General features: G+C 39.2%; 1 protein-coding gene across 4 annotated transcripts; it reads right to left on the reverse strand.

The window, feature by feature from the left end:
• Positions 1-45,320: 45,320 nt before the first annotated feature.
• Positions 45,321-117,562, reverse strand: ALKBH8 (alkB homolog 8, tRNA methyltransferase). 4 transcript variants are annotated; one of them, XM_060157933.1, is made up of 12 exons: positions 117,435-117,562; positions 110,750-110,885; positions 107,033-107,270; positions 104,172-104,303; positions 103,042-103,137; positions 100,894-100,998; positions 99,709-99,779; positions 82,560-82,666; positions 62,037-62,188; positions 58,722-58,978; positions 47,277-47,426; positions 45,321-46,279 (listed from the first exon to the last, which is right to left on the reverse strand). In XM_060157933.1, exons 1-12 carry the CDS (start codon positions 117,554-117,556, stop codon positions 45,722-45,724), a joined length of 2,124 nt encoding a protein of 707 aa, XP_060013916.1. In that variant the 5' UTR covers positions 117,557-117,562; the 3' UTR covers positions 45,321-45,721. The 4 variants fall into 4 exon arrangements, with proteins under 4 accessions (XP_060013916.1, XP_060013918.1, XP_060013919.1 ...); XM_060157935.1 differs by lacking the exon at positions 117,435-117,562 and adding an exon at positions 117,313-117,433; XM_060157936.1 differs by lacking the exon at positions 117,435-117,562 and adding an exon at positions 114,402-117,293.
• Positions 117,563-136,927: the final 19,365 nt, after the last annotated feature.

The following is a 136,927-nucleotide window of genomic DNA, read 5'->3' on the forward strand; positions in this document are numbered from 1 at the left end:
CAATCAAATCTGTATTTAACTCTATAAATCATTAGATACGTATTGATAAGAATAAAAGTAAATATAAATCCTATAACTTGTTTGGAGTGCTAAAAGTGAGAAAGATACAATATGCTTAGTTCTTTTAGAATGTTCTTTCTGTTTAAATCTAGGTAAACTATTTTTCTAAGCCCATTATGGAGTTCCTAGTTAATACACCTTATGCAGATTTTATACAAGCAGCAAAATGTGGTTTAAAAAAAACCCAGACCTGGAAGCCTGACATGTTAATATTAAGTTTGAAACCCAGTCTTACACTTTTCTTGCTGTATGAATTTTTAGAAATCAAACTGCTGAACCTTAATTTCTTCATCTACAATTTCTCTAGCCAGAAATAGTTCTAATCAGTACTTGTGCAAAATAAATAAATAAATAAATAAATAAATAAAATAAACTTAAGAAATACTTTAATTATGCTTTTGAAACATGCTTTATTTACTTAAATTACATCAGAAATATCTTCCAGGTCATTTCATATTCTACATGGTTATATTTATTGACTGCATGAAATTCTTCTGAATGGATATGCCTATAATGCATTTTTCCATTCCTCTATTGGTGGACATTTATGTTGGTCCTTATTTATTTATTTCATTATTCATTGTCATTGTAGCTCAAAGTTCGGTAAACATTCTTCACGTTAAATATTGATTTTTTTTCTCATACTCATAAAAAATTGAGTTGCTTGGTTAAATGGAATGCAAAATTATGAAAGAAGAGATGTCTATTATTTTTCTCTCTTTTATCTTTACTTTTGCCCTAATGCAAGAGATACACTAGAGAAAAAAATAACATCACAGAAGACAGAAATCAGAGTTCATATTCTTGATTTCCAAAACCACTTGTGTTACACATTAATAACGGGCCTCCTTATCAATTAGTCCTCAATCTCTGAAGAATTATAGTGTTTTCTGGGAGCCTTACACTTTTTTTCAAGACGCTGTCAAAAACACTATGGATTATTTCTAGTCCCTAGTCAAATGATTTTTAACTTGGCTTTATTAAATGTGAAATCTAGCATGAAACTTCCTCTGCATACCCTAACAATCACTGTGATTGTACACTGAGACTGCCCTCTCCACCCAGTATAACCCTATGAATAATACAGATTCCAGGTTTTGGAAATACAGCCTCACACCAGCTATGGAGCAATACTGCAAGAGTGCAATGCCGTGTCAAATCTACTCATGCAGACCCCTCAACTGTGCAGTTGAGCTGGACATTGGTTCTCCTTAGGATTGAAACATGACATTCCTGGTTGAGTGCTCTAGACTTTGCTGTATGGGCACATTAGTGTAGATAAGCTGTTGGAAAAGGATCCTAGAGCCCCTAAAAATAAAATTTATAAACTTGTCACTGGGTTTGTTCACCATGAATAATACCAATATAGAAAATTGACTGATCTGGTGATCTATGTTCCACTCATATGCTACATTTTTATCATTGTTTTTATATATTATGTTACTAGTGCCTAGATTATTCATTCATTCAACATATATTGAGTTTTGACTATATAACAGGTGTCAGGGAAGAAGAAATTTTCTTCTACCCTTCTAGGTTCTTCTGGCTGGTCTAAGAATTAAATTGACATAAGACAGATTAATAAGAGAAAAATCAAAAGTTTAATAATATGTATACATGGGAGAGTCCCAGGAAAACTAACTCGTCAAAATGTCTGAAACTTTTAACTTAAATATCTTCAGTTAAAGACAAAAGAGGATGTTCGGGGTAGTGGTTTGGGACCTCAAAGGAGAAGAAGGCAACTGACATGGAGATGGGAAAGCAAATGTTTGGTAGGACATGCAGAAACAATGGGACACAAAGAGGAATTTTAACAGATTTTCCTAGGTTTCTCCCTATCTCCTTGCCTAGTTCATATTATAGTTATCTATGGTGATTACTCCCTTCCTGGAACAAGTTCTCTATCTACATTCTTTAGGCAGTCGGGGGAAAGTCAAAATTTCTTCCTGAGTGTTTTGGGCCTTAATTATTTTCAGTTTGAAATAATCCACATGCCAAAGAGACACTTTGCGGTGGTAAATCTTGCTCCCCTACACAGGTTATGTGCTACTTCTTTGTGGTTAAAAAGGCATCGTGGGCTTCCCTGGTGGTGCAGTGGTTGAGAGTCCGCCTGCTGATGCAGGGGATGCGGTTTCGTGCTCCAGTCCGGAAAGATCCCACATGCCGCGGAGCAGCTGGGCCCGTGAGCCACGGCCGCTGAGCCTGCGCGTCTGGAGCCTGTGCTCCCCAGCGGGAGAGGCCACAACAGTGAGAGGCCCGCGTACCGCAAAAAAAAAAAAGACATCCTGTTCTTACTTTCGCTTCCCTTGATATCAATTTCTACCACAATGAAGTCAGAAAGGGCATTCTCTAGATTGTATTTATACTAATGAAGTTACACTATAGTTAGACCTCCATGGAGTTAATGAAATCCTCGATTCACATAAACATCCCTCATAATGAAGCAGATCATCTGCTTCACATAAACATCCATCATGATATAAAAGCCGTTTAGAAACTGTGAGAGAGAAGGTTTTGATTTTATATTTGTGCACCTGTGAATTTACCCTGAGAACTTCGTGCATATTCTTTTCTGACTGAGTGCTATAGTTATTGCTTGAGGTTATAGGTATATTCATATAGAAAACTATGTTAGAAAACTTCTAGAGCACCCTAAGTAAATATAATTTATAAACTTGGCATTGGCTTTCCCTACCATAGATATTAAACACATAAAGTGAGTCTGGTCAAGAATGAAGTACATTTTCCTCTTTCTTCTCTAGTGGACCTGAAACTCATCTCATTTATCATTTTGTAGTTGACATATATGGTTATCCATCTTCTTTTATTGAAACTGCTTTGTGGTGATAACTTGCCTGAGAAAGCAGTTTTAGGTTCCCTGCAGCATGATGTAAATTGATTGGTGTGAAATGTATCAAACTATATAGGCTGTTTAGTTTGGCCAATATATCTTTATTTTCCCCTAGTGGCATCATTAGTTCTTAAGTTGCCACTCAAGTTCTATAAACTATAAATCGTACAGTCGTTTTTGGCCAAAGAGCATCCAGTACAACTCTGGAGGCTCCTAAGGAATGTTTTGAGGCTGCTGAGTTGACAACCCCCAGTGGTAAACTTCCCCCTTCGCTGCTATATATGCCAGAGGAAGAAGTTTCAATAGTATTTCCCAAAGCACTGCTCTGATGTACCCAAGTTAAGAATACATAAATAATAAAAAATAATAGGAAGCTAGTAGGTAATAATAAGTTAATAATAGTAGTAATGACAAATATAAATAATAATAATAAATAATAAGAAGAAATAATAGTCACTAACATGTATACCTTAGTCGGTTAACTGTTCAATGAACAGAACTAGTTTCCTACCAGCTTCCCATTAGCTTACTTCATGTAAATCATGAAAGTTTTCCTTAAAGCAACACAGTAGGCAGGAAGAAGAGCTTAAGCAAGAGATCTGCTTATTAAATAGTTGGGGTAAGCAGCCCTGAAGGAGGGAGAGAACAAAGGTAGAACCAGAAAGAGGGTCTAAGGACTTGACAAATTGTGTTCCAGGCAAGACTGCCATGGAGATTTCCAGTTAGAGGAATATAGTACAGAATAAGGTAATCAAAAAGATAGCTCATAATCTGGATCCAAACAATGGGTCATTTTATATATGCAGAAGATGAAGGTGGAAGGCAAGTTAAGAGAACGTAAAGAGGACATGATAGAATCAGTAGCTACTATATTAAATCATATTTGATGATAATGCCAAGAACTTGGACAATGAGAGAGAGGAAGTAAAGGAGGAAGAGTACAACTTTTAGCACCAGTATATTTACATACAGGCTACAGTATATTTGAGCTAAGTTTACTGGAAGAGTTGATAGTAGAACAATAAACTTCAGACTGTCTCAATTAGGAATTGAAAGTTATATAATAGTTAATAAATTATTTTACATTATCACTTCTATTTTATTTGACAGTATATGAAATGGAAGTTTTACTTAACTATGACAAAAAATTGTAGCTGAGTAAAGCAAGAAGATGGGGAATATTTGTGTATGCTTATGTGTATGCTTATGTACATTAAGTACTTGAAGACAGTCAACTATCAATCTCAGTCTTGATCTCAATTACCTCCCTGAGTTAAATAGAATTTAATAGTATTATATACAGTTAAATAGAATTTCATCAATAGCCTGAGGACAATACGTTTGCATGTTCTTTTTATAAATGTGTTTTACATAGCTAGGAAAAATATAAATGGAATTTAAATTGATAAAGATTGGGATTATGTCTAAATTTAATTGCCACTAAAAATACATTCATATGTTTAATTATATCTAGATATGAAATCACTTACTAAGCAGCCCCATATCATCATCTAGCCATCTCATTTGCTGTTATCCATTCTAAAGCCACGTGTCCCATTGTATGTGTTCATTAGCATTCCTTTATGAAACACTTTTCAGAAAAGAAAGCCATTTGTATATTTATGACCAGCCATGGGTGTGAATTTTACTTTTCCATAATTTATGCTAGTACTTGGAGGCAATAACTCTAAAATGAGTGATTTAAAATAGCTAGACAATAGACATCTTTATCTAAATTGCAGACATGTTTATAGACTTAGATATATTTTGTTTATAAACAAACACCCTGCTGTGTTTTCTTGTTTGGCAGGTACCATAAGCCAAGCCCAGACCGGGCAAAATCCCATATCCTCTGCATTGTGCATCACATTTTGATTACTGTTTTTGTCACTGTTGTTTTCCGACGTCCAGAAGTTAGCATTATTAAAATAAGCTTGTGGTCATTATTGGAAGTTTAAAACACCATTTCTAAATTGCACTATTATTTCTGGAGAATAAAAAATCAGCCGTCATTTTTTTGGTTCATCAATTCATTCCAATTTGCTTATTTTGGTGTTAAAGATTTTTCTTTCTCTTTCGTCAGCAATAGAAAAATTACTCGATGGACATGGCTGATGTAAACAGGGATAGCAAGCACCCATTATCAAAACTGTTCACTTGAAATATACATATTAATATCTAGGAGGAACATACTTCCAACACCAGAAAGAAATGACTATTGGGAAGTCTTTACCTCTTCTAATTCTAAAAGTCTTCAAAGGACTTTTGGGAGACATTGAAAATGATGAATTTTTGGAGTCTCAAAATTGAAAAGGGATTTAGAGGCATCAATTTCCCCAGGTCCAATCCCCAGCCATTGCATGAATCTCCTCTGTAGACTCAATGACAAGTATGCATCCAGTATTTGCTGGCTTATAAGTTTCAGAGACGTGGTACTTTTAGAACGCAGGGGTAGTCCATTCCATTTTTAAAAATTTCATTCCTTGTTATTAGAATAATCTACTTTTTGGTAACTTCGAAGTATTTATCCTAGTTCTCTCTCCTGGAGCTAGGCAGAATAATACAAACATTCCAGTAGATCTAGACATCTGTTGAATTACCTGAAGGTGTAATTATATTTCCTCTCAAGTTTTGTTTTTATTTCCATTAGTTAAAATCTAGTTCACCGTTTTTCTGTATGGTTCAACTATCCATATCCTATATCTCAAAATAACCAAGGGCTTGGAAAATGCAGATTCCTTGACCTTATCCCAGATAAACTGTTAGAATCTCTCTCTCTCTCTCTCTCTCACACACTGTTTACAAGCGCTTCAGAATTCAGTTTAAGAACCATGATCTAGGTAGCAGCCGGACTTCTCCTTACCAAAGATCAGTGGTTCTCACTTCCCTTAAGCTGCATCAGTCATTTGGAGAACTTCTCATAACACAGATAGCTAGACCTCACCTCTCAGAAAGGCTAATTAAGTAGTTTTCTGGTAAGATCCAAGAATTTTAATTTTTAAAATAATTCTCAAGTGATATGGATACTACCCGTTTGGAGATCACATTTTGAAAACCACTGCCCTAGCCTAACAGATGATTCCCTCCACTCTCCCCACTGATAGGTGCCAAGGGCACACCTAGTGTCACATCTGAGAGGCTACTCTCCAGTTGTGCTCACACATTTTTGCAAGCAGCATTTGAATTACATGGATGAGTCAAGTGTGTTTGTTCCCATAGCTGTTTACCATAATTGAACTTATAGTAATTACATAATTTATGTAAATGTCATAAGCTGCTGAAATTTGAGTATAAAAAAAAGATATTTCTATGAAAACTAAAGCTGAACACTTAACAAGACTTAATAAACTTGCTTTAAAATTGCCATCAATTTTAATCTGAGTGAGCCTTGCGTTGGGAAAGTGGGCTTCTAATGTTTTCTCATTCAATAATCTCATGTTCTTTCACCACCTTAATTGCTCACCTCCTATATCCACTCGAGTTAATCAGTAGTCCTCCAAAACTGATAACTGAACACAATACTTGAGAAGTAACCGAACCAGCATAGATTGGAAATATCATCTGCCCAACAGGAAAGAAAGAACATATATAACTTTTACAATCCAGTCCGAGCATTGTATCAGCTTCCCCACCCCAGCTCCCAGTCACAGCAACCATATCAAATTGCAGGGTCATTTGGGGATTAAAATTTTTTTTAATCGAGAATTTTTTTCTTGTGAGCTCAGATTACGTCTCCCCAATCTTCTCTTTTACTGCTAGATTGGTTTATTGTTTGTTTATTAATTTTCATGTAAGTTTGGTTCTTTATCCTTCTTTCCATTAAGTTTTATCTTGTAAGTTATAGCCTTACATAATTTTTTGGAGCATCTCTTTGTTACCCTGTCTTTTAACTAAGATTAGCAAATTGGCATCATGCATTCATTTTAGCAGAATTCCATCAGTTTAATCACGCAAATTATTGATTAAAATGCCATAAAGTACAGAGAGGAAGACAGAGTTCCACTACTCCAAAAATTAGCACACCTTGAAGGTAGTTGTTTATTTAGTTATGAACCTCACCTTTTTCTGTGTCATCCACAGAGATACCATGAAAAACTGCTAAATGCCTTACTTAGTCCAAGAACCTTTGTTTAAAGCAACTTCCTGTCCTCAAGTATGGTATGTCCTCAAGTATGGTAAACTCTTTTTAAAAATGAGTAAATGAGCGTGTACATGACAAAGATCTAATATGGTTTATATGGGGAGTTCTTATCAAAAAAATAATCAGAAGAGCAGTACGTCATTAGAAAAATGAGCAAAGGTCTTCAACAGTTTTTTTTTTTTCGGTATGCGGTCCTCTCACTGTTGTGGCCTCTCCCGCTGCGGAGCACAGGCTCCGGACGCGCAGGCTCAGCGGCCATGGCTCATGGGCCCAGCCGCTCCACGGCATGTGGGATCTTCCCGGACCGGGGCACGTACCCGCGTCCCCTGTATCGGCCGGTGGACTCTCAACCACTGCGCCACCAGGGAAACCCTATATAAACTGTACATGTGTATATTTATAGGTGTGTAGGACTAAAATAACATTTCAGAAACAATACATTCCCTTATTATGTGCAACGCACCCTGATGTATTTTGATCTATTCTATGCTATGTAATTATTTCCTTAATGTTGGTAGCATCTTTCTAAATTGATTTGCTTTCCCACTAATGTCATGAATTTCAACAAAATAGAAGAAATATATTTTACATGGGTAATTGATCAAAATAGGATCATTTAAATAAGCATATTACTCATAAAAAGCCATAATACTATGCACAGTATAATATCAGTTTTGTAAAAAAAAATAAAAAACATTTTTGTATAAAACGTAAAATGATATATTAGCATTGTAAGAACTGTATTTTGGGTAAAGTTATTTCTCTTTATATTTTTTCTATGTTTTCCTCATTTTCTCTAATGGATATACACTTTTTATTTCAGGAAACTATTCTTAACTAAGGAAATGAAAGTATTTGGCTTTACTTTTTCTATCTCAAACCGCACAGGGAGCTAGTAATAAGTTCTTACATATAAATGTATTCATAAACCCTCTCTTTTAAGTACATAATAACAGAATTTTTTCCAGCGTTCAACATTAAATATACCAGCCTCCAAACTAGCTACAGAATCCCCGTCCTTTCTTTCTTAAATCTCACTAATTGAGCTTTCTTTGTCTTGAAACTCACACTTTTCAGTTTTGCTAAAATTATTCACAGTGATTCAGTAAACCCACCTGCAAATTAACCTAGGAGGCTTGGTTTCATTTAAAGCAAGGAAGGTCTTTCCAAACCCCTAGCCTAGTTCATTCCTTCTTAACGCATTCCTGGTTAGTTTCATTGATATGAACAACCAGGGCAAAATAAGAGTTGAAAAGACCCAAATTCCTTCACTTAATTATTTAATAAGCTGTGACCAAGTGCTCCCATTTCTCATCCTACCTTGCCTCACCTCCCCCAAGATAAAAGTTACTTGTCCCAATACATTTGAATCTCATTATCCTGGTTTCTAGAAGCTTATTCTTAAAATGTGATTTCCAGCCAAGGAACTCAGCTCATGCAAAGCAAGCACATATTTGGGGACTTCCATAATATTAATATTGTTTAACAGGTATCAATTGCTTCACCAAGCCAGGTAACTTAGAGAATTGTACAAAATAGCATGTATAAAAAAATGTAGACGTACTGGCAAAGAGTCCAGAGAGTCCAAACTGCAGAAGAACTTAAGGGGCAATTAGAAGACTTCAGCCAAAGCCTAAGAGTTTAACTGAAGAGTGAGTAGAACCCGAGCTGAGAGAGTAACAGGTGCGAAAGCCGGCCAAAGAACCATTCTGTGAAGTGAGAGTGGGTAGTTTGAAAGGGCAGGGAAACCAGGTTATGAAAGATTTTGAAACCCAGGCAAAGACATTTATATTTTTTAAGTGAAACCAGGGCAATTTTCAGTATGAGAGTAAAAGACTAAACAGATAACATCCTTTAGTTCAACCTGTTTTAAGAGCATACATGTCCTGTCTCTAGTCCAATAGCATCTCATTACCACCAAACTGTCAACTCGTTTTATAACACAGCTGTGGGGCTGAGCACAGGTTAGACCACTGACTTTCTACACCAGTAGAAAGTCAATAAGATTTGCCCTCTCTTGGTCTCAGCCTCTCACTTTGGCCTCTGGAGCCTACATGGCATTCTAGAACACACTTCTAAGTCTACAGCAACATATGGGAAAGACAAGTAGGAATTATAAGAGTTAAGATGTTAACATCTTTTTTAATCCAAAATATGCTGATAATTTCCTATTCTTCTCTTTAAACTCTTTCATGCCTATCTTCTAAAAATCCATCCCTTCATTTATCGTTGGTTTGTTTAGTGTCCTGTAGACTCAGAAAGACTGCTGTATGTTTTTATGACAGTAATAAAACAGTTGATCACTCAAGCAAATATAGCTTCTCTCTACTTCCTTTATGGATTAGTGTCTGCAGGAAAGGAGTGTGGAAATTTGCTTCCATCTCAAGGCTGACTGGAGCTAAGAGCCTGACCTTTATGTCCATTTCTACTGGCTCACAGCTCTCTGTCAACTTTATGTTATCACTTTAAGACCAAGAAAGATGTTAAAAATCAGGTGAAATTCATAACTTTTGATAGTTAACTTGAGAAGGTGAAGAACCAGCAATAGGTAGTTTTGTTTGGGGAAGTTTTTTTTCCTAATTATAACAAAATCTCTATGCAACATTTAAGATAGGAAGGAATTGGTTTGGTGGAGATGAAATTTTATTGAGACACTAGAAAACTTCTTTGTTTATGTGGTAGCTGTATTGTAGATTAGCCAGAGGCTCTGTCTTAAGTGCCAGTTAAAGTAGGTTAATTTTGTCCTGAAATTGATCATGTGCTTCTTTTTCTAGCATACTGTCCATTAACTAGATATTACAAAATCTCATAGGATCTTGAGTTTTTTTTTTTTTTTTTGTGGTACGGGGGCCTCTCACTGCTGTGGCCTCTCCCGTTGCGGAGCACAGGCTCCGGACGCGCAGGCCCAGCAGCCATGGCTCACGGGCCTAGCCGCTCCGCGGCATGTGGGATCTTCCCGGACCGGGGCACGAACCCACGTCCCCTGCATCGTCAGGCAGACTCTCAACCACTGCGCCACCAGGGAAGCCCAGATCTTGAGTTTTTATTTTGTTTTGTTTTGAGTTTCTGTCTTTGTCTTTCTCCATGGATTTCCATTTACAATATAATCTATTTCCTTTATTTTTAAAAAATTTTTATTTTATATTGGAGTATAGATGATTAACTATGTTCTGTTAGTCTCAGGTGTACGGCAAAGTGATTCAGTTATACCTTATATGTATCTATTCTTTTTCAAATTCTTTTCCTTTAAAAAAGAAAGGGTATGAATCATATAACACAATTGTAGTCATTTGGTTAAAAATAATTATTATTCTATGGAATTCAGTTGTAAGCAATTTGGTAAAAGTTGCTATTGGTAAGGATTTTTAGCCCTTTTAGTTTCTAGAATAAGATTTTAGAACTTAACTATGAAAATTTCCAAAAAAAACCCAGAAAATTTCCCAGAATATTCAACTTAGAAAAATTATGAAAAGATAATTAGCATAATTATCTTTTAAGGTGATTTCATACAGCCTCCAAGGAACCTCACTGAAAAGGATTGTTACAAAATATCTGATGTGCAATTATATTCTTTCCTACCCTGAAGAAAGGATTAGTGTTCTTTTTAAGATTTTCCAGTAGAGTGAGCAACTGGTATTTCTTTGTGCACTAGAGAGCACCTATGTATTTTTCTTTCTAGTATGTGAAAAAGGCAAGATTTGCACGGGGCTTACAGATAGATCCAAGTAATCTAGGTCTTCAAATCTAGATGACTCACTTCGGTGTCCATGCTATTTACTTTGACCCCTGAGTGGGACACTTAAGTTCTTTTTACTATTAGTTACACCCAAATTTGCCTTTTAGTTGTCTCAATACACAGAACAAATACCCTTATTACGTATTTGGTGAGTCCATATCTCACAAGTGTTTCATTGTGTGGCTATGTTAACATATACATGTGTTCTCCCATTTCTTTTTTTTTTCATTTTAACATCTTTATTGGATTATAATTGCATCTCCCATTTCTGTTCATCAGTTTTCCTATTATCACAAACCCGAGGTTTACTGTAGACCTCATTCCATGAATGAGTGTTTTAAAATTATCTCCTGGGACAACAGCTTATCAAGCTAAACTTTTACCTCTCCCCCTTTTAATGAAGCCCATACCAGGACAAATACTAATAGCTTCAAGGATATTTGGGGGGGAAAAGTAGAAAGAGAACAATGTTACTATTTGTTACATTTACAAAGATGACACAGTTTCCACCCATCCAAATGAAAAATGACTCTGAGTTGCAAATGGCTTCCTATTTCAATGTAACTATGCTATTCATCTTCTCAATAGTTTGAGCCATATTACATTAATCTGTAGTTTTAAAATAATTAGTTTTATATTAACATCTTTATCCTCCTCCTCAACTGTATAAGAATTCACTCTTATGCTTCAACCAGTATATGGTTCTCTCCATCTCACAAATGGCATTAGAAACAGTAAGCACTTTTTAAAAATACGTTAGCCTCAGAATGAATATATATGCACACATGTTAATAACATAAAACAGTAGTAAATATATGAAATAATATAGTTTCCAAGTATAGAAAAGTAGTTTTTCTATTCCAACATTATTTGATTAACCTATTGCTCAGGATTGGAGTGTTAAAAATTAGTATACTTTCAGCTTCCAATGCATGAGAAATTTTCTGCTCTTCTCAGAGTCAGAATTGTGATTTGGGTCAGTGTCCTAATAAGAAATAATAATAATAATAATATAATAAGGTAATAGGTAACATAAACTGAGTAGACAGAATGTTCTGAGAACAGTTTTAAGTAATTTACTTGTATTATTCTTCACAACAAGCTTTAAAAACAGGTACTACTATTATCCCCATTGTATGAATGAGGAAACAGGCACAGAAGTTGTGGCAAGAAGAAACAAAGCATATTTTGTTTATAAGGCCAATGTAAAGTAGGGTGTCCTGTTAAATATCTGCGTTTTCTTTCATATTTTTCTTCCCATAGAGTGATTAGAGCATAGCTAAGTGGGAAAGATCTTTGCTAAACTTTGGATCTTTTACTATCAGTTGTTAAAAACTAAGTTTTGAACCCTTTCTCCGATTAAAAGAGAATGATGCTTCGTTTTCATCAATGCTGTTCAAGTATACAAAAAGGCCTTGTCAGTTACTGTACAGTATGTAAAGAAAGCTTGATTTTGGAATTACTAACAATTTCTTAAATATATCATTCTTTTCCCAAAATATGGTCATGAATGCTGATTCCGCTCCCCAAACCACACCACCCATTTATCAAACTCTGAGCCACATTAGGTGGTCAATCAAGACTATTGCTATGACTAAGTTATTACTAAATATTATATTTCTTAAAAAATATTTTGATTTTTCCATTATTATTTTATCCTCTGAGAAGTACAAATTCCATATATTTTTATACTAGAACATACAATGAGGGATAAAACAGAAATAACCAATTAATGATCTGCTATTCTGATCAGAAATTTAAAATTTCTTACCTCTCTAGAGTATTTGTAATTTACAGTTTTGATTATCAAGGTTTTCAGAAAATGAATATGTATAGTAGGTATTAACATAAAATGTAGAATCAGAATATATGGGATTTTTCTGGGATTGGGGTTGGAAGAAATCAAGTGGAAAAGGAAGGTGTCTACAGTTTGAAGTACAGAACAAATAGACTATATTGGCACTGGTTGTTTGTTTTTCCATTACCATATAGGTAAGGGGATAGACTCAATCTTGAGTTTCCAGCAATCTCACCCTCAAAAATCGTTTTATTTAATTAAATCGTACCCTCTGCATACCTAGATATTTATAAATGCAACACTAATTTCAGCAGTGGAACAGGAATGCATTCACATTGCAGAGCAGCTTCCTAAGGTTTGTTGTAACATGTTTATAACCAGTTGCAAACCTAGGTGTTGCATCATCGCTAAGCCTCAGTGGAACATTTTGGACATGTTTTATGATTTGCTGATTTGTGCTGTGAACCCATCAGTCTGTTTGCAGTGGGGAGGAAGTGGGTGGGAGGGGTGGGAGGATGGAAGAAGGGAGGATCATTTTGTTTGATGTGTTGGTGGAGGGAAGGAGGGAACTTGGTCATGAAGTTTGAAATAAGATGCACCTAAAGAGTTCCATTTTGACCCTTGCACAAAATCAGCTGCAATAAATAGATGCTACTCATAAGCAGGTTTTCAGTGATCATATTTCTTTTTCTATTTTTTTCTCAGGGGAAATCTCTCACGTCAAAGAGGTTAACAAGCCTTGTTCAGTCTTATTAAAAGGATCATCTTGTAGCATGAAAGTGAACTGGAGTCATTGCATATACTTTGTAGTTCTTTGTTGTTACCTGCAGCAGAGGACATTAGACCAAAATGTTGCATGAGCAAAGGACCTGAATTGTTCTTTTTTTGTGTACATTAAGGCACTGCCATCTCCAAGGGACTCTACCATCTCGATGCCTCCATTTCAAAATGTCTGCTGACTTCCTCCTTGTATTAAGCTGGATCTGTGTCTTTTCCTTTTTTAACGATTCAAGTGAAGTAAATCTTTTTTTTTTTTTTTTTTTTTTTTTTTGTGGTACGCGGGCCTCTCACTGTTGTGGCCTCTCCCGCTGCAGAGCACAGGCTCCGGACGCACAGGCTCAGCGGCCATGGCTCACGGGCCCAGCCGCTCCGCGGCACGTGGGATCCTCCCGGACCGGGGCACGAACTCTTGTCCCCTGTATCGGCAGGCGGACTCTCAACCACTGCGCCACCAGGGAAGCCCTGAAGTAAATCTTTTTCTTCCCTTTCTGTCTTAAAGCTTCTTCTAGACACACAGTTCACTAAAAATTCAGTCACAAACTGGAAGAACTGTAAAAGGAAAAAAAGCATATATCAATAAGTATACATACAGCTTCACATTTATTAAATAAATTAGCACAGAAAGTTTCATTTCACCAATATATCACAGTCAGAAACAAGCTTGTGTCTTTGTCTATTGTCTGTATATTCTTGGTTAATGTTTCTCGCATTTATTTTTATACCATATTTAAATGAAACACCTTTTACTCCAAATGTATTCAAGTTGATCCCTTCTCTGTAAATTTGTGAATGTTTATATTGTTTTATCTTTCATTAAAAGATGCATAATCTCGTTGCTTTTGTAACTTTTGACTTCTGTGCTAATTGAAAATAAAAATGCTGAGAAAGCATCAACAAATGTAGTCACAAGGTAAGCTCTCACCCTGGAAGTTTATTTCAGGGCTTCAAGACAAGCTTGGATGGTGCAGCAGCCAGGAGCAGACTGAAAGTGATTCATCTGGGAGTTCACCCAAGATCAGGTAGATGCTTTTGCTCCCCTGGAAAACAATACAGATTGGCCTTCCACATTTCCAGAGCTATTTATGAGGTCTTTCTAATTATGAATATGCATCTCTATGTTTTACAAATGCATATTTTATTAGAATTATGTTTTAGTGTGACTTTTCAATTCAGGAACAGATTCTTTTCTTTAAGTATAATTCTAAAATGCCTAAATCAGTGGCTCTTAACTCTGGTGGTTACAAATTCCTTTGAGAACATGATGGTAATTACTAACATTTAGTGAGTGCTTACTGAGTACCTACCACTGTATTATGGGCTTCATACGCCCATAAAATCCTCACATTTAATCCACACAGCAAGCCTGTAAGATTATTTCTGCAATTTTGAGAATATTGAAGCAGAGAAAGGTTAAGTAACTTGTTCAGAGTCACACAGCCTAGTGGTGGGTTGGAATACAAATCCAGATGATGGACTCTAGAGCCCACTGTACTACGCTGATCCACTATACCACACAAATTCTTTTGGTAAAAGTTAAGTGAAAATCCATACACACTCTCACATAGGAAATATTTGCCCTGAATTTTAAGACATTCATAGGATACCCTCTGAAATTCATCCAAGGACCCCAGATAAGAAACCTGACTGCCTTTAAGGGTTGGATCAGTGACACAGAAGGTCACCCAGCCAAGAGACAGGCCTAATCTGTTTGCTTTTGCATCCACCAAAGGATTGCAGAATCTGGTTATTTAAAAAAGAAAAAGAGATCGAATTATTAATGGCTATTAATTACTGAGTTAATTTTTAATTCCAAAAAAGTTTACCAATATTGATGCAAAATCAATAGTGGAGTTTGTTGGCTACTTTATAAACTGCCGCAAGTTGGAGGAGACTTATATATAAGCTATAATCTGAACACTGAATAAGTTAAGAAAAATTTAATTATATGCCCATATGGCTTTTTAAGAACAATACATAAAATGCAAATAAACCTAAGTTTATAGATGTTCTCCCTTAACACTTAGGACAGCTTTGAGCACTGAAACTAAATTGAAACCCTATCTAAAGGAAACATTGTTTGATAGAAAACAGTAACCCTTTTAGAAGAACATGATGCATAAACAATAAGCCTTGCACAAATATGATTGGTCATTTTGGAGACTATTTTTCAAAAACCATTCTTACTAATTCCAAATCATTTATACATATCATTTATACAGAAATGAAAGGCATATGAATGACAATAGAGGGCAAAGAAGTGAAACCCTCAGGCAAGTATCCTTAAGTCAGGAGCTCCCAGTAAAATTGTGAGTCAATTTCTAGGTTCAAGAACATAAAAGTTTTAAGTGGCCTAATGACTCATTTTAATGTCGTTTAGACAAGACTCAGGATACAAAACAGTGGTATTTCAGGAAAAGCACTTGGAAAAGTTATGGAATTCCTTGCACTTAACTCAAATAAGCATGGGGCAACTGTCTCCCACCCCACCTAGGGACAATTTTATCTATAAGGCGTAGAATAAAAATCTCTCTAGTTTCTAATGAATAAAATGGTTTCTAAGAAGTCTTTTTCTACCTTAAAGCAATTTAAAAAGTTATTCACCAAAGCAGTGACCCAGAGTTCCTACACTTACACTGCAAAGCTATGTAATATAGCCTCTAAATTGCATAAACTGCTTTCCTTTGCCATGTATGTTACAGCAATGTTTTTGGTGGATCTCCAAAGGAATTTCTGCTTGAATCAGAGTAATAGAAAGGTAGTCAGCAACCTTTAAGCCGTCTCCTGTCAGATGCCAGGAAAATAAATGAAGGCAGAAACCTTCCCTCTTCATTATAGCAAGTGTGTGAGTTGATCTTGCGACTTAGGAGTAAAGTTCTCAATTCTCTTTGTAGATATACGATGGTTTATTAATAATTTTGGTCTATGGGGAAAGGCAACTCTTGGCTACTAGCATGAATTTAGTCCAGCTACATGTACTGATCATCTCACATATGATTTTTGTGTTCTTAGATACATACTTGGAAGAGCACATTGAAATATTCCATGGTTTTACTATTCCCCGTGACTATCTCGCCTAGCTGGACAGGAGACCAAAGCCAAGTGCTGAATCAGGATACCAGAGACCAAGGGAAAGGTATAGAGAACAATCAGGTGTGATGGTGGGTTGAGAACCAACCAGATAAAGTCAATGAAGAATTAGGACAAAATGGGTGACCAAAAACTGAAATTGATAAGTCAAGGAGACTATGTCTTGAAGAAGTGGATTCTGGAAATTATAGCTCTGCAATATAGAAATGGGACTTTTCAGAGAGCATCAATGGCCTCACCTGTGTATAGGAAAGAAACTTTTGCGGGAACCCAGCCAGTATGAGCTACAGGTGGTTGATGGTTATTATAATGTAACAGAGATTAAATTACCTATCTTTCCCAGTTCAGGGTATTCAAAGGAATCTTTGGCCCCAAAGTACAAGAATAAAAACTTCTCCCTCTCTCACACTCTAAATTTCCAGAGGTCTCCTGGGATAACAAAGGGAAATGGGTATTTGGTAACTAAAATATTCAGTTTTGTTATTATTATTTTATAGAAAATACACAGTTAACTAATTTTTAATAATTTCTTTGCTTACCATTAATTCTTTTTTGCATATATTCTTCACACTTCTTTTTTTTTCTCTTGATAGAGACCATGCTCTATCAAGAAGTAAACTTGGAAGTTGAAAAGTAGAAGGGAGTAGAAGGAAACAAAATATTTTAACTTTGTCTTATTTTTGAGAACTGAAGTACAGAATAGCTTTATATTTAGCTAGAAAAAAATACATTTAAAATTTTAACTATGTACTTATACAATATACAGTATGAATATTGAAATGAAAAATATCACTTCTAAAATATATGATAGGGAAATGATGAAAAAAGAATACAGTTGGAAATACGAAAGGGGAAGGGAAGTAAGCATATTAAATGGCAAACACAAAATAACGTGGAAGAAATAAATTCAAATATTTTAATAATTAAAATGCAGGAGATGATTTAAAATCATCTCTTAGAAATTCTCAGATTAGACTAAAAGTGCATCTGGGCATAGTTTATAAGAGACACCTAATACAATACTACCCAAAGTTCTAACCCAAGGTGTCAGTGTGGGAAGATTCTGAACTCACCTTTTCTCATGGATGCAACATATTAACATCTGCATGTAAAGAAATTCCTCCTGAAGAAGAACTGACAGCTAACTGAACAGCATCTGTACAACAAAAATGATAGAGACGTTTGTAGGAGGGGTGTACCCATAGAGATGGGTAAGAGAAATGGAGACACAGTATGTCTTGCCAAAAGTTTTACTTTCATTTTAGGTTCGAAGGATTCGTTAACAAGAAGACACCACTCGTCACACAAATGACAATTTCAACTTAATTTTAATAGAAAATCATTAAAAATAAAGAAAAAAATGAAAAGGGAAAGAAAAGTAAAAGCATGTACACCACCAAATTGGGCCAACACCTACACCCAGACTCAAACAGAGCTGGGAAGTCCGAAGAACAGTAATCTGGAGTCCCAATTGGGAAAATCCAGGCAGTGTGTCCACTCTGCAGGTGAGACTTCAAATTGCAGTTTAGAGGAGTCCCGCTTATAATACCAGGCTGCAAAGTGATATCATCAGTTTGCATGCAAATATGCAGCTGTGAGTCTCTTCAGCAATGCTGTTTATCTCATTTTGTGTATTATAAGAAGTTCTAGACCCCCAGGAACTTGCCAGTTCCCCAAGGCTCAAGAAATTCCATGATCCACTCTCATCTTTTTAAAATTTATTTATTTTAATTTATTTATTTTTGGCTGCTTTGGGTCTTCATTGCTGTGCGGGCTTTCTCTAGTTGTGGAGAGTGTGGGTTACTCTTCATTGCAGATTGTGTGCTTCTCCAGTGAGAAGTGGTGGCTTCTCGTTGCAGAGCACAGGCTCTAGGCATGCGGGCTTCAGTAGTTGTGGCATGCAGGCTCAGTAGTTGAGGCACATGGGCTCAGTTGCTCTGAGGCATGTGGAATATTCCCAAACCAGGGATTGAACCCATGTCTCCTGCATTGGCAGGCAGATTCCCAACCACTGCACCACCAGGGAAGTCCCCCTTCTTTATCTTAAGTACTTCCGGACTTGCTGGTGGCAGCTCACAAGCAGGCATGTAGTCCAGGCAAGGTCACTAATCAGTTAGAGGCCTAATGTTGCCTCTGAAGCCTGAACAAGTCTACTTCCTTTTCAAATCTCCTAACACGGTATTGACAGGAACCCCACCCCCAACACTGTGACATGCAGTAGGAAAGCATATCACTGAAGGGCAGGCGCAGACTTGCTTGCCCTGGGGCACAATGGAGAAACACTTGTTTAAAGGGCACCTAGACTATATGTGAGGGAAATTCATTTACCCACCCTAGAACTTCTGCCAAACGGGAAGGACACTGCTGAAACTCTCTCCAAGGTCAGAGGTGCAAGACAGCAAGATTTTTTGTATTCCCTTTTCACCTTTATATCACAGGTGGGAACGTGATCCAGGGCTCTAAGTCAGTCTGCCAAGGCCAGCTCAGTGTGCCCCAGACCCCAGTCCACACTATCTCAAGCCATCCCCGCAAGGTAGTGCTGGTGCACTGCATCTCAGGTTCCCCTGACTGTATGCACTCCAGCTCCAGCTGTCCCACCAAAGTGGTCTTGGTGCAGCCCCAGGAACCCCCTGGCCCATGCCTGCTCCTGTTGTCTACCAAGGCAGCTCCTGCATGGCATGCCCCAGTGCCTCCACCCCCCGTTCCATGCCCACTTCAGCTGCAGATGGCCTGCCAAAGCCACTCAGTACATGAAGTCTACACAGAAGATCCAGAGGAATATGTTCCAGACAAAAGAACAAGATAAAACCCCAGGGGGGAAAAAACCTAATGAAACAAAATAAGCAATTTACCACATAAAGAGTGAAAAGTAATAGTCATGAAGATGCTCACTGAACTCAGGGGAAGAATGCAGAATCACAGTGGGAGTGAGAACGTCAACAAAGAGAAAATGAGAACAATCAGAGCTGAAGAACACAAGAACTAAGATGAAAAATATACTAGAGGGACTAAACAGTGGATTAGATGATACAGCAGAAAACCAGTGATCTGGAAGACAGAATAGTGGAAATCATGAAATCAGAACAGCAAAAAGAAAAACAAATTTAAAAAATGAAAACAGTTTAATTTTTAGGACAACATTAAACATACTAACATTTGCCTTATAGCAGTCCCAGAAGAAGAGAGATAAAAGGGGGCAGAAAAAAATATTTGAAGAAATAATAGCTGAAAAATTCCCCAACCTGGAAAAGGAAACATATCTTAGTCCAGGAAGCACAGAGAGTCCCACACAAGATGACCCCAAAGAGATCCACACGAAGACATATCATAATTAAAATGGGAAAAGTGAAAGATAAAGAGAAAATCTTGAAGCAAGAGAAAAACAGTCACATACAAGGAAACCTCCATAAGACTATCAGCTAATTTTTCAGCAGAAACTTTGCAGACCAGAAGAGAGTGGCATGATATATTTAAAGTACGAAAAATTAAAAACTTACACCCAAGAATACTCTACCCAGTAAGGTTATCATTCAGAATTGAAGGAGAGATAGTTTCTCAGACAAGCAAACGCTAAAGGACTTCATCACCACTAAACCAGCCGTATAATAAACGTTAAAGTGTCTTCTCTAAGGAGAAAAGAAAAGGCCATGACTAGAGATAAGAAAATATATAGAAGAAAAGTCTCATTGGTAAAGGCAGTCGATAAGCCACTTTAAAGGCTAGTATGAAGGCTAAAAGGCAAAAATAACTATAGCTACAAAAAGTAAAGGGATACACAAAATTTTTAAATGTAAAATATGGCATCAAAGACATAAAATGTAGACAGGGATTAAAAATGTAGTGCTTTTAAAATGTGCTTGAACCTAAGCAACTATCAGCTTTAAATAAGCCACTATAGATATAGGACAATATATATGAACCTTATGGTAAGCACAAACCAAAAACCTACATTAGATACAGGAAAAAAAGAGAAAGACTCAAGCATGGCACTAAAGAAAATCATCAAACCACAAGAGAAGAGTTCAAGAAGAGAAGGAACAGAAAAGAACTACAAAAAAAAACAAAACAAAACAGAAAACAAGTAACAAAATGGCAATAAGTACATACTTATTAATATTTGCTCTAAATGTGAATGGACTAAATGCTCCAATAAAAAGACATATCTAAAGACATACAGACTGAAAGTAAAGGGATGGAAAAAAGATATTATATGCAAATGGAAACAGACAACAAGGGTAGCAATGTGTATATTAGACAAAATAGACTTTAAAGTAAAAACTCTAACAAAAGAAAAAGTTAGCCATTACATAATGAAAGAAGAGGACATAACATTCATAAATATTTAGCACCCAACAATAGAAACTCATAAATATATAAAGCAAATATAAACAGACATAAAGGGAGAAATTGACAGCAATATAAAATAGGAGACTAACACCCACTTACATCAAGGGAGAGATCATCCAGACAGAAAGTCAATAAGGAAATACTGGCCTTAAACAACATGTTAGATCAGATAGAATTAATAGATATATACAGAAACTATTTGCAAATGGTACGACAAATAATGGGTTAATATCCAAAACATTTAAACAGCTCACACAACTGTATCAAAAAAGCAAAAACAAAACAAAAACAAAAAAAAACTGATCTTTTAAAAATAGAGAACCTGAATAGACATTTTTCCAAAGAAGACATAGAGATGGCCAACAGGCACATGAAAAGATACTCAACATCTCTAATCACCAGGGAAATGCAAATTAAAACCACAGTGAGATATCACCTCACATCTGTCAGGCTATATCAAAAAGATAACAAATATCAAGTGTTGAGAAGGATGTAGAGAAAAGGGAACCCCTGTGCACTGCTGTGGGAATTGTTACAGCCACTATGAAAAATAGTATGGCGTTTCCTCAAAAAATTAATAATAAAACTACTATATGATCCAGCAGTTCCACTCTGGGTATTTACCTGAAGAAAATGAAAACACTAATTTGAAAAGATATATGCACCCCAATGTTTATTGCAGTAGTATTTAAAATAGCCAAGAAATGGAAGCAACCTATCAATATATGAATGGTTAGAGAAGACGTGGTATATATTTATAATGGAATATTACTCAGCGATACAAAGAATTAAATATTGCCATCTGTGACAACATAGATCTAAAGGACTACAAAAATACTAAGTGCAGTAAAGACAGAGAAAGACAAATACCATGTGATTTAACTTATATGTGTGAAATCTAAAAAACAAAACAAATGAACAAACAAAACAGAAACAGACCAATAGATACAGAGAACAAACTCTGTTTACCAGAGGGGAGGAGTATGGTCCCCTTCAAGGAGGGATGGTTAAAATAAGAGAAGGGCTTTAAGAGTTGCAAACTTCCAATTGTAAAATATATGTCATGGGGATGTAATGTGTAGCATAGGGAATATAGTCAATAATATTTTAATTACTTTGTATGATTACTAGATTTTTTGTGGTGATAACTAATGTATAAAAATATCAAATCACTATGTTGTACATCTGAAACTAATATATTATGTCAATTATGTGTCAGTGAAAAAAATACTACTCCAAAAAATGGAACATAAAAATTTTGAGAATATATATCTATCCAAAAAAAAATTCCATGTGAAAAGCATTAACTGAAATCAAGAGGTACATTCATATGGATAAATAATCAATAATCCATAAAGAATTTAAAACAATCATAAACCTACATTCACCTAATAATACAGCCTCAAAATTTAAACAAAACTGCCAAATTGGACAAATACATAGTGGGAAACTAAAATACTGCTTGCAAAAACTAAGTGTAACAGTTATTAAAGATACAGAATATTTGAATAATATAACTAACACACATGCATTTGCACACACAAACACACACAACAGAGAGGGTACTGACTTGGTTTTCCAACACTCTCAAAACATTTAGAAATACTGACCAGATATTATGTGCAAAATAGGCTCAATAAATTATTGAAATAGGCTCAATAAATGATTTGTATTATTTGCTAAGATACAATAAAAATAGAAATCAACAATAAAACGATAAACTTTCTTTAATACAAGTAGAATATAAAAAGCAAACTACAATAGTCTTGAATTAAAAAGGAAATCTAAATACTACTGGGAAAATAGATCTATCTGATCAAGAAACTAAAGCTGTTACTCAAAAAAACAAATAAAATGGTAAGATCTCCAGATTAACCATGAAAATAAAAGATGTAGCAAAATTATTAATATTCAAATTAACGTCTTCAATATTCTTTTCTTCTCCCTCTTCTTTTTCCTTTCCCTCTCCAACTATTCAAAGCCCACATCATTAGGTGGGCCTTAGCAAGGTGAGTGGCTATGCAATGTGGGTGCTTGGGGAGAGACATAGAGGCTCAACATAAGGAGACAGAGACCAAGCAGGGAGATGAGGTGGTCCTTACAGGAAAGGCAACCTAATATGGCCTATGAAAGACTGGGCAGGGTGAAGAGAGTGTTCATAAGGAAAGCACACAAAGCAACAGCCCAGGGACAACCAGGGTATCAGAAACCAAGCAAAGTGAGGGGGGCATCCCCAGGCTGGAGGGTATAGCTTTCTGGAGATTGAGAAGAGGGAAGAGGACCTCTATATAGGGGGACATTCAGAGTGGGGCCCACAGGAGGCCAGAGGGCATCCACCTAGGGAGTAGATGGTAGTTGGCCCAGCAGCATGGGATGTTAGATCTGCCATATGCTGAGGAAGGAATCCTTGCATAGAGAAAGCAGCAGCAGCAGCTAAGAGCAGGGCATTGGAACCTGAGCAGGGTAAGGAGGATGTTCACAGGAGGCCATCACAAGATGTCAGAGCCAGAAAAAGTTGAGAATGTGTCTATCTAGAAGGAAGGCTCAGCACAGAATCCAGAGGCTTAAGCATATTATAGTCCACATGGTGAGTGGACTGGTACAGCATGTCAGAGCCCAAAAGGATATAAGAGGGCTACCATGCAGGGAGTGACTCAACCCAAGGAGGATGAATAGGGGGGAGAGGTAGGTGCAATGTTGGAGCCCAAAAGAGGTAAAGAAGGTATTCTTACACAGTACCAAGTATAGGTGAGGAGGTAAAGAGGAAAAAGGCAATGGCAGTCAAGAGAGGAATAATGGCAGCCAGCCTTCTAACTGTTGGAGAAGGGGTTTAGAAATATGAAAAGGGAAACAACTAGAAAGAACTCTAAGATGTTTGATGAGCATTAGAGATGCCACTGTGAACTTGTTTTCATTATATAGCCATGGATATAGATATAATGTGTACATACATACATACACATAGGTCAAATAAATAGATGTAATGTGTACATACATACACATAGGTCAAACAAATTCCTTATGCCCACTGAGAGAGCCTAGGAGCAGCTGCATCTCAATGACTAGAAGCAATCCAAGTTCCCAGATCAGAGCTTCTAAGTGATTCTCCTGGGCAAAAGGAACCATAGCTTATTGGAGAAAACAGAAAATTCCAGGACTGGGGCAGGGATGGCAATATATGAGGATAAAATGTCTGGATAAAACACCCGAAACTAAGGAAGTACACAGAGACTGATGGGGAAATGTCTAAAGGACATAGAAGTCAACTTGAAGGAGCTCTCACTGGCCAGTTTGAGCATCAGAATAAATAATGAAATTAACAGATTATCTAATGATTAAATAATAATCTAGTGAATAAAATAGTAATCACTGAATCTAAATTATTAATACAAATGAATGAACTGAATATTTGATTAGGATGGCGTATTTACATAATTTCAGAGTAGCTCCCCATAAATCATATCAATTACAAAAGAGGAATGAGTAACTTTACAAGGGAGAAGCCTGGAAGGCACCACGTTAATCAAGTCCCAGTAATGGGACAAATCCAAATTAAGCACCCACTTTCAAGGATGCAATGAGAAGAATAAGCATCATCTCAGTGATATTCCTGCCAAAGATGCACAACTTTAATCATGTGGAAACATCAAACTCAAATTGAGGAACACTCTGCAAATTACTGACAATGTTCAAAACCGTCAGCATCAAAAAAAAAAAGTCAAGGTGGGGGCTTCCTTGGTGGCGCAGTGGTTGGGAGTCCGCCTGTCGATGCAGGGGACACGGGTTCGTGCCCCGGTCTGGGAAGATCCCACATGTCGCGGAGCAGCTGGGCCTGTGAGCCATGGTCGCTGAGCCTGCGCGTCTGGAGCCTGTGCTCCGCAACGGGAGAGGTCACAACAGTGAGAGGCCCGCGTACCGCAAAAAAAAAAAAAAGTCAAGGTGGGACTGAGGAAGTATTCCAAATGGAAGAAGACTAAAGCAACATAGCAACTAAATGCAATGCATGGCTCTGACTGGATCCTTTTGCTATAAAGCATATTTATGGGCAATTGGCAAAGCTTGAACTGGCTTTGTCGAATAGACTGCAGTAATAAGTCAATGATAATTTCCTAATGTTGATAGCTGGATTGTTGATATATAGAAGAATGTCCTTGTTTGTAGGAAATACACACTAAGGATTTGGGGGGGTGTCAAGATGGTGGAGTGGGAGGACACGGAGTTCATGTCTCCCCATGACTAGGGTACATACCAGTTGCTAGTAGGGGACCTTGACACCCAAGGAGATGGGAGGAACCCCCGAGCAACAGGTAGGACATGGAGGGGAGTGAGTAGGGAAGAGAAGTGGAGGCCAGACAGGACCAGTGCCCCTAAGGGGTGGCTGGGAGAGGGGAGGGGTTTCCACACCTGGAGGGACCCTCAGGGGCTTAGAGGATCAAGGGGGAGCACGCCTAGCGTTTCCCCTCCCCACTCGGCCCTGGGGAGCCTGCTGGAGTCCCAGGGTGGATCCTCAGCCTTCCAAGGCCCCCTTTGACCCCATTGGTCCTAGGGGCTTAGGAGGGAAGGGGGGCGAGGAGAGGTGGATGGGGAAGGGCCCTCCAGGAGCAGAGGATCATGGGGGAGCATGCTTAGTGTTTCCCCTGCCCACTCGGCCCTGGAGAGCTTGCTGGGCTCCCAGAGCTTGTCCTCTGCCCTCTGAGGGCCCCTACAGCTGCATGGGTCCTAGGGGCATAGGAAGGAGAGAGGAAGAGGAGGAGAGGCAGACAGGGTGACCTTCCAGGACCGGAAGATCAGGGGACGTGCAGCTAGCATTTCCCCCACCCACTTGAGCCCTGGGAAGCCTGCTGGACTTCCAGAGCAGGTCCTCCACCTTCCAAGGCCTCCTCTGGTCGTGTGGGTCCTAGGGGCGTAAGAGGGAGGGATGAGGGGGAGAAGAGGAGAAGTGGATGGGGAGGGGCCCTCTGGGATCAGAGGATCAAGGGGAATGTGCCTACCATTTCCCCTACCCATCTGGGCCCCAGGGAGCCTGCTGGGCTCCCAAGCCTGGTCTTCTGCCCTCCAAGGACCCCTCTGGCTGCATAGGTCCTAGGGGCTTAGGAGCGGGGAAGGAGGGGGGAAGAGTAGGAGAGACAGACAGAGTGGGGGGACCCTCTGAGGCCAGAGGATAAGGGGAGGTGCGGCTGGGGTTTCCACCACCTACTCAGGCCCTGGGAAGCATGGTGAGTCCCAGGTTGGGGCCTCCACCCTCCAAGGCCCCCTCCAGCCGCATGGGTACTAAAGGCGTGGGAAGGAGGGAGGAAAGGGGAAGAGGAGGAGAGGCAGACAGTGGGGGGAGGAGACTCCAGGATCATCGTATCAGGGGAGATGTGGCTAGTTTCCCACCTGCTCAAGCCCCAGGAAGCCTGCTGGGCTTCCAGGCCTTGTCCCCTGCCTTCTGGGGCCCCCTCTGTCCATATGGGTCCTAGGGGCCTGGTCGGGGGAAAGAAGAGAGGAGGTGAACAGGGAAGAACCCTCCAGGATCAGGGGTTCAGGGGGAATGCCCCTAATATTTCTCCTGACAACTCAGCCCCTGGGGAGCCTGCTGGGGTCCCGGGCCTGGTCCTCCACCCTCTGAGGCCACAGGCACTCCTGGGCCTTACCAGCTGCACTGAGCCTAAGCCCCCCCTGCCCCCCTTCACTATGGGCCCTTTCCAGCTGCATGGGCCCTAAGCCTAGGTCCTGGACCCCACCTAAACCATGTCCCTGCCTAAGCCCTGCCTCCCACAGCCAAGGCATTTTCCAGCTTTTTTCCCCCTCTTTTCTGCTACTGTGGTTCTGTTATACCTTACAGTCATAGTTTCACTTATATATTTTATTTTTTCTAATATATCTGTTAGTTTTCTAATCTTATTTTACTTTTTACTCTTTCTTATTGTCCTGCTCCTTTTTTTCTTTTTCTTTTTTTTGTTTTTTTGCCGCCCCATGCAGCTTGTGGGATTTTGGTTCATGAACCAGAGGTCGGGCCTGAGTTCCTTTGATGGGAGATCCAAGACCTAACCACTGGACTAACAGAGAACCTCAGATCCCAGGGAATATTCATTGGTGTGAGGTCTCCCGGAGGTGCTCATCTCAGCACCAAGAACCGGGTCTACCTAATAGCCTACAAACTCCAGTGCTAGAAGCCTCAGGTCAAACAGGAAAATAGGAACACAACCGTATGCTAACACATATATATGGAATCTAAAAAAATATGGTTCTGATGAAGTAAGGGCAGGACAAGAATAAAGATGCAGATGTAGAGAATGGACTTGAGGAGACGGGGAGGAGGAAGGGTAAGCTGGGACAAAGTGAGAGAATAACACTGACATATATACACTACTAAATGTAAAATAGATAGCTAGTGGGAAGCAGCTGCATAGCACAGGAGAATCAGTTTGGTGCTTTGTGACCACCTAAAGGCGTACGATAGGGAGTGTGGAAGGGAGGCGCAAGAGGGAAGGGATATGGGGTAAAAACCTACAAGACGAAATAAATGAAGAGGAAATAGGCAACCTACCTAAGAAGGAACTCAGAGTAATGATAGTATAGATGATCCAAATTCTTTGAAACAGAATGGAGACATGGATTGCAAAAGTTACAAGAAATGTTTAACAAAGATCTCGAAGAAGTAAAGAACAAACAAACACAGATGAACTACACAATAACTGAAATGAAAAATACACTAGAAGGAAACAATAACAGAATAACTGAGGCAGAAGAATGAATAAGTGAGCTAGACAGAATGGTGGAAATGTCAAGGAGCCGAATAAAGAAAGAAGAATGAAAAGAATTGAAGACAATTTCAGAGACCTCTGGGACAACACTAAATGCACCAACATTCGAATTATAGGGGTCCCAGAAGAAGATGAGAAAAAGAAAGGGTATGAAAAAATATTCGAAGAGATTAGAGTCAAAAACTTCCCTAACATGGGACAGGAAATAGCCACCCAAGCCCAGGAAGCACAGAAAGTCCCATACAGGATAAACCCTAGGAGAAACACACCAAGACACATATTAATCAAACTAACAAAAATTAAATTCAGAGAAAAAAAATAAAAGCAGCAAGGGAAAAAAAAGTACAAGGGAAGCGGATTCTTCTTGCAGGACATACTTAAAGTGATGAAAGGGAAAAAACTACAACCAAGATTACTCTACCCAGCAAGGATCTCATTCATATTCAACAGAGAAATCAAAAGCTTTATAGACAGGCAAAAGCTAACAGAATTCAGGACCACCAAACCAACTTTACAACAAATGCTAAAGGAACTTCTCTAGGCAGGAAACACAACGGAAGAAAAAGACCCACAAAAACAAACCCAAAACAATTAAGAAAATGGTAATAGGAACATACATATTGATAATTACCTTGAATGTAAATGGATTAAATGTTCCAACCAAATGACACAGACTGGCTGAATGGATACAAGAACAAGACCCATATATGTGCTGTCTACAAGAGACCCACTTACAAGAGACCCACTTCAGACTTAGGGATACATACAGACTGAAAGTGAAGGGATGGAAAAAGATATTCTGTGTGAACAGAAATCAAAAGAAAGCTGAAGTAGCAATAGTTGTATCAGATAAAAGAGACTTTAAAATAAAGACTGTTACAAGAGACAAAGAAGGACACTACATAATGATCAAGGGATCAATCCAAGAAGATATAACAATTATAAATATTTATGCATCCAACATAGGAGCACCTCAATACATAAGACAAATGGTAACAACCATAAAAGGGGAAATTGACAGCATCACAATAATAGTGGGGGACTTTAACATCACACTTACACCAATGGACAGATCATCCAAACAGAAAATAAATAAAGAAACACAATCTTTAAATGACACAATAAACCAGATGTATTTAATTGATATTTATAGGACATTCCACCTGAAAGTGGCAGAATACACTTTCTTCTCAAGTGCACACAGAACATTCTCCAGGGCAGATCACATCTTGGGTCACAAATCAAGCCTCAGAAAATTAAAGAAAATTGAAATCATATCAAGCATCTTTTCTCACCACAATGTTATGAGATTAGAAATCAATTACAGGAAAAAAACTGTAAAAAACACAAATACATGGAGGCTAAACAGTGTGCTACTAAATAAACAAGAGATCACTGAAGATATCAAAGATGAAAAAGAAATACATAGAAACAAATGACAATGAAAACACAATGACACAAAACCTATGGGATGCAGCAACAGCAGTTCCATGAGGGAGGTTTATAGCAATTCAATCTCACCTCAAGAAACAAGAAAAATCTCAAATAAACAATCTAACATTACGTGTAAAGCAACTAGAGAGAGAAGAACAAACAGAACCCAAAGTTAGTAGAAGGAAAGAAATCATAAAGATCAGAGCAAAAATAAATGAAATAGAAATGTAATCAACAGTAGCAAACATCAATAAAACTAAAAGCTGGTTCTCTGAGCAGATAAAACTGATAAACCTTTAGAGAGACTCATGAAGAAAAAAAGGCAGAGAACTCAAATCACTAAAATTAGGAATGAAAATGGAGAAATTACAACTGACTCCACAGAAATACATAGGATCATAAGTGACGACTACAAGCAACTATATGCCAACAAAATGGACAACCTGGAAGAAAGGGACAAATTCTTGGAAAGTTATAACTTTCCAAGACTGAACCAAGTAGAATTAGAAAATATTAAAGCACAGCAGTAGTGACAGCTGAACAGCTCAGTAAACTGAGCCCAAGCTCCCCGGTGCCGCCTGTGACAGCATCGCTCTGAGGACGAAGGGCTGACTGCAGGAAGACTGAACGAGCACTGGGTCCTTGGGCCAGACGCTCAGTTCGCGGCCCCACACTTGGGGCAGTGACTGGGAGTTGCTGAGCTTCCACGGACACTGACAGCAGCCCCAGGGCCTCACAGGGCACGGCGCCCCCTGCCCCAGAGCCTTCCCTCTGGTTCTCATCACCGGCTGTCACCAGAGTTGCATGCAATGTTCCTTTCTTTTCTTTTTTCTTTTCTCAGTCCCTCAGCACGCAAAGGGGTGAAGCCCTGACACTCGCTGCCATGTGGATGCACCCTGAGCACACGATGCTCGGCGAGAGAAGTCGGACACAGAAGGACACACAGGGTGTGGCACCACTGAGGAGAAACGTCCAGAACGGGTAGATGCACAGATTCCGAGAGCGGGTTCCTGGTTGTCAGGGTCTGCCGAGGGGGCGGACTGATAGGTAAGGGCGTGAGGGACATTTTTGGGGTGATGGAAGTGGTCCAAAGCACGCCAGTAGGGACGGCTGAACAGCTCAGTAAAGTGTCCCCATGCTCCCCGTTGCAGCCTGTGAGAGCATCGCTCTCAGGACAAAGGGTGACTGCAGGAAGAATGAACGAGCAGTGGGTCCTGGGCCCGGACACTCAGTTGGTGGCTCCCCACTTGGGGTAGTGACTGGGAGTTGCTGGGCCTCCATGGAGACTCGCTGCAGCCCCAGGGCCTCACAGGGCACGGCGCCCCCCCACCCCAGACCTTTCCCTCTGCCTATAATCCCTGCTGTCAGCAGAGTTGCGTGTAATATTTCTTTATTTTGTTTTTTCTTTTCTTAGTCCCTCAGCATGCAAAGGATTGAAGCCCTGACACTCGCTGCCACTTGGAGGCACCCTGAGCACACGATGCTCAGTGAGATAAGTCAGACACCTAAGGACACACAGGGTGTGACAGCCCTGAGGAGAAACGTCCAGAAGTGGTAGATCCTCATAGTCAGAGAGTGGGTTCCTGGTTGTTAGGGCCTGGCGAGGGGACGGAGTGATAGCTAAGTGTAATAGGGACATGTTTCGGGTGATGAAAGTGGTCCAAAGCATGGCAGTAGGGACGGCTGCACAGCTCAGTAAAGTGTCCCCCGTGCTCCGGTGCAGCCTGTGAAAGCGTCGCTCTCAGGACGAAGGGCTGACTGCAGGAAGACTGAACAAGCAGCGTGTCCTTGGCCCAGGCGCTCAACTGGCGCCCCCCACTTGGGGAAGTCAGTGGGACTTGCTGAGCCTCCACGGAGACTGGCAGTAGCCCCAGGGCCTCAGAGGGCACGGTTCCCCCGGCCCCAGAGCCTTCCCTCTGTTTCTCATTACCAGCTCTCACCAGACTTGCATGCAACGTTCCTTTCTTTTATCTTGTCTTCTTTACATCACTAAGCCACGCAAAGGCGTGAAGCCCTGATACTCGCTGCCACGTGGCTGCACCCTGAGATCTGTACGCTATGGGAGAGAAGTCAGACACAGTAGGACACACAGAGTGTGACCCCACTGAGGAGAAACGTCCAGAACAGGTAGCTCCACAGAGTCAGAGAGTGGGTTCCTTGTTGTCAGTGGCTGGCGAGGGGATGGAGTGATAGCTAAGTGCGTGAGGGACATTTTGGGGGTGATGGAGGTGGTCCAAAACACGGCAGTAGTGACAGCTGCACAGCTGAGTAAACTATCCCCATGCTCCCCGGTGCAGCCTGTGAGAGCATGGCTCTCAGGCAGAAGCGCTGTCTGCAGGAAGACTGAACGAGCAGTGGGTCTGGGCCGAGACACACAGTTTGTAGCCCCTAACTCGAGGAAGTGACTGGGAGGTTCTGAGCCTTCACGGAGACTGGCAGCAGCCCCAGGGCCTCACAGGGCATGTCGCCCCTGCCCCCAGAGCCTTCCCTATGGTTCTCATCACCGGCTGTCACCAGACTTGCATGCAATTTTCCTTTCTTTTCTTTTTCTTTTCTCTGTCCCTCAGCACGCAAAGGGGTGAAGCCCTGACACTCGCTGCCCCATGGATGCACACTGAGGACACGATGCTCATCGAGGGAAGTCATACACAGAAGGACACACAGGATGTGACACCATTGAGGAGAAACGTCCAGAACAGGTAGATCCACATAGTCAGAAAGTCAGTTCCTGGATATCAGGAGCTGGCGAGGGGACGGAGTGATAGCTAAGGGCGTGAGGGACATTTTGGGGTTGATCGAAATGGTCCAAAGCATGGTAGTAGTGACGGCTGCACAGCTCAATAAACTGTTCCCATGCTTTGCTTTGCAGCCTGTGCGAGCATCACTCTCAGGACGAAGGGCTGACCGCAGGAAGACTGAACGAGCATTGGATCCTGAGCCCAGACTCTTAGCTGGCAGCCCCCGACTTGGGTAAGTGAGTGGGACTTGCTGAGCCTCCTCGGAGACTGGCACCCACCCCAGGGCCTCACCCAGCACCGTGCCCCTGGCGCCAGAGCCTTCCCTCTGGTTCTCATAACCAGCTGTCAGCAGACTTGCAGGCCACGTTCTTTTCTTTTCTTTTGTATTTTCTAAGGCAACTCCTGAGTACATGTAGTTAACATGCAGGGAACCAGCCCTGACTCCTTGATCTGGGTCTTCCAGCCTCTAGAGCCTCGAAGGCATCCATATTCGTTGTTTTCGCGCCCAGTGCCTGGGGTTTGATGATGGAAACTGACAACGAGGGCGTCGCCACGTGCGGGGTGACATCAGGGAAAGAATCCCATGGCGAGGGCCTGCCTGAGGCCCATGTGCTCCTGGTACCTCCCCACCCCCTGCCTGCAGCCGTGCGCCTGGGAGCGGAGCTGGTGCATCGCGTGCCCAAAGTCATGGAAGTAGGTCTCCCACTCATCATGCTGCAGCAGGGAGGGCGTGTTGGGCGTAGGCTTTTTGAAGTTGGCCACCATGGCCACAATGGCGATCTGTAGCTCCCATCGTGCTGCAGGCAGCCCGGCCCCAGGCGTACGCCACCTTCTCTGGGGCCACCTCTCCGGTCTGCGGTGGGTTTCTCCTGGGACCCCCCAGTCACCACAGAACCAGCATGGCCTGTCTGTAGCCCAAGAAGGTGGGGACACAAGACTGTCCCCTGTGCCCCCCGCATCACCCGCGAGGCCGAGCGAGCACCAGTGGTGTCTGTGGCGAAGATGAAGGGCTCATGCACAGCCCCCATCTACAGAAGCACAGACTGCAGCCACATGCGCTATGGAACAAACACAAGTGTCCATGCAGGACCCGATGTCTGAATGTCAAGGCCGTGCCCGGGCCACAGTGAGAAGGCCCATCCCCCATGCAAGCCACAGAGAGAGGATGGGGGGCCATCTGCGATTCTGAGCTCATCGGGCATCACCCCAGAGGGAGAAGGCGAGAGAGAGAGGTAGACAGAAGTACAGAGGGAGAGGGAGAGAGAGGGAGGGAGAGGCGTCTCTCCCTTCCCTGGGGGTTCTCTAGTGCAGCCAAGGCTGAAAACCACTGCATCTTGGGAGATGGGTCCTCGTGGAAGAGTTAAATAGTAGGTCATGGCATTATCGACACATATTAAAAAGGCCCCAAATCTTGGGGAGTCAGGGAGGGGAGTGTGGGCTGCCTCATAAACGAGGAGAGATTGGGCATCAGAGGAGGTGCCTGTGCAGCCCACCGCCCAGGTCCCCGCAGACTTCATCTCCCAGCGGTGGTCCTGGGCTGGAAGTCAGCAGGGAGGTCGGGCTGTCCAAGCATCAACGTTGACTTCAGGACTGATCTAAAAGGCACCTGGTGTTTGTTGAAGCAGAAAAAAGAGAAAGCAGTAGGGAGAGGATGGGAGTGGGAGGGGGAGGAAGCCCCCTTCCTCAGCATTTCTACCTCTCTCCCTCTCTCTCTCTCTCCCTTTCTCCCTCTCTCCCTCTACCTCGCTGCCTCTCACTCTCCCTCTCCCTCCATCTCTCCCTCTGCCTCTCTCCCTCCCTCTCTCCCTGTTGCTCTTTCCCTGTCCCTCTCCCTCTCTCCCTCTCCCTCTCTCCCTTCCTCTGTCCCTGTCCGCACGCTCTGGCTCTACCTCTTTCCCTCTCCCTCTCCCTCCACCTCCTTCCCTCTCTGGAGAGGGAAGGAGGTGGAGGGAGAGAGAGAGAGAGAGATGGAGAGGGAGGGGGGAGAGAGAGAGAGAGGGTGGAGAGGGAGAGAGTGATAGAGGGAGGGAGCGAAAGACTTCTCTCCCTCCCTCCCTCTCTCCCTCCCTCTCTCCCTCTCCCTCCCTCCCTCTCCTCCCTCTCCCTCTCGCCCCAACTCTCCTTCTCCCTCCGTCTCTCCATATCCCTCACTCCCTCCCAGAGAGGGAGAGATGGAGGGAGAGGCAGAGATAAGGCAGAGGGAGAGAGGGAGAGGGAGAGAGGGAGGGAGAGGGAGAGGGAGGAAGAGGGAGAGAGAGAGGGAGAGAGAAAGGGAGAGGGAGAGAGAGAGAGGGAGAGAGGGAGAGGGAAAGAGGTCTCTTCCTCCCTTCTTCTCCCTCTCTCCTCCTTCTCTCCCTCTCTCCCTCTCCCTCTCTCTCTCCCTGTCCCTGTTTCCCTGTTCCGTTCTCCCTGGCAGTCTGCAAGAAAAGACGTCTTCACCGAGGAGAGAATGTGCTGTTCCTGCCTTCCCAACGAGATGCGGGGCGTGTTAGAGATTCTGGTTGTTCCCTGAATGCACTTTACAGACTGCAGCTGAACAGTGGCCTAAGCGCAGAGAGACCTGCAACAATAACCTTCTAAACTCTCACTGGGCATTGACTGGATCTCTGTGCTCACCGCCCTAGTAGAAAAGCTAACCTCTGCAAACCCGGAGAGAGGCAGGTCTCCTCTGTGGTATTACATGCTATGCTGTCTCACGAGCTTAAAGAAATGAAATCTTTGGCAACTGTTGCTTCTGGACAGGGACCACCATAACCCAAGCAGATGATTAATGTTGGGCCTTAAGTCCCAGCAACGTAACCCTAGGGTTCCATGAGGAGACCTGGTGTCTCACTGTCCAGAAGTGCCACACTGACCCCCAGGGTGGCTATAAGCATTTTCAAGGCACGTACACCTCAGAGTCTCCCAGAGTTGCCAGATTTCCTTTAATTTATCCGAGCACACGGGCGGAGATGTTCTTGGGGATGTGACCATGTGCTGTCTCTTGGAAAGTTCCTTTTTGGAGGGGGTCAGAGGCGTTTCATCCTAACCTTGTCAGTGTAACACTAGAGTTTCTTACACTCACGTCCCACTGAGCGTTGTTCCATGCACTTGTAAAAGCAGTCATTGTGTCGCTCCATCACGTGGCAATCAATCTACAGGGTGTCAACGGGATTGGAAGGAACAAAATTTCAGGAGGTCTCATCACGCATGAGTCTCGAGAAGAACTGTTGCCTCTTGTTTCTTACCACCACAGAGGAGTTCTGTGCACCGTGTTGGTTCCTGGAGCGTGAGATACACTCGAAGTGTGGATGCAGTTAAGTATACCGGGGCAGACATCTGTTCAACTGCTTCTCCTACCATAACTATCAACACTGCCCAGAGGGCACTGTGCTCCAAAAGAGTGGGAGTGAAGGCCGACCAGCCAGAGCAATGGCCTCTTTACCCTGAGAGAACTTGGAAGCATTTCCTACACTCTTGTAAAACTCGGTTTTGTGCAGGATGTTCGGGCAGGCTGTGGATATTGTCCACGCAGTTTGGACGGGCGCTGAAAGGCAGGCGAGACCTGCAAACCTACCTTTCCTAGCTGGCCATGGAAGCAGCAGTTACCACTCTGCCCCATGGCAAAAAAAGCTGAGCTGGGGAGGATTTCGGACTCCACGAAGAGGCATGCTTTTCGTGCAGTTAAATGTACGTGTTTCTCAGGAGCATGTTCTGTATGTCTTATTTCTCCTCATTTAGCGGTGTTTGGCGCCTGTCGATATGATCTACACCCTTGAATGCAAGAGCCTTTCACGGGGCCTTTGGCAACGGGATATCCATAGAAGGAGAAGGAGGCCATTGTTTCCTCCCATCAAGCTGCAGCTCCTTTGTGTTTCATAGGAAGTAAGACGGAATGAATGGGGACACACGGAGTATATTCTTTAACACGTGTACGGCATTGAGGGAAGGGGTCATTTGAACGCTATGCCAAACTCGGTGTTCTGAAAAGGGGTAGGAGTCCAAGCCTGGCAGGCTGTAAGAAAAGGCTTCTCAGTCGCTGAGGGAAGGTTCTGTTCCTAAATAACAAGGTGCGGGAAATTGTAGAGTTAATGTTTCTTCACTGAATGCACCTTACAGTTGGAAGCTGAGCACGAGCCAATGGCAGGGAGACCTGCAACATGATCTTTTTTTTTTCATCATTATAGCAGCTGTTTGACTATTTTTATTTTTTAACATCATTATTGCAGTATAAATCTGCTATATAACAAAGTGAAGCACATACATATACATATATCCCGATATCTCCTCCCTCGTACATCTCCTTCCCACCCTCCTTATCCCACCCCCTATGTGGTCTCAAAACACTGAGCTGATGTCCCTGTACTATGTGGTTGCTTCCCACTAGGCTACCTATTTTACCCTTGGTAGTATATGAAAGTCCATTCCACTCTCTCACTTCGTTCCACCTTACCCTTCCCTCTCCCCTTGTCCTCAAGTCCATTCTCTCCATTTGCGTCTTTATTCCTGTTCTGCCCCTAGGTTCTTCTTAACCATATTTTCTTCTTTTTTTTTAGATTCCACGTATATGTGTTAGCATACGGTATTTGTTTTTCTCTTTCTGATTTACTTCACTCTGAATGATAGACTCTAGGTCATCCACCTCACTAAAATAACTGAATTTTCTTTCTTTGTATGGCTGAGTAATATTCCATTGTACATATATGCCACATCTTTATCCATTCATCTGTTGATGGACACTTAGGTTGCTTCCATATCCTGGGTATTGTAAATAGAGCTGCAATGAACATTGTGCTACATGACTCTTTTTAAATTATGGTTTCTCAGGGTATATGCCCAGTAGTGGGATTGCTGGGTGGTATGGTTGTTCTACTTTTGTTTTTTAAGGAACCTCCATACTGTTCTCCATAGTGGCTCCATATCAATTTACATTCCCACCAACAGTGTAAGAGGGTTCCCTTTTCTCCACACCCTCTCCAGCATTTACTGTTTGTAGATTTTCTCATGATGGCCATTCTGACTTGTGTGAGGTAATACCTCATTGTAGTTTTTTTTTTTTTTTTGTGGTACGCGTTACTCTCACTGCTGTGGCCTCTCCCGTTGCGGAGCACAGGCTCCAGACGCACAGGCTCAGTGGCCATGGCTCACGGGCCTAGCTGCTCCACGGCATGTGGGATCTTCCTGGACTGGGGCACGAACCCGTGTCCCCTGCATTGGCAGGCAGACTCTCAACCAGTGCGCCACCAGGGAAGCCCCTCATTGTAGTTTTCATTTGCATTTCTCTAATGATTAGTGATGTTGAGCATTCTTTTATGTGTTTGTGGGCAATCCATATATCTTCTTTGGAGAAATGTCTGTTTAGGTGTTCTGCCCATTTTTGGATTGGGTTGCTTGCTTTTTGATATTGAGCTGCATGTGCTCCTTTTATATTTTGGAGATTAATCTTTGTCAGTTCGTTCATTTGCAAATATTTTCTCCCATTCTGAGGGTTGTCTTTTGGTCTTGTTTATGGTTTCCTTTGCTGTACAAAAGCTTTTATGTTTCATTAGGTCCCATTTGTTTATTTTTGTTTTTATTTCCATTTCTCTAGGAGGTGGGTCAGAAAGGATCTTGCTGTGATTTATGTCACAGTGTTCTGCCTATGTTTTCCTCTAAGTGTTTTATAGTGTCTTGCCTTACATTTAGGCGTTTAATCCATTTTGAGTTTATTTTTGTGTACAATGTTAGGGAGTGTTCTAGTAGCATTCTTTTCCATGTAGCTGTAAAGTTTTCCATGCTCCACTTATTGAAGAGGCTCTCTTTTCTCCCTTGTATATTCTTCCTCCTTTATCAAAAATAAGGTGACCATATGTTCATGGGTTTATGTCTGGGCTTTCTATCCTGTTCCATTGTTGTATATTTCTGTTTTTGTGCCAGTACCATACTGTCTTGAGTACTGTAGCTTTGTAGTATAGTCTGAAGTCTGGCAACCTGATTCCTCCATCTGTGTCTTTCTCAGGATTGTTTGGCTATTCGGAGTCTTTTTTCTTTCCATACAAATTGTGAAATCTTTTGTTCTAGTGCTGTGAAAAATGCCTTTGTTTTTTTGATAGGGATTGAATTTTATCTGTAGATTGCTTTGGGTAGTATAGTCATTTTCACAATGTTATTCTTCCAATTCAAGAATGTGGTATATATCTATCTGTATCATCTTTAACTATTTCCATCTGTGTCTTACAGTTTTCTGCATACAGGTCTTCTGTCCCCTTAGGTAGGTTTATTCCTAGGTTTTTTTTTTTTTTTTTTTTTGCAATGATAAATGGGAGTGTTTCCTTAATTTCTCTTTCAGATTTTTCATCAGTAGTGTATAGGAACACAAGAGATTTTTGTGCATTTTGTATCCTCCTACTTTACCAAATTCACTGATTAGCTCTAGTAGTTTTTTGGTAGAGTCTTTAGGATTCTCTATGTATAGTATCATGTCATCTGCAAATAGTGACAGTTTTACTTATTCTTTTCCAATTTGGATTCCTTTTATTTCATTTTCTTCTCTGATTGATGTGGCTAAAACTTCCAAAACTTTGTTGAATAATAGTGGTAAGAGTGGGCAACATTTTCTTGTTCCTGATCTTAACACTGGAGAAGCGGGCTAACGGCAGAGAGACCTGCAACACTATCCTTCTAAAGTTTCACTGGGAGCTGACTAGAGCTCCGTGTTCAACGGCCTAGTAGCAATGCTAACCTCAAACCATGGGGAAAGGCGGATTTCCTTCTCTTTGGTACTGCATGCTATGTTATGTCTCACAAGCTCCAGGAAAAGAACTCGCTGGACACACTGTTGTTTTTGGAGAAGGACCTTAACCCAAGTGGCTGAGGAATGTCATGCCTTAGGTCCCAGAAGTGTAACACTAGGGTTCCATTAGGTGAATTGGCATCTCACCTCCCAGAAGTTCCTCACTGACCCACCAAAGTGGCTGTAAGCCTCTTCAACACACATACAGAGTAGAGTCTGTACATGGAGATTTCCTTTTTTTTTTTTAACCAAGAACACAGTAGAAATGTGTGTGGGGATGTCAGTGTGTTCTTCCTCTAGGGAAGTTATTTTAGGGGAGCAAAACATAGACGTTTCATCCTAACACTTGTCAATCTAGCATTTGTTTTTCGAGCTCATGCTGTACTGAACGTGGTTCCATAAACTTTTTTTTTCTTTTTTCCAGTACGCAGGCCTCTCACTGTTGTGGCCTCTCCCGTTGCGGAGCACAGGCTCTGGATACGCAGGCTCAGTGGCCATGGCTCACAGGCCCAACCACTCTGTGGCATGTGGGATCTTCCCAGACCGGGGCACAAACCCGTGTCCCCTGCATCGGCAGGCGGACTCTCAACCACTGCGCCACCAGGGAAGCCCTCCATAAACTTTTAAATGCAATCATTGTGTCGCTTACATCACATGACTTTGAAGCTACGTGGTGTCCAGGGTATTGAAAAGAGAAGACTTTCATGTGGCCTCATCGTGCACGAGTCTCCTATAAGAAATGTCGGCTGTGGTTTCTTACCATCAGAAAGTACTGTGCACCATGTTGGTTCATGGAATGTAAGACACACTCGAAGTGTGGATGCAGTTTCATTAGGGTTTCATTAGGGTTCATGGAATGTAAGACACACTCGAAGTGTGGATGCAGTTTCATTAGGGTTTCATTAGGAGACCTGGCGTCTCACCTCCCAGAAGTGCCTCAATGACCCACTGAAGTGGCTATAAGTCTCTTCAATCCGCATACAGCATAGGGTCTCCCATAGTCCCCAGGAGAGTTTCTTTTTTTTAAACCAAGCACACAGCAGAAATATTTTTGGGAACGTGACCGGGTTCTTTCTCTAGGGAAGTTATTTTGTGTGTGTGTGTGGGGGGGGCAGGGAATATAGGCATTTCATCCTAACACTTGTCAATGTAGCATTTGTGTTTCTTAGCTCAAGTCGCAATGAATGAGGTTTTATAAACTTGTAAATGCAGTCATTGTGTCACTTACATCACGTGGCATTAAAGCTACGTGGTGTCAATAGGATTGAAAGGAAAAGACTTTCAGGCAGCCTCATCATGCACGAGTCTCCTATAAGAAATGTTGGCTGTTGTTTCTTACCATCAGAAAGGAGTATTGCGAACCGTGTTGGTTCATGGAGCATAATACACACTCGAGGTGTGGCTGCAGCAAATATACCAGGGCAGACATCTGTCCTACTTCTTCTCCTGTAGGAACCGTCAAGCCTGCTCAGAGCACATTGTTCCCCAAAGCAATGGGAGTAAAGACTTTTCACACCGCAGGAAAGGCCTTGTTTCCCTTAGAGAAAATGGAAGCATTTTGTACACTCTAGTAAAACTAGGTTTTATTGCAGGCTGTTTATGCAGGCTGTGGAACTTGTACTCGTGATTTGGACAGGCGCTGAAATGCTTGGGAGACCTGCAAACCTAGTTTTCCTACCTGTCCTTGTAAGCTGCGGTAAGTTCTCTGTTCCAGAGCTAAAGAAGTTCAGCAGTGGAGGCTTTCAGGCTCTACAAAAAGGCTTGTTTTTCGTCCCGTAAACATATGTGTTTCTCAGAAGCAAGTTGTTGTGTATCTCGCATTTCTCATTGTTTAGCGATGTTCCACACCCGTCAGTATGCTCTATACCGTTGAAAGCCAGAGCCTTTCACGAGGCCCAGGGAAACGGGGATATTTATAGAAGGAGAAGGAAGCCCATTGTTTCTTACTATCAAGCCAGAACTCTTGTGCGTTTTTTGAAGGGTAAGATGTAGATGAAGGGGGACACATGGATTATATTCTTTTCGAGATATGTATGGCGTTTATGGAAGGGGTCCTTTGAATGCTGTGCCAAACTCGGTTTTCTAATAAGGAATAGGAGTCCAAGACTTTCAGAGTGCAGGAAAAGATTTCTTTACCGCAGAGAAAATGTGCGTGTTCCTTATGAGCAATATGCGTGAAGTTGTAGAGTTTATGGCTCCTCACTGAATGCACTTTACAGACAGAACCTGGAGTAGTGGGCTAACGGCAGTAGACCTGCAACACTACCTTTCTAAACTTTCACTGGGAGCTGCCTGGAGCTCCTTGTCCAACGGCCTAGTAGAAATGCTAACCTGTTAAACGACCAGGAAATGCTGGTTTCCTTGTGTTCGGAACTGCATGGTATGGTATGTCTCACGTGTTCCAAGGAAAGAATTCATGGGGCACACTTGTTTCAGGATAAGGACCTTAACCCAAGCAGCTGAGGAATGTAGTCCCTTAGTTCACAAATGTGTAACTTCAGTGTTCCATTAAGATACTTGGTGTCTCACCTCCTGAAAATGCCTTACTGACCCACTGAAGAGGCCACAGGCCTCTTCAACCCTCATACAACCCAGAGTCTCCCATAGTCCCACAAGATTTTTTTTTAAACCAAGCACAAAGAAGAAATATTTTTGTGGGTGTGACCGTGTTCTTTCTCTAGGGAAGTTGTTTTTTAGGGTAACATGTGCATTTCATCCTAACACTTGTGAATCTAGTATTTGTGTTTCTTAGATCATGTCTCACTTAACGTGGTTCCATAAACTTGTAAATCAAATCTTTGTGTCTCTTACATCACGTTGCACTTCAAGGTACATGGTGTCAATGGGATTGAAAGGAAAAGACTTTCAGGCAGCGTCATCATGCACTAGGCTTCTATAAGAAATGTCGGAAAGTTGTTTCTTACCATAAGAAAGGAGTGCTGCACCATATTCGTTCTTGGAGCATAAGATACACTTGACGTGTGGATGCAGGAAATGAACTATTGAAGAGATCTGTCCTACTGCTTCTCCTATAGGAACCATCAAGCCCACCCAGAATGCATTGTTCTAAAAACCAATGGGAGTGAAGTCCTTTCACACTGCAGGAAAGGCGTTTCCCTTAGAGAAAATGGAAGCTTTTCTTACACGCTAGTAGGAGTAGGTTTCATACAGATTGTTCATGGAGGGTGTGGAACTTGTATCCGGGATTTGGAGCAGCTGCTGAAATGTTTGGGAGACCTGCAAAGCTAGTTTTCCCACCTGTCCTTGCAAGCTGCGGTGGAGCTCTCTTCCATGGCCAAAGAAACTGAGGGCGGGAGGCTTTTGCACTCTACAGAGAGTCTTGTTTCTCATTCTGTAAATGTATATGTTTCTCACTAGGTAGATGAAAGAACTTTAAGGCAAAGGGGATGGAACTCAACCCAGGTGGCTGAAGCAGGCAGTGTTTGATTTCCTAGACTAGGAACTCTTTTGTTTGTATAGGCTACCTTGAATCTTCCTGCATGCAGTAGCTCATGGAGAAGATAATGGGATCAAGGTGAAGATAATGGGATCAAGGCTTCTTCAACCACCTGACAATGAAGAGTTCCTTGGAGTAACCAGAAGATCTTGTTACCAAGCTACCAAGCACAAAGTTTTTCTAACAATTTTATACCTTGTGGTTTACCTATGTGTATCCAGCACTTATTATTCTTAAAGGATGTTGATCTCCACTTACTGTGCTCTCTCCAATTGAAAGCAGAATCCTTTCACTGGGCATAGGTAAACATGATTTTCATAGAAGGAGAATGCAGCCAATTGTTTCCTAACGTAAGAAATAAGTACTATGCACTTTGTTCTTTCATTGAGTATAAGATATATTTGAAGTGTGGTGTATGTATAATAATACAGTTTTTCAGAGATCCGTACAACTGCTCTTTCTCAAGGTACTTTAAAGCTGTGTCAAGGTTCGAGTTCTAAAGGTAAGAGTGAAGGCTTTTAATACTGTAAGAAAATGCTAGCTTCCCAGATAGAAAATATATTCGTTTCTTATAATCTAGATGAACAAAGTTTTATATGGATTGTTCTTTCAGTGTATGGAACTTGTACACAGGATTTGGAGTAGCTAGTGAAATGTTTGAGATACCTGCCAACCTACCCTTTCTAGTGTGGAGATGTATAAATGTCAATCACTGGCCAGCCTGGTGGAAATCTGACCATGGCTTCTGTGACTGTCTGCGGTCCCCAGCAGGGGTCTTAATTTTTTTCTAATAGAATTTTGAAAAACTATCTATACTCTCCATCATTTAAAAAGCTATATCTAAATTTTCACCTTAATTTTAAAGAGTTTTCTTATATAAATACAAATGTTGAAAATAAATTACCTTACTCTTTAAACATAAAATAAGAAAATCATCTATTCCATCTAGATGTTAAAATTTATTAGTATGTGTTAAACTTCAAATTGTGATGTAAAGTCCTAGAATGTATATCAGAAATAAAACTATTTTTCACCCTGCAATTCTTTCTTCCCATATCATGAACCTTACAAATTCATCTATAGTGAACAATTATAATCTTATTCAGAAATTCCACAACAAAATAATCAGTGTCTCATCTAAGACTGATTTTTGATGACTACTGTTTTGAAAGCTTAATGCTGAAGATTAACATCACTAACATATAGTAACAAGATATATAATTGCCTGCACAGTCATCGTTCACAGAAAGAGTTTTTTCTTTAGGTAGTCTAAAGCATTACTACTACAAAGCAATGCATGCTGAGAGTACAGTATTAAGAATAAACCATAATTCAAAAAGAGTCATGTACCAAAATGTTCATTGCAGCTCTATTTACAATAGCCAGGACATGGAAGCAACCTAAGTGTCCATCAACAGATGAATGGATAAAGAAGATGTGGCACATATATACAATGGAATATTTCTCAGCCATAAAAAGAAACGAAATTGAGTTATTTGTAGTGAGGTGGATGGACCTAGAGTCTGTCATACAGAGTGAAGTAAGTCAGAAAGAGGGCTTCCCTGGTGGCGCAGTGGATGAGTCCGCCTGCTGATGCAGGGGACACGGGTTTGTGCCCTGGTCCGGGAAGATCCCACATGCCGTGGAGCGGCTAGGCCTGTGAGCCATGGCTGCTGAGCCTGCATGTCCGGAGCCTGTGCTCCGCAACGGGAGAGGCCACAACAGTGAGAGGCCCGCGTACCACCAAAAAAAAAAAAAAAAAAAAAGAGAGAGAGAAAAATACTGTATGCTAACACATATACATGGAATCTAAGAAAAAAAAAAAAAAGGTCATGAAGAACCTAGGGGTAAGACGGGAATAAAGACACAGACCTACTAGAGAATGGACTTGAGGATATGGGGAGGGGGAAGGGTAAGCTGGGACAAAGCGAGAGAGTGGCATGGACATATATATGCTACCAAATGTAAAACAGATAGCTAGTGGGAAGCAGCTGCATAGCACAGGGAGATCAGCTCGGTGCTTTGTGACCACCTAGAGGGGTGGGATAGGGAGGGAGACGCAGGAGATATGGGAACATATGTATATGTATAACTGATTCACTTTGTTATAAAGCAGAAACTAACACACCATTGTAAAGCAATTATACCCCAATAAAGATGTTAAAAAAAAAAGAATAAACCAAAATGTTTTCCCTTCTGCATGATAATTTGACCTCTGTGCCTCCTGGAAGCTTGACATAAGGTATGTTAACTGGGTAACTATGGCATATATGTAGGTAAAACATAATCCCTGATTGCACTGGACTGCAACAAACTATGAAAGAACTAGAAATACCCAATAATGACACCATAGCTTTGGCTAACAGAGAATAATTAGGTCTAACTGACAATTCTTAAGTTTTGCTATTTAAATAAAGGAGTTAAAAGATCATATTTGTGGGGCTTCCCTTGTGGTGCAGTGGTTAAGAATCCGCCTGCCAATGCAGGGGACATGGGTTCGAGACCTGGTCCGGGAAGATCCCACATGCTGCAGAGCAACTAAGCTCTTTCACCACAACTACTGAGCCTGCGCTCTAGAGCCCGCGAGCCACAACTACTGAAGCCTGTGCACCTAGAGCCCGTGCTCCACAACAAGAGAAGCCACCGCAATGAGAAGCCCGTGTACTGCAATAAAGAGTAGCCCCTGCTCTCAGCAACTAGAGAAAACCGGCATGCAGCAGCGAAGACCCAATGCAGCCAAAAATTAAATAAATGAATAAATAAATTTATAAAAAACAATTTAAAGAAAAAAGAGCATATTTGCTGGGACTTCCTTGGCAGTCCAGTGGTTAAGGGGGCGAGGATTTGATCCCTGGTCGGGGAACTAAGATCCTACATGCCACTCAGCCAAAAAAAAAAAAAAAAAAGAGCATATTTGGGTTGCCTTTAGCATCCAGACCAATGCATTAGGAATACCAATTAACTCTTGGTAATAACTATAGTCAGGATTAGTAGTTATTTCAGCCCTTTAAAAATAACCTTTTGTTCTCACGTGAAACCCCGTTTTAATTTTTTTCCATAGCATTTATCACCTGTATCTGTTTCCTTATTGTCTGTCTTTCCTTCTAGAATGTAAGCTCCATGAGGGCATGGACTTTGTTTTTTTCTTGTTCACTGTTCCCCTTCCAGAACTTAAAATAGTAACTGGTACAGAGTAGAGGTTCAATAAGTATTTACTGGATGAAAGTTCCTATATTAATATATGGGTACTATCCAATTGACTAAAATTTTACTGAGTACCTACTATGTGTCAAGCCCTGTGCTAGTAAGGTGTAGTGACAGAGTGGTTATCATCTATGATTTTACAGAGCTAACAATCACAGATAAAACTTCAGACAATTTTCTACTGAACAGGAATATTTTCTTTATTATTGATAAAATGTTATGTGATTACTTCACTAAGATTCTATACGATTTAGTTCATTTAGTAACACTTTATAACAAAAGTTTATCTTTAAAATGCTGTGCTCTTACCCTAGGATCCCAAATATTTCACAAACTACTTCAATCACTTTTAAAAACCATCCCTGTTACTCCCTATAGGAGAAGCCTACATTTATGGATTAAATGATGTCAGCAATAGTAGAAGATCGAATATTTCCTAACTAATCTCTACTTACAATTTCTCTCAGGCACTCTCCTTTGATACTTTTCCTCACGGTTTCTCTTTAACTAATAATACAGGTAATTTAATCTCCTTTTTTTTAAAAAAAGCTGAACATTTATTCACTGTATATATGTTCATAGAGATGATCAGACCTTTTGAATAATCACACACCAGTTCCCCTGATCATAGTAGCTTTGCAGTATGCTGATATTACTCAAAGTCTGGCAGGCAGCTTCCATTTCTCCCTCACAGAACACATGGTAGTAACGATGAAACACAGGACCTGGGTCATGGGATCCTAATGGTCCAAATGGCTCAATAGACTTGCCCTTACCAGGATTTTCCTTAAGGTGCCAGGGAACCAGTAAGTCTTGAGAATGAAAAGAAGTCCTATTAGTGTGAATAGGCAACTTGGAATTAGTAACTTTCCTTGAATTATATCCTCTATCCTGAAAGTCATTAATGGAGGGAACAGAAGGTGCTGAATCGTGATTGCCCACATCAGGCATCTGCTTCACAAGCAACTCTTGCACTGATGTATCATTGCTGATTTCCTCTTTCTTTTCTTGGCTAATTCTGTTTTCTCTAAGATACTTGGACTTATTATTATTATATTCTTGTTCCATTGCCCAAACATAGATGAGTGCCTTCCCACCAGGTCTTAGGAGTCGAACAAGTTCTTGGAGAGCTGCCACTCTACGCTCCTAGTTAAAACAAAAAAACAACAAAAAACCATATTGCCATTTATCAATGAGAAAGAGATACAGAGAGGAAACAGGAAAATATAACTGACTATAGGACTATTTTCAATTAAGATGGACAGTACAGAAAATCAAACATGAAACAAATCTTATAGTTAAAAAAAAGGGGGAAAAAAGGAGAATTTTGCTCTGCAATTGAGAGGAAAAAAAGTGTTGATAAAAGGGGAAAACTTTTTTTTTCTTTCTGATAATAATACAGAGGCATAGAGGCTTTTCTGCTTTGTTTGAAATTCAGTTGAGATCATAAGATATATTGAAATTGCCAGGAATTCCAGCACAAAGGGATCTATAATGTTATTGCTTAGATTGGGGGAAACGAGTAACACCTAGGAATAATAAGATTTTTTTTCCTATAAGAAAAATATAAAATATTAAATTCACTTATTTTAAAATTAGAAGCAGAGTGACTAATTAAAAGCATCAGCATACTACTACCATATAAATACCTGAGTTTTGAAGAAAAGAACAGGAAAAGAAGAAAAATAGAATGGGAAGAACATGAGACTCAGATGTCAGGAATGAGAGTGAGAGCCGAGAAAGCAAGATGGGAAACGGAAATAAAGAAGAAGCTCAGAGGCTGAGGAGACAGAGAGAATACTCAAGAGGCTTAGAGCTGATGATCTCTTAAAGTCTCTTACAGCTAAATTCTGCGACTCTGTGGGTTTGAGGAAGACATTTAAAGATGAGTAAGACTCAGGTAGGAAAAAGGCAGAGATGTGCAGCAATAAATGCATAGTCTCAACAGACCTCTGTTTAAGTAATCACAGCTCCCATGTAACTCATCTCCATTCCACAGGCTTTCTTTAAAAACTGCAGTAAACTGACAAGAAAAGAGAATGGAAAGAAAGGAAAAGCTAAAATGGGGTCCAAACCAGTAAAATCCATGAACATTTCCTGCCACTTAGTTACAAGTTCTTGGAGCAAGAAAGACAATACTTACTGCTGTAGCAAAATGGTGAATAACAGCAATGGAGATGCAAGCATCACAAGACCCACTGCGGACTGGTACTGCCAAAGCATCACAGACAAAGGCCTGATAATGCTTCTCTCTACAAATGTCCACAAGGTTTTGGCTACGATCACAGCCAATCTATAACAGATAAAGAAAGAATTTCAGAACAACTTGTTTAAATGTCATAAAGTTATTAGACAGATTTCATATTCATTGTGAAAGGGTCTAAGACCATGATATTATAGGTTCTTACAACCAGTACAAAGTCAGCTTATATAATTTACAGGGCAGCATTTATTACCTTAACAGGTATCAAACAATTCAAATTAGTGAATGGAAACAAAATAACTAGAATAAAAATAACATTGGTGGAAATGGGAGGTCCTAATTGGCATCTAATTAATCACGACCCAGAATCTTGATCTTTTTGTAATATCACACTTTATTTTATTTTATATCTTATCGTATCTTATATTCTGCGCCACACGGCATGTGGGATCTTAGTTCCCTGACCAGGGATCAAACCCACACCCCCTGCAGTGGAAGTGCAGAGTCTTAACCACTGGACCACCAGGGAAGTCCAATATCACACATTTTAAAATGGAAATTATCGCATAAACATAGACATTTAGTCTTTTGGGGGAAGCTACAAATAAAGAGGTTCTAAGGTATCTCTTATTAGTATATAAACTATTCAGTAATGACCCAGATATCAGGAGGATGGCTTATTTTTTTTCCTTCTCCTTTATACTTTTCTCTATGTATTACTTGCACCATCATAAAATAAAATCTTCCCAAATAAAGTTAAATAATTTATTTCATTTTTTAAAGCCATTGAGTCTTGTTCTGCTAAATACCTGAATTCAAAATTTGTAAAATGCTATTGAATTAAACCTTTTGGCATAACCTAACCATTCTATGGGAATGACAACACTGAAGGCAGCTGGCAGCATCCTTTCATCTCCCCAAGCAGCTGAGGCCTAACATGCCTTATGCATATGTCTGGTTCTGTGGCAAGTATTTGTGGGCTAGGACTGCCTATATGCTCTCTAGTTTTGTTGTTGTTTTTGTACACAGTTTTGCTGTTTAGTTCTAAAAATACCATATATAGAGAGAGACAGGAACAAAGACAGAGACAAAGAGAGAGCACACACAAGCACGTGCAATGTGCACATATAAATTGAGGGAGGAATAGGAGGAGCTTAAAGAATGTTAAATCACTAATAATTATCTCCAGATATTTCTTCTTAACCCAATCTCTACAAGAGAGAAAAGATATGTATAAGTAGATTTCATCTAACAGAAGTAGCCACCTCAGGTTCATTTGAATTTTTGCTATAAGTAAGCATTGATCATTGCTAAGGGATCAGGGTTCCCTCAGTCCATCTGAGAATAAAGATATGAATCTTCATGTCAAAACAATTCTTATTAAGTCACATTGCCATGCCAATCATACCTAATATGAATTTGCTCAGTTTCTAATAAATATTAAATAGCTTCGGTATTCCAGCCCACAGCTGCATTAATATCTGAGGTATAATAAAAGGTACCAAGCTAGAGGTAAAGTATAGCAATATCATTTTGGTATAATTTTAAGATGGAAAAGTACTAAGGGCCCATTAATAACAACAGTGGCACAATTCCCACTTAATTGCTCCCTTTACCTGTATAAGATATATAACTGGCTATTACTCTTATTTATTTTCTTCCATATCTTATGCCAATAGTCACAATATCAAGATGACAGTACCACTCAAACAATATGTATATTATATTTTGGTCTTTGCCAGGTTTTATTACAATAAAATTCAGTTCATGGAAACAGAAGTTTCAAGTATGCCCAACTATTACCTTGCTAAAAGTCAACAAGAAGAAATCCAATGTGCCTATCCCCAGAGATAAAGCTTGACAGTTACTCAGAGGAGGAGAGTTATTATCTGAGGATCACAGATAAAACAGAACAAGGAGAAGAGCAACCGAACAAAAACTAGAGAAAATTTCCTTCTTCTTCCTGCCAGACTCTTACAATTATTTGTACAGAGCACTCCTTTTCACCAACAAATGAAATCAGGGGCAATTTTAGTCATAAAGTACCAGGTCTAATGTAGTCCTGACTCATACCTGGCTCAGTACTTTCACCTTTCACTTATTTTGCCTGAGTCTTCCAAATACTATAGTCAAATCAACAGTATTTTCTTCTCTTCCCTTTCTATTTTTAAATTCCCTTAAGTTTTTATACCAAGGATAGTACCAGATATTTGAAATTCTCCCTAATAATGCTACATAATGTCAAAAACAGGACAGAAAATAGCTTATGTATAAATACTCATTAATGGTAAGGGACTCATGTAAAGCTACATATTTCTGTATGTGGGATGGAGATGAATGACCATAAAAACACATATTGGTTGGGCTTAAAATGTATACTTTATACTTCTATATAATTTTTAAAGTCTTCAACATAATATTAAATATGAAATTCTGGAAGTACTGGTAAAAATGAAAAAGTATCCAACTTAGTAATCAAACTAAACAAGGTTTAACTTTTCTCCTATTAAAGTATCAAAAATATTTTAAAACCAAAGTATACCACAGTGATAGCACTGTGATACAACTTCCTGTCATAAAGTGTTGTTGACAGTACAAATTGGCTAGGCCAATTTTAAAAAGCCATTTGGTAAACCATTTTTTTTTTTTTTGCAGTACGCAGGCCTCTCACTGTTGTGGCCTCTCCCGTTGCGGAGCACAGGCTCCAGAAGCGTAGGCTCAGCAGCCATGGCTCACGGGCCTAGTTGCTCCGCGGCATGTGGGATCTTCCCGGACCAGGGCACGAACCCGTGTCCCCTGCATCAGCAGGCGGACTCTCACCCGCTGTGCCACCAGGGAAGCCCTGACAAACCATTTTTTAAGAAAGATAAAAATGTTCACAATTTTTCATCCAATAATCATTCTTCAAAAAATTTATCCTAAGAAAATAATCCAAAATATGGAAAAAGGTAAACAGGCTAATGAAATTGCCTTTAATGAATACCCACCATATGTTAAAGCAGATTCTTTATATAAATGTACTTAACTCTTGACAGTGGTGGAAACAAGATGGTGGAGTAGAAGGACTTGAGCTCACCTCCTCTCACAAAAACACTAAAGTCCTCTCAAGAAAACATCAAAATTGCAACTAACTGCTGAACAAAAATCAACAAAAAAGATATTCTACATCCAAGGACAAAGAAGAAGCCACAACGAGACAGTAGGAGGGGCGCATTTGCAGCACAATCAAACCCCATTCCTGCGGGTGGGTGACCCACAAACTGGAAAATTCATCACAAAGTTTCTCCCACGGGAGTGAGAGTTCTGAGCCCCATGTCAGGCTCCCCAGTCTAAGGGCCTGGTGTTGGAAGGAGGAACCCCCAGAGCATTTGGCTTTGAAGGCCAGCAGGGTTTGACTGCAGGAACTCCACAGGACTGGGGGAAACAGAAACTCCACTCTCGGAGGGTGCACACAAAGTTTCACGCACACCGAGACCCAGGGACTCAGAGACTTCATAGGAGCTTGGCCAGAACTACCTGCTGGTCTTGGAATGTATCCTGGAGGGGTGGGGTGGGGTGGCGGCTGTGGCTCACTGTGGGAATAAAAACACTGGTGGCAGAGGTAGAGGTAACAGGGAGTACTCATTGGTGTGAGATCTCCTGGAGGCCGCCATTTTGATACCAAGACCTGGCACCACCCAACAGCCTGTAGGCTCCAGTGCTGGGATGCCTCAGGCCAAACAACCAACAGGGAGGGGACACAGCCCCGCCCATCAGCAGACAGCCTGCCAAAACTCTTCCTGAGCCCACAGCCACCTCTAAACACATCCTTGACATGGCCCTGCCCACCAGAGGGACAAGGCCCAGCTCCACCCACCAGTGGGCAGGCACCAGTCCTGCTGAACAGGAAGCCTACACAACCCTCTAGACTAGCCTCACCCACCTATAATACTGCAACCTGCAGCCTGCAGCCTGCAATCTACAATCCTGCAGCCTGTAGAACAGAAACTGCAAACACAGAAAGTTAGACAAAGTGAGATGACAGAGAAATATGTTCAACACAAAGGAACAAGATAAAACCCTAGAAGAATAACTAAGTAAAGTGGAGACAGGCAATCTACCTGGAAAAGAATTCAGAGTAATGATAGTAAAGATGATCCAAAATCTGGGGAAAAGAATGGAGGCACAGACTGAGAAGATACTAGAAATATTCAACAAAGATATAAAGAACAAACAGAGGTGAACAATACGATAAGTAAAATGAAAAATACACTAGAAGGAATCGATAGCAGAATAAATGAGGCAGAAGAACAGATAAGCGACTGGAAAGACAGAATGGTGGAATCACTGCCATGGAACAGAATAAAGAAAAAAGAATGAAAATAAATGAGGACAATGTAAGAGACCTCTGGGACAACATTAAATGTATCAACATTTGCATTATAGGGGTTCCAGAAGGAGAAGAGAGAGAGAAAGGACCTGACAAAATTATGGAAGAGATAATAGCTGAAAACTTCCCTGACACGGGAAAGGAAAACATCACCCAAGTACAGGAAGTGCAGAGAGTCCCATACAGGATAAACCCAAGGAGGAAAATGCTGAGACACACATTAATCTACTTGACGAAAATTCAAGACAAAGAGAAAATATTAAAAGCAACAATGGAAAAGCAAAAAATAACATACAAGGGAATCCACATAAAGTTACAGATGATTTTTCAGCAGAAACTCTGCAAGCCAGAAAGGAGTGGCACAATATATTTAAAGTGATGAAAGGGAAAAACCTACAAACAAGAATATTCTACCCATCAAGGCCCCCATTCAGACTTGACAGAGAAATCAAAAGCTTTACAGACAAGCAAAAGCTAAGAAAATTCTGCACCACCAGACCAGTTTTACAACAAATGCTAAAGGAACATCTCTAGGCAGAAAAGAAAAGGCCACAATTAAAAACAAAATTACAAATGGGAAAGCTCACTGGTAAAGGCAAACATACAATAAAGGTAGGAAATCATCCACACGCAAATATGATATCGAAAACCAGCAACTGTGAGGAGAGTACAAATGCAGGATATTGGAAATGCATTGGAAATTAAGAGACCACCAACTTAAAATAATCTTGTATATATACATATAGACTGCTATATCAAAATCTCAAAGTAACCACAAGCCAAAAGGCTACAATACATACACACACACAAAAGAAAAAGCAATCTAAACACAACACTAAAGACAGTCATCAAATCACAAAACAGAACAAAAGAGGAAGGAAAGGTTCTTGAAAATATAAACAAAATTGATAAACCTTTATCCAGACTCATCAAGAAAAAAAGGAGAGGACTCAAATCAATAAAATTAGAAATGAAAAAGAAGTTACAACTGACACCACAGAAATACAAAGGACCATAAGAGACTACTACAAGCAACTATATGCCAATAAAATGGACGACTTAGAAGAAATGAACGAATTCTTTAAAAGGTACAATCTCCCAAGACTGAATCAGGAAGAAATAGAAAATATGAACAGACCAATGACAAGTAATGAAATTGAAACTATGATTAAAAGCTCCCCAAAAACAAAAGTCCAGGACCAGATGGCTTCACAGGCGAATTCTATCAAACATTTAGAGAAGAGTTAACATCTATGCTTCTGAAACTATTTCCAAACATTGCAGAGGAAGGAACATACCCAACCTCATTCTATGAGGTCACAATCACCCTGATACCAAAACCACACAAAGATACCGCAAAAAAAAGAAACTTAGAGGCCAATATCACTGCTGAACATAAGCGCAGAAATCCTCAACAAAATACTAGCAATCAAAATTCAACAACACAGTAAAAGGATCATATACCATGTTCAAGTGGGATTTATCCCAGGAATGCAAGGATTTTTCAATATCCGCAAATCAATCAGTGTGATACACCGTACCAACAAACTGAAGAATAAAAACCATATGATAATCTCAATAGATGCAGAAAAAGCTTTCAACAAAACTCAACACCCATTTATGATAAAAACTCTCAAGAAAGTAGGCATAGAGGGAACTTACCTCAACATAACAGAGGCCATATATGACAAACCCACAGCCAACATCATTCTCAATGGTGAAAGACTGAAACCATTTCCTCTAAGATCAACAACAAGGAAAGGTTATCCACTCTCAACACTATTATTTAACATAGTTTTGGAAGTTTTAGCCACAGCAATCAGAGAAGAAAAAGAAATAAAAGGAATCCAAATCAGAAAAGAAAAAGTAAAGCTGTCACTGTTTGCAGATGACATGATACTATACATAGAGGATCCTAAAGATGCTACCAGAAAACTAATAGAGCTAATCAATGAATTTGGTAAAGTAGCAGGATACAAAATTAATGCAGAGATCTCTTGCATTCCTATACACTAATGATGAAAAATCTGAAAGAGAAATTAAGGGAACACTCCCATTTACCATTGCAACAAAAAGAATAAAATACCTAGGAATAAACCTACCTAAGGAGACAAAGACCAGTATGCAGAAAACTGTAAGACACTGGTGAAATAAATTAAAGATGATACAGAGAGATATACCATATTCTTGTATGGGAAGAATCAACACTGTGAAAATGACTATACTACCCAAAACAATATACAGATTCAATGCAATCCCTATCAAACTACCAATGGCATTTTTCACAGAATTAGAACAAAAAATTTCAAAATTTAGGGCTTCCCTGGTGGTGCAGTGGTTGAGAGTCCACTACTGATGCAGGCGACACGGGTTCATGCCCTGGTCTGGGAAGATCCCACATGCCGCGGAGCGGCTGGGCCCATGAGCCATGGCAACTAAGCCTGCGCATCCGGAGCCTGTGCTTCACAACGGGAGAGGCCACAATAGTGAGAGGCCCACGTACTGCAAAAAAAAAAAAAAAAATTTCAAAATTTGTATGGAAACACAAAAGACCCCAATAGCCAAAGCAATCTTGAGAAAGAAAAACGGAACTGGAGGAATCAGGCTCCCTGACTTCAGACTATACTACAAAGCTACAATAATCAAGACAGTATGGTAATGGCACAAAAACAGAAATACAGATCAATGGAACAGGATAGAAAGCCCAGAGATAAACCCATTTACATATGGTCACCTTAACTTTGATAAAGGAGGCAAGAATATACAATGGAGAAAAGACAGCCACTTCAACAAGTGGTGCTGGGAAAACTGGACAGCTACATGTAAAAGAATGCAATTAGAACTCTTTCTAACAGCATACACAAAAATAAACTCAAAATGGATTAAGGACCTAAATGTAAGATAAAACTCTTAGAAGAAAAGATAGGAAGAACACACTTTGACATAAATCACAGCAAGATCGTTTTTGACACATCTCCTAGAGAAATGGAAATAAAAACAAAAAGAAACCAATGGGACCTAATGAAACTTAAAAGCTTTTGCACAGCAAAGGAAAACATAAACAAGACGAAAAGATAACCCTCAGAATGGGAGAAAATATTTGCAAACGAAGCAACTGATAAAGGATTTATCATAAATGGGTGTTGAATTTTGTCGAAAGCTTTTTCTTTACCTATTGAGATGATTATATGGTTTTTCTCCTTCAATTTGTTAATATGGTTTATCACATTGATTGATTTGTATTTACTGAAGTATCCTGGCATTCCTGGGATAAACCCCACCTGACTATGGTGTATGATCCTTTTAATGTGCTGTTAGATTCTGTTTGCTAGTATTTTGTTGAGGAATTTTGCATCTATTTTCATCAGTGATATTGGCCTGTAGTTTTCTTTCTTTGTGACATCTTTGTCTGCTTTTGTTATCAGGTTGATGGTGGCCTCTCAGAATGAGTTTGGGAGTGTTCCTCCCTCTGCTATATTTTGGAAGAGTTTGAGAAGAATAGGTGTTAGCTCTTCTCTAAATGTTTGATAGAATTCGTCTGTGAAGCCTTCTGGTCCTCGACTTTTGTTTGTTGGAAGATTTTTAATCACAGTCTCAATTTCAGTGCTTGTGATTGGTCTATTTGTATTTTCTATTCCTTCCTGGTTCAGTCTCAGAAGGTTGTGCTTTTCTAAGACTTTGTCCATTTCTTTCAGGTTGTCCATTTTATTGGCATACAGTTGCTTGCAAGTAATCTCTCATGATCCTTTTTATTTCTGCAGTGTCAGGTGTTACTTCTCCTTTTTCATTTCTAATTCTGTTGATTTGAGTCTTTTCCCTTTTTTTCTTGATGAGTCTGTCTAATGGTTTATCAATTTTGTTTATCTTCTCAAAGAACCAGTTTTTAATTTTATTAATCTTTGCTATTGTTTCCTTCATTTCTTTTTCATTTATTTCTAATCTGTTCTTTATGATTTCTTTCTTTCTGCAAACTTTGGGTTTTTTTTTCTTCTCTCTCTAATTGTTTTAGGTGTAAGGTTAGATTATTTATTTGAGATGTTTCTTGTTTCCTGAGGTAGGATTGTATTGCTATAAACTTCCCTCTTAGAACTGCTTTTGCTGCATCCCATAGGTTTTGGGTTGCCGTGTTTTCATTGTCACTTGTTTCTTTTTTGATTTCCTCTTTGATTTCTTCAGTGATCTCTTGGTTATTTAGTAGTGTATTGTTTAGCCTCCATGTGTTTGTATTTTCTACAGATTTTTTCCTAATCTAGTCTCATAGAATTGTGGTGGGAAAGGATACTTGATATGATTTCAATTTTCTTAAATTTACCAAGGCTTGATTTGTGACCCAAGATATGATCTATCCTGTTGAATGTTTCATGAGCGCTTGAGAAGAAAGTGTATTCTGTTGTTTTTGGATGGAATGTCCTATAAATATCAATTAAGTCCATCTTGTTTAATGTATCATTTAAAGCTCGTTTCCTTATTTATTTTCATTTTGGATGATCTGTCCATTGGTGAAAGTGGGGTGTTAAAGTCCCCTACTATGATTGTGTTACTGTCGATTTCCCCTTTTATGGCTGTTAGCATTTGTCATGTAGTGAGGTGCTCCTATGTTGGGAGCATATTTACAATTTTTGTATCTTCTTGGATCGATCCCTTAATCATTATGTAGTGTCCTTCTTTGTCTCTTGTAATAGTCTTTATTTTAAAGTCTTTTTTGTCTGATATGAGAATTGCTACTCCAGCTTTCTTTTGATTTACGTTTGCATGGAATATCTTGTGCCATCCCCTCACTTTCAGTCTTTATGTGTCCCTAGGTCTGAAGTGGGTCTCTTATAGACAGCATATATACAGGTCTTGTTTTTAAGTTAAGTATTTATCTAAGAAACACATTCAGACTGAAGGTACTCTAAAATCAATGCACAGAACATCATGTAGTGAATAAGCTAGACCAAGCTCTGGGTATGCACATCTCATCTATTATTGGTACAGTTATAAAGGCAATACGTTTCTTGAAGGTATAAAATCTTTCTTATAAAATTTAACTCTGAAAATAAAGCCAACAGCTAATGCTGATGCTAGGAATTATGGAGTCTAAATAAGAAATGTTTCTTAGCTAGAATATAGAAATTTTGAATTAAAGAGCAGAAGAACAAGCTCATGCATAACTCAGATCAGATAAGAACAGATTCACCACATTTACTTCTAAGAGAAATGAATAGTTGTTTATAAAACTATTTCCATGAGAGCCCCAGCTAGTATTTTTAAAATATACTCTGTAAAGGAAATTATATAAAATAGTGATACTAATAATTTTTTAAATTCTGAGACTATCTTAGATATACATTTGAATACCCAGAATGAATGTCTCAGGTCACATCCTCTCATGAATGTCAAGAAATGCACATATTTTCATGCTCAAAGATGGCTGTTCAAAATACACTCAAGTATCATTGCTCCATCCAGGTTGGAGCCTCAGCAGCTTAAAAAAGTAGTTTTTTCTTTTACCATACATAATTCCATTTCTTGTATAATGAAAACCATAACTCCAACCCAGACAAGTAGTTTTCATTCATTCATTGAACCACACCTACTGAGCCTTCCCTACAGGTCAGACAATGGCAGTAGGTTCCAGAAAGAGCAGACAGGAAAGAACACATGCAGACTGCCACTGATAAAATGAATGTAGATTATGGAGAGTGAGTACACTTATGATTTTCTATTTCTTCTGAATATATTCCTTCTTGAATCAGCTTCAGGTTTTTGGTTCAGTTTATCAAGAAATCATTTTTCTTAACTGTAACAGGATAATATTATCATATGACTAAGTCAGTGTGTTTGACTTCAACCTAGTTTCACTGTCACAATTGATACCTGACTAGACATAGCCACAGGTTATCATCAAGAAAGTGTAAAAGCAGAGCTTCCTGAGAAACATTTTTGGATAGTACCTTAAGATTAAAACATCAGAAGATATACTTTAAGCTGTGGTTAGAGTTGTGACAAATCTAAAACCTATTTCCTCTTCAACATGAACAAACTTAATTCACTAGACCTTACTCTTTATAAACTAAAATTTAATTGTAAACATGATGACAATATATGAATACTTGTCTTCTCTTGATGAAAAGCGATTCTTTCATCTGCCTCTTAATGCACAAAGTCTACCTTTCCTCAATTGCAGTAGTACTGTTCTTTCTTCATGTAGGTGTACAATATCTAGGATGAGGTTAAAATAAAGATTACAAGCAATCTGACATACTACAACAGCCCATGAAGGTAGACTGCTCTCATTCTCCTTATATACTCCCCTTACTCTAGTCCTTCCTCCCCTAATCTTGAGAAAGGGAAGCTCCAGTCCTCACAGAGCAGTGTTGACACAAGTACTTACAACAATGCACTAATGCAGGGAGAACTTCCTACTTCTTAGCACAGCAGAGAAAAAAGTGATCCATTAGAAAAGGAAATTATAACAACTGAAAACAGAAACTTTGGCATCAGAGAGAAGTGGGTTCAAGTCCTAGGTCTAGCACTATAACCTTGGTCAAATTTTTAATCTACTTGAGGTTGGAGTCATAAGGCATGGGTTCAAGTTCCAGTTACATCCTCTAATAATATAACACCAAGGAAGTAATATAACCTCTGTGAGCCTCAGTTTCTTCATTTATAAAAGATGGACGAAAATATCTGCTTTATACTTCTCATACTTACAAGGAACTAGGAAAGAAAATGGTTTCTATAAAAATCCTTTATAACCTGTAAAGAGTTTTATAAATATAAGACAGTTTTATTGATAAAATAATCTTAGAAAGCAAAATCTGAAGGGACCAAAAAAAACACAAAAAACTGCAAATAATGGCATGCCCATAAATTTCTAGAGGAATAAAAAAGAATGGGAGTGTTCATTAATTTTCAACCTGTTGGTTACAATTTTCTGCAGTGACCTAAAAACACAGCATTATATCATGACGAAGGTGATAATAACCCTTACAAATAAAGCAAAAAGAAAGCCAGAAGCAACAATTACTTGCCATATATAACTCCTTATTGATGCCAAGATATTTTCCATTTCCACATCCAATATCAGCAACTAATGAACCACTTGGCAAAGCTTTCAAAAACTCCACGATGTGTGGCCAAGGGGTATGTCTCGTGCTGCTAAAGTGTCTAGCAATTTCTTCGTAAACTTGATGGACATATTCTTGCTCCAGTTGTGAGGCTTCTTTATCACTCTCTGGAAATGATGTGGAAGTCTCCTTCATCTGGCTGTCACAGACCAAAGGGTAACCTAATGAATAAAAGAAAGCAATATAAACCATTTACTTATTTGTTTGTTTTTTTTTTTTTTTTTTTTTTTTTTTGCTGTACGCGGGCCTCTCACTGTTGTGGCCTCTCCCGTTGCGGAGCACAGGCTCCGGACGCGCAGACTCAGCGGCCATGGCTCACGGGCCCAGCCGCTCCGCGGCATGTGGGATCTTCCCGGACCGGGGCACGAACCCGTGTCCCCTGCATCGGCAGGCGGACTCTCAACCACTGCACCACCAGGGAAGCCCTGTTTGTTTTTTTAATTTATTTTTTGGCTGCACCACGTGGCATGTGGGAGCTTAGTTCCCTGACCTGGGATTGAACCCACGCCCCCTGCATTGGAAGCACAGAGTCTTAACCACTGGACCACCAGGGAAGTCGCTAAACCATTATTTTTATCCAAATGATTCATAAGGTAATGATTGTTTTCTCAAAAGAAAAAGCAAATCAATCCACGTTTGATGACTAGGGTTAAATAGGCTCTGATTTATCAGTTAAAAAAAGTAGTTCTTACGTAGCAAGTCCAATTATGTATGTGAGGGGTCTAATATAAGAAGGGGTAAATCCATTTGAAACAAAATATGACTGTAATTCTGCATGCCTTATAATGCAGATGCCTATTTTATCTTGGGATTAAGGATTAAGGGTCCTCTTATTCAGGAAAGCATCTTGATAGGCCTGGTGTAACCAGAAGAAATTTAGCAATTAACAGGATTTAGGGTTTTTGTCTTGGTAGGAGTTCTGGGGACCCTAGGACTCTCAGAAGAACCAGACCTAGAAACAAAGTGTGATCTGGTAATAATCACAAGATTTAATGAATACTGTTTGAAGCGGTTTACATATATTGTCTCAATCCTCACAGTAACACTATGAATAGGTATTATTACATTCATTTTACAGATGATGAAACTGACTCATGGAATATTAAATAATGATCCCAAAGTGACAAAGATGTTAAGTCATAGAGTCAAGATTTGAACCCAGGCAGTGGAGACTCCAGAATCCACATTCTCAATTGACTACACTGTGTTGCCTCCTTCAATAGAATGAGCAAATCCTAAGGAGAACACCAGCAAGTAGAGGAGATGACAGAGGAAATTTAGGATACAATGTCTCAAATTAATTTTGAAGTGTTCCCTGTTCTCTGCAATAACGTCTAATATTCATTTCGAGTCCTTGCCTTTTCTTGGCTATGCTATAATTTCCCTTTGTCTTCAGCCAGTCTGTGGCACACAACATCTTTTTATGGGTAGTATACTAGAGAATAAAGAAAGAAGTAGTGTTCCCAGAGAAACCACAGACAAGACTTAGCAATAATTAGAAAGCATTTGGCAGCAAAGAATTGATGGCTTCAGGAATTTTCCCTAAATATAACTAGAAGATTCCAAACTTTGAATGGGAGTGGAACTATCTAGTCCCTACTAATGTGTAAAGTGAAGCTCTAAACACTTTATGTAGACATTTAAGAAAAGGGTAGCCCCAGAAAGCTTGAGAGCTCTAAAACATACATGTGGAAACAGATGGGTTACATTATGTTGGTTACATCAGAATTACAATTACACTACAATATACATTACAATTATCTTAAGCTGGTCTTGCTAAAAATTTTATTCTCTTGGAAATTATGAACATCTCAGTTATGTAAAAGGAGGATCACTTAAATCCACAAATTTTGACCAAAAGTATCCAAAAGATGGCCTTGAACTTTTAAAAAATCTGTAAACTGAATATATAATCAGAGCTTCTTATAGCAACCCTTAAATTAATGCCCATAACAAAAAAACATTTGCATAAGAAAACTAACTTGTCTCTTCTACTAAATTTCAAGTTCCTTGAGAACAAGAGCCATGCTTTATTTTTCTATACCTTGTAAAGCTACTGGCAGTGTTAGATGTTCATCAAATACTAAATAAATATTTTTTAATTGATAAAAAAATTTTGTTTTTAAGTCCTCAGTGACATTTTTAGCAAAAGAAACAAAAACCTGTTAAAACCTATTTTAAGCTTCACTAACATGAAGTTATCAAATATGAAGAGTCCAAGTTTCCTAACAGAATAATATCTTATACATATAATAAAGATTTTTAATTTAAAATGTTTTTAAGATGACTAAATCCAAAAGCTCCTGCTAAGATACCACCTATAACTGAAACCACCAGGATGTAAAAAGCTCATAACATCACTGTTATTGTAAAATATTATTTATAAAACACAAGGGGTTTTTATTTGAGTCCAAGAAATACAGGTCATGATGCACTTATACAGACAATTCAGAACAGCATCCTTGACAAGTTTTTGAGCACTCCTTTCCAAACTGACTAAAACAAACACTGTTTATCCCCCTAAAGTTATCCACTTACTATAGAACAGTTTGTCATTTCCAACTTCCCTGTTAAGTTAATGAGAAGTAATTGAGAAATGTGACAAGCTGTTTCCAAAAAAACTTATTCTTGTACAAGTGATATTTTATTTATTTATTTTTTTCCCCAGCATGCAGTGATCTTTTTTTTTTTTTTTTTTTTTGCGGTACGCAGGCCTCTCACTGTTGTGGCCTCTCCTGTTGTGGAACACAGGCTCTGGACATGCAGGCTCAGTGGCCATGGCTCACGGGCCCAGCCGCTCCGCAGCATGTGGGATCTTCCCGGACTGGGGCACGAACCCATGCCCCCTGCATTGGCAGGCAGACTCTCAACCACTGCGCCACCAGGGAAGCCCCTACAAGTGATATTTTAATGCCCCCAAACTGTAGTATTCTTAACCATGACTATAATAAATAAAATATTCATTTAGAATCCAACTATGCTCAAGCACTATGTTTGAGGAAAATAAAGATGAGTAAGATGCAGTCCCTGCCCTCAAGGACTATAAACCTAACCACGGGGGTGGTTAAGAAAAGTATATGTCAGTACAATACAAGGCAGAACACAGGAAATGCCATTAGAGGAGTTAAGACAAAGCTCTTCTCAGTTCTTATGGGACTTTAAAAGATTTTCATAGTAGATTTACTCCATTTTACAGGAGAACCAAAATTATATACTTACTACAATTACAAGGTGTTTGCCTCACTTTCCTAAAGGTAAATGATGTCCGTATTCCCCTCTTGCTTAAAGTTAAGTCTTCAACATCTCCAGTGATAATTCCACTTTTGTGACCCCTGGACGCTTGAACAGTATCAAATTTTCTGGGTGTGATTCTAAAAACAACAGTCAAATTAGTTTATTTAACACTGTATTCAGAAAAATATTTCATGTCCTTTAAAAATATTAAGCGAATAGAGTAAATCTAGAAGAATTTATTGCAAATATCTATTGGATTCCCTGAATTGCTAAGCATTGTGGAAAAAAATCAAAGAAATAGAAGTCTTTGTCTCTTAGGAAATTAGCTCCAGGGTAATCATTTACAGCTAACAAACTATGCAAGGGGGAAAAGTAGAAAAATAACAAATGCTTAATTAATACCAATGCCAAGGAAGAAAAAACACAAAACAGATGGAACAAAGAGGAAACAGATAGTAAAGTTAAATCCAATTATCAGTAATGTTAAATGTAAAAGGACTTTAAATCCAATTAAAGAACAAAGAATTTCAGATTGGATGTTTCTAAAAATCCAACTATGTGCTGATTACAAGAGACACACCTTATAAATAAGGACAGAGAATGGTTGAAAATGATAGAAAAAAAAGATACAACATACAAAAAACAAATATTTTGCATATACCTAGCAAAACCAAAAGAAATGTGGTATAGCTATACTAATCAGACAAAGTAGACTTTAAGGCAATAAGTGTTAATAGAGATAAAAAGGAACATTTCATAATGATAACAGGGTCAATCCAACAGAAAAATATTATGTAAAAACCCTATATATTTGTATGCATCTAACTAATAGCACAGCCTCAAAATATATAAAGCAAAAAGTGAAAACAAAATCTAAAAGGAGAAACAGACAAATACATAATTATCACTGGAATTTCTAATATATCTTTCTTAGTAAGTGAAATCTAGCTGCAAGTCAAGGACATCATCAGAAAACAACAGATAATGGAACAAAAAAGTATATGATTAACAGATAAAATAAGTAAAACAAAGATTGAAAACTAAAGAGAGAAAAGTACAAGCCATTGTAGATTATAAGAAAGTTTAAAGGGAATCTTGGAAATAAGATCAAATTTTTGAACGGGAAAAAGGAATCATTTAGTAAGAAAATATGGCCTTTTCAAAGTTAAATTTATAGGGTGAAATGCACATATCTTAAGTGTACAGTTCAATGAATTTTGACAAATGCACACAACCATGTATCCACCATCCCAATCAAGACAATTACCCAAGGAAATTCCCTCGTGCCCTTTTCCAGTCAGTCTTCCCCGCCCCCCTCAAAGCAACCACTATTATGATTTCTATCCGTATAATTTTGCCTGTTCTTGAATTTCATATATAGTTGGCACTATTTTGTATCTGGCTTTGTCCATTGAACATAATTTTGAGATCTAGCCATGTAGCTGTGTGTTTCAGCAGTTCACTGTTTTTCTTTAATCACTGAGTAAAATTTCATTATATGAACATGCCATAATTTATCCTAAATCTCCTGTTTACTGATATTTGGCATTCTTAGTTTGGGACTATTACAAATAAAGCTTATACGCATCTTTTTCAGATATATACTTTTATTACTCTTGGGAAAATACCTAAGATTGAAATTGGTGGGTCATAGTGTAAGAAACTACCAGTTTTCTAAGATGGTTGCACATAATTTTACACTCCCACCAGCAACATATGAGAGTTTCAGGCTGCTTGACATTCTCACCAACACTTGGTATTGTCTAAGTTTTAAATATTAGCAAGTGATATGAAATTTCAGTTATAATTTGTATTTCTCTGATGACTAATGATATTGTTTCTTCTCATGTGCTTTTTAGCCATTCATAGATCCTTCTGGTAAAGGATCTGTTCAAATCTTATACCCAGTCTTTTATTAGATATATGTATTGTGGATACTTTTTCCCCCATGTATAGCCTGGCTTTTCATTTTCTTAATGCTGTCTTCTGATAAGCAGAAGTTTTAAATTTTGATGCAGTTATTTTGTCTTCTTTTTCTTTTACAGTGTTCTGAAACCTTTCTAAAAAAAAACTTTGCCTACCCCAGAGCTGCAAAAGTATCCTCTTGTATTTTCTTCTAGACATCTCCTAGTTTTTGTTTTTACATTTAAATTTATGATCTATCCCATATTAATTTTTGTGAATGGTGTGAGGTATATCAAGGCTCATTTTATTTCCACATAGAGCTCTGATTGTCCCAGCACCATCTGTTGAAAATTTTCCTTTCCACAATGAATTGTGTTGCCATCTTTGGCAAAAATCAACTGACACCATATCTATGAATATATTCTGTCCCACTGGTCTATTTGTCTATCTGTACAACAATACTACACTCTTTTGATTAGGTAGCTTTATATACAGTAAATCTTAAACGTAAGGTAGAATAAATCCTGCAACATTGTTCTTATGTTCAAGACTGTTTGGATTATTCTTTTTTTTTTGCAGTACGTGGGTCTCTCACTGTTGTGGCCTCTCCCGTTGCGGAGCACAGGCTCCAGACGCGCAGGCTCAGAGGCCATGGCTCATGGGCCTAGCCGCTCCACGGCATGTCGGATCTTCCCGAACCGGGGCACGAACCCCTGTCCCCTGCATCGGCAGGCGGACTCTCAACCACTGAGCCACCAGGGAAGCCCTGGATTATTCTTGATCACTCACGTTTCCTGGTAAATTTTAGAATCTGCTTATCAATTTCTACAAAAAAAGTCTTTTAAGATTCTGATTGGAATTACACTAAATCATTAGATCAATTTGGGAATAACTGATAACTTAACAATATTAAGTTCCCTACCCATGATTATGTCATCTCTATTTCTTCATTTATTTTGCTCTGTAATTTCTCTTACCAATGTTTCATGATTTTTAGAGTATACGTGTTGTATATCTTTTGTTAAATTTATTTCTGAGACTTAAATCTTCTAAAGCCAAGTTGTCTGCTTGACCCACTCTACCAAGGTTATCTGCCTATAGAAGTGGGTTTTATACTCACAGGGAATGTGCCAGGCCTGAAAGATCTCAGCAAACTTTTAAAAAGCATAATTTTATACTAAAGTTGTTGATACTGCTTTATCAAGAATCAGATATGTTGACTACACATCTAGAAAAGTATCAACCATATAATTAAAGTACAAACCATGTCTGCCAGACAGCCCACAGTAGTCTGCCCGCCACAACTTAAGGAACCATGCAGTCCACATAGAGGGCACCCCTAGAGCATATAGATCTGGTGTCCAAAGGGCAGTGTGCTGCTGGGCCCCACAGGACACTTCCTAGGTAAGATCACTTCTCTGAGATTGAGAAATATAACCCAACAAATACATAGAAATAAAAACAGCAAATTAGGCAAAATGAGGTGACAGAGGAATATGTTCCAAATGAAAGAACAAGATAAAAACCCCAGAAGAAGAACTAAGTAAAGTGGAGATAAGCAATCTGCCCAACAGAGAGTTCAAGGTAGTGATTGTAAAGTTCATCAAAGAACTCAGGAGAAGATTGGGTGAACAGAGTGAGAAGTTAGAAATTTTTAACAAAGAGTTAGAAAATATAAAGAAGAAACAAACAGAGCTGAAAAATACGACCACTGAAATAAAAAATACAGTAGACGGAATCAGTAGATTAGATGATATATAGAGAAATGGATTATCGAGCTGGAGACAGAGTAGTGGAAATCACTCAAGCTGAACAGAAAAAAGAAAAAAGAATAAAAAGAAATGAGGACAGGAGACGAGGGGAAGATGGAGGAAGAGTAAGACGCGGAGATCACCTTCCACCCCACAGATACACCAGAAATACATCTACACGTGGAACAGCTCCTACAGAACACCTACTGAATGCTGGCAGAAGACCTCAGACCTCTCAAAAGGCAAGAAACTCCTCACGTACCTCGGTAGGGCAAAAGAAAAAACAGAGACAAAAGAATAAGGACGGGACCTGCACCAGTGGGAGGGAGCTGTGAAGGAGGAAAGGATTCCACACACTAGGAAGCCCCTTCACGGGCGGAGACTGCGGGTGGCGGAGGGGGGAAGCTTCAGAGCCGCGGAGGAGACCGCAGCAACAGGGGTGCGGAGGGCAAAGCAGGGAGATTCTCGCACAGAGGATCGGTGCCGACCAGCACTTACCAGCCTGAGAGGCTTGTCTGCTCACCCGCCAGGACGGGCGGGGCTGCGAGCTGAGGCTCGGGCTTTGGTCAGAGCGCAGGGAGAGGACTGAGGTTGGCAGCGTGAACACAGCCTGAAGGGGTTAGTGCACCACGGCTAGCTGGGAGGGAGTCCGGGAAAAGGTCTGGAGCTGCCGAAGAGGCAAGAGACTTTTTCTTCCCTCTTTGTTTCCTGGTGCAAGAGGAGAGGGGATTAAGAGCGCTGCTTAAAGGAGCTCCAGAGAGGGGCGTGAGCCGCGGCTAAAAGCGCGGACCCCAGAGACGGGCATAAGAAGCTAAGGCTGCTGCTGCCGCCATCAAGAAGCCTGTGTGCGAGCACAGGTCACCATCCACACCTCCCTTCCGGGGAGCCTGTGCAGCCCGCCACTGCCAGGGTCCCGGGATCCAGGGACAACTTCCCTGGGAGAACGAACAGCGAGCCTCAGGCTGGTGCAATGGCACGCTGGCCTCTGCCGCCGCAGGCTCGCCCCGCTCTCCGTGCCCCTCCCTCCCTGCGGCCTGAGTGAGCCAGAGCCCCCGAATCAGCGGCTCCTTTAACCCGTCCTGTCTGAGCGAAAAACAGACGCCCTCCAGCGACCTATACGCAGAGGCGGGGCCAAATCCAAAGCTGAGCCCCTGGGAGCTGTGAGAACAAAGAAGAGAAAGTGAAATCTCTCCCAGCAGCCTCAGAAGCAGCGGATTAAAGCTCCACAATCAACTTGATGTACCCTGCATCTGTGGAATATATGAATAGACAACGAATCATCCCAAATTGAGAAGGTGAACTTTGAGAGCAAGATTTAGGAATTTTTCCCCTTTTACTCTTTTTGTGCGTGTGTATGTGTACGCTTCTGTGTGAGATTTTGTCTGTATAGCTTTGCTTCCACCATTTGTCCTAGGGTTCTATCCGTTCATTTTTTTTCTTAATAATTATTATTGATTGTAATAACTTTATTTTATCTTCTTTCTTTCTCTCTTTCTTTCTTTCTTTCCTTCGTCCTTCCCTCCTTTAGACAACGAATCATCCCAAATTGAGGAGGTGGACTTTGAGAGCAAGATTTATTTTTTCTCCTTTTCCTCTTTTTTTGAGTATGTATGTGTATGCTTCTCTCTTTTTTTTTTTTTTTTTTAGCAGTACGCGGGCCTCTCACTACTGTGGCCTCTCCCATTGCGGAGCACAGGCTCCGGACGCGCAGGCCCAGCGGCCATGGCTCACAGACCCAGCTGCTCCGCGGCATGTGGGATCCTCGCGGACTGGGGCACGAACCCATGTCCCCTGCATCGGCAGGCGGACCCTCAACCACTGCGCCACCAGGGAAGCCCTATGCTTCTCTTTGAGATTTTGTCTGTATAGCTTTGCTTCCACCATTTGTCCTAAGGTTCTATCCGTCCATTTTTTAAAAACTTTTTTTCTTAATAATTATTTTTTAATTTAATAACTTTATTATATTTTACTTTACTTTATCTTCTTTCTTTTTTCCTTCCTTCCCTCCTTCCTTCCTTCCTTCCATCCTCCCACCGTCCCTCCCTCCCTCGCCCCCTCCCTCCCTCCCTGTCTTTCTTTCTTTCCTTCTTTTCTTCTTTCTTCCTTCCTTCCTTCCTTTCTTTCTCTCTTCCTACTTCTACTAATTCTTTCTCTCTACTTTTTCTCCCTTTTATTCTGAGCCATGTGGATGAAAGGCTCTTGGTGCTGCAGCCAGGAGTCAGTGCTGTGCCTCTGAGGTGGGAGAGCCAACTTCAGGACACTGGTCAACAAGAGGCCTCCCAGCTCCACATAATATCAAATGGCGAAATCTCCCAGAGATCTCCATCTCAACGCCAGCACCCAGCTTCACTCAACAACCAGCAAGCTACAGTGCTGGACACCCTATGCCAAACAACTAGCAAAACAGGAACACAACCCCACCCATTAGCAGAGAGGCTGCCTAAAATCATAATAAGTCCACAGACACCCCAAAACACACCACCAGACGTGGACCTGCCCACCAGAAAGACAAGATCCAGCCTCATCCATCAGAACACAGGCACTAGTCCCCTCCACCAGGAAGCCTACAAAACCCACTGAACCAACCTTAGCCACTGGGAACAGACACCAAAAACAATGGGAACTACGAACCTGCAGCCTGCAAAAAGGAGACCCCAAACACAGTAAGATAAGCAAAATGAGAAGACAGAAAAACACACCGCAGATGAAGGAGCAAGATAAAAACCCACGAGACCTAACAAATGAAGAGGAAATAGGCAGTCTACCTGAAAAAGAATTCAGAATAATGATAGTAAAGATGATCCAAAATCTTGGAAATAGAATAGACAAGATGCAAGAAACACTTAACAAGGACCTAAAAGAACTAAAGATGAAACAAACAACGACGAACAACACAATAAATGAAATGAAAAATAATCAAGATTGGATCAATAGCAGAATAACTGAGGCAGAAGAACGGATAAGTGACCTGGAAGATAAAATAGTGGAAATAACTACTGCAGAGCAGAAAAAAGAATGAAAAGAACTGAGGACAGTCTCAGAGACCTCTGGGACAACATTAAACGCACCAACATTCAAATTATAGGGGTTCCAGAAGAAGAAGAGAAAAAGAAAGGGACTGAGAAAATATTTGAAGAGATTATAGTTGAAAACTTCCCTAATATGGGAAAGAAAATAGTTAATCAAGTCCAGGAAGCACAGAGAGTCCCATACAGGATAAATCCAAGGAGAAATAGGCCAAGACACATATTAATCAAACTGTCAAATATTAAATACAAAGAAAGCATATTAAAAGCAGCAAGGGAAAAACAACAAATAACACACAAGGGAATCCCCATAAGGTTAACGGCTGATCTTTCAGCAGAAACTCTGCAAGCCAGAAGGGAGTGGCAGGACATATTTAAAGTGATGAAGGAGAAAAACCTGCAACCAAGATTACTCAACCCAGCAAGGATCTCATTCAGATTTGATGGAGAAATTAAAACCTTTACAGACAAGCAAAAGCTGAGAGAGTTCAGCATCACCAAACCAGCTTTACAACAAATGCTAAAGGATCTTCTCTAGACAAGAAACACAAGAGAAGGAAAAGACCTACAATAATGAACCCAAAACAATTTAGAAAATGGGAATAGGAACATACATATCGATAATTACCTTAAATGTAAATGGACTAAATGCTCCCACCAAAAGACACAGATTGGCTGAATGGATACAAAAACAAGACCCATATATATGCTGTCTACAAGAGACCCACTTCAGACCTAGAGACACATACAGACTGAAAGTAAGGGGATGGAAAAAGATATTCCACACAAATGGAAACCAAAAGAAAGCTGGAGTAGCAATTCTCATATAAGACAAAATAGACTTTAAAATAAAGACTATTAGAAGAGACAAAGAAGGACACTACATAATGATCAAGGGATCGATCCAAGAAGAAGATATAAAAATTGTAAATATTTATGCACCCAACATAGGAGCACCTCAATACATAAGGCAAATACTAAAGCCATAAAAGGGGAAATCGACAGTAACACATTCATAGTAGGGGACTTTAACACCCCACTTTCACCAATGGACAGATCATCCAAAATGAAAATAAATAAGGAAACACAAGCTTTAAATGATACATTAAACAAGATGGACTTAATTGATATTTATAGGACATTCCATCCAAAAACAACAGAATACACATTTTTCTCAAGTGCTCATGGAACATTCTCCAGGATAGATAATATCTTGGGTCATAAATCAAGCCTTGGTAAATTTCAGAAAATTGAAATTGTATCAAGTATCTTTTCCGACCACAATGCTATGAGACTAGATATCAATTACAGGAAAAGATCTGTAAAAAAACAAACACATGGAGGCTAAACAGTACACTACTTAATAACGAAGTGATCACTGCACAAATCAAAGAGGAAATCAAAAAATACCTAGAAACAAATAACAATGGAGACACGATGACCCAAAACCTATGGGACGCAGCAAAAGCAGTTCTAAGAGGGAACTTTATAGCAATAGAAGCCCACCTTAAGAAACAGGAAACACCTCGAATAAACAACCTAACCTTGCACCTAAAGCAATCAGAGAATGAAGAACAAAAAACCCCCAAAGTTAGAAGAAGGAAAGAAATCATAAAAATCAGATCAGAAATAAATGAAAAAGAAATGAAGGAAACAATAGCAAAGATCAATAAAACTTAAAGCTAGTTTTTTAAGAAGATAAACAAAATAGATAAACCATTAGCCAGACTCATCAAGAAAAAAAGGGAGAACACTCAAATCAACAGAATTGGAAATGAAAAAGGAGAAGTAACAACTGACACTGCAGAAATACAAAAGATCGTGAGAGATTACTATAAGCAACTCTATGCCAATAAAATGGACAACCTGAAAGAAATGGACAAATTCTTAAAAATGCACAACCTGCTAAGACTGAATCAGGAAGAAATAGAAAATATGAACAGACCAATCACAAGCACTGAAATTGAAACTGTGATTAAAAATCTTTCAACAAACAAAAGTCCAGGACCAGATGGCTTCACAGGCGAATTCTATCACAGAGTTAGAGAAGAGCTAACACCTATCCTTCTCAAACTCTTCCAAAATATAGCAGAGGGAGGAACACTCCCAAATTCATTCTACGAGGCCACCATCACCTTGATACCAAAACCAGACAAGGATGTCACGAAGAAAGAAAACGACAGGCCAATATCACTGATGAACATAGATGCAAAAATCCTCAACAAAATACTAGCAAACAGAATCCAACAGCACATTAAAAGGATCATACACCATGATCAAGTGGGGTTTATTCCAGGAATGCAAGGATTCTTCAATATACGGAAATCAATCAATGTGATAAACCCTATTAACAAATTGAAGGAGAAAAACCATATGATTATCTGAATAGATGCAGAGAAAGCTTTCGACAAAATTCAACACCCATTTATGATAAAAACCCTGCAGAAAGTAGGCATAGAGGGAACTTTCCTCAACATAATAAAGGCCATATATGACAAGCCCACAGCAAACATCATCCTCAATGGTGAAAAACTGAAAGCATTTCCACTAAGATCAGGAAAAAGACAAGGTAGCCCACTCTCACCACTCTTATTCAACATAGTTTTGGAAGTTTTAGCCACAGCAATCAGAAGAAAAGGAAATAAAAGGAATCCAAATCGGAAAAGAAGAAGTAAAGCTGTCACTGTTTGCAACTGACATGATACTATACATAGAGAATCCTAAAGATGCTACCAGAAAACTACTAGAGCTAATCAGTGAATTTGGTAAAGTTGCAGGATACAAAATTAACGCACAGAAATCTCTGGCATTCCTCTACACTAATGAGAAAAATCTGAATGTGAAATCAAGAAAACACTCCCATTTACCACTGCAACAAAAAGAATAAAATATCTAGGAATAAACCTACCTAAGGAGACAAAAGACCTGTATGCAGAAAATTATAAGACACTGATGAAAGAAATTAAAGATGATACAAATAGGTGGAGAGATATACCATGTTCTTGGGTTGGAAGAATCAACATTGTGAAAATGACTCTACTACCCAAAGCAATCTACAGATTCAATGCAATCCCTATCAAACTACCACTGGCATTTTTCACAGAACTAGAACAAAAAATCTCACAATTTGTATGGAAACACAAAAGACCCCGAATAGCCAAAGCAATCTTGAGAACAAAAAACGGAGCTGGAGGAATCAGGCTCCTGACTTCAGACTATACTACAAAGCTACAGTAATCAAGACAGTATGGTACTGGCACAAAAACAGAAAGATAGATCAATGGAACAGGATAGGAAGCCCAGAGATAAACCCATGCACATATGGTCACCTTATCTTTGATAAAGGAGGCAGGAATGTACAGTGGGGAAAGGACAGCCTCTTCAATAAGTGGTGCTGGGAAAACTGGACAGGTACATGTAAAAGTATGAGATTAGATCACTCCCTAACACCATACACAAAAATAAGCTCAAAATGGATTAAAGACCTAAATGTAATGCCAGAAACTATCAAACTCTTAGAGGAAAACATAGGCAGAACACTCTATGACATAAATCACAGCAAGATCCTTTCTGACCCACCTCCTAGAGTAACGGAAATAAAAACAAAAATAAACAAATGGGACTTAATGAAACTTCAAAGCTTTTGCACAGCAAAGGAAACCATAAACAAGACAAAAAGACAACCCTCAGAATGGGAGAAAATATTTGCAAATGAAGCAACTGACAAAGGAGTAATCTCCAAAATTTACAAGCAGCTCATGCAGCTCAATAACAAAAAAACAAACAACCCAATCCAAAAATGGGCAGAAGACCTAAATAGACATTTCTCCAAAGAAGATATACAGACTGCCAACAAACACATGAAAGAATGCTCAACATCACTAATCATTAGAGAAATGCAAATCAACACTACAATGAGATATCATCTCACACCAGTCAGAATGGCCATCATCAAAAAATCTAGAAACAATAAATGCTGGAGAGGGTGTGGAGAAAAGGGAACACTGTTGCACTGCTGGTGGGAATGTCAATTGGTACAGCCACTATGGAGAATAGTATGGAGGTTCCTTAAAAAATTACAAGTAGAACTACCATATGACCCAGCAATCCCACTACTGGGCATATACCCTGAGAAAACCATAATTCAAAAAGAGTCATGTACCCCAATGTTCATTTTCAGCACTATTTACGATAGCCAGGACATGGAAACAACCTAAATGTCCACTGACAGACGAGTGGATAAAGAAGTTGTGGCATATATATACAATGGAATATTACTCAGCCATAAAAAGAAACGAAATTGAGCTATTTGTAATGAGGTAGATAGACCTAGAGTCTGTCATACAGAGTGAAGTAATTCAGAAAGAGAAAGACAAATACTGTATGCTAACACTATGGAATTTAAGAAAAAGAAATGTCATGAAGAACCTAGGGGTAAGACAGGAATAAACACACAGACCTACTAGAGTACGGACTTGAGGATATGGGGAGAGGGAAGGGTGAGCTGTGACAAAGCGAGAGAGTGGCATGGACATATATACACTAACAAACTTAAGGTAGATAGCTAGTGGGAAGCAGCCGCATAGCACAGGGAGATCAGCTTGGTGCTTTGTGACTGCCTGGAGGGGTGGGATAGGGAGGGTGGGAGGGAGGTAGATGCAAGAGGGAAGAGATATGGGAACATGTGTATACGTATACCTGATTCACTTTGTTATAAAGCAGAAACTAACACACCACTGTAAAGCAATTATACCCCAATAAAGATGTTAAAAAAAAAAAGAAATGAGGACAGTTTAAGAGACCTCTGAGACACATCAATTGCACTAATATTCACACTATAGGGGTCCCAGAAGGAGAAAAGAGACAGAAAGGGGCAGAGAACATATTTGAAGACACAAGAGCTGAAAACGTCCCTATCCTGGGAAAAGAAACAGACATCCCGGTGCAGGAAGCACAGAGAGTCCCAAACAGGAGCAACCTAAAGAGGACCACACCCAGATACACTGTAATTAAAATGGCAAAAAATAATGATAAAGAGAGAATATTAAAAGCAGCAAGGGGAAAGCAACACGTTACATACAAGGGAACTCCCATAAGGTTATAAGCTGACTATTCAGCAGAAACTCTGCAGGCCAGAAGGGAGTGACACAATATATTTAAAATGATGAAAGGGAAAAATCTACAAGCAAGAATACTCTACCCAGCAAAGCTTTCATTCAGACTTGAAGGAGAGTTAAAAAGTTTTACAGACAAGCAAAAGCTAAAAGAGTTTAGCATCACCAAGGCAGCTTTGCAAGAAAGGCTAAAGGGACTTTTCTAAGCAGAAAAGACCATAAGAAATATGAAAACTGTGAAAGGTAAAATCTCATTGGTAAAGGCAAATATATAGTAAATGTAGTAGATCAACCACTTACAAAACTAGTAGGAAGGCTAAAAGATAAACCTGGTTTAAAAAAAAAGCAAACATGATAAAAATATGATCAAGTTAAGATGAAATTTATTATCTATAGAATTCTAGTGTAAATTAAAGGGAAAATAGAAAACAACTGACTACAGTTTAATCTATGTGCCACTGCAAAAAAAAAAAAAAGATCAAGAACTCAATAATAGGCAGAAGATCTGAATAGATATTTTTCCAAAGAAAACATACAGATGGCTAATGGGTACATGAAAAGGTGCTCAACATCACTAATCAGTGAAATGCAAATCAAAGCCAGAATGAGATTACCAGCTTATATCTATTAGAATGGCTATTATCAGCCAGGACAAGGAAGCAACCTAAGTGTCCATTGACAGATGAATGGATAAAGAAGATGTGGCACGTACATACAATGGAATATTACTCAGCCATAAAAAGAAACAAAATTGAGTTATTGTAGTGAGGTGGATGGACCTAGAGTCTGTCATACAGAGTGAAGTAAGTCAGAAAGAGAAAAACAAATACCATATGCTAACACATATATATAGAATCTAAAAAAAAAAATGGTTTTCAAGAACCAGGGGCAGGACAGGAATAAAGATGCTGACGTAGAGAATCGACTTGAGGACACAGGGAGGGGGAAGGGTAAGCTGAGACTAAGTGAGAGAAAGGCATTGACATATATACACTACCAAATGTAAAACAGATAGCTAGTGGGAAGCAGCTGCATAGCACAGGGAGATCAGCTCGTGCTTTGTGACCACCTAGAGGGGTGGGATAGGGAGGGTGGGAGGGAGACACAAGAGGGAGGGGATATGGGGATGATTCACTTTGTTATACAGCAGCAACTAACACAACAATGTAAAGCAATTATACTCCAATAAAGATGTTAAAAAAATTGTGAAAAAAAAAGAATGGCTATTATCAAAAATACAAAAATAACAAGTGTTGGCAAGGATGTGTAGAAAAGACAATCCTGTACACTGTTGGTGGTTATATAAATTGGTGCAACCCTTATGGAACAGTATGGAGATTCCTCAAAAAATTTTAATATAACTACCATATAACAAAGCAATTCCACTTTTGGGTATTTATCTGAAGGAAACAAAAAGACTAACTTAAAAAGATACCTGGGGGCTTCCCTGGTGGTGCAGTGGTTGGGGGTCCACCTGCCAATGCAGGGGACGCAGGTTCATGCCCCGGTCCGGGAGGATCCCACATGCCGCGGAGTGGCTGGGCCTGTGGGCCGTGGCCGCTGGGCCTGCGCGTCCGGAGCCTGTGCTCCGCAATGTGAGAGGCCACAACAGTGAGAAGCCCACATACCGCAAAATAAAAAAAAAAAGATATCTGTACCCCCTATGTTCATTGCAGCATTATTTACAATAGCCAAGACATGGAAACAACTGGGCATTATGCTAAGTGAAATAAGTCAGAGAAAGAAAGCAAATATCATATGATCTCACTTACATGTGGAATGTAAAACAAAAATAAAACAAACTTATACATACAGAAAACAGATTGGTGGTTTGTGAGGTGGGTGGGGTGGGGTGAAGTGGGGTGGGGGAAGGTGTGTGAAATGGTAAATGTGGTCAAAAGGTATAAACTTCCTGTAATAAAGTAAATAAGTCCGGGTGCTATAACGGTGTCGATAGTTAATAATACTGTATTGCATATTTGATAGTTGCTAAGAGAGTATATCATAAAAGTTCCCAATAAAAGAAAAACAAATTTGTAACTGTGTGGTGATGGATGTTAACTAGACTTATTGTGTTGACCGTTTTGCAATATATACATAGAGTGAATCAGTATGCTGTACATCTGGAACTAATACAGTGTTATATATAAATAAAATCTTAATTAAAAAATCAGAATTTCCAGGCTGACAGCTTCTGAAACTGTTTATTTTTGAAACTAATTAATTCAGAGTATTGGAAAAGAAGTATTTTACAGGTTGTAACCGAGCAGGACCTTATGTGGTCTTCCCCAGACAGATCCCTCCCCCACATCCTCTGCTTTTAGCTCCTCTCTGAAGTACCTAGATAATAGTATCTGATGCACATTTCCTGAATTGTTTTACAGATGCTAAAACCCCTACTAAATGAAAGAAATTAACTACTTGATGACCATGAGCACCCATGACCTACTGGCACCTAAGGATTGATAATATTAACCCCTGTAACACCACCCTGTTACTTCAACATCAACCAATCAGAGAACTGTGCACAGGCTAATCACATACCCTGGGATACCCCTCCCTCACCCTGCCTTTAAAAATACTTTGCTGGGGTTTCCCTGGTGGCGCAGTGGTTGAGAGTCCGCCTGCTGATGCAGGGGACACGGGTTCGTGCCCTGGTCCGGGAGGATCCCACATGCCATGGAGTGGCTAGGCCCGTGAGCCATGGCCTCTCAGCCTGCACATCCAGAGCCTGTGCTCCGCAACGGGAGAGGCCACAACAGTGAGAGGCCCGCATACTGAAAAAAACAAAACAAAACTTTGCTGAAACCCATTGAGGAGTTTGGGCTTTTTGAGCACTAGCTGTCCGGATTCGTTGTACAGTGCCCAACAATAAATGCTCCACTTTCCTTCACCCACAACCTGATGTCAGTAGACTGGCTTTTACTGCGTGTGGGCAAGTGAACCCAAATTTGTTTTGGTAACATGGTCTTGATACTATTTTAAAATGGATTTTATTTCTTTCCCCCAAAATTATTATTATTATTTTTTTTTTGCTGTACGCAGGCCTCTCATTCTTGTGGCCTCTTCCGCTGCAGAGCACAGGCTCTGGACGTGCAGGCTCAGCGGCCATGGCTCATGGGCCTAGCCGCTCCGCGGCATGTGGGATCTTCCCGGACCGGGGCACGAACCCGTGTCCCCTGAATCGGCAGGCGGACTCTCAACCACTGCGCCACCAGGGAAGCCCAAAATTAATTTTTGATTATTGACCCTGTATGCTACAAACTTGTATGCTATATTTAGTTATTAATTCTAGTACTTTGTAGATTTCCTAGGATTTTCTACATCTACAATCATAAAGAGTTTTACTTCTTCCTTTCAAATACATATGATTTCCACTTCTTTCTCTTGGATTATTATACTAAGACATCCAATACAATATTAAATAGAAGTGATGAGAGCAGAAATCCCTGCCATGTTCAATATTTTAGGAAAAAGCATTCAATATTTTATCACTAAATATGATGTTGCCTGTGGGTTTTTCATTGATGCCCTTTATCAGACTGAAGAAGTTTCCTTCTTATCCTGGTTTGCCAAGTTTTTATCATGAGTGGATGCTGAATTCTGTCAAATACATTTTCTGCATTAATCAAGATGACATGATTATATACTTTTTCTCTTTTGTTCTTTTAATGTTCGGTTTCCAAATGTTAAACCTATCTTACAATCCTGGGATAAACTCCACTTAGTCTTGATGTGTTTTCTTTTTTATATATTGCAGGATTGGATTTTCTAATATTTTGTCAAGGACTTCTACCACCTCTGAGAGATACTGGTCTGTAATTTTATTTTGTTGTAATGTCCTTAACAAATTTTGGTGTCAGGGTAATGCCAGTCTCATAAAACGAGTTGGGAGAATGGCTCTTTTAAAAGAGCTCATGCTAAAAGCAATTTTTTAGAAGTAAAAGCAAGCGAAAAATGCCTGAAATTATATGATTGTTACTCTAATAGCTGAAAATGATTAAAACTATGGTGTTGAACAAAAGTCAAGATATTTTAGAACAATGAATATCTTGAAACTCTTATTAGCAATTCTCTCTTGGGTACTAAGTAGTTCTCTATAATGGCTCTCTGAAGTCAATGACTTCACTTGCCTAGAGTTAAATCTTAGGCAAAGGTCAAGCAGTACTTACTGCTTTGGGTACCAATCTCAGATTTTTAGGAAGAGGTAATCCATATGTTAAAAATAATTAATTCTTTACATGTCTCTGAACATCTTTTTTCCCCCTGTACTTAAATTATAATCTAGTTGGGAAAATATTAAATAAAAAGATAAAAACAGGGCTTCCCTGGTGGCGCAGTGGTTGAGAGTCCGCCTGCAGATGCAAGGGACGTGGGTTCGTGCCCCGGTCTGGGAAGATCCCACATGCCGCGGAGTGGCTAGGCCCGTGAGCCATGGCCACTGAGCCTGCGCGTCTGGAGCCTGTGCTCCACAACGGGAGAGGCCACAACAGTGAGAGGTCCGCGTACCGCAAAAAAAAAAAAAAAAAAGATAAAAACATTTTTATAGATTTAAATAACAGTTCAATACAATAGAAAAGACATCACAAGCCAGTAGGAGACAATACAGTCTTTAGGAGTTAAGAGAGAAATTATTTCAGGCTACTGCAGTCAGAAAAATCTTTATACATTATAAGGGAAATAAAAGTTGAGCTACATGTTAAAAACAAGTGAATGGAAGGGAGAAGGAAATTTATTGCATTAAGAGTTGACAAAAGTCTGAAGGCTACAAGGCACTGTATAAATTCAGATGAAAGGGAGCAAACAAGTTTAGCTATAACAGTATGGTTAAGAGCACAGATCCTGAAGCCAGACTCCCTGGCTTTCTGGTCTTGTGTCTGCCCTTTAATGGTTTTGTAACTTTGTACAAGTTATGCTCCAATTTCCTTTAAAAATGGGGACAAAACCACGAAAAAAACTTTCCACTGTGACGATATGAGTTAAATCAGTTAATATATGTAAAGCTTTTAGACAATGCCTGGCACAAAGAAAATGCTCCAAAAATAATTTAAAAGGAGAGCTCACGCAAACTCGTGAACTAATGCAACCCAAGGCTAGTCAACTAACATAAATGAGTGAAGCAGGTAGATTTGTTTAGAAATATATTGTTTGCCATTAAAAACATAGGAATTGTCTTCATTTAAAAAAACAGTGTTCTCTTCCATTTTTCTTAAAACACATGTTCCTGCTCATTCTACCCTTTTTCCCCACTTTTAAAACAGACATGAGTTTAAGAAATATTTAATTTTCACTTAACTCTGTTTTAAGATAAAAACAACAGTACAAGCACAATGATAAATGACAACTGATACTCAGCCGTAGTTCAGGGAGTCATAGAAAGTGGTAGGAACTCTAGAGAATCTGAAAATGTAGGTCTCACCTATAGAAAGCCATTGATAGTCTCAGCTACTGCTGCCAAAAGATACTGTGGTTTCAGATCTTCTCAATTTTCAAAAGAAGCTGAAAATTCAGATTCTTGTGTAAAAGCTCCTAATTTTCACGTGTAACCAATTTTTTAAAATGCCACAACATTGAGCACTACCACACCAGCCAAACAGCCTGACTGCTATATTTGACCCATGTGTTGCCAGTTTGCCATATTTGATTTAGGGCCTGCTGGCTAGAATAGTAAACTATATATCAAATTAAAAGTATTTGGAATTGGCCGCGTTAATCAACAACCTTCTTCAGTAGTGCTTTCTAGTGCTTTTTTAGCACAGAGATCAAACTGTTTTTAATCAAGGTTTATTTCTATAGTTTATATGTATTTTTAAGTGCACTAAATGTGCTTTTTCAATTTATCTTCCCTTCCATCCAGATTCCAAGGAACCCGTCAGTAGTTGATATACCATTTGTTTGGTCAGTCTCTCTCTGTTCCTGTTTCTGTGTGTCTTCCCTTCCCTTCCCTCCCTCCTTCTCTCTCTCTTCTTGACACACACACACACACACACACACACACACACACACACACACACACATACAAATCACATTACAGATAACGGGTATCAGTGGAAGCCTTTAAAAATAATACTGAAGGTTCTTTTTCCCCTGAAATTATTATAGAAAATTTTCATTCTAGAGAAAGGTCTAAAAATAAATATTAACCTGCAAGTCAATCTTCCAGAGATCCTACTCCTAACATTTAACAAGAAAATAATCTGATGAAGATGATGTTTAGGAGAAGTAATCTATACTATTACCCAGAACAAATTAAAATATTTTCATAACATAGGCCTATAGAAAGTAATTTCTTATTTTGTATTTGTTGTACTGCTATTACTCTTAAGTTTAAATGGTACCAATAGTAAAAATCCTTGAACCTAAAACAAAAGAAAATGTGAATATTCTCAAAATTACAGGAATACTTTAAACACCACTAGATCACATCACCATTTTCAATTACTGAAAGTTAAAAATATTTTAAATGGCTGTGAAAAAGAAATCAGGTAAATTTAATCCTTAGTGCACAAAATCAGGCCATCTGTTTTTATGGCTCATTTAAGACAGGTTACAAATTCATTTACATGTTCACTTCCTTGAATTTTTTTTTTTTTCTTTTTTTGTGGTACACGGGCCTCTCACTGCTGTGGCCTCTTCCGTTAAGGAGCACAGGCTCCGGACGCTCAGGCCCAGCGGGCATGGCTCACGGGCCCAGCCGCTCCGCGGCACGTGGGATCTTCCTGGTCCAGGGCACGAACCCGTGTCCCCTGCATCGGCAGGCGGATTCTCAACCACTGCGCCACCAGGGAAGCCCCTTCCTTGAATTTTTATAAAAATGCATCAGCTAAAATCTCCAACCAGGGCAGTATTAATAAGTACAGAGCTCAGAAGTATTTTAAGTGACATGACAATATATGTAAATTTTAGCAGTGTGATGCTTCCACCTCAAAAGGCTAAGGATTCATTCCTGCCAAAAGTGAATAACCCATTTCTTTCAGATTAGATTCAATCGAACAAACTCAAATTTAGGGTCATTCTGTAAAACAACTGGCCTTCTTAAAAGCATAAATGTCATGAAAGACAAAGAAAAGTTGAGGAATTGTTTCAAATTAAAGAAGACTAAAGAGAATTGACAACTAAGTGTAATGCAGGTTAATGGGCCAAATCCTAGATCAGAGGGAAAACTTACCAAGAGGTACTGACAGATTCTCTCCGTGACCAAACTTTACTCAGGTTCCTCTGAGCCCAAATAGGCCCTATCCTTGGGTATGTTCTAGATCTAGCCCCATTTTAGCAAGAATTCTGCTAAGTCAGTTTAGCCTGAATCCCCCACCCTCGATATCTGATCATCCTTGGTATCTGACCAAATTCCTTCCTGCACCTTTCCCCCAGGTGATGTCTGATCGTCCTGGCCTGCCTTCAGCAAGAATCCTATGGTTGGTTTAGCCAGAATTCCCCCTTACCACTGATGTTTCCTCTTAGTTTTCTATCCACCCACACTGCCCCATTCCCAATCCCAGGCTCCTTGCCTATAAAACTCCATTTCTCCTTTTTGTATTGAAATTGAGCCCACTCCTATACTGAGGTCTCTTTTCCCCTGTTGCAATAGTTCCTGAGTAAAATCTGGTTTTGCTGCTTTAACTACTGTCAGGGTCTGGTTTTTCTTTGACAATACTATAAAGTACAACTAGCACAATTTCATGATGGATTGTATAAGAGTATGATAAGAGTATTTTACAATGTTGAATTTCCTGAATTTGAGGCTTACACTGCAGTTTCATAAAACAGGTGCTGGCAAACTTTTTCTATAACAGGGCCAGATAGTAAATATTACAGGCACAGAGAGCCACATATAGTCTCTACCACATATTCTATTTTGGTTTTGTTCTTTACAACCCCTTAAAAATGTAAAACCAGTTTTAGCTCAAGAGCTTTGTAAAAATAAGGGCTGAATTTGACTCACGAGCCATTGTTTGCCAACCCCTGATACAGACAATGTCCTTGCTCTTTAAAAATATGCAATGAATGGGCTTCCCTGGTGGTGCAGTGGTTGAGAATCTGCCTGCTAATGCAGGGGACACGGGTTCGAGCCCTGGTCTGGGAAGATCCCACATGCCGCGGAGCAACTAGGCCTGTGAGCCACAACTACTGAGCCTGCGCTCTGCAACAAGAGAGGCCGCGATAGTGAGAGGCCCGTGCACCACGATGAAGAGTGGCCCCTGCTTGCCACAACTAGAGAAAGCCCTCGCACAGAAATGAAGACCCAACACAGCAAAAATAAATAAATAAAATTAATAAACTCCTACCCCCAACACCTTCTAAAAAAAAATAAATTAAAAAAAATTTTATAAATTAAAAAAGTTAAAAAATAAAAATATGCAATGAAGCATGTAAGGGTAAAGAGTCATGATGGCTGCAACTTACTCTCAAATGATTCAGCAAAAATAATAATAATGATAACATGTGAGAGAGAAAATGCATAGCAAAATATTCACAATTTGTAAATCTATGTGAAAGGTGAAGGGAATTAACCATACTACGCTTACAACTTTTCTTTAAATTTGAATTTTTTAAATAAAAAGTTTTAAAAAAGCCATAGATGTCCCTGGGGTTTTAAACCCAGAAGCCTCAATGTGCAAGCCTGGAGCATGGTTCTAGTGGCTCAGGAAGAAAAGAATGAGAACTCCCACAAAGCAAAAGGTATCCTGTCATCAAGGTCATTTCAGTACATACCCATGGGTCCAAAGGTATCTAGATTCTCCTGTCATCACCAGCAAACTCCTACAAGGCAGCATAACAGGCACTGTGACACCACCTGGGTGCTTAAAATCCATGACAATCTTGAAGTAAAGACAAAAGCATAAAGATCAATCCAAAATGTCATGTACTCCAAGAATAAGAATGATTCTGGCTATCCTTCTAGGCTAATAGAGATTAAAACATGGTAATGCTTATAGGATGGCATAGCACAGAGGTTCTCAAACTTTAGTGTACATAAGAATCAACTGAATGACTAAAAAACATATTTAATCCACAGAGAGACTCAGTAGATGTATCATGAGGCTCAGGAATCTGCACTTCTAACATAATTCTAACATAATTTCTAAGGAAATTATGATGCGGATGGTCTGAGGAACACACATATACTATGCAAAACACTAGGGTAGTGGTCAAACACAAGGACTTAGGAGCTGAAACATTCATATCCTGGATTTTTCATTTACTGGCCATATGATTCAGGACAAGTCATTTAACCCTTCTGTGTCCAGTTTCCTCAACTCTTACAGGATTGTTAAGTGGATATAAATTACAGTATCTGGTACAACATAAATACAAAAAACACTATTATTATTCATAGAAATATTGATAATTCATAATATAAGGGGAAGTAACTATTAGATGCAGATTCTCATATAATCCATTTGTCTTTAAAGTCATGCAACATTTTGGATTTTAGAGACTGATTTACAAGAGATAAACAAAGAACACAGGAGGATTTTCAGCAATTCTTCCTAAATTATGATCAAATATTATAAATAGCAACATATAAAGGTACAACAGCCGAGAAAATGTTTTTGTGCTCAGGAACCCAAACACTGATGACTTCAGTCTAAACGTAGCAGCAGCTAACAAATGTGAATTTTAAAAAGGCGTGTGACAGGGCTAAAAAATATTTAAATGAACAAATCAATCCATCTGAAAAATAAATATGACAACCAAATATCAGTGGGATAATATAATTTAGCATAGTACCTTCATTAAAGGTAAACTTGGCACAGTACCTGGCATCAAAGAAAGCATTCAGTAACTGTTACCTACTATTATTAATAATAATATTGGATCAAATTAGATAATACACATGAAAATTCTTTGTAAACTATACAAAATTATACAGATCTAAGCTGGTTTTTTCCCCTTCTCATCTGCCATTCCAATCTAAGTATGGAAAATAAAGTAAGATGATAGAATTTAATTTTCCAAACAATTATCTGTTCCAAATGATGACATATAATTTCAAATAGTCATACTCCAAAAGCATTCTATTTTATAAACACTGTAGATAAATTCTGAAGTTTTGGGTGTGAAATGAAACTTCCCTGAAACGTATAAATAAAAGATGGACTGACAGACAGAGGGTGGTTAGATGAACAGATATTTAATAAAGCAAGCATATTAAAATGTTAACTGTAGCATCAGGTGGTGAGTATATATACTGTATAATACTAACTTTTCGGTGTGAAAATTTTCATAATAAAACGTTAGGAAAAGGGGAGAAAACCCCACTGTGGCCCATTTTTAAGCCATTATATATAGGCTTCAATTTTCTGAATAGACACTAAGGTCCACACATAAGAAAAAATAATAGCGTATTTATTAATTACATTATTAGAGATGATCAGTTGTGGCTTAAAGGAATGAAAACTGTCTGGGTGAAAACTCTTGATGGGAAAATATTCTGAGAGACTAGACTATAACTCATTCATTAGACAAATATTTATTAATCACTGTGTGAGGCGTCAAAGACTCCAATGGTGAATAAGAGACATATTCTCTGCCCACCTAGAGATTACAGTTTCTGGCTAATTAATATTCCACATGTTTTAAAAATACAAAATACATATATATTTGTGAAATTCAAACACATCCCCTCCTATCAACAGAGTAATGATTTTAAAATAGGGAAATCTCAGTTTAAACAAATGATTAGAACTGACAAGACAAATACAAACATGACACTAATTAATGTGGAAACATTTGTGCTGAAATATAAAAGCCAAGTTTCAAGGAAGAAAAATACACTACCAAATAATCCAAATGTTATGGGAATTATGTTAGAAAATGTACAGAATACTTATTAATGATTATAATTGATGATTACTGATTTACTAGAGAAGCTCACAGAACTCAGGAAGACAGTTTACTTACTGTTTATCAGTTTATTATAAAAGGATATGATAAAGCATACAGATGAACATCAGATGCAAGAGATGTATAGGACAAGGTAAGGAGTACAGAACATCCATGCCCTCTCTGGGCACACCACTCTCCCAGCACCTCCACGTGTTCATCAACCTGGAATCTCTCTATACTACTGGGATTTTTATGGAGGCTTCCTCATGTAGGCATGATTAATTATTAACTCCATTTCCAGACCCTCTCCCCTCTCTGGGAAGTTTTTGTGAATTTAAGGAAATGACTCTTATTTATAAAATTAAATGTACATTTTCTATGAAAATCAAATTTTCCTTAAAATATTCCATCATAAAAATAAAGTATTATCAATATCATCACAGTATCTGTATCTGAAATATAATGCTTGTGGGACTTCCCTGGTGGCGCAATGGTTAAGAATCTGCCTGCCAATGCAGGGGCCATGGGTTCGATCCCCAGTCCGGGAAGATCCCACATGCCGTGGAGCAGCTAAGCCTGTGCACCACAACTACTGAGCCTGTGCTCTAGAGCCCGTGAGCCACAACTACTGAGCCCACGTGCCACAACTACTGAAGCCCACATGCCTAGAGCCCACGCTCTGCAACAAGAGAAGCCACCAAAATGAGAAGCCCATGCACCGCAATGAAGAGTAGTCCTCACTCACTGCAACTAGAGAAAGCCTATGCGCAACACAGCCAAAAATAAATAAATAAATAAATTTAAAAAATATATAATGCTTGTTAAAGGCCAAAAAAAAAAAAAGATTTTTTTCAAAAATTCACTAAGGACTCACAATAAGTAGTGCTTGCCAGCAACTGCTGAATCATTCTGCCCTGTGACAGCTTTGTTCCACAGGAGCTTTTTCCAATTATTCTTTTTGGCTTTACCTATATTCTTTATTTTCTGAGATGGCAGAGTCAATAAAGATCAAGTTCCCAGCAAGCTCATGGTAAGACAGGAGGGAAGGGGGCAGGGCACAATCATTAAAAGAATGACACAGCCATTGAGGATACAATAAAAACTAATCCGCCTAATTAGGCCCAAGATGGCAGAAGATTTGACTTCCAGTAGACCTTGAGCCTTATTATAATGCATTAGCTTATTGTAACACATTAGCATGCTAAATGACACACCCATAGGCACAGTGATGGTTCCCAGGCTGACCACAAAAGGCCAAAAAGTGGGCTGTGGCCCAGTTCCTGGAAATCTCCATCCCTTCTCCAAAACAGTTAGAATATTCCTCCCACTCGTTAGCATATGTAATTACCCAGCCCATAAAAACTAACCACCCCCACAGCCTGGGACCCCGGTCTCACCTTCTGAGACTGACTACATTCTGTCTATGGAATGTGTCTCTCTCTAAACAAACTTTCATTTACTATGGCTCGCCCTAGAATTCTTTCCTACGTGAAGCCAAGAATCCTCACTTGGTAGCTCATCCCAGGAATTCACCCAAGACCTGGGACATGACCATTCTCTCACACTCCCTTCTCCTCCAACAATGGGGCATGACTGAGGGTAATGTTCAGTTCAAAGCAAACAAACAAAAAATCCTAGACATTCCGATCTTATAAAACCTTTAACACAACCAAAATACAACAGAAAAAAAAACCCAGACACAGCTATCACTCAAGTATTTACTCAAATAAAGATAAGATGCAGGGACTTCCCTGGCGGTACAGTGGTTAGGACTCTGGGCTCCCAATGCAGGGGGCACAGGTTCAATCTCTGGTCGGGGAACTAAGATCCTACATGCTGCATGGCACAGCCAAAAAAAAAAAAAGAAAAAAAAAAAGATAAGATGCATAACAGAAAGTACATGAAACAGATCTCCTCCATGTTGGCTAAACAGGAAAATGAAAAAACATATTGCTACTGGGAACACTTCAGAGAAAGAAGACAAACTTAATCCTGATCCTTATTGGTTAAAAATAGGCTGAGACCTTTAATCTTTTGAAACCCTTGAGGGTATATCAACAAGAGACAATAAGAGGTAAAGAATGATGTGTGATTTATACAGAATGATGAAAGCTGAGAGGACAGAAGTGACTATATTTAGCTGGAGAAAATATTTCATACCTGAGAATTTAGCAGACTAGAAAGAAGTCCACCTGTTTCCCATAGCCTGCCAAATCTAAGTTGCCCTAACTGGACCCACCTGTAACTGAGCAGGACCCTATGGGGTCTTCCTGGGACAGACCCCTCCCCCATATCGTCTGTCTTAGCTCCTCTCTGAAGTACCAAGATAATAGTATCTGACGCATATTTCCTGAGTTTTTTACATGCTAAAACCACCACCAAAGGAAGAAATTACTTAATGATTATGAGCACGTAGCCTCCAAACCATCTGGCACCTAAGGATTGATCACCATCAATCAATCAGAGAACTGTGCAGAAGCTGATCACATATCCTGGGACACCCCTCCCTCACCTTGCCTTTAAAAAAACTTTTCTGAAACCCTTCGGAGACTTTAGGGTTTTAGAGCATGAGCCACCCATCCTCCTTGTATTGGCACCTTTACAATAAATGCTGCCCTTTCCCTCACCACAATCCAGTGTCAGTAGATTGGCTTTACTGCATGCGGGCAAGCAGACCCAAGTTTGGTTCAGTAACAAAATAAAGTAAGTTTGCTTTTTATTTTAAACAGCAAACAAGTGATTCCACATACCTCATCATGGCCATGTCTGCCATGTTTGGACACGTGAGAAAGGAGAAGAGGAAAAAGGGAGACAGACACAACTGCAAGGATACAAGACTGAAGCTACAAACTACTTACAAAGGAAGAAATACAACAATATCAAAAATGTCTGTTAACATACGTTCCCTGGATTCATAAATATAGAATCCCACCATATCATGAGATAATTAGTCCATTGTGAGGGAGAAGAGCAACCCTGAACATTTTTAGTAAAACAAATATAACTTTTTGTCCTTCTACAAAAGATGACACTCCCAGAAGTATACTTTCCTAAGCTGAAAAGTAGCTGAAAGAGAAGCTTGTGGTATACCATATTTTTCCAAAGCAGAGGAATTAATAGGAATTTTGCCTAGGATATGTTGGAGACCAACAGCTGCTGTCAGTGACCTTTAAATCTCCTACCTATACTACATAAGTCTGCTTAGTTTCCATCCTTTAAGAAAAGTTAAAATCAAGGACCACAACAAACCAGTTTCCCAACACTAGGAGCCATGAATTCATTTGCTAAATTCTTTGAAAACTGGAATCTCAAAATTACCAAGTCTTGTGAAACTCAAAGGAAGGAGACAATGGCAGTAACAACACACTCTGGAATCAACACACAGCACATAGGACCTCCCATGTAAAAATGACTAAAGAAAGAAAACGAGCTCTGCTCCCTTGTTCTACAGTCAGAAGCAATTTTCTAAAGTACAGGCCTTAATAGTCTTATCAAGAGGGGGAAAAAGATCTCATACATGAAGTTGAGATGGTACCTTACGGCATATAACAGTGATCTGCAAGTAGTAGATGCAGCAGCTAAATACCATTGGGGCCCAAGGAACTTATTTCTCACTGCTTCTGAGAGAGCGTGTAAGAAGCTGAGCATCATTTCATGTTTCTAGCGTGAAAACTTTCCTAGTTGATCAGATACCATGAATACATTTAGGGGACATACCTGGGAACTTGTCTACAGTATTGCCTATGTGAAACAAGCAAAATTAGATCCGATTAAAAGTTTAAAAGAAAACACCACAAACAAATCTACTCTAGAGCACAACGTCAGCAAATTCCACCTTTCAAACACAACTCTACCTTACAAAACTAGGTCTCAACAGCTGAATAATAGATTCTGCCCTCTCTTCCTCTTCAGCCCCAAATACAGATGATTTTTCAATGGTTTTATATGGCTGAGCTCAAGAGGAATGTAAAATTAAAAGAAAAGGCACCTTTTAGTTTAATGGTCTAAGCACATTGCCAAATGCCATAAAAGAGAGCAAAATATACATTGCATAACAGAAAAATAAGCTTGAAAATGAACAGATGCCCAATTAGAGGCACTTTAGCCATCACTGAATATTCAATAGCTTAAACACCTATGAGATAATATGATCATGCTTATGTGTTTGCACTGAGACCACTTGCTATCAGCTCTCATTTATCACACTGTGGCTTCATTTGTTTGCAGGTACTGTGAAGTGAAATCCACCACCATCCAAATAAGGACTCTCAAAGCAAGATCAGTCACAAACCACCTCAGTAAAATTAAGTTTTCCTTTGTACATGATAAGGCTACATAGGTAATGAAACATTTTAGCTTAAATAAAAATTTTTTGGATTTTATCCTCATTTACTTGTTAGATTCTGTCTAGTAGATTATATTCCACAAATATTTTGGGGTGAATAAATGAATGAATAAGTTCATCATAAATAATTTATTTGAAAATATAGGTGGTGTATCGTACATTTTTGGAGAGAAGGCTTCCTAAATTCCATTTATTTATGTCCTGGGCTTTCCTCCTTAAGTAAAATAAATCACCAGATTCATATACACAGATAACCCAAATAAGACAGCTAGCACAACAAGAACAATAGTAGTTTTATGTATATCTATTCCTGAGGACCTGGCTATTCCTCATGAGGAAAAACTTACTATAGTACCTACCTCAGGCCTAGCATAGAATAGGTGATTGCTACACAATGAGGTATCACCTCACACCTGTCAGAATGGCGATTATCAAAAAGAAATAACAAGTGTTGGCATGGATATGGGAAAAATGCAACCTTGCATGCTGTTGGTAGGAATGTAAATTGGTTCAGCCACTAAGGAAAACAGTATGAAAGTTCCTCAAAAAATTAAAAATAGAACTACTATATGATCCAACAATTCCACTTCCGGGTATTTATTCAAAGGAATAAACACTAACTTGAAAAGATATGTGCTCCCTCATGTGCATTATTTACAACAGCCAAGACATGGAAGCAACCTAAATGTCCATTAATGGATGAAGAAAATGTGAGATACACACACACACACACACACACACACACACACACACACACACACACACACATTATTCAGCCATAAAAAAGGAGGAAATTTTGCCATTTGCGACAACAGGGATGAACCTAGAGTGTATTATGCTAAGTGAAATAAGTCAGACAAGAAAGACAAACATTGGGTTGCCCAAAAAAGTTCGTTCCAGTTTTTTCTGTAAGATGTTATGATCTCACTTACATGTGGAATCTAAAAAAAACATAACAAAACAGAAGCAGACTCAGATACAGAGAACTGGTGGTTCCAATGGGGAGGACGATGGAAGGATGAGTGAAATAGGTTAGGGAGATTAGGAGGTACAAACTCCCAAACTTACAAAATAAATTGGTCACGGGGATATAATGTACAGCATTACAATATTATTGACTATATTCTGTATCACAACATATGGCAACTAGGCTTATCGTGGTAATCCTCTTACAACGTATAAAAATATCAAATTTCTATCCTGTACACCTGAAACTAATATAATACTGTAAGTCAATTATACTTCAATTTTTTTAAAAAAACTGGAAAAAAAAAGTATATGCTTCCAGAGACACCAAATGGAGAAAACAATTACAGCAGATTTTCAGTGCAAATCGAGGTAAGTTTTCCCCTCTTTACCAGTTTTAATTAAAAACTATAGAGGGGGGCAGAGTCAAGATGGCGGTGTGGGAAGATGCAGAGTTCACGTCTCCCCATAACTGGGGTGCCTGCCGGACTCTGCTCGGGGAGCCTAACACCCAAGGAGGATGGTAGGATGTGGGGGAACTGAGGCGGGGAGAAGTGGAGTTTGGACAGGACCGGCACCGCTGAGGGGTGGCTGAGAGGGGAGAGGGGTTCCTACGCCTGGAGGGACCCTCAGGGGCTCGGATCAGGGGGGAGTGGGCCCAGCATTTCCCCTACCACATTGGCTGGGGAAGTCTGCCCGGTTCTCAGGCCGGGTCCTACGCCCTCAGAGGTCCCCTCCAGGCTGGGTTGGTCCTGGGGGAGTAGGAGGGAAGCCGGGAGAGAAGGATAGGCAGGCAGAAGGAGCCCTCAGGACCAGAGGAGCAGGAAAGGAGCAGAGGGCATTTGCCCCTCCCACTTGGGCACGGGGAGCCTGCTGACCTCCCAGGCCAGTCCCCCGCCCTCCAAAGCCCCCTCCAGGCTTCATGGGCCCTGGGGGCATATGAGGGAGGCCGGGGAGATCAGCAGAGGCAGGTGGAAAGGGACCTCCAGGACCGGAGGAGCAGGAGAGGAGTGGAGGGCGTTTGCCCCGCCCACTCAAGCCCAGGAAGCCTGCTGGGCTCCCAGGGCAGGGTCCCCCACCCTCTGAGACCAGGGGCAGGAGGCACTCCTGAGCCCCTTCTGTTCTGTTGAGCTTAAGCCCCACGCCCCACCCCACCACAGCCTTTCCCAGCCCTGTTGGTCCTAAACATAGGCCCACCCACTGCCCAAACATCACCCCTGCTTCGGCCCCACCCTCCACAGCCAGGGCCTTTCCCACCTTTTCTCTTCCTTTTTTTTACCATCCCGCAGAACTTGCAGGATCTTGGTTCATGAGCCAGGGGTCGGGCCAAAGCTCCTGCAGTGGGAGCTCTGAGTCCAAACCACTGGACTAACAGAGAACCTCAGACCCCAGGGAATATTCATCAGAGTGAGGTCTCCCGGAGGTCCTCACCTTAGCACCAAGACCCAGCTCTACCCAACAGCCTACAAACTGCAGTGTTAGAAGCCACAGGCCAAACAACTAGGAAGACAGGAACACAATCACACTCATTAAAAAAAGGAAAAAAAAAATGAGAGAGCAAAACAATATGTCACAGATGAAGGGGCAAGGTAAAAACCTACAAGACCAAATAAATGAAGAGGAAATAGGCAATCTACCTGAAAAGGAATTCAGAGTAATGATAGTAAACATGATCTAGAATCTCTGAAATAGAATGGAGACACGGATTGAGAAAATACAAGAATGTTTAACAAAGATCTAGAAGAATTAAAGGACAATAAAACAGAGATGAACAACATAATAACTGAAATGAAAAATACACTAGACGGAATCAATAACAGAATAACTGAGGTAGAAGAACGAATAAGTGAGCTGGAAGACAAAATGGTGGAAATAACTGCCAAGGAGCAGAATAAAGAAAAAAGAATGAAAAGAATTGAAGACAATCTCAGAGACCTCTGGGACAACACTAAATGCACCAACATTCAACTTATAGGTTCCCAGAAGAAGAGAAAAAGAAAGGGTCTGAGAAAATATTTGAAGAGATTATAGTCGAAAACTTCCTTAACATGGGAAAGGAAATAGTCACCCAAGTCCAGGAAGCACAGAGAGTCCATACAGGATAAACCCTAGGAGAAACACACCAAGACACATATTAATCAAACTAAGAAAAATTAAATTCAAAGAAAAAATATTAAAAGCACCAAGGGAAAAACAATACATAACATGCAAAGGAATCCCAATAAGGTTATCAGCAGATTTTTCAGCATAAACTCTGCAGGCCAGAAAGGAGTGGCAGGATATACTTAAAGTGATGAAAGAGAAAAACCTACAACCAAGACTACTCTACCCAGCAAGGATCTCATTCAGATTCGATGGAGAAGTCAAAAGCTTTTCAGAAAAGCAAAAGCTAAGAGAATTCAGCACCACCAAACCAGCTTTACAACAAATGCTATAGAAACTTCTCTAGGCGGGAAACACAAGAGAAGAAAAGGACCCACAAAAACAAGCCCAAAACAATTAAGAAAATGGTAATAGGAACTTCCATATCAATAACCTTGAATGTAAACAGATTAAAGGCCCCCCCAAAAAGACACAGACTGGCTGAATGGATACAAAAACAAGACCCATATACGCTGTCTACAAGAGACCCACTTCAGACCTAGGGACACATAAAGACTGAAAGTGAAGGGATGGAAAAAGATATTCCATGCAAATGGAAATCAAAAGAAAGCTGGAGTAGCAATACTCATATCAGATAAAATAGACTATAAAATAAAGACTGTTACAAGAGATAAGGAAGGATACTACATAATGATCAAGAGATTAATCTAAAAAAGAAGATGTAACAATTGTAACTCTTTATGCACCCAACATAGGAGCACCTCAATACATAAAGCAAATGCTAACAACCATGAAAGGGGAAATAGACAGTAACACAATAATAGTGGGGGACTTTAACACCCCACTTACACCAATGGACAGATCATCCAAACATAAAATAAATAAGGAAACACAAGCTTTAAATGACACAATATACCAGATAGATTTAATTGATATTTATAGAACATTCCACCCAAAAGTGACAGAATACACTTGCTTCTCAAGTGCACATGGAACATTCTCCAGGATAGATCCCATCTTGGGACACAAATCAAGCCTCTGAAAATTTAAGAAAATTGAAATCGTATGCAGCATCTTTTCTGACCACAACGTTATAAGATTGGAAATCGATTACAGGAAAAAAACTGTAAAAAACATAAATACATGGAGGTTAAACAGTGCACTACTAAATAACCAAGAGATCACTGAAGAAATCAAAGAAGAAATTAAAAAATACATAGAAACAAATGACAACAAAAACACAACAACCCAAAACCTTTGGGACACAGCAAAATCAGTTCTAAGAGGGAAGTTTATAGCAATTCAATCTCACCTCAAGAAACAAGAAAAATCTCAAATAAACACTCTCACTCTACACCTAAAGCAACCAGAGAAAGAAGAACAAAGAAAACCCAAAGGCAGTAGAAGGAAAGAAATCATAAAGATCAGAGCAGAAATAAACGAAATAGAAATGAAGAAAACAATAGCAAAGATCAATAACACTAAAAGCTGGTTCTTTGAGAAGATAAACAACATTGATAAAGCCAGACTCATCAAGAAAAAAAGGGAGAGGACACAAATCAATAAAATTAGAAATGAAAAAGGAGAAATCACATTTGACACCATAGAAATACAAAGGATTATAAGAGACTACTACAAACAACTATACGCCAATAAAATGGACAACCACGAAGAAATGGACAAATTCTTGGAAAGGTACAATTTTCCAAGACTGAACCAGGAAGAATTAGAAAATATAAACAGACTTATCACAAGTAATGATATTGAAACCATAATTAAAAATTTTCCAACAAACAAAAGTCCAAGACCAGATGGCTTCAAAGGCGAATTCCATCAAACATTTAGATAAGAGCTAACACCCATCCTTCTCAAACTCTTCCAAAAAATTGCAGAGAGAGGAACACTCCAAAATTCATTATATGAAGCCACCATCACCCTGATACCAAAACCAGAAAAAGATATCACAAAAAAAGAAAATTATAGATCAATATCACTGATGAACATAGATGCAGAAATCTTGAACAAAATACTAGCAAACAGAATCCAACAACATAATAAAAGGATCATACACCATGATCAAGCAGGATTTATCCCATGGATGCAAGGATTCTTCAATATATACAAATCAAGCAATGTGATACACCATATTAACAAATTAAGGAATAAAAACCGTATGATCATCTCAATAGATGCAGAAAAGCTTTTGACAAAATTCAACACCCATTTATGATAAAAACTCTCCAGAAAATGGGCATAGAGGGAACCTACCTCAACATAATAAAGGCCATATATGACCAATCCACAGCAAACAGCATAAGCAATGGTGAAAAACTGAAAGCAGTTCCACTAAGATCAGCAACAAGACAAGGATGTCCCCTCTCGCCACTCTTACTCAACATAGTTTTGGGAAGTCCTAGCCATGGCAATCAGAGAAGAAAAAGAAATAAAGGAATACAAATTGGAAAGAAGCAGCAAAACTGTCACTGTTTGGAGATGATATGATACTATACATAGAGAGTCCTAAAGATGCAACCAGAAAACTACTAGAACTAATCAACAAAATTGGTAAGGTTTCAGGATACAAAATTAATGCACAGAAATCTCTGGCATTCCTATACACTAACAACAAAAAAATCAAAAATATAAATTAAGGAAACACTCCCATTTACCATCACAACAAAAAGAATAAAATACCTAGGAATAAACCTACCTAAGGAAGCAAAAGACTTTTACTGAGAAAACTATAACACATGATGAAAGAAATCAAAGATGACATAAACAGATGGAGAAATACACCATGTTCTTGGAATGGAAGAATCAATATTGTGAAAATGACAATACTACCCAAAGCAATCTACAGATTCAATGCAATCCCTACCAAACTACCAAGGGCATTCTTCACAGAATTAGAACAAAAAATTTTACAATTCATATGGACACAAAAGACCCCGACAAAGAAAAATGGAGTTGGAGGAATCAAGCTCCTGATTTCAAACTATACTACAAAGCCACAGTAATCAAGACAGTATGGTACTGGCACAAAAACAGAAATATAGATCAATGGTAAAGGATAGACAGCCCAGAGATAAACCCACGCACATATGGTCACCTAATTCATGAATAAAGGAGGCAAGAACATACAGTGCAGAAAAGATAGCCTCTTCAATAAGTGCCAGGAAAACTGGACAGCTACATGTAAAAGAATGAAATTAGAACACTCCCCAACACCATACACAAAAATAAACTCAAAATGGATTAAAGACCTAAATGTAAGACCAGACACTATAAAACTCTTAGAGGAAAATATAGGTAGAACACTCTATGACATAAATCACAGCAAGATCTTTTTTGACCCACCTCCTAGAGAAATGTAAATAAAAACAAGAATAAACAAATGGGACCTAATGAAACTTAAAAGCTTTTGCACAGGAAAGGTAACCATAAACAAGACGAAAAGACAACCCTCAGAATGGGAGGAAATATTTGCAAATGAACCAATGGACAAAGGATTAATCTCCAAAATATACAAACAGTTCATGGAGCTCAATATCAAAAAAACAAACAATTCAATTAAAAAATGGGTGAAAGACCTAAATAGACATCTCACCAAAGAAGACATACAGATGGCCAAGAGGCACATGAAAAGATGCTCAACATCACTAATTATTAGAGAAATGCAAATCAAGACTACAATGAGGTATCACCTCACACCAGTCACAATGGCCATTATCAAAAACTCTAGAAACAATAAATGGTGGAAAGGGTGTGGTGAAAAGTGAAGCCTCCTCCACTGTTGGTGGGAATGTAAACTGATACAGCCACTATGGAGAACAGTATGGAAGTTTCTTAAAAAACTAAATATAGAACTACCATATGACCCAGCAATCCCACTACTGAGCATATACCCTGAGAAAACCATAATGCAAAAAGAGACATGAACCACAATGTTCATTGTGGCACTATTTACAATAGCCAGGACATGTAACCAACCTAACTGTCCACTGACAGATGAATGGATAAAGAACATGTGGCACATATATACAATGGAATATTACTCAGCCATAAAAAGAAACAAAATTGAGTTATTTGTAGTGAGGTGGATGGACCTAGAGTCTGTCATACAGAGTGAAGCAAGTCAGAAAGAGAAAAACAAATACCGTATGATAACACATATATGTGGAATCTAAAGGAAAAAAAAATGGTACTAATGAACCTAGTGGCAAGGCAGGAATAAATACGTAGACATAGAGAATGGACTTGAGGACATGGGGGAGGGGAGGGGAAAGCTGGGGCGAAGTGAGAGTAGCGTCGACATGTATACACTACCAAATGTAAATAGCTACTGGGAAGCAGCAGCATGCACAGGGACATCAGGTAGGTGCTTCGCAATGACCCAGAGACATGAGATAGGGAGGGTGGAAGGGAGGCTCAAGAGGGAAGGGATATGGGGATATATGTATGCATATGGTTGACTCACTTTGTTGTACAACAGAAACTAACACAGTACTGTGAAGCAATTATACCCCAATAAAGGTCTGTTAAAAAAATAAAAACTATATAATGGGACTTCCCTGGTGGTCCAGTGGTTAAGACTTCACCTTCCAGTGCAGGGGGTGCGGGTTCGATCCCTGGTCAGGGGGAGCTAAGATTCCACATGCCTCGTGGCCAAAAAACGAAAATATAAAACAGAAGCAATATTGTCACAAATTCAATAAAGACTTTAAAACTGGTCCACATCAGAAAAAAACAACTATATAATGAACTTTTAGGGTGTTGGAGGAACACTTAGGCCCCATTTTTTATATTTCCCTAGGAATGGAGAGAATCTCTATAGGAGTGAAAGTAGTAAGAACAAACCTCGCTCTTCTCCATTCCTTAACTTCCAAGTCCCCAGGAGAGAAGGCACCTCAGCTGATTGGTTAGCCTGGAGCCAAACCTGCTTGGATGAGCCCTTTCCTCTCTCCTTCTCAAATCCCGCTGGTTTGCAGAATCTAATTTATGCTTCCTCATGTCCTCTGTTATAGGGGCAGCCTCTGCCTCTATAGGAAAAGTCTCCAGTTGTACCAGTGTAAAGGACAGTATGTCTAATTCATAGGTGAATTATTAATAAGTCCACTTGGCTACAGATCCAAAGCCATGATCTTCCATGTTTTCTCAGTAGTTAAGTTGACAGTCTGATATTCATTTATCTTTCATTTCTCAATTGGTTACACAGAAGGAAAAAACAAAGATGTTCTTTACTGGTCCCCTAAAGCTACAAGCCAGGATAAGAGGTAAAACTAAAATAAACCAGTCAGAGAAGAGCTCTTTTCCCTTCCTGTCCTCATTATTTTTGAAAGCACTTAATAAGAATCCACACATGTAGTTGATAAGATGGTTGTCTTATCAAATACACTAGCTCTGTAGTCACATTATCAACATAATCACACAAGCTCAGCAAAAGTTAAAAAGCCAAAGCACTATAGTTAGTGATAAGAACTAAGCAAATGCAAACAAATACTAGTAAACAGTATTTGCATCCAGCAACAAGATCAGATTTTGAAACAACCTCATATTTTAAAGATTCTTACAGATCTGAAATTCTGATTTCTTTTTTTTTAATTGGAGTATAATTGCTTTACAGTGTTGTGTTAGTTTCTGCTGTACAATGAAGTGAATCAGCTATACGTATAGCTATATCTCCTCTCTCTTTTTTTAAAATAAATTTATTTATTTTTGGCTGCATTGGGTCTTCGTTGCTGTGCGTGGGCTTTCTCTAGTTGCAGCAAACGGGGGCTATTATTTGTTGCAGTACACGGGCTTCTCATTGCAGTGGCTTCTCTTGTTGCGGAGCATGGGCTCTAGGCGCACAGGCTTCAGTAGTTGCAGCACACAGCCTCAATAGTTGTGGCACACGGGCCCAGCTGCTCCGCAGCATGTGGGATCTTCCCAGACCAGGGCTCGAACCCATGTCCCCTGCATTGGCAGGCAGACTGTTAACCACTGAGTCCTCTCCTCCCTCTTGGACCTCCCTCCCACCACCCCCATACCACCCATCTAGGTCATCACAGAACACCGAGCTGAGCTCCTTGAGCTATACAGCAGGTTCCCACTAGCTATCTATTTTACACATGGTAGTGTATTTATGTCAAACCTTATCTCCCAATTCTTCCCACGTTCCCCTCCCCCCCCATGAACACATGTCCGTTCTCTATGTCTACATCTCTATTCCTGCCCTGCAAATAGGTTCATCTGTACCTTTTTTCTAGATTCTACATATATGTGTTAATATACAATATTTGTTTTTCCCTTTCTGGCTTACTTCACTCTGTATGACAGACTCTAGGTCCATCCACATCTCTGCAAATTACCCAATTTCATTCCTTTTTATGGCTGAATAATATTCCATTGTACATACGTATCACATCTCGAAATGTCATTGGACATTTTGGTTGTTTCCATGTCCTAGCTACTATAAACAGTGCTGCAATGAACAATGGGGTACATGTGTCCATTTCAATTATGGTTTTCTCAGGGTATATGCCCAGTAGTGGGATTGCTGGATCATATGGTAGTTCTGTTTTTAGTTTTTTAAGGAACCTCCATACTGTTCTCCACAGTGGCTGTATGGTTTACATTCCCACCAACAGTGCAAAAGGATTCCCTTTTCTCCACACCCTCTCCAGCATTTATTGCTTGTAGATTTTTTGATGATGGCCATTCTAACCAGTGTAAGGTGATACCTCATTGTAGTCTTGATTTGCATTTCTCTAATAATTAGAGATGTTGAGCATCTTTTCAAGTGCCTCTTGGCCATCTGTGTGTCTTCTTCGGTGAAATGTCTATTTAGGTCTTCTGCCCATTTTTTAATTGGGTTGTTTTTTTTTTTATATTGAGCTGCATGAACTGTTTGTATATTTTGGAGATTAATCCTTTGTCCGTTGCTTCATTTGCAAATATTTCCTCCCATTCTGAGGTTGTCTTTTCGTTTTGCTTATGGTTTCCTTTGCTGTACAAAAGCTTTTAAGTTGATTTCTATCTAAAATTCTATCTGCAGTTTGCAAGGATTGCTTTAAATCAGACTTTTGATAGCTTCTTTAGCAGTTCAAATAAAGTACAACTATTAAAAACAAGTCAATGAATAAACATGAACCTCTTATTATTCATTTGTAAAGATAAGGACATTACCCTCTACTACTCAAAGTTGTTGAAGGGACTGAATCATATACTATACGTGAAAAAGTTTATCACAATTCCAGACACTTACATTTTAGTTTTGTTTCTTTCATCTATAGCCTGCAGTTACTATCTTTAGCCACTAGATGGTAATGCTGCTACAGTAAATTATTGCAAAATGGAAGTCTGGATTTTATTTAACTTCTAAAAGTAAAATGTAAAAATTAACTTACAGGACTTTTCCTGGCATCTGATGAACTGATAGATAAAACTTTGGACACCTAAAAGAAGAGACTGTGATAATTTCACAGTCTGTAAGAAATGAAACTGTTAATGGTGCCTTTACATTTCATTTTTAAATCTTAATTCACTTGGATTAAGAAATGTGAGAAATCCTATGAAAAGGGCATTGTATAAGGTAAGGCATTTGTTGATAGCTAATAAAAATGTCTGAATATTTACCTCTGACCCCAAACTGAGAGAAACGATCTCATCCTCAAACGCAGAATGTGTGTCAATATGAGCAGGAATTCCTGAGATGGAAGATAGGATAACAGGTCACTTCATTTTTCCTTTTAGTAGATTTAAGACAACTCTAAATATAGCCTCATAGTATTAGAGTGAAAACATCATTTGATAAACTGGAACGTACTGTAATTTTAGTTAAAAGGAAACATTTAAGGTCAATGTGAATAAAATTAAACTAAGTCTAAACTAAAAATATAACTTCATGTTAAAGCACCATTGTGACCTGACTGTAAAATCAAGATTTGAGAGTCACTCCTTAACTAGAACATTTACTCAATCCCAGCCCAAGAGGAAGTGTGAAATATAACTAACAAAGTCATTTTGACCTCTGAATACTGGATTCCCAAGTACCTGTAGAACAAAAACAACAGCCAGGTGTGAAGACTAATCTTATCAATAACTAAGATATGGCTTCTTCCACCAGTCTCTCAATCTATGTTAAATGAGTATCTCTTACTTGAAAGGAACCTTGCTACATGGTGAGGGTACCTAAACCTAGTAAGACACAATCTCTGTCCTCAAGGAGCTTATAGACCAATGGAAAGACTGATAGGTAAATAAGCTATCATAAAACATCCTGATAAATGCAGAGAAGGAAAAAACGCCACAACTCCTGCCATTAATAAAACCCTCAATATCATTTGATTAGTACAAATATCAGACGAAGATGCTGCTAACAAGTGCAAAAAATCAATAACCTAAAGATTTTTTACTAAAATGTCATCCTAGAATTGTCTTCCACATTCTCGACAGAAGAGAAAGAAGAGCATGATGATCCAACCAGTTAGTCTTCTTCTATGTACCTGTAAATTATTTGATTTCTTCCACTTTACATGTCTCCTTTGTTTTTAAAGCAATCTTCTCCCTCTCTAAAAAAAAAATGTTGAGGGAGAACAAAAGAAAATCACAAATAGCAACTGTGTCTGTTTACACGTAGAGATGCAAATTCCTCAAGAGACTGAGCGTAGACTTGCAAATGGATTGAAATCAACACAGGTAACAAACATAAGCGTATTAAGAGTCAGTTCGAGCTAAAAAATACTATCTTTGATCTTAGAGTTATATAACCCACTTAGTTATGAAATATATGACTGGAATTTTAGAAGAAGAAATATTCACCATGCCCAGGTTCATACTGGTTAACAGTCAGTTGATCAGGTTTATGTTTAATGAAACCTTCCTTCAACCATTTCTCCAAAATGCTATCACAAATGTCCGGAAGACCTGAAACCAGTAATCATAAAGGTGAAACATATTAAAATATTTACTTTGCATGTTTTACTCAAGAATGAAAAAATAGTCACTATGATAAAAATCACACAGCTTTGGGGCTTCCCAGGTGGCGCAGTGGTTGAGAGTCCGCCTGCCGATGCAGGGGACACGGGTTTGTGCCCCGGTCCGGGAAGATCCCACATGCCACAGAGCGGCTAGGCCCGTGAGCCATGGCCGCTGAGCCTGCGCGTCCAGAGCCTGTGCTCCGCAACAAGAGAGGCCACAACAGTGAGAGGCCCGCGTACCGCAAAAACAAAACAAAACAAAACAAAACAAAATCACACAGCTTTTAGTTTAGTGGTCAGATCCAAACATAACAGTAAACTCACAAGCAAAGTAAAATTAAAACAAAATTTTAAGAATCTTTTGAAGTTATTTTATTGTTTTTATCAAATAAAATGTACAAAAGAACAATTTTACAGACAACAATTTTGGTATTTTGTAAAACGGAAATAAGATTATAACATTTATGATATTATATACTGGAAATTATCCTGACCACTTTCTTTTTTGTTATTTTAAATTATTTACTTTAAATTTAATTATTTTAAATTATTTCTCTTTAAAAAACATGCTTTTCAAAGTGGAACTAACTTTTATTGGAGTCATAAATGTTATTTCATGAGGCAAAGGAAATATTTAAATAAGATTAAAGTCATAAAAATACAGATAAATTTAACTCCAACGAACAATTCTACCAAAGGATTAATATCCTGATTATGTAGCAAATTCTTATTAATATATTTGACCACCCATTAGAAAAAACTGGTAAAGAAGATGAAAAAGAATTCACAGAAAAGGAAATAAAAATGGCCAACCTCACTAGTAATCAGGTGATTATAAAGTTAAAAGTTTTACAATATCACATGCTGCTAGGGGTAGGGGGAAGGAGGTGCACACTTCATGAGAGTATGTTGGTATAGCTTTTTTAGGGTGCAATTCGTCAGTGTCTATTGACATTTTTTTTTTTTCTATTGACATTTTTAAACGAACATAACTCTGACACAATTCTAATTTAGTAGTTTCCCTTGAGCAACTCTTGCTTTAATGCATAAAGAGGTGTATACAAAGATATTCACTGCAGCACAACTTGTAACAGCTAAAAACTAGAAATAGCCTAAATGTCTAGCAAAAGGAAATTAACTGAATAAGCTATTATTGAACATTCAGTAAAATGAAAACCTATATAAGATCTCTAAGACATATTGTGATAATGTGGCAATATATGAATATACAATTTATAACATACAATGTAATACTACGTGTTAACACCTATATACGTTTACAGGTTATTTGGATGTAAACTCATTTATAAGGATTGAAATAGTATACACTAAACTGTTAATGGTACTACTTCTGAAGAGGAGTATGGGAGTATGGATAGTGTTCAAGAGAAATTAAATTTAGCTTTATTTATATGTATAACATTTTTAACACAAAATGACACTATTTAGTTAATTAAAATGGTTTAAATTTAATCAACTGTTTCATAAGTTTACCTACAAATGACAAATGAAAAATAATCTCAACCATGATATCCTAATATTATTAATATATTAATTTTTACCAGCCCTTATTATTTATTAACAGTTACTGGGTTTCCCTGGTGGTGCAGTGGTTAAGAATCCGCCTGCCAATGCAGGGGACACGGGTTCGACCCCTGGTCCAGGAAGATCCCACATGCCATGGAGCAACTAAGCCTGTGTGCCACAACTACTGAGCCTGTGCTCTACAGCCCACGAGCCACACTACTGAGCCCGCGTGCCACAACTAGTGAAGCCTATGCACCTACAGCCCATGCTCCGCAACAAGAGAAGCCACCGCAATGAGAAGCCCGTGCACTGCAACAAAGAGTAGCGTAGCCCCAACTCGCCACAACTAGAGAAAGCCTGCATGCAGCAATGAAGACCCAATGCAGCCAAAAATAAATTAATTAAATAAATAAATTAAAAAAAATTTTTTTTAATGTATAAAAAAAACACAACAATTACTTACCCCCAGGTAATGGCTTATCTTTATCTACATGGTTGTTCTCATAGTGGAATTCATAGCCAAAATGCTTTACTCTTCTGTGTTTTAAGGATTTTTGAACTGTATGAAGAGAAGAAAGTAAACTATTTAGGAGAAAAAGAATTTGATTCCTCATGTATTTCAAAGTCAACTTTATGAATAAGGATTGGTTTAGTAATGGTAACTTTTGTTAACTGCTAAATTATTGTCTTTAGTAAAATGAAACATTCTACCTCATAGCTGCTATTCTTTTAAGTCTAAAATTGAAACAAACTTTTAAGGGTTTCACCCAGTCAATCTGAAAGAGCTAAACATGTCCACTGCCACTCATAAGATTGCTAATGATCTGGAAAAGAGTCAAAGTAACGAATTTATAAATTTCTCCAGGAGGTTCTTACTACATTATAATGATATGTTACTGAACTGCTGATTCCTCATAGGAAATTTGTCTTAGGGTGGAGAGAACCAAATAAGACAATATAGGGTTGTCCCTGGGTATCCTTGGGGGATTGGTTCCCTCAAATACCAAAATCCAAGGACAATAAAGTCTCTTACATAAAATAGTGCAGTATTTGCATGTAACCTTCATACAGCTTTCACATCCTCCAGCATGCTTTAAATAATCTCTAGATTATTTACAATACCTAGTACAACGTAAATGCTATGTAAATTAGTTGTAAATAACAACGTAAATGCTATGTAAATAGTTGCCAACATGCGGCAAGTTCAAGTTTTGCTTTTTGGAACTTTCTGGAATTTTTCTTTTTTCTTTTTTTTTTATTTATTTGGAATTTCTCTTTTTTTTCCAAATATTTTCAATCCATGGTTGACGGAATTCATGGATACGGAACAGACAACCAACTGTATATAAAACGGCTTATAAAAGTTAGTTGCACAAATGTTGACTAATAAATATTAATCAGTTTGGAGTTTTAAATTGATACCTATATAAATGCTATTTATTATTAATGCTCTTAAGAATTGTTGGTATGACTTACCTAACATTGTATCCAGGGTACTTTCAGTAATTTTGAGGAAACAGAGTTTTAATAAACCAAAGGAGGATAAGGCATTTTGCAGAAACTTTTAAATACCAGATTTAAAGTTTTACTTACAATTTTGATTGTCTGTATCTTCTGTCCAGTTAACACTTTCCAAAAGCATTTTCTCATCCTCAGAAGAAATAATGTCTTCTATTACCATGAGGCCTGGAGGCAAGGCTTGAAGCCCCAACTCTTTCCACTGTGCTGGGGAAATGAAATTAAAATAGTCAAAATACAAAACTTAAAGTTCTCATAGACAAATAATTCTGTCCAATAGCCATTTATCAGTTCATAAAACCCCAAACCTCATTTTTAGAAATAAGAATGCTGAAAGGCACACAACATATTAAAAACAAAAAATAAAGGCCAAGATAAAAATTATGGTACATTTTATCCACTGCAATTACCAATAGCAAATAGAACAGTATTTACTTAAATATTTTGTTTGAACACAATTAAGCCACTTTTTAAATCTCACTAAGAAAAAAGGTTTCTCATAATATCTACAGTATGCACCTCCATAAACAAACCAGATTCTAAATATTGAATAAAAAAAATTAAATACTCATTTTTGCTCCTATGGTCAAGTAATAGAAGAGTGTAAAACAACAGTATGGTGGTTTCTTAAAAAAACTAAATATAGAGTTGTCATATGACTCAGCAATCTCACTCCTGCACATACATCAGGACAAAACTATAATTCAAAAAGACACATGCACCCCAATGTTCATAGCAGCACTATTTACAATAGCCAAGACATGGAAGCAACATAAATGTCCATTGACAGATGAATGGATAAAGATGTGGTAAATACAAACATACACACACACACACACACACACACACACACACACACACACACACACACACTGGAATACTACTCAGCCATAAAAAAGAATGAAATAATGCCATTTGCAGCAACATGGAAGCACCTAGAGATTATAATACTAAGGGAAGTAAGTGAGAAAGAGAAAGACAAATACCATATGATATCACTTATATGTGGAATCCAAAATATGACACAAATGAAACAGACTCACAGACATAGAGAATGCACTTGTGGTTGGTTGCCAAGGGGGGCGGGCAGTGGGAGAGGGATGGTTTTGGGAGTTTGGGATTAGCAGATGCAAACTATTATATATAGAATGGATAAACAACAAGGTCCTACTGTATAGCACAGGGAACTATATTCAATATCCTGTAGTAAACTATTATGGAAAAGAATATGAGAAAGAATATATATGTATGTATATATGTATACATACATATATATTCTTTCTCATATTCTTTTCCACACACACACACACACACACACACACACACACACACACATATATAAAACCGAATCACTTTGCTGTACACCAGACACTAACACAACCTTGTAAATCAACTATACTTCAATAAAAAATACATTAAAAAAGTACATCTGGACCTAATAAAGGATTTCAAATAAAAAACACTCCAAAACTCATTTCATGCAATTTCTTACAGTGTTCAACATGCTGAATGGGGGAAAACCCAAGGACAATATTTTTTGATTAAGACTTATTCCTACAACATTGTAAAACAACTGTACCCCAATTTAAAAAAAAAAAAGACTTATTCCTAAAGCATACAATTTTCAAAAACTGATCACAAACACAAAATACGAAAAAATCTAGTTTTCAAAATCTGAAAGCTTAAGTCAGATTTAAAATTAAGTACATATTGGATTTCCCCAGTAGCGCAGTGGTTAAGAATCTGCCTGCCAATACAGGGGCCATGGGTTCAATCCCTGGTCCGGGAAGATCCCACATGCAGCGGAGCAACTAAGCCCGTGCACCACAACTACTGAGCCTGCGCTCTAGAGCCCGCGAGCCACAACTACTAAGCCCACGTGCCACAACTACTGAAGCCGGCACGCCTAGAGCCCATGCTCCATGACAAGAGAAGCCACCACAGTGAGAAGCCCGTGCACCGCAACGAAGAGTAGCCCCCACTCACTACAACTAGAGAAAGCCGGCGTGCAGCAATGAAGACCCAATTGCAGCCAAAAATAAATAAATTAAAGAAATTTTTAAAGAAATTTTAAAAATTAAGTACATATAGACACTGAGAATTATAACTTCTAAAATATATCTATAAAGGAGTTAAAGTTTCCTTTGAACCTTATTTTATAAAACATAAATTTGATCATATTCTACTCTCCTACCCACTCCCAGCATATCTAAACAAAACTCTTTAATTGCCTAAATAGGTGGCAAATGAATGTAATAGGAGGAGATTAGAAGTCTAAGTTCATCTCAATGTATCTCATTTCCATGGCTCAGTGGTGAAAAGATGTAATAATCCCTGCAGCAATTCTGTAAATCAGTCTACAAAGCTTTTATTTAAATTAGTTAACTTAATTAATTTAAATAAAATTAAATTTAAAAACGAAACAATCGTGTTGGACAGTACAGATATAAAATATGAACATATTTCCATCATCACAGAATGTTCTACTGGACATCGCCACTCTAAAGCTTTGGGGATCTTTGGTAGCTAAAGTTGCTCCTCCATAATCATGAACCTTGGCACGTAATCATTTGGATCACAATTAATTCCTAAGTGATTCATTGAAAGCTTCTGGGTAGACACTGTAAAATAAATTGGTGATCTAAATCCTCAACAATAAATTTTGAAAGACACAATTAGATAGCAGGGCTCCAAAATAACATGCATACATAATAAATGTATTGTTAGGTTGGTAAGCTATGTCTAAATCACCTCCCTTCAACTACTAGTCCCATGCCTGTACAAACTACGCACTTAAAGAATGTTTGTTAAACAAAAAGGGGTTGCTTAACTGACATTCAATTCTGTTTCACAATAACTGAAACTTCCAACTGAGGTAAGAAAAGAAAACGCACAAAAGCAAAAACCATTTTTAAAAAGATACCTGTATGATATACCTTTTTCTACAAAATTCAAGTACAGAATAATCTTTTGTCCTAAGTCATCCACTATTTCTTTTCCATTGAGAGTATCATAGGCTTTCTTGGATTCTTCTACAGTTTTGTATCTTACAAATGAGTAGGGCTTATTAGGTGGCATTAAGAGAGCATCCACCAATCCACACTTCTCTAACACCAGGAGCAGTTGGTTCCTACTCACTCGGTTACCCAAACCACCATTGGCAACAATCAGGCTCTAAAAAAAACAAAAAAAAGAAAGTAACATGAGCAATTGATATCAATCTGTTATTTTTAAATGAAATTTAAAAATAAGATATTGTAAATAATACTGATTTTTAATAGCCTTTTCAGTAAAATATTCATTTCTTAATGACCATATACATACAAATTAAAAGATAACTTTCACTGCTCATAAATTTAACACAATGAAACAGAAAGAGGAGGCAGAGAGAAGAAACAAGGATTTACGTAATACTTGCCTTTTTTTTTTTTTTTTTTTTTTGTGGTACGCGGGCCTCTCACTGTTGTGGCCTCTCCCATTGCGGAGCCTGTGCTCTGGACGTGCAGGCTCAGCGGCCATGGCTCACGGGCCCAGCTGCTCCGCAGCATGCTGGATCTTCCCAGACCGCGGCACGAACCCGTGTGCCCTGCATCGGCAGGCGGACTCTCAACCACTGCGCCACCAGGGAAGCCCAATACTTGCTTTTTTGCTAGACGCTGTGCTATATGTTTTTACCTACTCAATCTTCATTAACATAATCTTCACAACAATCCTACAAAGTGGGTAATATAAGCCCCACTTCATACAGAAAGAAACTAAAAATCAGAAAAATGAGGTTAAGATGGTGATTAGTTGGAGCTGGGTTTCAAATTTACTTCTGTCAGTTTCCAGAATCCATACTTTTTGATATAACCATTATACAATGTTTACTAAAAACTAAAGGTAAAGGTACTGGCTGGAAGAAAAAAACAATTACAAGTTCTATTGAACATAAAACAGGAAAAATTTCCTCTGTTTGTGGGTTATTCAGTCATTTTGCAATTAAATTTTTTTCCTTTGTAAATATCATGCTTACTTCCTGTCATTTGCAATCCTGTTCAACTTTACTCAAGGAATTAGGTAGGGGAGGTTTTCTATTTTTATTCTGATGCTTATGGCCTAGTGCCATTATAGTCTCTGTACTTAAAAAACATTCTACACAGCATTAAGATCTTTAAACTCTGTAGCATAACAAAAGTAAACAACTGATGGCCTACACTCATCAGTTTCATCATTTATACCAGGTATTGGCAAAACTTTTCTGAAAAGGGCCAGATAGTAAATATTTTAAGCTTCACAGGTCATATAAGCCTCTGCCACATAGTCTTGTTTTATTCTTAAACAACCCTTAAAAATGGAAAACTCATTCTTATCTCACAAGCCAGATTTGACCTGAAGACAGCAGTCTGCCAACACCTGATTTATGAGTGTAGAACATAATGTTTTAGCTTCATATGCATAAAATGGGAATATCTAGAACACTGTTTTAAAAGAATATAAAACAATTATTATAAAATTGGATAATAGGGCTTCCCTGGTGGTGCAGTAGTTGAGAGTCTGCCTGCCGATGCAGGGGACGCGGGTTCGTGCCCTGGTCCGAGAGGATCCCACATGCTGCGGAGCGGCTGCGCCCGTGAGCCATGGCCGCTGGGCCTGCGGTTCTGGAGCCTGTTGCTCCGCAACGGGAGAGGCCGCAGCAGTGAGAGGCCCGCGTACCGCAAAAAAAAAAAAAAAAAAAAAATTGGATAGTAAGTAAAGCTCTGTTCTTTCATGGGGCAGCCAATACTTTATATGTATGTAAGTATACACACACACACTAATAAACACATTAATACAATACTATAAAATATGATTAAAGCTTCTAGAGATCTGAAGAAAAAAGTCAACCTCAACCAGAAACAAGTTTCAGAGGCAGCAAAGAAACTTAACCCATTTCTTTTCTTACCACTTGTCTTCACAACCCCTGTAAGGGGAAAAAATGCCAGTTATGCTTGAGAATTGATGAAAATAGGGTATATCATAAATCTTCTGAATGCCTCACAGCCTCAGTGGTCTTGGCAGGAAGTGTGTGCAGACATTAATTCTAATCTATTATCCACTCCATCCTTTTTTGAGGGATTTGGTTTAAATTCTCTGAAGTTATTGGGTTTGTTGTTTTTTTCATGTATATGTGCTTTTATTGAAGGTGTACTTCAGGAAAGGAAAAATTCTCCATGATGCTGGTTTTTTTGGATGATACCTTACAACTGTTTCTTCAGTGATTAGCGCTTGATGAAGATTTCGCACCTGCAAAGCACACTGCTCGTCCGCCCCATCCAGGCACTCCTGCCCTCCGTTGCAGAGCCAGGCCACAGGAATGCATCTCCCACCACAGGCAGCTTGCCTCATCACGTTACACTGTATTTCATCGGTCATGGAGCCCCCGAGCCCCCAGTGTGGCCAGCACGGGTGGCAGGAGCAGAAGGAGCACCTGGCGTCTCATGGCTGCGAGGGAACAGTGCAGGAACCTGGGCGTGAGGCACACTGTGCGTGGATGCCACGGGTGAGAGGGCCTGAAGTTATTAATATTTAAGAAAATATAAGTCTGGGCCTTTTACCTGCTAATATTAAATCTCCCTAAATAGAGCACTCATTCCTAAACTATGATGCAGTACAGAAGACAGAAAAAGCATTAGAGAAGAGTACTGGTCTGAGAATCAAGAGGTCTAAATTTTAATCCCAGCTTCACCTCCTAAATTGTATGTCTTTGGTCCTCAGTTAGATGCTAGCTAAGCTGCCTTACTACTGTTATCCTATATCTTTACAACCAGAAAGAATATGATAAGAATACTTTACATTCATGTGGTATTTTAATGACTAAGAAGTACTATCATATACGTGTTCTCTTTAGAATGTAACAATCCAATGGAATAAAAAGTATGTAATACTATGTCCTTACAAATGAAGAAAGCTGAAGTCAAAGGGTACTGCTCATGTACAAATACGTGGAGAAGCTAAGAGTTAAAATAAGTTCTTCTCATTCATAGCCCAGGAAGAGTTTGTGTGTATATGTGTGTATGTGTGTGTGTGTGTGTGTGTGTGTGTGTGTGTGTGTGGAAGGCGGGTGGGGGGGTATCTATACATACATACATATATATCATTTAATCATTGCCCATAAGAAAATAAAAAGGCTTTGTAAATGAGGTCTCATAAATAAGAAATGTTTCACAGCATATAATCAAATACTTTATAATAGAGATGAAGTTAGGAATAGAAGAAAGAAGACTGCATTAGGGTACAAAAGATCTAGCTTTAGGTTTCTATTCAGCACCTTATATCAATGGACATATCACAACCTTTCAGAACCTTAGTTTTCTCATCTACCTCATAAGGATTTCTAGGGAATTAAATATAATAATGAATATAAGTATGCTTTGTAAACTGTAAACAGTTGTATAGTGTTATTGTTATTAATACAGAATTACAACTTCCTCAGTGGAAATTCAAACTATACTAGGCTATGTCCCCAAATAGAAAGTTAGCAGGTCTTATCATATGTATATTTAACACAGATCGTAACACATGATGGAACAATTATAGCCTTCTTCTCTGAGCAATTATTAAGAAATATTACTTAGAACACACTAACATGGCAATACATTTACATTCAAATGATAATAATAGTTTTAGGTCACCTGAGTAGCATAGGATACTGTCTCAATGCCTTCATGTCTCAGCAAAGTATGCCTGGCTTTAATCTGTTTCCTTAAGAACTTCTTCTCAGTTTTACTGAGTTTGTAATTACTTTGGTGGTTGCTGTCCATGGCAATACTTAAAAAAAAAAAAAAGTATAAAATGTCAACCTTAAAGAGTCCCAAGAAACAGTTATAATAATACTATTCATGTATTTTATAGTTTATAAATATTTCTATGCGATAATTTTTAAATGGTTACCATACTTGTCACCAACAAAGAGAAGTGAGAACAAACAGATGCATGGACAATAAAGGAATATTTAAGAAGGTAACAAAGAAGCAAGAACATCTAATAGCATCTCTGGTAGGTTCTACAAAACACGTCAATGCTTTAGTGCTATTAAGTGAGATATTTTCCCACATGCGTTCCCTTTACTTATGAAGTCCAAGGTAAAATGTGCCACAAACAAATCTCACAACATAATGTTAGGAAAGGAAAAAAGGGAGAAACAAACAGACAAAATTTACAGAAGAATATACAGTATGATTCCATTACATAAAGTTCAAAATCCAAAAGTAAGCCATATGTTGTTTAGAAATACATATGTAGCATAATGCAAAGAAAAGCAAGGAAATGATAAACACAAAGTTCAGGAGAGAAGTTATTTCATGGGGGGAGGACAGAACTGTGATATGAAAGGGACACATAGAGGCATCAAAAATATTTAAGCTAGGTGGTGGTTTAGGTGTTTGTTTTATTATTTTTAAGCTATATGTTATATATTTTTGTATCTATAATTTTTAAAATAACAGGTATAAGAACCCCATAGAATTGTGTTTTCATTTTTTTTGAAATATGTCAATCAGCAAGTAGTTACTGAGTGCTATTCCAAAAAAGGTCTTTGCACTATCCAAATCAGCACCCTACATTACGCTTTATTATAGAAGTCTATTTTATTTTGTTCACAGAACTTAACACAATTTGTGATGATTAATTTGCTGGCTTAATTCCTCCATCAGGATGTAAACTCCAAGGAATGCCAGCACACAGTAGGTGCTCAACAAAAATTTGTTGAAGGGATAAACAAATGATAATGAGTGAATATACACATGCCTACTTATGGTCTCAGCACTCTACAGCATACAAATATAACACATAGTTTATGCTTTCAACCAGTTTATAAGTTAGTTGAGGAAAACAAACATTAAACAATGAAAGAATATGACGTGTCTTTAGATAATTAAGTGTTAATGGTCTTTAGATGTGATACAAATTAGAGACAAAAAAGATAAGATCAATGTCAACTGGAAAAGTTTGGGAGAACTTCAAAACAAAAGGGGACTTGAGCTGAGTATCAAAGGACAAGAAATATACAGTCACGTGGAAGGGAGGGTATCCAGTGAGGCAATAAAGAACAGAAGCTAAAAATAGAAATAGATGTGTCTGGCAAAGACAGTGAGTAGTAGACATAATTTTTTAGAGCAGAGAATATTGGCTTATCCACTGATTCCACTCTTCACCCACTTGAAAGTCTTCAAAGTTAGCAAATGAAATAAGTTTAAGAAGTTAAATAAAATTATATTCCAGGGACTTCTCTGGTGGTGCAGTGGCTAAGAATCCGCCTGCCAATGCAGGGAACACAGGTTCGAGCCCTGGTCCTGGAAGATCCCACACGCCGCGGAGCAACGAAGCCCGTGCGCCACAACTCTAGAGCCTACACTCTAGAGCCCACGAGCCACAACTACTGAGCCTACGTGCCACAACTACTGAAGCCCACGCACCTAGAGCCCGTGCTCTGCAACAAGACAAGCCACTGCAATGAAAAGCCCGCATGCCTCAACGAAGAGTAGCCCCCGCTCACTGCAACGAGAGAAAGCCCACACACAGCAATGAAGACCCAACACAACCAAAAATAAATAAAATAAATAAATTTATTTTTTAAAAAATCAGGGCTTCCCTGGTGGCGCAGTGGTTGAGAGTCCGCCTGCCGATGCAGGGGACACGGGTTCGTGCCCCAGTCCGGGAAGATCCCACATGCCGCGGAGCGGCTAGGCCTGTGAGCCATGGCCGCTGAGCCTGCACGTCCGGAGCCTGTGCTCCGCAACGGGAGAGGCCACAACGGTGAGAGACCAGCGCAGTGCAAAAAAATAAAAATAAAAATAAATCATATTCCAAAACAGCTCTCAAACAGTCAAAACTCTAATTATTAATCTTTATGTACAGAGAAAAATGCTGAGACTATTGAAACAACGGCCAGTAATCCAGTTTAACTAATACATGGAGCACATGTGATAGGAGGTAAGGCCAGTAAAACAGGCTGGCTGGACAGCACAATAGGGAAATGAGAGGCAAAAGGACTTGCAATAACCCTGCTTAACAAGTAAAAATGCTGGCCTGATCTAGGGTGAAGGCTGTATGTAGGAAGAAAGGAAATAGAGAGAGAAGGGGAGAGGGCAAAAGAAAAGTTCAAGAATAATCAATAGTCCTGATGACTACTCGGACATGAGGGAGAGAAGAATCAGAGATCAGTTACTAGCAGGACAGAGTCTGAGTGACTGAGAGGCTAGTGATGTCATTCCAAAACTGGAAAGTCAGAAGAGGGTCAGGAAGAGCTGCTCAGTAAGGGAGGTGATAAGTCAGATTTAGGATATAATGTTTGAAGTACCGTTCAGATACACAGTTGCAATGTCTGGCTGGCAGATGAAAAACATAAAGTGGAAAAATGAGAAGAAATGAGGTTAGACAGAAAGGTTTAGGAGTCATCGTTACACAGGAAGGGGACAGCTGAATATATATTTTTAACATTGCACTAATTATTTGTTCTAATGTTTGTCCCCTTCCACTGGACTATGAGCTCTTTGATGACAAGAATTAAATCATATTTTTGTTTCCCCAGAGCCTCCTTCAGTTTTTTGAGACAGTATAACACAGTGTTTAGGGGTCCAGGTTCTAGGTTTAAACCTCAGGTTTACAATTTACTAGCTATATGACCCTGTGCGAGTTACTTACTTATTTCTGTGCTTAGGTTTCTTCACCTATAAAACAGGAAAAATAGTGCCTATTATTGGCACATAACTCCATCCAAACCCTGCACTAAAAAACTTCACCAAACTCTAGCTTATAGCAGCATAAAGCCATACCCTAGGATGACCCCAGCTCCCCATTAAAATGGCTGCCTGAGAAAACTTAAAATGCTGCCTGGATATTTTACTATTTGTTCTAACATCTCCTAACAATAGGCCCCTGACCTCCCTTCTTTTTTAAAGCACTTATTAAAAACGGCTTATGGGACTTCCCTGGTGGCACAGTGGTTAAGAATCCTCCTGCAAATGCAGGGGACACGGGTTCGAGACCTGGTCCAGGAAGATCCCACATGCTGCAGAGCAACTAAGTCCGTGCGCCACAACTACTGAGCCTGCGCTCTACAGCCCGTGAGCCACAACTACAGAGCCCGCGTGCCACAACTACTGAAGCCTGCGCACCTAGAGCCCGTGCTCCACAACAAGAGAAGCCACCACAATGAGAAGCCCAACAATGAAGAGTAGCCCCCATTCGCCGCAACTAGAAAGAAAGCCCGCATGCAGCAGCGAAGACCCAATTCAGCCAAAAAATAAATTAATTAAATAAAATTGCCCAAAAAAACCAGCTTACAGGGCTTCCCTGGTGGCGCAGTGGTTGAGAGTCCACCTGCCGATGCAGGGGACACGGGTTCACGCCCCAGTCCAGGAGGATCCCACATGCCGCGGAGCGGCTGGGCCCGTGAGCCATGGCCGCTGGGCTTGCGCGTCCGGAGCCTGTGCTCCACAGCGGGAGAGGCCACAACAGTGAGAGCCAGTGTACCACAAAAAAAAAAAAAGAAAGAAAAACCAGCTTACAATTGTGAACATGTATCTCCTGCAACTCAGACATGTCTCTCTCAAGAACCTGAGAACCATTCCTTTGAAATGTTTTTTATTTTGTTTTGTTTTTTTCGCGGCACCATGAGGCTTGCAAAATCTTAGTTCTCCCACCAGGGATTGAACCTGCGCCCTCCGAGTGAAAGCACGGAGTCCTAACCACTGGACTGCCAGGGAATTCCCCCTTTGAAATGTAATCATCAGGAAGGACAGGGCCTCTGTCTCTCAGTCTCTGTGACAGGATGGAATCCTAACTTTGACAACTGCCAGCTGGCCTAACTGCATTTACACTGACCCACCCTTTATAATTTTTTACTTCTCCGACTCTACTGAGCACCCACACACACACCCCCTAATCACTTCCACACAAATTGGAATGGAGTTTAGCTCTTTCTCCTACTGTCAATAATTACTAAATAAAGTCTGTTTTCACTGCTTTAACTAATGTCTGGCTGTGTTATTCTTTGACACTGTCTCATAACTTTGTAAAAAGTATTAAATACGTCTATTACTAAACTACTGTTAATTTCCAGAAGAGCCAGATAAGACTTGTTTAGGAAGACCAAGAAAAGCTGAGCACCCTCAAAAGAATTATCTTATTGCCACTCCATTCCAAGATCATCATTTTTGCAGTTAGCAATGAAGAACAGGGATGAATCTACTAAGAATTTTTTTCTAAATATGTTACATGAGCAAAGACTGCAAAGTGGAAGAAATGAGAAAAAAGATGATGCTGAATACATTTTTTCAAGTCTGACACTTAGAGTCCAGCACCAGTAGATGGAGCCTCATAATCACATTTCTGTCATCCCCTTTCCCTTCTTCCCTCAGTGAGGCAATATTACTCCATGTGAAGAAAGACCAGTAGAGTCACCTCACCAAGGAATAGGCTGATACCAGCTGCTGAGATGTGGAGGTGCCCCTTTCTAACAAGGCCACTTCTCTGGCCAAGGGATTTCCCACAAGGGATTTGCACAAAGGCTTGCGTGCTCCTTGCCATGTTACGGGACTGTTATGGGATGTTACAGGAGCCAGGTCACTATTTATTAGAATACCAGCCATGCTGAGTCCAGCCTAAGCACACTCTCCATAGGATAACAAGGGTTTATAAATCACATCTGCTCTGTTAGTAAGTTTAACCCCAACACATCCTATTGGATATTGCCTAAATGGTAATGGTAATATGTGTGTCTATGCTCTCCTTAAATAAGACAGCCTAAATGAACCAAGCAGTATAGACAAATGTTCCTATGCTAGTATGTAAATTAAATTTAATTAATAGCAAAGATTGGAAACAACTTCAATTCCTATCAAATGAGCCCTGGTTATAAAGTACAGTACAGGCATACAAATTATACATACAGGTTTCTAGAACATATAAGATATCAGTGATATGGGTTGCCACCAGGAAGGGAAAACAGGTAGAGTAGGTACAGGAATGAGAAGCTCCTCTTTTGTAAGTTTTGAATTTAGCAGCTATTCAAATTGCATTACCTATTTAAAAAAAATTTTTTTTAATGATTAGAAAAAATTGACCCATCACTGTCATATCACCTCATTTTAATTCTTTGAAGAATACCTACTCTATATTTTCTAATGCCCTCAGTAATTGTCTTTATTCTGTCTTCCTCCTTTAACTTACTAGGAAGGTAAGCTCTATGGAAGTAGAGATTCTGGGACTTCCCTGGTGGTCCAGTGGTAAAGAATCCACCTTACAATGCAGGGGACGAGGGTTCAATCCCTGGCGGGGCAACTAAGATCCCACATGCCGCAGGGCAACTAAGCCCTCGCGCCACAGCTACTGAGCTCGCGTGCTTCAACTTAGAGCCCTCGTGCAGAAAACTACAGAGCCCACGCACCCTGGAGCCGACGCGCCACAACTAGAGAGAAGCTCACACGACAAAGAAAGATCCCGCATGCCTCGACGAAGATCCCACGTGCCTCACCCGAGCCGCCAATAATAAAGTAAATAAATAAATAAATAAGAAATAAGAAAAAAAGAAAGTAGAGATTTTTTGGTCTGTATTATTCACCCTGTAGCACTCCGCACGTAGAACAGGACCTAGCACCTAGGAGTTACTCAATAAACGCTTACTGAGTAATCCTAAACTTATTAAACTTGCCATCTTACCTCCTAAACCTCTTTGCCAGGATTCTGAGCTTGGTGGCCCTCTTCAATGTTTTCATTAATATCTAATGTGTATCTCTATCCCTGCAATTTTCACATTATATTATAATTCCCTGTTTGTGTGCTGGGCTCACCCAGAAGGCTGTGACCTACTTGAAGGCACATCACTTGAGTGCCTAGAGTTCAGCAAGTACTCAGTAAGTATCTGTTAAATGAAATCAGCCCAAACTATAGGCTCACAGTACCACAAGCCCAGGGGTCTCCGGTTTTACTCAAAAAAGGGCATAGGAAGATTCAGCTTTGTAAGCTACCAGACCACCAGCAACATCCTTTCTTCACTGCATTGGCAGGGTCAAAAAAACCCCTAAAGCTAACACCACTGACCAACACTCCTCAGGTTGCAACCGCCTGTCTCCAACCCCAAAAGAAACAGAACATTGACACAGACACAACGTGAGCACCCGCAACAAATACAAGCACGTGCACCTCAAACTCTGACAGGACCACCCCATGCACAGACAACCTACTGCCCACGGACCATCCCTCCTCTCCCTGGTGAGGTCCGAAGCTCTTGAGGCAGATAGAGGAGACCGGAAGAGGCCAAAAAGAGAAAGCGGCGATTTGCATCCATCATGTCCGCCAATAAGAAGTGCCACAAACCTCCGCCTTGACTCAGGCTGGGTTCTCGCCACGCGGGTGCTCTCTCCTTCGGCAGTTTCTCCCACTCTATCCCCAGAAGCCGCAGAGGGTACAAGCACATCAACTCTCCTGGGCGCAGCCATGTTGGAGAAAACTGCACTACATTTCCCATGAGTCTGCGGGGAGATGACCGGCGTTCCCACAATCCCTTTCGCCTCCCAGAGCTTTTAGTGCCTGTTTCTCTGCCAAGAGTCTTTGACTAGAGAAGGGCTTGCTCTCCGTTACAGTGAAAATTAGGTTGACTTTTGCGAGGGGCATAGCAAGGGTTGTTAGTGCAGCTTATTTGGGGTAGCTCCCCAAATGGACACGGTCAAACAGGTTTCTGTCCCTCGGTCCCTGAGTAATGACCCCCTCCGCCTTGGGCTCTGTGCGTCTTACCTCCTGAGTCTTAAGGGAATGGGAGAAGCTAGGGGTCTGAAAGATGACACCGCATAGACAAGAGAGTGGGAGGTGAATATGCGTGAATGTGCCAGGGGAATGGTGAATACTACCGGGTGATAGAAAGATGTGTGGAAGAACGTTGAGGGAGGTAGGAGAGGAAAGATGGGCTGTGCTACATTTTAGAAGAATTTACGCCATTCTGCTCTGTAGGCCTAAGGGGATCCCTGAAAGAAATTGGGTAATTTGACCGGAGCTTCTGGTGGAAGGTAGGAGGAGAGACTAAAAGAAGACTAGGTAACAGGCTATTGCAGTGGTGAAGTGAAAAGGGAAAAGATTTGGTAACAGATCAGAAATAAAAGACACAGGAGAGGGTGATGATTAGCTATTGTTCCTGCTCTAACGTTATTTGTGTGATATGAATGTATTATAATCATGCTGCTTGCATTGGATTATGAGCTGTGTGAGTGCAGGGAAGGAAACTTGGGAGTGGGAAGGAAATCACTTATGGTGTTGAGACAGTGCCCCCATTTGCACCCTACCACAGTGGACTATCAGTAAAAGTTAAGGTTGGCTGCTCAGGAAAAGTGGCATTGACAAGAGCGTTGTTGAGAGGATGAATGATTTGTATGGAGAAAAGATTAGAAGGAGGAAGGAACAAGTTGGGGAAGCAGATAGGCAGCCATTGCAATAGTCCAGTAAAACGAGCGTGAGACTGAAAATGAATAGCAAAAGTGAAGACACAAACTCAAGCTAGAGAAATCAAATCAACCAGATGTTGCAAACTACTATAGACGGCATAAGGGAAAACATGTTAAATCTCCCCATTGCATTCTTGCTTCTGCACTACTGGATGCTTTAAAAAAATACATTCCAGTAGAACTTTCTGTGATGATGGAAATTTTTTTTGAGTTGTCCAATATGCTAGCCACTAGCCACATGTAGCTTTTGAGCATTTCATATGTGGCTAATACAACTAAGGAGCTGAATTTTGACTTTTTAATTAATTTAAATGTAAATAGCTGCATTTAGCTAGTGGCTACCAAATTGGACAACAATGTAGAGACATGGATGAACCTAGAGACTGTCACACAGAGTGAAGTAAGTCAGAAAGAGAAAAACAAATATCGTATATTAATGCATATATGTGGAATCTAGAAAAAATGGTATAGATGAACTTATTTGCAAAGCAGAAAGAGACACAGATGTAGAAATCAAACGTAGGGATACCAGGGGGGAAAGGAGGGTAGGGGGTGGGATGAATTGGGAGACTGGGATTGACATATACACACTATTGATACTATGTATAAAATAGATAACTAATGAGAACTTACTGTATAGCACAGGAAACTCTAGTCAGTGCTCTGTGGTGACCTAAATGGGAAGGAAATCCGAAAAAGAGGGGATATATGTATATGTATAGCTGACTCACTTTGCTGTACAGTACAAACTAACACAACATTGTAAAGCAACTATACTCCAATAAAAATTAATTTTAAAAAGGGAAAAAAATTGGACAGCAAAACAAAATATCACCTTATGTCCTCTTGACCAAATTCAGTTTATTTCATCTCTGCATCCACCCTGCTTGAAGGTACTGGAGCTTTTAAACCTTTTAAATTTCCTGGCCTCTGTGAAACAATTCTCTCCTAGTTTTCCTTACACAATCTGATCACTTGTTTTCAGAGTTTTTCACTAGCTTCTCTCCTTTTTCCATGATTAAATGCAGGCAATCCTTCAGGTTTTGTGTTTGACTCTTTTATTCTACAGTCTCCCTATCTGGCTCTCCAGAATTTTAAAGAGATTTGTGACTCTTCTAATCTTATCTTCAGTCCCTGCTTCTCTTTAGGAGACAGTTTGATTTAGTGAAAGCAATATGGTCATTGGAGTATGACGTGAAGCAGAAATTGCAAAACAGCATTTACCTTTGGGGATTGATATAACAATTTAACTAACATATATAAAGTAGCTATTAAATGGTTGTTCATTCCTTTTCTACTCTTCTGATCCTGAGTTACAGACCCAAATTTCCAACCACTTGCTGTCCATCCTTATTTTCATATCCTTAGGAAAAAGCAGATACATATAAAATTTTTTTTTTAATTTGGCCACACTGTGCAGCATGCGGGATTTTAGTTCCCCAACCAGGGATCAAATCCAGGCCCCCTCAGTGAAAGAGCCAAGTCCTAACCACTGGACTGCCAGGGAATTCCCAATCCATATGAAATTTTGCATGCAATCCTTTTTATACAGGCCCTTATCTTTTGCTCAGAATATTGTGTGAATAATTTCTGCCAGAGAAGATGACTCCCTGAAGTGATTTCTAGCTACATTAAGACCCTGTTTTATTCATTATGTAACTTCAGTGTCTTCCATACTCTTGTAATAATAGAAATTCAATAAATGTTGAACTGAAAAGAAACCTAATTTGAAGGTAGAATTCATCTTTACCTGTGCCAAAAGCTTTACACAGTGATTTATAATAATTTTTCAAAGGTATTGAATGCTTACCTAATAACTCTTTCCTTAGTAAAACCCCAGTCTCAACTTCATGATAGGTGAATCCTCTTTGGGACTAGTGAGGTTGGCATGATTTTTCCATAAAGGCCCAGATAATAAACTTTCAGTTTTGTGGTCACATATTCTTTGTTGTTGTTGTTGTTGGGGGGCAGGCGGTGTGGAGTTACAATCTTTTAGAATACGAAAGCCTTTTGGACTTCCCTGGTGGCCCAGTGGTTAACACTCTGCGGTCCAAATGCAGGGGGCATGGGTTCGATCCCTGGTCAGGGAAGATCCCACATGACGTGTGGTGCAGGTCAAAAAAAAAAAGACTATGAAAACCTTTCTTAACTCCATGGCTTATGCCAGCAGGCTTTGGCTCATGGGCTATAGTTTGCTGACCTCTGGACCCTCTTCCTGGACTCTGTAATTCTGAATACAGCCTCAAGGTGAAGCTAAGGTTGACACCACCACTGAAGACATTTATTATGAATTACAATATAAATTAATTTAATCAGATTGGCCAACACTACATTTTAAAGTGTAGAAAAGTAGAGATGTGTCCCACAGTACAGTTCCAGAAATCAGGGCTAGGAGCAACATAACATTTAGATTGCTTTTGGTTGCCAGTGACAGAAAACTGAACTGATTGCTTGTAAACAAATCATTACTTTTCATCAAATGACAATCCATCCAGACAAAAGTAATCACTGGCATGGTTCTGCTATTCAAAAATATCATCAAGGGCTTCCCTGGTGGCTCAGTGGTTGAGAATCTGCCTGCCAATGCAGGGGACACGGGTTCAAGCCCTGGTCTCGGAAGATCGCACATGCCGGGGAGCAACTGGGCCCGTGAGCCACAGCTACTGAACCTGCACATTTGGAGCCTGTGCTCTGCGACAAGAGAGGCCGCGATAAAGAGTGGTCCCAACTTGCCCCAACTAGAGAAAGCCCTCGTACAGAAACAAAGACCCAAAACAGCCAAAAATAAATAAATTAAATAATTAATAAAAAATATCATCAAGAGGACCTAGGTGCTTTCTAGTCTCCTGCTCCACTATCCTTGGTATGTTGACTTTTATCTTCATTCTTGACGTCTCCTGGTTACAAGGTAGCTGCTGCCACTCCAGACACATTGTCCCCCACTAGCGTCTCTAGCTGGATAAAAAGAGCAGAGTCTCTATCTTTTCACCTAGGAAATGAAGCCTCCAATGGAATTCCCCTTTTTTCTTTGAATATTTATGTGTTACATATAATGGTAGGCAGAATAATGGACTCCCAAAGATATCCACACCTTAATCCTGGGAATCTGTGAATATGCAGATATAATTGTTTGCAAAACTTTAAATAGATTATCTAGGCGTCCAACATAACCACATGAGTCCTTAAGAGCAAAATGTTTACCAGGGCTGGAGCAAGAGAGACCAAGCAAAAGTCAGAAAGTTTCCAAGTGTGAAAGGTTCAACACACCCTTGCTGTCTCTGAGATGCAATGGTCCATGTGCAAAGACTGAAAAGATGCTCCTATGAGCTAGGGGCAGCCCCCAGCTGATAGCCAACAAGGAAATGGGGACCTCAGTCCTACAACCTCAAGGAACCGGATTCTACCAACAACATGAATAAACATGGAAGCAGATCCTTCCCAGAGCATTTTGATAAGAGCCCAGCCAGTCAACCCCTTGATTCTGTCCTTAAAAACTCAGAGCAGAGAAACCAAGTGAGCCAACCCCAACTTTTGGTCTACAGAACTGTGAAATAATAAATTTGTGATAATTTGGTACAACAGCAATAGAAAACTCTTACATATGCTTACCCCAGGCCAATCATTAGCTAAAGGGAGTGGGATTACTATGACTAGTGTAAGCTAGTGATGATTAATTCCATGGGGCTGGTATGAGACCCATCCTCCCTGAGATGAAGAGATCTGGATAAGCTACACTCTATCTGGAGAAAAATAAAATTAGGGTTCTATTAGCAAGAAAAAATGAGAGAACAGCAGTTGGATAGGTAATTAACAGCCTGTTCCATAAAGGGCTTGAAAATTTCATTTGGCTGGATTACCATAATATGGTCAATCTCAAAAGAAAGGGATACTAGAAGGAGGAGTACTCTCATCAACTAATAAACATTCAAAGGTAGAATTCTAATAGCTATTATATTTCATTCAAGATTCCTCACTCAGATAACATTGAAAATGTTCCCAGAGTCCTTGAAAATTGTAAATATTTATTATGGTTCTGAAATGTAATACCATTTTACTACAGTTTCAAATTCAATTCCTATACTTATGAGGTTCCTAATTTCCCCTCCTGCCCCCCCACCAGACCATCTGTTTTTGGCTATCTTCTGTTTTTTTCCCCCTCTGTCCCCAGTGGCAAGTGTGTTCGTTTTGCTTTTTTTCCTATTTTTGGTTTTTAAAAACCCCACACTTTTATTTCTCAGTCTTTTCTCTCCACTTATTTTATCCTTCCTGATTAAATGATAAATTTATATGAAATTCCTTTCCAAACGTTGCCTTCTCTGCTGCATCCCTGGATTGCTGGCTTCTTGAAACTCCATCAAGAATGTATTATGTAAAACAACTTGATGTTCATTGTGACATTTGAGGACTGAATGAATTATTCATGCTATAGTGATAAAAATTCAATGAAAAGTTTCCAGTTTTATAAGTCTTATGGTGAAAATATTCCCATGCAATAATGAGAGGCAAACGTTACCAAAAAGAAAAAGAAAAGGAGCCAGACTTTAATTTGTAATACAAAACATAAAACTCTGCTTGGAAGATTGTTTTTTGTTCCATTGCAAAACATGTTAGCTGCAAAGTATTGGCCAATTCCCACCACCACCCCTCCCCCAGAACATGGTTTATTCTAGAGGCTGAAGACCTGCTTACATCACAGAATATTGTTCTGCAACATATTTTTCAAGTAGAAGAGAGTAAAGAGATAACAGATAACTCAGGGTGCAGGAAAATCTTTAGGGTGGCCAGAGGGGTGGGATTTATGGATTTTTAAAAGTTATGATAAAACAATTTTTTTTAATGTTTCTCTTAACTCTACAAGAAAAGATTTATCTTAAAAATGAGGTATCACCTCACACCGGTCAGAATGGCCATCATCAAAAAATCTACAAAGAATAAATGCTGGAGAGGGTGTGGAGAAAATGGAACCCTCTTGCACTGTTGGTGGGAATGTAAACTGATACAGCCACTATGGAGAACAGTATGGAGGTTCCTTAAAAAACTAAAAATAGAACTACCATATGACCCAGCAATCCCACTACTGGGCATATACCCTGAGAAAACCATAATTCAAAAAGAGACATGTACCACAATGTTCATTGCAGCACTATTTACAGTAGCCAGGACATGGAAGCAACCTAAATGTCCACTGACAGATAAATGGATACAGAAGATGTGGCACATATATACAATGGAATATTACTCAACCATAAGAAGAAGTGAAATTGAGTTATTTGTATTGAGGTGGATGGACCTAGAGTCTGTCATACAGAGTGAAGTAAGTCAGAAAGAGAAAAACAAATACCATATCCTAACACATGTATATGGAATCTAAAAAAAAAAAAAGGTTCTGATGAACCTAGGAGCAGGACATGAATGAAGACGCAGACATAGGGAATGGACACGGTGTGGGTGGGGTAAGCTGGGACAAAGTCAGAGAGTGCCACTGACATATATACACTACCAAATGTAAAATAGATAGCTAGTGGGAAGCTACTGCACAGCACAGGGAGATCAACTTGATATTTTGGGATGACCTAGAGGGGTGGGATAGGGAGGGTGGGAGGGAGGCGCAAGAGGGAGGAGATACGGAGATATATGTATAGCTGATTCACTTTGTTATACAGCAGAAACTAACACAACATTGTAAAGCAATTATACTCCAATAAAGATGTTAAAAAATTTATAAACAATTCATTTAAAGATGTCTAACTAATTTAATGGCTTCATACTATCATTAATCTCTCAAAGACCCCAAAATACAAAGATACTTGCCCAGAGATGGCAATTTCATCATTAACTATCCTGGATGTAAATCCATATTTCATATAATCTTCATGATCATTTTTAATTTGGGGATATTTGTTAGAGCTGATTTAGATGGCCTTAGCTTTTGCTTACATTATGGCTAAGACCTCATACTAGGAGCATCCATTTTGCCATTTTCTGTTGGTTATCTGTGCTTCAGTTATTATCTTCAATTTCACTGTAGGGAATTTAGAGTTTTCTAACCCACTTGTCCACTTTTCAAAAATAGTTTTTGGGTTATGTAAGAATTTACCAGGCACAAAAATCATGTCTTGCTTAAAGCTAAGGAGGGAGGGTGCCAGAGGCAGCTCCCCTGCCTGCGAACTCCCACTCTACAGTGTTTTTTTAGAGCACCTATCAGAATCTGTGACATGTGACAATCAGACATGCAGACCTAATGAAACCTCCAGCATACTAAATATGAGTGGAGATTAATTTGATTTTGACAAAACTATAAATAGAATTTCTAACATATTCTTCCAGATAACGTAGGACGTTATGTACACTGCACATTAGAGGTCACTGCCCTTGGGCATATTTCTCAAAGGATGGTCCTCAGACTAGCTGTATCAGAATCACTGGAGTACTTGTTAAAAACGCAGAGTTCCAAACCCCATTAGATATAATGAGTCAGCTAAAACCAAATATAAGTTTTAATAGTTTCTCTATTGGATTATAGTGTGTGTTTCAAAATCTCTGGGGCCAGGGCCCAACAATCTGCATGAGTAACAAGCAATCTTGCTAGCAACCACTGAAGAAAATTATCAACATAGAGCTCTTTAAAAATCTGCTCCAGGGCTTCCCTGGTGGTGCAGTGGTTAAGAATCCACCTGCCAATGTAAGGGACATGGGTTCGATCCCTGGTCCGGGAAGATCCCACATGCCGTGCAGCAACTAAGCCTGTGCGCCACAACTACTGAGCCTGCTCTCTAGAGCCCGCGAACCACAACTACTGAGCCAACATGCCACAACTACTGAAGCCCGTGTGTCTAGAGCCCACGTTCTGCAACAAGAGAAGCCACCGTAATGAGAAGGCCGCTCACCGCAACGAAGAGCAGCCCCTGCTTGCTGCAACTAGAGAAAGCCCACGCACAGCCATGAAGACCCAATGCAGCCAAAATAAATAAATACACAAATAAAAACTTAAAAAAAAAATCTGCTCCAGAGTAACAAACTGTCAAGTTTCTAATATATTTTGAATTTTTATTTCAGGTGAAATGTTGTAACTTTATAAGGTACAAGGGACCAAGAAGCCAGATGATACAGTGCTCAGATTATCAGATTATTAAAGAACCCATAAAATTATCTCAAAACTATTCTAATTATTAATATCTCCATATCCCATTTTACAGATATAGCAACTGAGACTTAAAAGACAAACTGTATAAGCTGTTTAAGTAGGAAATAGTTTTCAAGAGTGATTTATATTCATGTCTGTGTTCTTACATGAATAAAAGGGCACTGTTTTATAAAACATATCTATCTACAGCTACATTTTAGTGAGGTATTAAGTACTTACTACACTTAACATACTTTATTATTTAATCCTAGCAAGAACAACCCTAGGGATAAGTCTTATGTCCTCAATTTTACAAATGTGGAATCTGAGGCTCAGCAACATTAAGCAACTTTCCCTAGGTTACATAATTAGTAGGATTGACATGTATACACTACAAAGTATAAAATAGGTAACTAATGAGAACCTACTGTATAGCACAGGAAACTCTACTCAATGCTCTGTGGTAACCTAATGGGAAGGAAACCTAAAAAAGAGTGGATATATGTATATACATAAATGATTCGCTTTGCTGCACAGCGGAAACAAACACAACACTGTAAAGCAATTATACTCCAATAAAAATTAATTTAAAAAAAGAACTATGGGGTGCAGCAAAAGCAGTTCTAAGAGGGAAGTTTATAGCAATACAATCTTACCTCAGGAAACAAGAAAAATCTCAAATAAACAACCCAAGCTCACACCTAAAGCAACTAGAGAGAGAGGAACAAACAAAACCCAAAGTTAGTGAAAGGAAAGAAATCATAAAGATCAGAGCAGAAATAAATGAAATAGAGACAAAGAAAACAATAGAAAAGATCAATGAAACTAAAAGCTGGTTCTTTGAAGAGATAAACAAAATTGACAAACCTTTAGCCAGGCTGATCAAGAAAAAGAGGGAGAGGGCTCAAATCAGTAAAATTAGAAATGAAAAAGGAGAAGTTACAACAGACACCATAGAAATGCAAAGGATCATAAGAGACTACTACAGGCAACTATATGCCAATAAAATGGACAACCTAGAAGAAATGGACAATTCACAGGCAAATTATACCAAACATTTAGAGAAGAGTTAACACCTATCCTTCTGAAACTATTCCAAAAAATCTCAGAGGGAGGAACTCTCCCAAACTCATTCTATGAGGTCACCATCACCCTGATACCAAAACCAGAAAAGGATACCACACACACACACAAAAAGAAAATTACAGGCCAATATCATTGATGAACATAGATGCAAAAATCCTCAACAAAATACTAGCAAACCGAATCCAAGAATACATTAAAAGGATCATACACCATGATCAAGTGGGATTTATCTCAGGGATGCAAGGATTTTTCAATATCTGCAAATCAATCAGTGTGATACACCACATCAACAAATTGAAAAATAAAAACCATATGATCATCTCAACAGATGAAAAAAAAGCGTATGAAAAACTTCAACACTCATTCATGATAAAAAGTCTCCAGAAAGTGTGCATAGTGGGAACATACTTCAACATAATAAAGGCCATATATGACAAACCTACAGCTAACATCATACTCAACAGTGAAAAACTGAAAACATTTCCTCTAAGATCAGGAACTGATCTTGGAGAGACAGCAGTGAGTGGTGGGGTGAAGTGAGATCTTAATTCCCTGCCCAGGAATTGAACCAGGGTAGCCTGGATGAAAACCAGGAATCCTAGCCACCACGCATCCTGGCTCTTGCCCGCAATGAGAAATGCATTTCTCAAGGAGGCAAAACAGTAAAAACAGGTACAAAGTTTATTATTAGAGACATAGCACAACAAGAAGTGGGAGAGCACACTTATCATTGTAATCGTCACCTTTTTCAGTTTTCATATTAACTTAGTAGGAGAAATGTCTCCATTATATGGTAACATATTTTATGAACCAAATATTGAGACTCATCATTTAAAATACAATCTGACGATAAAAGAAAATATTTGAGATCTGGAGAGTCTCAGAAAATTCTGATTGGATGAATACCTCATCCATGTTAACAAAAACCTAAATCAAATTCTTCTCCACCACATAAATAACTATCACGAAAAAAATCCATGCTTTCTTTATTATATTTTCCCCTCTTTCAGCAGAAAGCTGGTAGATTCTGAAGAAAAAATAAATTTAAAGCACTAATATCTATAACAAACTTGATCTTCAGTGTTATCTTACTTGAAAATGAATGAATTACATAGATTTTCAAAGAATCAGAATTATTCAGTTTTGAAATAAAAGAAGTCTGTTCCACAGACGCAAATAAGCCTTTAGGTTTTATATTGATTGTAAGATAAAGAGAGTGTACAAGATAAAGGCAAATGGCACAATATATATGTGGGGTAAACCATATAAAAATATTTTGGAATAAAATAATGAATTCACAATATGTGTTGGAATAAGAAACTTGTAATTATGTTGTGTAATAGCCATTTGTTATAACTTTTGTTATAGCTGTATTTCAGCTGTATCCTTTCAATTATTTATTTATTCATTTATTTTGGCTGCTCTGGGTCTTAGTTGAGACATGTGGGCTTCTTAATTACAGCATGTGGACTTCTTAGTTGTGGCATGTGAACTCTCAGTTGCTGCATGCATGTGGGATCTAGTTCCCTGACGAGGGATCGAACCCAGGTCCCCCGTGCTGGGAGTGTGGAGTTTTACCCACTGGACCACCAGCGAAGTCCCTCCTTTCAATAGTTTAATATGACCAAACCATCTGTTTTAAGTGTAATTTTGCATGAGATATTTTTCCCCTTCCTTTTTTTTTTTTTAACTCTGGACTTACAGGTCCAGCAGAATTCTCTTAAATAAACTAGGTCCTGATTTGAATTTTTCACTGTATCCACAATGGCCATTTAGATTGCTCCCAAAAGTCAACAAAATGCTGTTCACTGGCAGATTTACCATTGTAAAGAACATAACATAAGAAAACAGGCCATTATTTTAATGAAAACTGTATGTGAGATCCAAATAATTTAGGCTACTTATATATCTATTCTTGAAAAAAGTACAGATTTTAAATTTTTCCATATGATTCCTGACTCTAACTAACTTTTTCTTTCCCTAAATGGAAACCTATTTTCTTCCTAATGATGAGAAATGTCTCTTTTTCTAGGAATGGAGACTTCTATCCACACAATGGATTAGAAAAAAAAGAACCACTTCCTTGCCGTGCTGGCCACAGCTTTCCTGACTGCATCTTCCAAGTCAATGCCAGAAGTTACAGGGAGCTGGATATTGTTGAATATGTTCTGAGACTCTTGGACATTGATTCCTTCAAGCCTGACCACCAGAGCTATGAGTTCTAGTGTTCAGCAGTCTTTGATGATATCATCAGCAATGATAGCAAATTTCACTATTTACCTTAGGATCAGCAATGAGCAAATAAAATATTTAATACACTGAGCTTCCCTAACACTGAGATCCAAGAAGCTGGTTGGGCTTTGACCATGAAGAGAAATGATGTCATATGGAGCTATGTCTAGTCCAGCACCATTCACAAACAGTTGGTATTCCCATTCCCATTTAGTTTTATGTATTTTAGGTCATATCTACCGACTTAATTTTGAATAGATGCATTTTTAATTTGTTGTCCATGGCAAATATATCTTTTTGTATATATCTTGAATTGTCCTCAAAGTGTATTTTGGCATCAAAACAGACAACTTGTCTTTCTGGAATCTCACCAAAGGGTTTCAGTTCAACCTAAGTAGCATAAATTTCTAGGAAGAAATTCCATAACTTCTTAATTTGATTCACAGCCTAATTTTCATAGACCCCATAGAAGCCTAAATTTTCTCCTGTCTGCTAAACTTGATGTTCGTCAAAACTGTCTTCAAAAGTGTAAATTTCCTCCATAAAAATATATTCTGGTATAGAAGCAGCCAGATTAAATGTCAATGCTCCTGCCTGAGGCTGCCCATCAGCAAAGGCCTTTGCAGGATGGGCCCATTAAAATTTCCAAGTAGGGACTTCCCTGGTGTTCCACTGGTAAAGAATCTGCTGTACAATGCAGGGGACGCAGATTCAATCCCTGGTCAGGGAACTAAGATCCCACATGCCACAGGGCAATTATGTCTGCATGCCACAGCTACTGAGCTTGTGCACCTCAACTAGGGAGGCTGCATGCTGCAACTACAGAGCCCACATGCTCTGGAGCCTGTGTGCCACAACTACAGAACCCATGTACCCTAGAGCCTGCACACCACAATTAGAGAAGAGAAAAACCTGCACGCCACAACTAGAGAGAATCCTGCACGTCAAAACAAAAGATCCTGCATGCCTCAACAAAGATCCCATGTGCCACAACTAAGACCCAACACAGCCATAAATAAATAAATAAATCTGAAAAGAAAGTCCATTTGTTTAAAAAATCTTTTCCAAGTAGGAACATCATACAGTGTCAGTCGCAATATATTTGAACTATTGTCTTGTTGTCTAACATTATTTTCTTATTCTTGGATTCCTGCAGGATCAGCCATCTTTTAAAGATTAATTAAATTTTCTTGGACTTGGCTGACAGAGTGAGGGCACCAAGACTCACAGATGTTTTGGACCTGCATTGCCATGGGGGAATGACATCTTAAACAAATACCAAGCACAAAGGAGTCTGACTGGGTGATTGAGATGAGAGGAGAAGGAGGCTTAGTAGAGATTTAATTCTTTATTGGAAACAAAGCTGAAGAAAACACCCAGTTGTGTGTGTGTGTGTGTGTGTGAATGTGCACACGTGTTTGTGGCTGGTTTTTTGCAGTTTTTTTTTTCTTGTAGTTGATTTCTAGTCTCATAGCATTGTGGTTGGAAAAGATGCTTGATATGACTTCAGTTTTCTTAAATTTTACTGAGACTTATTTTGTGACCTAGCATGTGATCTATCTTGGAGAATATCCCACGTGCACTTGAAAAGAATGTGTATTCGCAGCTTTTTGATGGAATGTTCTATACATATCTATTAAGTCTATTTTGTCTAACGTGTCTTTTCAGGGCAGTGTTTTCTTATTGGTTTTCTGTCTGAATGATCTTCCATTGATGTATCAATAAGTAGGATGTTAAAGTCTCCTATTTTAACATCCTGTCAGTTTCTCCCTTTGTTTCTGTAAGTATTTGCATTATGTATTTAGGTGCTCTTATGCTGGGTGCATATATATTTACAATTGTTATATCTTTATGTTGGATTGATCCCTTGATCATTATGTATTATCCTTCTTTGTTTCTTGTTACAGTCTTCGTTTTAAAGTCTATTTTGTCTGACATATGTACTGCTACTTCAGATTTTTAGAAAATTTCCATTTGCTTGGAGTACCTTTTTCCATGTCCTCACTTTCAGCCTGTGTGTGTCTTTAGGTCTGAGGTGAGACTTTTGTAGGCAGCAAATACATGAGTCTTGTTTTTGTATCCATTCAACCACTCTATGTCTTTTGACTAGAGCATTTTATCCATTTATGCTTAAAGTAATTATTGATAGGTATGTACTTACTGCCATTTTGTTCATTGTTTTGGGGTCATTTTTGTAGCTCTTTTTTGTTCCTTTCTTCTTTTGTTCTCTTCCCTTGTGACTTGATGACTCTTTAGTGTTGTTTGGATTCCTTTCTCTTTGTGTCTGTATCTATTATAGATTTTTGATTTGTGGTTACTATAAGGTTTATATATAGCAATCTAAATATATACATAATTAATTTAAGTTGCTGATCTCTTAATTTCAAATGCAGTTTAACAACCCTGAATTTTTACTCCACCCACCACATTTACTGCTTTTCACATCATATTTACATCTTTTTGTTTTGTGTATTCCTTAACTGCTTATTGAGGATATAGATGATTTTACCACTTTTGTCTTTTAACCTTCCTTCTACCTTTGCACGTGGTTGATTTACTACCTTTACTGTATATTTGCCTTTAGCAATGAACTTTTTCCTTTCATAATTTTCATGTTTCTAGTTGTGGCCTTTTCTTGTTCACTTAGAGAAGTTTCTTTAACATTTCTTGTAAAGCTGGTTTCATGGGACTGAACTCTGTTAGCTCTGCTTGTCCATAAAACATTAAATTTTTTTTTATTGGGGTATAGTTGTTTTACAATGTTGTGATAGTTTCTACTGTACAGTGAAGTGGAGTTCCCTGTGCTATACATCAGGGTCTCATTTGTTATCTATTTTATACATGTTAATGTATATATGTCAATCCCAATCTCCCAATTCATGCTCCCCGTGCTTTCCCCCCTTGGTGTCCATACATTTGTCCTCTACACCTGTGTCTCTATTTCTGCCTTGCAAACCGGTTCATCTGTACCATTATTCTAGATTCCACATATATGCGTTAATATACAATATTTGTTTTTCTCTTTCTGACGTACTTCACTCTGTATCACAGGCTGTAGGTCCATCTATGTCTCTGCAAATGACCCAATTTCATTCCTTTTTATGGCTAATATTCCACTGTATATATGTACCACATCTTTAACCATTCAAACTGTCACTGTTTGCAGATGACATGATACGATATATACAAAATCCTAAAGATGCCACCAGAAAACTACTAGAGCTAATCAATGAATTTGGTAAAGTTGCAGGATACAAAATTAATGCACAGAAATCTCTTGCATTCCTATACACTGAAAATGAAAGAGAAATTAAGGAAACAATCCCATTCACCATTGCAACAAAAAAATAGAATAACTAGGAATAAACCTACCCAAGGAGGTAAAAGACCTGTACTCAGAAAACTATAAGACACTGATGAAAGAAATCAAAGATGACAGAAAAAGATGGAGAGATATACCATGTTCTTGGACTGGAAGAATCAAAATTGTGAAATGACTATACTACCCAAAGCAATCTACAGATTACTGCAATCCCTATCAAATTACCAATGGCATTTATCACAGAACTAAAACAAAAATTCTTAAAATTTGTATGGAGACACAAAAGACCCTGAATAACCAAAGCAATCTTGAGAAAAAAATAATGGAGCTGCAGGAATCAGACTCCCTGACTATACAACAAAGCTACAGTAATCAAGACAATATGGTGCTGGCACAAAAACAGAAATATAGATCAGTGGAACAGGGTAGAAAGCCCAGAGATAAACCCATGCACCTATGGTCAACTAATCTATGACAAAGGAGTCAAGGATATACAATGGAGAAAAGATAGTCTCAATAAGTGGTGCTGGGAAAACTAGACAGGTACATGTAAAAAGAATAAAAGTAGAACACTCCCTAACACCATATACAAAAATAAACTCAAAATGGATTAAAGACCTAAATGTAAGACCTGACACTATAAAACTCTTAGAGGAAAACATAGGAAGAACACTCTTTGACAAGAAAGATCTTTTTTGACTCACCTCCTAGAGTAATGGAAATAAAAACAAAAACAAACAAATGGGATCTAATGAAACTTAAAAGATTTTTCACAGCAAAGGAAACTATAAAAAAGATGAAAAGACAACCCTCAGAATGGGAGAAAATATTTGCAAATGAATCAACGGACAAAGGATTACTCTCCAAAATATATAAATGGCTCATGCAGCTCAATATCAAAAAAAAAAACCAACCCAATTCAAAAATGGGCAGAAGACCTAAATAGACATTTCACCAAAGAAGACATACAGATGGCCAAGAGGCACATGAAAAGATGCTCAACATCACTAAGTATTAGAGAAACGCAAATCAAAACTACAGTGAGGTATCACCTCACACCAGTTACAATGGGCATCATCAGAAAATCTACAAACAATAAATGCTGGAGAGGGTGTGGAGGAAAGGGAACCCTCTTGCACTGTTGGTGGGAATGTAAATTGATACAACCACTATGGAAAACAGTATAGAGGTCCTTAAAAAACTAAAAATAGAACTACCATATGACCCAGCAACCCCACTCCTGGACATATACCCAGAGAAAACCATAAACCAAAAGACACATGCACCCCAATGTTCATTGCAGCACTATTTACAATAACCAGGTCATGGAAGCAAACTAAATGTCCATCAACCGACAAATTGTCCATAAAATTTTGATCTCTCCTTCAAATCTGAATGAAAGCCTTGCCAGGTATTCTTGGTTGCAGGTTTTCCCCTTTCACCACTTTAAACACATCATGCCACTCCCTTCTGGCCTGCAGAGTTTCTGCTGAAAAGTCAGCTGATAGCCTTATGGGAGTTCCCTTGTACATAACTTGTTGCTTTTCTTTTTGCTAATTTTAATATTCTCTATCTTTAATTTTTGCCATTTTAATTACAATGTGTCCCCTTTGTGTTGATCCTGTTTGGGACCCTGTGCTTCCTGCACCTGAATGTCTGTTTCCTTTCCCAGGTTAGGGAAGTTTTTAGCTCTTATATTTTCAAATATGTTCTCTGTCCCTTTTTTCTCTCTCTTCTCCTTCAAGGACCCCTATAATGTGAATGCTAGTGTGCTTGATGTTATCTCAGAGGTCTCTTAGACTGTCTTCATCTCTTTTTTTTCTTTTTTCTTTTTTCTGTTCAGCTTCAGTGATTTCCACTACTCTGTCATCCAGCTCACTGATTGGTTCCTCTGTGTCATCTAGTCTACTAGTGATTCCTTCTAGCATATTTTTCATTTCAGTTATTGTGTTCTTCATCTGTTTGGTTCATCTTTATATTTTCCAACTCCTTATTAAAAACTTCTAAGTTCTCACTCTGTTCATCCATTCTTCTCCCAAGTCCTTTGATCTTTTTTTTTTTTTTTTTTGGCGGTACGCGGGCCTCTCACTGTTGTGGCCTCTCCCGTTGCGGAGCACAGGCTCCGGACGCGCAGGCTCAGCGGCCATGGCGCACGGGCCCAGCTGCTCCGTGGCATGTGGGATCTTCCTGGACCGGGGCACAAACCCGTGTCCCCTGCATCGGCGGGCGGACTCTCAACCACTGCACCAACAGGGAAGCCCTCCTTTGATCATTTTTATGATCATTACCTTGAACTCTTTATCAGGTAGATTACCTAATCTTCACTTTATTTAGTTCTTCTTCTGAGGTTTTGTTCCATCTTATTCCTTCATTTGGAACATGTTTCTCTGTCACCTCATTTTGCTTAATTTGCTATTTTTATTTCTATGTATTTGGTAGGTTGGTTGTTTCCTGACCTTGAAGAAATGGTTGTGGCTCTATCTCGCTTATGAGTTCTTCAAGATCATGGACAGTGTTTTATTCATCTTTGTACCCCCAGCATCTAAGATAGTGTAATATATATTCTAGGTACTTAATAACTGACTATTAAGTGAATTATTAAGTGAATTAATAATCATTTTGGGGACTTCCCTGGTGGCACAGTGGTTAAGAATCTGCCTGCCAATGCAGGGGACATGGATTCGAGCCCTGGTCCTGGAAGATCCCACATGCTGTGGAGCAACTGAGCCTGTGCACCACAACTACTGAGCCTGACCTCTAGAGCCCACGAGCCATAACTACTGAGCCTGCGTGCCACACCTACTGAAGCCTGCATGCCTAGAGCCCATGCTCTGCAACAAAAGAAGCCACCGCTACGAAGAGTAGCCCCTGCTTGCCACAACTAAAGAAAACCTACTGGCAGCAATGAAGACCCAATGCAGCCAAAAATAAAAATAAATTAATTAATTAAAAATAATCATTTTGGACCAGTCTTTAGGCCACTGGAAAGCCTTCTCTAGATCATGTTTTGAGAACTACTGCCATAGCAGCATGTCTAAGAATCTTAGTTTATTTTGTTTAAAGCATTCTCTGGCAGAATGAATAACACATAATCTCAGTCACAATTTTATCAATATAGATATTGACAACCATACTGGGTCCAACTGTCACTTCAGTTTTGTACATAGAGCTCCATAGGTCTATAAAATTTATTCTATTGGAAAACAGAGTGGTCTTAAACTAATTTTTAAATTTTATACAGCAATTAAGTAAAATTGAGACAAGGCCTAATACTTTTTAAGCTCAGAGGTTTCATTTCTACTTTCATTGTGAAGACATTACATACAATACATACATCTCCTACTACCAATTCTTCAAGTCACAACACTTAAGACCAGAGCTAGATTAAAAATAGATAAATGGGCCAGGACTCCCACTCCACCCACAAAATAATCCAGGCAGGAAATTCCTACTTGCCCATTGCTCAATCTAACCTTGCTAAAGAAAGAGACCTTTGGGTGGGGAAGTTCTTATTCAAATGAATTCCTAAGGATGGTGCTCAGTAAGAGATCCACCTGTCTGGAAAAGACCCAAACTCTGTCACTTGTAATGGACAAATGTGGAGTCCAAACAGATGACAGAGCACAGCATCTCCTAGGTCTTCCCTTCCTCCTCAGCCCCACTGCTGTAATTTGGGCAGACTTTAGAGGCACAACTTCCTCCTCCATGGATTCTCTACTCATCACGTCTAAATACTACATCAGGTGATCTCAGTTTCTTCAACTACCTCTCTGTTGATCTCATGGTACTCTGTTAAATACACTTTTTATCCAGAAATAATGCAGCTGGATTCATGGCTAACATTTATGGACCACTATGGACCAGCCACTATGCTAAGCACTTTACAAATCATTTACTAATTTAATCCTTCCAGCGACAACACGAGGTAAATATTCTTTATTATTATCATCCTCACTTTAGAGATAAAGTTGAAAAAAGTTAAATCCAGGTCCCTTAACTTCCAGGCTGGTGCTTGAATATTATGTAACACTGTTGTAGCAAATGTCACCAAACACTTTACAGCCTTCATTCAAACAATTAATCGTGAGACAGGCTGGGACCTGGGACTCTTTGCTGCAGTGCTGCAATACTTGCACTTGGACAAACGTCTCCTTGAGCAACAAAATCCAAAGAAACTATAAGAGACTAAAAATAATTGTATGCATGTGCAGTTGGGGCAAATTAAGGACAAGAAGATATAAAAAGACCAAAAAACCCAACTGCCACTTCTGAAGAGCTGGGAGCAAAAACAGGGTGTCAGTAGCAAAAACCCCTGCACTCAACACAACCAAAGGGGTGGACAAAACACCTAAGCTACCCCTTCAGCCTGACCCATAGACTCACCACTACCTACCCTCACTCCATATAAGGAACCAGCTTGCCCTCCCCTCGGGGAGCAAGAAAGGGAAACCGTTGCTTGTTTTCACTCCCTCCTGCAGCTGCAGAAGCCCCAGTAAAGCCTTCCCTGAATTTCTGGTCTGGCATTTAGTCAATTTCTATTCACTGGGGTAAGGCCAAGAACCCTGGTTGATATCAATTTCCTTCAAATTACCTGGGCATGGGTCCCTGCCAG

Source organism: Lagenorhynchus albirostris, chromosome 9 (assembly GCF_949774975.1).
Source record: "Lagenorhynchus albirostris chromosome 9, mLagAlb1.1, whole genome shotgun sequence".
Lineage (NCBI taxonomy): Eukaryota > Metazoa > Chordata > Mammalia > Artiodactyla > Delphinidae > Lagenorhynchus > Lagenorhynchus albirostris.

Bases quoted from the DNA above. Each gene is read 5' to 3' on its own strand.
- ALKBH8 (XM_060157933.1), bottom strand. From the start codon at position 117,556: ATGGCTGCGCCCAGGAGAGTTGATGTGCTTGTACCCTCTGCGGCTTCT. The intron at 110,886-117,434 runs GTTTGTGGCACT...TTTTTTTTTAAG, and splicing joins CAGCCTGAGTCAAGGCGGAG to TATTGCCATGGACAGCAACC. The intron at 99,780-100,893 runs GTGAATATTTCT...CTTCCATCTCAG, and splicing joins CCAGTATGAACCTGGGCATG to GAATTCCTGCTCATATTGAC.